The sequence below is a fragment of the Delphinus delphis genome, chromosome 16 (assembly GCF_949987515.2).
Source record: "Delphinus delphis chromosome 16, mDelDel1.2, whole genome shotgun sequence".
Lineage (NCBI taxonomy): Eukaryota > Metazoa > Chordata > Mammalia > Artiodactyla > Delphinidae > Delphinus > Delphinus delphis.
In genome coordinates, this window is record NC_082698.1 from 62,800,490 (window position 1) to 62,944,668 (window position 144,179).

Genomic DNA, 144,179 nt, shown 5'->3' on the forward strand with positions numbered 1-144,179 from the left:
ATTAAAAATAGAAATACCACATGATCCAGCAATTCCACTCCTGGGTAGTTATCTGAAGGATAACTGCCATTTCACTATCTTGAAAAGATAATCTGCACTTTCATGTTCATTGCAGCATTATTTACACAGTCAAGACACAGAAACTATCTAAGTACCCATCAGTGCATAAATGGATAAAGAAAATGTGGTATCCATGTGTAATGAAATATTATTCAGCTATAAAAAGAAGGAAACCCTGCCATTTGTGACAACATGGATGGACCTTGAGGGCACTATGCTAAGCTAAATAAATCAGACAAAGACAAATACCATATGATCTCAATTATGTGTAGAATCTTAAAAATTCATAGATACAGAGAAAAGATTGGTGGTTACCAAAGGCGGGGCATAAAGGGATGGGTAAAATGGGTGAAGGTGGTCAAAAGGTACAAACTTCCAGTTATAAGATAAATAACTCCTGGGGATGTAATGTACACCATGACAACTATAGTTGACAATACCATATTGTATATTTGAAAGTTACTAAGAGTAAATTTTTAAAGTTCTCATCACAAGAAAAAAATTGTTAACTAAACTTATTGTGGTAATCATTTTGCAATATATACATCTATTAAGTCATGTTGTACACCTGAAACTAATACAGTACAATACTATATGTCAATTATATCTCAATAACAATTTTTAAAATACCAATTTGTTTTATGTTGTCATACAATATAAGACATTCTCTTTTATCACTACCCAGTAAAACTGGAAATCAATATAAAAAATAGCAAAAACCATTTTCTCTTAATCTATGCTAGTGAAAATTTATTGTGCTCTCCCACTAGTCATGTCTTGTGATATGCCTTTTTCATATAGTATTTTGTGAGAGAGAAAGAGAGAGAGAGAGAGAGAGAAAGAAAGAAAGAAAGAAAGAAAGAAAGAAAGAAAGAAAGAAAGAAAGAAAGAAAGAAAGAAAGAAAGAAAGAAAGAAAGAAACGGGAGGAAAGAAAGAAAAACGAATTCATTGGGTAGGCTTAAGGCAAATTAGGTAAAACTCATAGAAGAAAACATAAGGGTAAATCTTCTTGGCCTTGAGTTAGGCAATGGTTTTCTAGATATAACACCAAAAGCACAAACAGAAGAAATAATAAATCAGACTTTGTGAAAATTATAACTTATATGCTTCAAAGGACACTATCAAGGAAATGAAAAGACAACTCACCAAAATGGGAGAAATTATTTGTAAACCATACATCTGAAAATGGTCTAGAATTCAGAATATATAAAGAACACTTAAAACTCAACAATAAAAAGAGGAATAACTAATTTTTTAAAATGTGCGAAGGATTTTAGTAGACATGTCTCCAAAGAAGATACACAAATAGCCAACAAGTACATAATAAGATGCTCAATATCATTAGTCACTAGGGAAATGAAAATCTAAACCATAGTGAGATATTACTTCATACCAACTAGGATGGCTATAATCAAAAAGACTGATACTAATAAGCGTTGGTGAGGATGTGGTGGTGTGATGCCACACCACACCACACCACACACACACACACACACACACACACACACACACACACACACACACACTGCTGTGGTGGGAAGGTAAAATGATACAGCCACTTTGGGAAACAATTTGAAAGTTCCTCAAAAATTTTAAACTTAGAATTACCTTTTGGCCTAGCAATTGCATCCCTAGATATACATCCAGGAGAATCAAAATCATATGTTCACACAAGAACTTATTAAAAAAAGTCATAGTAGCATTATTCATAATAGCCAAATGTAGAAGCAAGCATATGTCCATCGACTTATGAATGAATAAACAAAATGTTGTATACACAGACAATGGAATTATTTGGCATTTAACAGGAATGAGTTCTGATACATGCTACAACATGAATGAATACCTTGAAAACATTATGCTGAGTGAGAGAAGTCAGACACAAGAGGGCACATATTGTGTGATTCCATGACATGAAAATTTCAAAACAGGCAAATCCATAGAGTCAGAAAGTTGATTAGTTGTTGCCAGGGGCTGGGGGTTAGAAGAAACGGGAGTGACCGGCTAATGGGTATGGAGTTTTTAGCATGATGAAAATGTTCGGGGATTATATACTGGTGATGGTTGCACAACTTGTTAACGCTCTAAAAACCACTGAATTTTATACTTTAAGGTGCTGCATGTTATGTTACATGAATCATATAGAAATCTAAAAAATGTATGCAAATATATTTTAAAAAGAAGACAAAATGGATAAATTCTGGGAAAAATACAATCTACCAACTTGATTAAGAAAAAATGGAAAGCTTGCATAATCTGATTATTCAAAAAATTGAAGCAGTAATTAAAAATCTTACCCCAAGGAAAATAAAAGGCCCAAATGGTTTTATAGGTGAGTTCCACAAAACTTTCAATGAATTCTTCCAGAGAATAAAAACTCATTCTATGAGGCTAGTGTAACCCTACAAAAACAAGACAATGACAGTACAAAAAAGAAAGTTTATAAGCTCATTCCACTTATAAAGATGCAGAAGTTCTAAATAAAATATTAGCAAATCAAATCTAACAGTTATAAAAACAGTAATGAACCATGACCAAGACGGGTCTATCTCAGGGCTGCAGGGATGGTTTAATATTATTAAACTAATAGATAGTACTCATTATTGTAAGCAATTGAGAAAAAAATTAAGATGTATCAATAGACATAGTAAAATAATTTGATAAATTTCAATACCTGATCATGGGAAAAGAAAGTCTTCACAAACTATGATCGAAAGAGAACTTATTTACTCTGATAAAAGTTACTCCTAAGGAAATACACAAAAATTATGCTAAATGAGGAAATGTTTGGGTATACCCTATAAAAATCAGGCATAAGACAAAGATGCTCACCAACATCACTTCACTTCGACATTGCACTGTATGATTTAGATGGCGTAAATTAAGACAAGAAGAAAATTAAAAGTGAAAAGAGTAGAAAAGAAGAAACAAAACTGATATTATTTGTGGATTATATGATTGTCAATACATAAAATTCAAAATAATCTAAATAACTAGAAATAATAAGATATTGCTAAATTTGATAATTGCACTGTGGTTTTGTAAGAGATTGTTGTTGTTCCCAATAAATACAGGATGACTTTTTTAGGGGTAAAGGGTCATGATCTTTGCAATTTACTCTTAAAGTCAATTGCATTTCTTTGCATCAGCAACCAAACAATCAGGAACTAAAAAAATTTTTAAAGGACTTAATTTATAATCACAACAAAACTACAAACTACCTAAAAATAAACCTAAGATTAAAAAAAAGTGCAAGACCTATATAGGAAATTACAAAGCTTTTTGGAAAACATCAGGGAAGACATAATCAAAAGAGAGACATCCCATGTTAATGACTAGGAAGAATTAACAGTTTAAAGAGATCATTCTCCCCAAACTGATCTACAGATGCAATACAACATCAATACAATTACCAGAACAGCTCTTTCTTAACATCAGTCCTAAGAGACTGACAACCTACTAAGGTACTTTTAAAGAAATCAACATTCTAAGCCAGACAATGACAAATACTATATGATTTCATTTATGAGTGGAGCTTAAAGAAACAAAATGGTTCAACTACTTTGGAAAATAATTTGGCTTTTGCCTAAAAATTTAACCAAATGATCTAGCTTTTCCATTCTGAGGTATTTACCCAAGAGAAATGAAAGTATATATCCATATAAAGACTTGTATGTATACAATGTTCATAGCTGTTTTATTTTTAATAGCCAAAAACTATTGGCTATTGGAAACAACCCAAATACCCATGAAAAGGTGAATGGATAAACAAACTGTGGTATATTAACACAATGGAATACTCAGCAATAAAAGGAATGGACACTTCGTACTTGCAACAGCATGAGTGAGTATCAAAATAAGTATGCTGAGTGAAAGAAGCTAGATCAAAAAAGTGTACCAATGTATGCTTCCATTTATATAAAATTCTGAAAAGTGCAAAAGAAATTATATTAAAAACAAAGCAAATCAGTAGTTACACAAGTATGAAGGAGGAAGAGAGGGGCAGGAAGGAGGGATTACAAAGGGTCACAAGGAAACTTTTGGTGGTTAATGTTCATTATCTCGATTGTGGTAATGATGTCATCAAATTGTATCAAATTATACACTTTAAATATACGCAATTTACTATATGTCAAGGAAAAACGCTCGTTGTAGCTTGACTCTAAGAGAACAGAATAATTCCTTTTAGAGAGAAAATCCTTCTATTTCTCTCAAAGGTGTTCATCCAAACACGTCAACAGGCCTTTTTGTTTGGTAAAGGTGTGGTCCCTTGGGCTGCCCTAGGAGTGGATTGAGACCACAGGAGAATCACTTACTCTGTAAAATAAAACTATAGGAAGTTTTCATTTTATGGAGGAGTCCAGAATTCACAGAAGAGGAGAAAGAAGTCTCCAGAGAAAGTGGGAAGAATCCATAAAACATGTAGCCAGCAGAGCCTATGGAGAAAGATGGCCAGTGAGAAGTTCTCTGGGGCAGGGATGGTCATAGAACTTTGATATCTAGTATTTCATATTTAAGTTTTTTTCCTGGGAATTCCCTGGTGGTCCAGTGGATAGGACTTGGCGCTCTCACTGCCAGGGCCCGGGTTCAATGCCCGATTGGGGAACTAACATCCCCGTAAGCCGCGTGGCATGGCCAAAAAAAAATTAAAAACTAAAATAGTTTCCTATTGTGTGATGTAGTCCCCCTCCACAATCCCCAAACCTTTAGCTAAGTCTGTTCCTGCCACTGGCCTTGAGTTAACGGTGTTTTGGGGAATCAAAAAGAGACAGTTCCACACAGCCGGCAAAACAGAGAGGAAGTAGCTGCAGGAAGTGTGGGATCAATTGAGATGGGGGGAAGCAAACTGGAGACAGGAATTAGAGGAGTAAAGGGAAGATATAAGCATTCCCTCCAGGAATTGCTGAAATACTAAGGTGGGAGAGAGACCTCTCTGTAGTAAGTGGGATGGAGAAATAAGCCATCTTATTTAAGTATTAAAGGAAAGGGTGACTGACTCCAGGAACTGGTGAACTTGGGAACATCCAGTTAAACTGTGAACGTATTTTGTGAAAGGCCACTTTAGACCATGCTAGCTACCACAGAGGTAACTTGTTAGGAACTGGGCCACAAATAGACCATGATGTGAATCGTAGACGCTGGAACTGTCCTTTGTGCTTAGTCCATCCCTGTTCTTTAGGTCAATCCCTCAAGCCATGCTGATTCCAAGTTGTCAATAACCTACCTTTCTCCCTATCTCTTTTCTTCTCATTAGGAAAAACAAAAACAAAACCTGGAAGATTTTTTAGTATTTTCACTTTCTCCCCAGCTTCATTCTTTCCCTGGCTGGACCAGAAAAGAATCCAACTCTTCTACTCTAATCATCTCTCCTATTTCACCCCAGATATGAGCTACCAGATTCCCCTGTTATTACCCAACCTCTCCCAAGTCTCCTCCTTTCTCTAATAAAATATGGTTCACCAGGAATTTCAACTGTGAAATGGCAAGAGAGGGAATATCAAGATGTCAGAGGTAGAAGGAAGGGGTTGTGAGAAATGCATTTCCCCCAGTTGCCAGTCATTAGCCAGCCATATGTTCGGACAATAGGCTTGCAGGGACCTTAATGTTGATCATACCCATGATAAGACGGGCCCCCAACAACGGCTACCGACCTTAACACACCACCTCACACGTGTACAAACGGCTCATAGCTTATCCACATGTCCACAGTTTAGCTTGTATTGTTCACATAACCACGTTAGGCTGTTATAAAGTCTCCTCTTGCACATGAGGAAATTGAAGCTCAGGAAGGTTAAATAGCACACCTAGTTCTTCTGAATCCAAGCATACTGCCTCTCTGCCATCTAAGATGCTATCCCTAAATGTGCCAGTTCTATTAGAACATTTTGATCAGAGATGATTAACCTGGGCCCCATGGTGGGGGGGGGAGGGGGGACTCTCAAAGCAAGGAGTTCATAAACTTCTCTGGAAAAGAGTTTCAACTTTATTTCAATCACCTCTAATTGAAATTTAGCCTCTCCATCCATTATGAATGTGGGCAGCAAACCACAGTAGTTTTAGCAGCACCTGTAACTTTGTCTCCAGTGGGAACCATGGAAGTTTTCATATACGTGCTGTTGTTACAAATGTCTCAAAATACTGTTTACACTCATCAGGAAAATTATGATTGTTATTAGGTTCCTGCTGGAACTTGTCATAGAAGGCATTAACAAATAAGCACATCTATTACCATACTACCACTATAATATTCTAATAACTGTAATTCACTACCACTGACTTCCTTTGTAATCCTAGGTATTTAATGCATTTAAAAACATTCTGAGAAAGGATCCATAGGTTTCATAAGATTGCCAAAGGGGTTTATGGTGCACATGCACACACATGTGTGTGCACACATACATGCGCGCACACACACAAAGATTGAGAGTTCCCGATCTAAAGGATGCAGGACATGGTCACGAATTGTGTGTTCATCTTGTTCCTGGTTACCATATCGTAAAGCATATATTTATGTCTTTCCTTCCCTGTTAGCCTGCGAGTTCTCACAAAGCAGGAATGGTACCTTACATTTCATTGGGTCCTCAGTGCCTAGAACAGGGCTTAGCATTTGTTGAACTATCATTTATAGAGTGTCTACTGTGGATAAGGCTCAAGTGCCACTGGCTGAGATAGAAGAATGGAGTGATTCAAAGGAGAGCAATAATTCATTCACATGCTTGTTTTAGCATTTATTCATTCATTCATTTAGAGAATTGTCCAATGGCTACTCAATGCCAGCCACTGTGGTAGGCTCTGGGGAGAACACGAAAACTGAGACCCAAGTCCTTATTCTCATGGAGTGCCCATTCCAGCTAATGGAAGGAAGAGGAAACAAGAGGTCTGAAGACAGACAAGTGGGAATGAGGTCATTTGTTCTGGAGAGTCAGAATCGTGGGGAAAGTCTAGTTCTTAAATCTATATTCATCAGCTCTTTCCAGCCAAAAGGTTACTGGCAGAGAGTCACCACAGGGGTAGAAAATGTAGATAATCACGAAGCCCTTCCTAAGAGGATGTCCGTGGGATTTGCACGAGGACAGTTTACCTGGCTGCATGGTTGCTGGTCTTGCCTAGTAAACTTTGAGGAGAAGTTAGCCCTCCATTGCCCCGGGTGTTTCAGGGGCTGGCCTGTCCAAACACAGCAAAATGGATGTCTGCCCTCTCTGCAGTTCCGTTCTGGTTCTAGGATTCTATGATGCTATCAATTACTCACAATGCACAAGATTGCCACATACCTTGGGATAGATACCTTGGGGCTTCTCTTTCTTGTAAGAGACCAAAACTGAAAAACAAGTAGGCCAGGTGACCTTGAACCTACCAAACATGTGCTGAAAGACCAGGTTGTAGGAGAATGTGGTGGTGCAACTCCCTGAATCTCTGGGCCAGATCATCCATCCAGGTAGGATGGCAAAGGGAGAGACCCCGCAGCAGAACCAGGAGAGAGCGGGACTTGGAGCTGGGGGTGTCTTACCGAGGAAGAGGAGAACTGGGGAAAGATAACAAGGACAACAAGGTTTGGGGTTGACTAAGACAAAATCTGTTAAGGTGAAACATTTCCCCAAGGAAGCATAACCTCAAAATACAAAAACATAATTTTAACAAATCTACACAACATCTCTGCAGAGAGGTATAACTCTAAAATACAAAAAAGTTCATTTTGGTAAATCTAGAACCTGTCCACAACAGTATCTCCATACCTGTTTCATAAATGTATGAAAAAATATTTCCCAGGGAACCTCAGCCCCCTCATCTGTCCCCGGCCTCAGCTGGCCTCTCTCTTACCCTCCTCCAGCCTCCTCCATTCTGTCTGTCTGAACATCCTGCTTCAGCACATGGTGACAATTAGCACTAGGAATAAGTACATAAATCAGAGTAAATCAACCTGGATGATCTGGAATATTATTCTTTTCAGTTTGTTTCCCATGATAATGGTCTCCACTTTTTCTAAGAAACATTTCTTGGAACACTTTATTTCAATCGTGCCTCCATCCAGTAAGTATTTAATAAGAATGGCACAGCACTGAGTTCACTGGGGCAAAACAAAAACGTATCTAACAAAGATCTTACAATCTACCAGGCCAAATAAGAAATGCATACAGATAACTCTGTGACAAGGTAGAAAGTTATGGGTGGTTCAGATAAAGGGCAGAGAGGTGTGGGGTAGGTGATGAAATGAAGAGAAAGAGAGAGGGGATGTCCACTGGGAAAATGGTCAGGAACAGGCCAATTCCTCTTAGTTCTGGAGGGTAGAATGGAGACTGATGGGGCATGTGGGAGGGGCCAAGTTCCAGAGAGGCATAGGTTAGTTTGGAGGGTGAAAGGACTTCTGGTCAACTCCAGCTGTTCAAAAGCGACAGCTGGGCTTCCCTGGCGGCGCAGTGGTTGAGAGTCCACCTGCCGATGCAGGGGACATGGGTTCATGCCCTGGTCCGGGAAGATCCCACATGCCGTGGAGCGGCTGGGCCCGTGAGCCATGGCCGCTGAGCCTGCGCGTCCGGAGCCTGTGCTTCGCAGCGGGAGAGACCACAACAGTGAGAGGCCCGCGTACCGCAAAAAAAAAAAAAAAAAAAAAAAAAAAAGCAATAGCTGTAGAATCATGTGGTAAATGCCCAACCAGTATTCATTTAAATGAAATTCGGATAATCTGTCAAAGTTATTATAGAAGATATTCCATATATTTTTCCCCTGTTGGTAAGAAGTTTGAACTAGAGAGATGCTGTCAGCAACTTCTGACTCTATTCCACCAACAGAGCGTGAAGTGACCAAGCAAGCCTCCCAGATGAAATATTAAAACCTCATGCAAAGATTCTTGGGAAATCAAATATTTTTATTCATTTACTGGATTTCATATACCTAACAGTCCTTAAAACAATTATCAGCAGTGACAAAAACCACATGTAAAATGATAACAGGTGCCCCAAACAGCACCCTCCCCATCACACACGTTTACTGAGAAACAAAATCCTACAGAGTGCTGATATAACTCACTTTAAGCATGACAAGTTTCCTACAGGGCTCCCTGGCAATCAACGCTTCTTCATCCTGGGGCTGAATACTCCAAAGTTTTTGTTCTCTCTTCACGCTTGAAGTCAACATGACAAGTTAATGACAAGTTAGATTCGATCTCCAGTTGATTAAGCCCCAATCCCTCTCAAATGTGCATCCACAAGTAGATGGCTCAATCTATTACAAGCAATGGCTGAAGCATCCCAGTGGGGAATTCAGCCAGCCAGGCCACATGGGCAGATCGTGTATTTGTTTCTAAGCCCAGCAGCCACAGGACCCAAAGCCATAGAGAACTAACAGCTCAGGTCTCAACTGAAAGACTTGCTGAAAGGGGATCTCTTGGGCCCAATGCTTTGATTTTATAAGTTGGCCCATCTTTGGTCCAAACACGCCAAACAGAGATGTCATTTAATGCCCTTGAAAACCAGTAACAAAATGCTAAGAGTACCCAAGAACCTGGGGTTCTCTTTTGGCTATCCAGAAGGTGAAGTCAGCCAGAAGCTTGCCTGCTGGTCTCTGACCAACTCATCTGCCAGAGGAAAGGCTGGTCAGTATCCAAGGCACATGCGGCCCAACCCCAAGGGGTTCCTAGTTCTCCCTCCGTGCCTGCTGTAACCTCTTGGCCACAGCAGTGATCAGAGCTGCTCCCTTTCCACTCCCATCTTCTGACAACATGAATGTCACATCACATCGAGGAGCTAGTTCTTTCACAGTTTCCTGCAATATCCGAGAAAAGCTATAAGAAAGAAAAAGAGAAGCATCATCAGCACTTAGTTGTAGCGTGTATCAGTACTTCTTCCTTTTTATGAATAATATTCCATTGCATAGATGGAAAATAGATTGCTTATCCATTCATCAGTTGATGGTGAGAATGTAAATTGGTGCAGCCATTATGGAAAACAGTATGGAGGCTTCTCAAAAAATTAAAAATAGAACTACCATATGATCCACTAATTCCACTCCTGGGTATTCATCCAAAGGAAACAAAAACACTAATTAGCAAAGATATATGCATTCCTATGTTCACGGCAGCATTATTTACAATAGCCAAGATATGGAAGCAACCCAAGTGCCCATCAATACGTGAATGGATAAAGAAGATATGGTACATATATACACAACGGAATATTACTCAGCCATAAAAAGAATGAAATCTTGCCATTTGCAAAAAAGATGGATGGACCTAGAGGGTATTATGCTAAGTGAAATAAGTCAGACAGAGAAAGGCAAATACTACATGATTTCATTTATATGTGAAATCTAAAAAACAAAACAAATGAACAAACAAAACAGAAACAGTGTTACAGATACAGAGAACAAACTACTGGTGATTGTCACAAGGGAGGGGACTAGAGGGTTGGGCAAAATAGATGAAGGGTATTAAGAGGCACCAACCTCCAGTTATAAAATAAGTAAGTCGGGGGATAATATACTGCATAGAGAACATAGTCAATAATATTGCTATAACTTTATACAGTGACAGATGGTTACTAGACGTTGTGGTGATCACATAAATGTCAAATAACTATGTTGTATACCTCAAACTAATATAATATTGCATGTCAATTATACTTCAATTAGAAACAAAAGATTTGGGAAGTTGCTCTCTTTACAATCTTAAGTTTCACAATCCACTAGCATGGGATGTTTTTCCATTTATTTAGGTTTTCTTTATTTGAACAATGTTTTGTAGTTTTCAATGTACATGCCTTACACTTCTTTTATTAAATTTACTACTAAGTATTTTATTCTTTTTGATGCTATTTTCTTAATTTCATTTTCAGATTATTCATTGTTAATGCAAAGAAATGCAAATGATTTTTGTACACTGATCTTGCATCCTGAAACCTTGCTGAATTTGTTTCTCAGCTCCTTCCAATAGCTTTTTGTGGATTCCTTAGGATTTCTATATACAAAATCATGTCATCTGCAAAGACAGTTTTAGTTTTGCCTTTCCAATATAGGTGTCTTTTATTTCTTTTTCTTGCCTAACTGCCTTGTGTAGACTCACCCTTGATTTTCTGCTTGAGGTCACACATTTTTGGTCTGGTTCCTATAAGCCTCTCCCTTGAATCAAAACTTGCCTGAGAGGCAAAACCACACAACCATCTGGAGGCAGTGCTAGAAGCAGTACAATGTTGAACAGCAGTGGCAAGAGTGGACATCCTTGTCTTCATCCTAATTTTAAGGGAAAAGCATCCAGTGTCTCGCCCCTAAGTATGATGTCAGCTGTGGGTTTTTCATAGATGCTTTTATCAGATTAAAGAAGCTCCTTTATTCCTAGTTCGTTGAGTGCTCTTATCATGAAAGGTGCTAGATTTTATCAACTGCTTTGTCTGCACCTATTGAAATGGTCATGTGGTTTCTGTCTCTTGGTCAGGTCTTGGTTCAAAGGAAGAGGCTTGTAGGAACCACACCAAAAATATGACCCCCAAGGGGAAAATGAAGAAAAGATATTAGTCAGTTATTCTGGATAATTAGTCAGCATCATAGGAAGGGCTAAGAATCAAGGATTACAGTAATAATATGCTCATGTATACATTTCAGCAGGATTGGAAATTTCTATAAGCTTTTATAAGCTTCATCCCCAAAACAAAATATAAAACATTAAATAAAAATAAAAGCTTTCACTGCCATCTTTTCGATGTGCCACGTAGTCTACAGACACTATTTGACTTAATTCTCCTGACAGCCTATGGGGTAGGTATGATTTTTGTCACCATTTTAGAGATAAAGAATTAGGGTCAAAGGGGGTAAGAAACTGGCCCTGGGCCCCCCAGCTTCTAAGTGGTGAAGCCAGGATTCAAACTCACTCTTAATCCTTCTGCCTCCTGACTCTGAGCTCATACTTGTCACATGCTCTGTACTGTGCAAAATAGTCAGTTCTCATTGCTCCCTGTGAGGTCAGGTGAGACTGTGTTAATAATAATCACTTGTATTTACTGAGCACTGTGTAGAGCACTTTTCATGTAGGAACTCACTCAACCCTGATGCAGGCCTAGGAGGCAGAGATTATTACTGCCTGCCTGTTACAGATGAGGAGCCTGGGGTTCAGAGAGGGTGGTGAACACCCCACATCACAGCACTAGGAAGCAGAGCCCCCAGGGCCTGCACTTTGTCTGTCAGATTCCCCAGGGTCCACACTCAGCCTCAGCAGCCCCACCCCTGCCTCTCTGGAGCACTCACTGCGGGTGCAGCTTGTACAGGGTGCCATCCACACCCACGGTGATCTTCAGGTGCTCAAACCCCTGGTCTTCCCTCCTCTTCTCCACGACAGCGGCCAGGCCGGCACCGTAGAGCTCGGCCGCCCGCCGGGACACAGCTCCGCACACCTCCTTCACCACGATGCTGTCCTCACACGTGCTGTCCAGGCCAAGCTGCTGCAGGATCTTCCTGACCTGGAGGAGGGCCAGCCGATCGCTGCAGGCAAGCAGAGCAGGACGTCAGGACCTATTCCTGGGGTCCTAGAACCCGCTCCGTGGGGCTCACAGGCCCCCATCCCTAGATGCTCAAGCGGGAGGGAGAAGAAAATGATCCAAGCAATGGTAAGATTGGAGCAGGATGCCTTAGAAGCTGAGACTCAAGAAGGTCTGCCACCCCCAGGAAGTCCCATCATCTTTAAAGAATAAAGTGTGAGCACATCATCTTTTCAGGATCAAAAGAGGATCATTTTTTAGCCTAAGTTAACTCCTGTGTAACCATTTAGGAACCTCGGGGCCCAGACAGGCTGCTGGACCCTCAGCTGGGTGCTGTGGTCCTCATACAGCTGGAGAGAGAGAGCAACCCCAGGAGGCAACCCTATGCCCAGCCAGGCCCTTATTCTTTTTATTTTTAAATTTCAAATCTGCCGGAACCTGGTGTGACAGCGGCACATCCAACATAGGGCCTGTCACATCAAGCCAAGCAGGTGAAATTGATCACGAGTCACCTTTCAATCTGAGACAAGAACTTGGTTTCAAAGATGCCCCTGGTCCGGAGACGCTCTGAAATCCGCCCTCTGAAGAGAAGACCCTGCTTGGTCAAGTCAATCAGGATCTGCCGCACAATCTCCCCCAGGTACATCCCACTGGTCATTTTCTCGTATCTGTTTAGAGAAGAGGGATAAGGTTGGCGAGAGCAGGAAAATCAGTGCTGGTGAGTGGTGTGATCCGAAAGGATCACAAGTCAGAGTGTGGAAGGCATGCCATTGGCATCCACCAGCTGCCTGGGTTGCAGTGGGTCAGAGTGGGCAGCAGGCCCAGAGAAGTGCATGCAGGAGACAGTATGATGTGGGAAGACCAGGCTTTGGAGCCATATTGAGCAAGAACTAGGTCCCAGCTCTGCCACACATTAGTTGCATGACCTGAGCAAGCACTTTAAACCATCATCTATAAAACAGGGAGCAAAACCCTGACCCCACAAGACTGTTGGGAGGCAACCGTCTGGTGCACAGTAGACACCAAGCTAAAGTGAGTCCCTTTCCTGGCCCCAAAGCTAGTTCTCCTTGGCTTTGTATTTGAAGAAATCTGTTCCACTAGAGCTTTTGCTCCATGAGATAACACATTTAAACTGTATGCACACACCAAGGGTGGTCCAAAATGTTAGCTCCCTTCCCCCTTTCTATCAGGCTGTGAGCTCCAAGGCGGAAGGTGCAAGAGAAAAAGGAGCTTTGCAATCGACAGGCACTGATCAGGCACGCTGCCCAGGTATGTGTGACAGTATTAGTAACAATGATGCAGAGCTGGACTGCCACTGCCTGCAGGGTCACATGGAAATCTGAGTGTGCCTGAGACTTACGTGCTGGACTTGTGTTCTCTTAACTGCTCAGGACCTCATCCGTCTAAAGAACTGACACTTAGACAAATAATGGTGACAGCAGGTGAATTCAAGTATATCACTCCCTTAAACTCTCACTCCAAAACTGTGAGCTTCCAGTGGATTCAGACATAAAACTTGGATGCCCCAACTTGGGATTTAGAGGTAAGGCCCTTTGTTAAGGTCCCTTGTGTTTTGGTCCCTGGTTCAGCTGGGCTGACCACAATTCACCTGCCTCCCACCTACAAAGACTAGTGCCAAAGGAAGGTGAGGGACCACCAGGGCTGGTCTTGGTCTTGTCGAGCCTCTTCCTATTGAGTTTTCTCAGTTCAACAGTCAGTGAGGCACCTGTGGCCCAGGCATCCCATTACATTTCCTATCTGCTCAAACTTTCCACTTGGATATCATCCATCAGGATAAATGTATATTTTCATCTTATATTATATAGTAAGACACTGGGTTTAGTTGTGACAAAGACCATATGGCCTGACAGTAAAACATCTACTATCTGGTCCTTTACAGAAAAAGTTTGCCGATCCCTGTCGTAATGGATGGGCTCAGGCTAATGATCAATCCACCACACGCTAGCTCTATCCCTGTCTACCCCTTTCTCTCCTATTCAAGAAGGTATGTGAGAATGCAAGTGAACATGTACTCTGTTTTGTGTTTTTTTTAAACCATCATTATTTTCAGTATTTTTAGTATGGTTATCAATTGCAATACACCTCACAAAGTGACTGTGACCCATGCTGGGACACAACGTCATGGCTGAGAACCAGGACTCCCACCCATCACCTGCAGCCACTTCCCCACCCCCAGAATAACAGAGATCACCAACCTGGCAGCCTGCTCTTGAAAGACTAAGGATGTTGACCTCTAAACTGGACCTACTAGAAGCCCATCTTGAGAGGGCCCAGTAAGTCACCATGTCCCACCTCTGGGACACCCAGTCCACAGTGAATGGACTTTTTGACAACCTCTGCCTCACTTCCAAAGCCACCACTAGACCTTATGGTACATTGTGGTAATTAGAAAGAGGCTCACCTTCTTTCTCTTTGTTGGAAACTTGTCATAACTTTATGCTTTCGTTCAAATAAGACATTTCACTAACATCTGATGGAGAGTTGTCATAAATATACAAACTATGGTGTCTGTAACATGAAAATGGCGCCCCCTTAGATCTGCTGAAGTCGTACACTGCACAACCTGCATAAATGCACACATCTGCCCTCCTCACCTCTGTTTGCCAGGATTCAAGGACCCCTCGTCCACCTCCTTGTCGTACTGGGTCCGGATGTCATCTAGGCAGCCATTATCTCCAAATCCTCCCCACTCTGTGTTTATGCACATCTTCCCTTCATCCCCTTCCACCAGTTCAATGTTCCTCATCTCCTCCATGTAGCACATGTTGCTGCCTGTTCCTAAAAGGTCAAGATAGGACTTTAGTCTTCAAAAGACACCACTACGTCTTAAAGAGCCAGCAGGGTACAGTAGATAGGAATTTAGGTTTGGAGTCAGATACAACTGGGTGTGGACTCTAGCTTTACACTCATAGCTGGGTGACCCTAGACAAGCATCTCATCTTTCAGAGAGCCAATTACTTCATCTGTAAAAAGGAAATAATACCTGCTTTATAGATTTGTTATAAAGAAAAAAGAAATGAGACGATGTTCGTAAGTTTCCTCCACATAGAATTGGTACCTGTGATATCATTATCCTCCTCCTCCTTCTCCTCATGATTATTGATAAGCCACAGGCACACCAAGTAAGCTCCAAGCAGTCACAGAATTAGCAGTCAGAGCTGGAAGGGACCATGAGGAATACCTGGTCTTGGATAAGTAGACACCTGGCATCTGAAGGCCACCCTCTTCTCCTTTGTCCATGACCTGGTCTCAGAACTATTCTCAACACAACAGTCCAGGCAACTATTATCATCAATCAAACAAATCTTACCTCTTTGTCCTCCTAGATCTAGCCCATCCCTTCCCACAGATGAGGAAACTCAAGTCCAGACAGAATAAGCAACCTGCCCAAGGTCACAAAGTAGGTAAGTGTTGGAGTGAGATGAAACCTCTTAGTTGGCATTGAAGACATCTCAATATATCCCCATCTCCTGTTCTATGTACTACTTAAACGCAGGAAGCCCAGACAACCAGCTGGAACAACTTTCCCAGATTCTGTGATTACTTAACCCGTGCCTGTCACTGAGAATGCCCATCACCCCTGTCTCCACCTGTTCAAATACCACCTGTCCCCTCACCTGTTAGAGTATCCCCCTGGAATCGACCCTTGCACTTAAACACTGCCAGACTTTTCCAAAAGACCCTTAAAAGGCCTATATCATACCTCAGGCCACTCCCTTCTTCTCTCCTAGGTTTCTTTCCAACTCTTCTCCATCCTGTGCATCCTGACAGCCAGAAGAGGTCAGAGAACAGAGGAGGTGCACGTTGGAGCCAACATGAAAATCTAGCTCCCTCAGCCCCGTGCCAACCTGATCCAACTGGGGTCTCCTTCCTCCCAGAATAATCTGCCCCAAGGCGCTAATTTGAAAGTCCCCTCTTTCTACGTTATTCTCCTTCCTCAACAGAAAAGAAAACCTTGGCTTAGGACCCTTAGGGAAAAAGATGTTAAGTAAAGACTTGAGAATTAGGAGACCTGGAATCCCAACCTTAACTCTGTCTCTACTTTGGAGAAAGCTGGCTTCAGAACCTCTATGTAATGGAACAATGGCCCCCTGCCCTTCACTATGTTAAAAGGGAACCTCTAAAAGATCAGATGGGAGTAGGCCAATAGGACATGCCTGATCACTTACCTGCAATCAGGCCAACCTCACAATTACGATCTTCATAGCCACAGGTCATCATGGTCCCCACTGTGTCATTCACAACTGCGACTATGTCCAGGTCAAACTCCTGCAAAGGAAGCAGCTCTACTATAAGTAGGATGTGCAAGCCAAACAGGCTCAGGAGGGGCACATCAGCCTGATGTGGGCAGAGGCCAGAGTCACAGGGCTGGGTATAGGATGGCAGAGCAGAGGGGCCTCGAGGAAGGGGCAAGGTCAGGCATGAGCCTTAACACCGTAACGTACATTTCTCCTCTTGATGGCTTCCCTGAGCATGTCCACCACATCTTCCCCTTCACAGTCAGTAGCCTTGAAGCCTTTGGTCCACTCAATGAGTGTTCCCTGTAAGAAAGGAGGGCAAATTCATTTGCGCAATAGTTTGCTGGGACCACTACACAATCTCAGCATCAAATAGATGCAAGGCACTATAGCTGACGGGTAGTCAAATGCTTTTGACTGTGCTTCCATCTGTAGCCCTAACACTGGGCCCAGAGGTGCCACAGAGCGTGATGCTCAGACAAGGTCTACTGCTGAGGAATAATTGCAGCAACTCATATTTATCAAGGGTCAACGCATGTTCCCTGGCCATGACTGCACAGAACAAAGGCCAGTTCTAATTTACCCAATCAATCATTTCTTTGTGATAAAGCTGCAAAATGTTAATCAAAGCATTGTTTCACAGGAAAAACTAGAGGCATCCTGTCATTCCAACAATATGGATCTATCATCTTGTACATCAATATAGGAAATGCTCTACAACCATAAAAACATAATGCTTTAAGAGACGTTAGATGTTAGAGAAAGATGCTCACCATACACTGTTAAGTGAACTCACATTAAACAAATATAGATGGTGAATTATTCTATTATTATTTTAAAACTCACACACACTCAAATCTGGAAAAAGGCCTGGAACAATGCACACACCAGGGGGTTGACAGTGGTTCCCTCTGTGTACAAGATTACTGGTACCTTTTAGTCTCTCCTTTTTGTTTGCCTATATTTTCTAATTTTCCTAAAATTAGCCTGTATAATTTTTATAATACCGAGAAAAAGTATTTCTAATTTTTTTTTGAATTTTATTTTTTTAATACAGCAGGTTCTTATTAGTTAGCTATTTTATACATATTAGTGTATATATCAATCCCAATGTCCCAGTTCATCCCCCTCCACCACTTCCCCTCCTTGGTGTCCATACATTTGTTATCTACATCTGTGTCTCTATTTCTGCCTTGCAAACCAGTTCATTCTAGATTCCATATATATGCGTTAATGTACGATACTTGTTTTTCTCTTTCTACTTACTTCACTCTGTATGACAGTCTCCAGGTCTATCCACATCTCTGCAAATGACCCAATTTAATTCTTTTTTATGGCTGAATAATATTCCATTGTATATATGTACCACACCTAAGTCTCTCTTCTGGGAACTAGTGGTTACCAGAAGGGTGAGGAGTGAGGAGAGGGGCAAAATAGGTGAAAGGGATTAAGAGGTATAAACTACTAGGTATAAAATAAATAAGTTACAAGGATGTAATGTACAGCACAGAGAATATAGTCAATATTTTGTAATAACCTTGTATGGAGTATAAGCTATAAAAATATTAAATTACTATGTTGTATACCTGAAACTAATATAATATTGTAAATCAACTCTACTTCAATTTTTAAGTCTCTCTTTTTTCTCCCCAGCCATCAATGGCTTTGCTCCCAGCTGTCCACTGGTCTCCCCTCCTTCTTAGCTGTGTCTTCATGAACCTGTCAGAACTGCTGGGAGAGAGGCCTGAAGGCCCAGTGTCCTGAGTCAGGAGGTGCACCTGTGCCCTGGATCATTCAGGACCATGGACAGCTGCACACAGCTTCCTCCTTCCCATGTGTATTAATTTTTTTTTCAATATCTTTATTGGAGTATAATTGCTCTACAATGGTACATTAGCTTCTGCTATATAACAAAGTGAATCAGCTATATATATATACATATATCCCCATACCCCCTCTCTCTTGCATCTCCCTCCTACCCTACCTATCCCACCCCTCTAGGTGGTCACAAAGCACCAAGCTGATCTCCCTGTGCTATGCAGCTTCTCCCCACCAGCCATCCGTTCTATATCTAGTAGTATACATATGTCCATGCCACTTTCTCACCTCGTCCCAGCCCATCCCTCCCCCTCCCCGTGTCCTCAAGTCCACTCTCCACATCCACATCTTTATTACTGTCTTGCCCTTAGGTTCTTCAGAAATTTTTCTTTTTTAAGACTCCATATATATGTGTTAGCATACAGTATTTGTTTTTCTCTGTCCGACTGACTTCACTCTGTATGACAGACTCTAGGTCCATCCACCTCACTACAAATAACTCAACTTTGTTTCTTTTTATGGCTGAGTAATATTCCATTGTATATATGTGCCACATCTTCTTTATCCATTCATCTGTAGATGGACACTTAGGTTGCTTCCATGTCCTGGCTACTGTAAATAGTGCTGCAATGAACACTGTGGTACATGACTCTTTCTGAATTATAGTCTTCTCAGGGTATATGCCCAGTAGTGGGATTGCTGGGTCACATGGTAGTTCTATTTCTAGTTGTTGTTGTTTTTCTTAATTTTTATTCAGGCATAATTGCTTCACAATGGTGTGTTAGTTTCTGCTTTATAACAAAGTGAATCAGCTATATGTATATATATATCCCCATATTTCCTCCCTCTTGCGTCTCCCTCCCATCCTCCCTATCCCACCCCTCTAGGTGGTCACAAAGCACCCAGCTGATCACCCTGTGCTATGCAGCTGCTTCCCACTAGCTATCTATTTTACATTTGGTAGTGTATATATGCCCATGCCACTCTCACTTCATCCCAGCTTACCCTTCCCCCTCCCCATGTCCTCAAGTCCATACTCTACGTCTGCGTCTTTATTCCTGTCCTGCCCCTAGGTTCTTCAAAACCACTTTTTTTTTTTTTTTTTAGATTCCATATATATGAGTTAGCATACGGTGTTTGTTTTTCTCTGTCTTACTTCACTCTGTATGACTTCACTTCTTATGGCTGGGTAATATTCCATTGTATATATGTGCCACACCTTCTTTATCCATTCATCTGTCGATGGTCACGTAGGTTGCTTCCATGTCCTGGCTATTGTAAATGGTGCTGCAGTGAACATCGTGGTACATGACTCTTTCTGAATTACGGTTTTCTCAGGGTATACGCCCAGTAGTGGGATTGCTTGGTCGTATGGTAGTTCTGTTTCTACTTTTTTAAGGAACCTCCATACTGTTCTCCATAGTGGCTGTATCAATTTACATTCCCACCAACAGTGCAAGAGGGTTCCCTTTTCTCCACACCCTCTCCAGCATTTATTGTTTGTAGATGTTTTGATGATGGCCATTCTGACTGGTGTGAGGTGATACCTCATTGTAGTTTTGATTTGCATTTCTCTAATGATTAATGATGTTGAGCATCCTTTCATGTGTTTGTTGGCAATCTGTATATCTTCTTTGGAGAAATGTCTATTTAGGTCTTCTGCCCATTTTTGGGTTGGGTTGTGTTTTTAATATTGAGCTGCCTGAGCTGCTTATAAATTTGGGAGATTAATCCTTTGTCAGTTGCTTCATGGGCAAATATTTTCTCTCATTCTGAGGGTTGTCTTTTCATCTTGTTTATGGTTTCCTTTGCTGTCTAAAAGCTTTTAAGTTTCATTAGGTCCCATTTGTTTATTTTTGTTTTCATTTCCCTTTCTCTAGGAGGTGGGTCAAAAAGGATCTTGCTGTGATTTATGTCACAGAGTGTTCTGCCTATGTTTTCCTCTAAGAGTTTGACAGCATCTGGCCTTACATTTAGGTCTTTAATCCATTTTGAGTTTATTTTTGTGTATGGTGTTAGGAAGTGTTCTAATTTCATTCTTTTACATGTAGCTGCCCAGTTTTCCCAGCACCACTTATTGAAGAGGCTGTCTTTTCTCCATTGTATATTCTTGCCTCCTTTATCAAAGATAAGGTGACCATATGTGTGTGGGTTTATCTCTGGGCTTTCTATCCTATTCCATTGATCTATATTTCTGTTTTTGTGCCAGTATCATACTGTCTTGATCACTTTAGCTTTGTAGTATAGTCTGAAGTCAGGGAGCCTGATTCCTCCAGCTCCGTTTTTCTTTCTCAAGATTGCTTTGGCTATTCGGGGTCTTTTGTGTTTCCTTACAAATTGTGAACGTTTTTGTTCTAGTTCTGTGAAAAATGCCATTGGTAGTTTGATAGGGAATGCATTGAATCTGCAGATTGCTTTGGGCAGTATAGTCATTTTCACAATGTTGATTCTTCCAATCCAAGAACATGGTATATCTCTCCATCTGTTTGTATCATCTTTTTTTTTTTTTTTTTTTGCGGTACATGGGCCTCTCACTGTTGTGGCATCTCCCGCTGCAGAGCACAGGCTCCAGACGCGCGGGCTCAGCAGCCACAGCCCATGGGCCTAGCCGCTCCACAGCATGTGGGATCTTCCAGGACTGGGGCACGAACCCGTGTCCCCTGCATCGGCAGGCGGACTCCCAACCACTGCGCCACCAGGGAAGCCCCTGTTTGTATCATCTTTAATTTCTTTCATCAGTGTCTTATAGTTTTCTGCATACAGGTCTTTTGTCTCCTTAGGTAGGTTTATTCCTAGGTATTTGATTCTTTTTGTTGCAATGGTAAATGGAAGTGTTTCCTTAATTTCTCTTTCAGATTTTTCATCATTAGTGTATAGGAATGCAAGAGATTTCTGTGCATTATTTTGTATCCTGCTACTTTACCAAATTCATTGATTAGCTCTAGTAGTTTTCTGGTAGCATCTTTAGGATTCTCTATGTATAGTATCATGTCATCTGCAGACAGTGACAGCTTTACTTCTTTTCTGATTTGGATTCCTTTTATTTCTTTTTCTTCTCTGATTGCTGTGGCTAAAACTTCCAAAACTATGTTGAATAACAGAGGTGACAGTGGGCAACCTTGGCTTGTTCCTAATCTTAGTGGAAATGGTTTCAATTTTTCACCACTGAGAACAATGTTTGCTGTGGGTTTGTCATATGTGGCCTTTATTATGTTGAGGTAAGATCCCTCTATGCCTACTTTCTGGAGAGTTTTTATCATAAATGGGTGTTGAATTTTGTCAAAAGTTTTTTCTGGGCTTCCCTGGTGGCACAGTGGTTGAGAGTCCGCCTGCTGATGCAGGGGACATGGGTTCGTGCCCCGGTCCGGGAAGATCCCACATGCCGTGGAGCGGCTGGGCCCATAAGCCATGGCCACTGAGCCTGCACGTCCGGAGCCTGTGCTCCGCAACGGGAGAGGCCACAACAGTGAGAGGCCCGCGTACCGCAAAAAAAAAAAAAAAATAGTGTGTATACATGCAATAAAATATCACTCAGCTTTAAAAAGGAAGGAAATTCTACGTGGATGAGCCTTGAGAACATTATGCTAAGTGAAATAAGCCAGTCACAAAATAACAAATACTGTTATGATTCTACTTATATGAGGTACCTAGAACAGTCAAATTTATAGAGACAGAGAGTAAAATAAAGGTTACCAGGGGCTGGGAGAGAGGCAAGTGAGGAGTTATTGTTTAATGGGTATAGAGTTTCAGTTTGAGAAGATGAAAGAGTTCGAAAGATGGATAGTGGTGACAGTTTCATAACAATGTGAGTGTAGTTAACGCCACAGTACACTTGTACTTTTTAAGTGTACCAGTGTACACTTAAACACAGTCAAAGTGGTAAATGTTATATCTATTTTACCACAATAAGAAATGGTAAAATAAACAAAGCAAAACTAGTGTGTACATCATGGGGACATTGACTGGATTAGACAAAATCTTAACAAATCTTTGGTGTCATTCTTATTATTGTCATGAGCTCTCTGGCTGACTTGCTGTGCTGACCAGAGTTCTCTCTATAAATTGAGGAGTGGTGTTCTGCTTTTATGCCAGTCTTGTAAGTTTGGTTGACATAAGCCTATCAGAGAGCAAGAGAGAGTACTCTGTTCTCCATAAGCTGGTGAATGGTGCTTTTATCCAAGAATTCCAAGAAAAATCTTGTGATGTACATTTCTAAATTATTATGAGTAATGTATTAAAATCATTATCTGTGATGTTCTTCAATGTCAACTAGGTAAGTGCCTATGTGATAAACTCCTGAAATTCTAATATCAGGAAAGAAATGCATTTCTTCTGAGGCACTGGTATGCTTTTGTTCATCAGACAAGAAAAACCCTACGACCTACTGCATTTCCCTGTTTACACAGGAAGACCCAGGTAATATTGTAGACTAAGAGTTATAACTGGCCTTAACTGGTCCTTACCTCTTCTTATCTCTCGATAATATGATTTGACCTCTCTTTTAACAGTAGCCTTATCCAAGTGTCCCTTTATTGTATAGTACACTAAATTATTTTGTAAACTTCAATCAAAGAAACAATAATAATGAAAAGGGGACACAGTAAATAGAAGAAACTTAAATGGTCCAAATTCTCGATCATGTCTCCCCAGCTGCCCTGAACCTGAGACCCCGAAATAAAATGAACAGTGACTCAGAGCTGTCTCGAGATTCCCCAGGTGTAGGAGGAAATGGACCCACCAGGCTGGGCCGTCTTACCTTGTCAATGCTCGCCTGCCTGCAGGGAAATGAGAATGTGAAGCCCAAAGGCAGCTGGGCTCCCTTGAGGCCCATGTAGTCCAGGAAGTCAGCGATGCACTGCACAATGTGGTCAAACAGCTGCAGGCAGAGAGCGGGAGTCATGCCAGGCCTGCACTGTACAGGGTGGCAGGCTGGCACCTCGGAGTGCGGATCCCCCTGCCCGGCACTTACCTCTTCGCCAGTGCCCTGCATGATCTCCAGGGGGATGGTGAAGATCTTGTTGTACATTCGCACTGACCTCCGTCCGCTTCTGATCTTCACCAGGAGGACCCGGAAGTTGGTTCCCCCGAGATCCAGGGCAAGGAACTTTCCTTTCTCTGTGGTGGAGAAAGTGGGGGCTGCATTCCACCAGCACGCACCGAGCAGGGCCTTGTGTGCAGGCATTGGGAGGAAGAGGTGATGCTGAAAGTGAGCAGATCCAGAGCCTGCCTGCCTGGGGCTCATGGGCCAAAGGGGTATGGCAGTCACCAAGCACAGTGTCAGGGCACTGGGCAGGCACCCTGAGCCCATCTGAGGCCAGCCTGCTTTTCTTGCTGTCTGGTAAAGGCCACACATGATACTTATGCTCAGGGAGGCTCTGAGGGTGAATCCAGGCCAGGCTACCTGACTACAATGGACTCGGGAAGATGCTTCCATCCTGTCATATGGCCTAGAGGAGCTGTTCATCCTGAGCATGAAATGATTCTTCTGTCCTGCTCGCCCCTTCCCTGGATTCTCACAACCCCACCTGACTAATAAGAAACTGTATTGAGTCTGACGTACATCACCGTCCAGGGCCCCCCAGTGCAGTGCCTCTCGGTTCTCTGACATTGCAGAGCATGTCAGTCTGTTCTGTGTGATTCCTCACCTCTCTCCCTGCCTCATTCACTCTGTTCTAGCCACACTGGTCATTTTGCTGTTCCTTGAATTTGCCAACGACCTCACTCTCAGACAGTTCTCTTACCCCTGACGGTGGTCTATTTTTCTTCATAGCCCTGTCATTACATGGCATCACCTGGCGTTTATTTGTCTACTGTCTGCCAGCCCAACAGAACTTAGGCTCCATAAGGGTAGGGACTGTGTTTTCTTCACTGCTCTGTTACCGTGCTTACAACAGAGCCTGACAAGTAGCAGGTGCTTAATGAAACTTTGAGGAATAAAGGCAAAAGGATAAAAGCTATGAAAGAATGAATAGTTGAATAGCGTCTTTTACTGCTCTTATTGTTTTCCCCCCAAGTAGACTCAAACGATACTGGCTCTAGAAAAGATCTTTGTTGTTGAGAGATTCCAAGTACAACTGTGTGACCTTGAGTATGTCACCTAACCCCTCTGAGTCTCAGTTTTGGCATCCATAAAATGGGAATCATTCTCTTTATATAACATACAGAGTAGGTGTGAGCACAAAATGAAATTAAACGTTCAAAAGCAAATTAAAGCCATGAAGCATTTTACAAAGGTCATTATATCTGGGTGAGACTCATGAGATTCAAAGAGGTGGAGTAACCTGTCTAAAGAACTGACCTCACTGTTTTGTGGCTACCGTCAGACGAGCACAGAGGACCAGGAGAAGGATCAAGTATCGGAAAAGTCAGGGGCAGAAAGTGAAGAGAGGGGAGAGGAAGAGAGCCAAGCCCCAGGAGAGAAGAGAGCCAGAGAAGAGGGTGGAAGACAAGCCAGACACTCCAAGTGTCCAGATGGCAGCCCCTGGGAACAGCATGTGGGTCTTCACACACATGGAACCTAACTTAGGTAGTCTTCACTGCCAGTGCCGTGGATCAGCCAAAGCAAACAGATTGAGCAGAGTACTAACCTTCTACCCCAACCCTCCTCCCTCCATTACAGACATGAACCCAAGGCTCTTGAAACAAAAGACCTAACTGGATTTAAGGAGTTTTGATACGAGCTCTGGGTGGCCCATCAGAGAAGGGAGCTGTGCACGGCCCACCTGTGCCATCTGGCATCCCGCAGACGTAGGTGGGCAGCATCTTGACCGTGGCCAGCGGGTGGGTGTCCCTCTTCAGCCCGTATTCGAGCTCAACCCGCATCTTGTCCCGAATGCCCACAAGTTGCTCTCGGGTCAGCCGGAACAAAGCCAGCACCTTGTCAATCTGCTTCCGCTGGGCCTGCACGCGGGAGGCCACTGCGGTCACCATGGCGGCCCCCTTGGTGCTGCCACTCTCCGACAGGAGGAAGCGGACGTCACAGTTCGGGACCAGTTTCCTCACCACCTTGTGCAGGCGTTTTGGGTATCTGGAGGTGGGGGGGGATGGCAAAATATGTAAAAATCATCAAGGCCCGGGCCCAGCCAATAGGAACAGACACAGGTGTAGCAGAGGAACGGGCTCCCGGGGAGCCCTGCTGGGCCAAGGCTCACCCCTTCAGCTGCTGGATGGAGGGGGAAGATGGAGGTGACTAGGGGTAGGGACCAGGGCAGCTGGGACAGTGGAAGGGACACTTGGAAGGCTCAAAGAAGTGGTTATTTTATCACTAATATTGTAAGCAGTAGGGCATGTCCACACGTAATGTATTGGCTGAACATCATCTCTGCCCAAGGGGGAAGGGTTCTTTCCCTAGCTCTTCCCAGGTGTACCCACCTGACTTCCAATAACACCTCTGTTAGTCAGAGGGACTTTTGTGCTCCCTCCTTCTGGGAAATTCTCATTTCCCTGTTTGTTTACTGTCTGCCAACCCAACAGAACTTAGGCTCCATAAGGGTAGGGACTGGGTTTTCTTCACTGCTCTGTTACCGAGCTTACAACAGAGCCTGACAAGTAGCAGGTGCTTAATGAAACTTTGAGGAATAAAGGCAAAAGGATAAAAGCGATGAAAGAATGAATAGTTGAATAGTGTCTTTTACTGCTGTTATTGTTTTCCCCCCAAGTAGACTCAAACGATACTGTCTTCCTACTGGTATCTTTCATGTGGACTTGGCAACCCCTGCCATCCTGATTTTTCCCCATTTTTAACTGGGTGTATCTTACTTTCCAATCCTACCACATAGCAAGTATTTAATAATAATAATAATGGATAGATAGATGAACAGATGGATAGACAGATGGATAAATACACGGCTTTGCTAGTCGGGCAATTGATTTTAGCAGAATATTCCTTTAAGAATGATCCCCTAAAGCAACCCAGCCAGCTAGATGAATGTAATCTCTGAATTCACCCCTTCCCCTGTAATCTCAGAACCACAGAAGGCAGTTGGGTCCAGCAACCCAGAGAAGCAGCGTAGTTTAGAGACAAAACTGGACTCGGTTCCAAGCAGACAGACTGGACTCATTTGCAGGGGGTGTGGGCAGGCGGCCAGCACTCACTGGGGGTGGATCTTGTAGAGTGTGCCATCCATGCCCACCGTGGTCCGGAGCCGCACCAGCTTCTTGTTCTCCCGCAGGCGTGTTAGGATGGCTGCCAGGGCCGCTGCACAGAGATTGGCTGAGCGGAAGGAAACGATGGTGCAGACGTGCTGGACCGCGACGCAGTCGGCCTCCGAAGGCTCCAGGCCCAGATCCGTGAGGATCTCTCTTGTATTAGCCAGGCCTTCTTTATACCTAGCCAGGAGATAGGAATGAGAGGACCACACTTCTCCATCCCGTGGGAGTCCCCCTCAGAGAGCCAGCATTCCCACCTCTCAGGACTGTGAAAATAAACAGGCTGGCACATAGTCATGTGATAATAATGACGATTTCACCAGTGATCACGGCAGCCACTATTTATGGCACACTATGTGCCAGGTGCTTGTCTAAGGACTTGACATGTGTTAACTCAGCCCTCACAACAATCCTGGGGGGAGTACTGTCATTATCCTACTGCACAGAAGAGGGATCTGAGGCACAGACAGGGTAGGTAACCTGTCCACAGGCACAAAGCTGGTAAGTGCAAGGGGCAGGATTTGAACTCAGGCAGTTCGATTACAGAGCCCACCCCTTTAAGCATCCTGTGCTATACTGCCTTTGACGGAAACTCAGTCTCTGCCAAGCTCTGCATAAACACAGACTCTGGAAGTCAGATGTCACCCTGTTGAACTCAGAATCCAAGCTGATTGCAAAGCTCAGGGTAATGCCAGGGTTTCTAAGCCTGAGGAGCAGGATCCTGGGTCGACTGGGGCCAGCCACCACCACCAGTCAGCTCCCCACTGCACACCTTTGTGTGAGCCCCCTAATCACCAAAGCCAAAGCCAAAGCCAGTCCCTGACAGCACCAGGTAGAGAAGGTTATTGCTACAGCAGGAATTCTTAACTTGGATTCCATGCTTGGGTTTTAACGGGTCCAAGGATGCCCTGATATTATAAGCAAAATGGTGTGCAAATGTGCATTTTGGGGGTAAAGGGTCCAGAACTTAAATCAGATTCTCAAAGGGGTCTGTGACCCTAAAACAGTTATGTCACCGGGCTTCCCTGGTGGCGCAGTGGTTAAGAGTCCGCCTGCCGATGCAGGGGACACGGGTTTGTGCCCCAGTCCGGGAAGATCCCACATGCCGCGGAGCGGCTGGGCCTGTGAGCCGTGGCTGCTGGGCCTGCACGTCCGGAGCCTGTGCTCCGCAACGGGAGAGGCCACAACAGTGAGAGGCCAGCACACCGCCAAAAAAAAAAAAAAAAAGTTACGTCACCACTTCAGTGAGGAAAAAGGTAACAAAACATGAGGAGGGTGCAGACCTCCGACAGCAGAATCCCTGGCTGCTGAAACCAACAAGAAGCCACATGTGAGGCATGGCAGGCATTGCTAATCCACCTGAAGCTGTGTCCAGGTATGAAATCGTCCTGTGAAGAAGGAAGATCTGGTTCCTTCTGTGCACCACCACCACGAGCACACCACTCCTTGGTTGCCCACCCTAACCCTCCACAGAGTCAAGGTGGAAGGGACCCTGCCAGCAGCTTACTTCTCCATGGCAGCCACGTGCCGTGTTTCAATCTTGCCCTTAATGTGGAGAGCGGAGGATTTCTCGCCGCCAAACAGGAGGCCTGCCTTGGCCATCTTCAGCAAGATGAGCCTGACGAGTTCACCTAAGTACAGGCCGCTGATCATCTTCTCAAACCTACAATTTGGTGAACAGATCAGTGGCAGCAATGCCTTTGGTTATGCAGTATCCTTTCCCAAAGCCCATGAGCCACAGCCCATGGTTTGGAGCACAAGTAGTGGAAGGGCCTCTTTACAGGTCAGGAGGCCTCAGTCCCTGTCCCAGCTTGGGGTACCCTTGGGAGCCCACTCATCCTCTCTGAGCTACATTCTTCTCACCTGTAAAAGGCGAGGACTAAACTAGAGGAAACCGAAGATTCTTTCCTGATCACAAAGTGCTTGATTCCAAAAATCTTTATCTCAAATCACCCTTGGCCACGGGGGTGCCATTCTCATATTAGGCATAAGGAATCTCAACTTCAGAGACTTCAGGTACTTTCCCAGGATCACCAACCAGAGCATGACAAATCCAAATTTCAAATGCTTCCAACTCCTACATGTTTCTGCCCAAGACAGAAACATGCTGTGTCTGTAAGATGGGCTTGGATAGCTCCAGAGAGGTTCTACAATAATATGGATGAAATATCCCACCAGGCTACCTACACCTGGACTCTCAGTCTGCATACAACAAGCAATTACTTATTGTTTCCCAAGTAAACTATTAAATATAATTTTTATTCTGCAAACATAAGATACAAAATCAAGGGCAACCTGTTTCCTAATCAACTTTATCTATTTCATATAAAGTCTTAGAACATTGCAGAAACAAGACAATCAAAAGAAATCCAGGTTGGGTTTGGGGGAGTGGAATTTATTTTAAGTGAAGTGGATAAGATGAGGATGATAAAGTCCCCAAAAGGGCACCACTTCCTTGGGCTGTGGCTGCTCTGTGTCACCAGTGAAATGGGTGTGTGCTGGGGACCAGGTGCATCCAAAGCAGAAATTTGCTCCCCAGGTATGCACTTCTAGTGTTGAGTGGTTTCTAGGTGGTACTTAAAATATTTATTCACCAGGGCTTCTGGGGAAAATGGTTGATTTCAGGGCTGGGGCTGGGCAAGTGCATGGTGAGCCTAGAGCATCTTACTGTGCCAGAAAACAAGGAAGTACTTAAAGAGTGATGGAATCATGTCAAAAGGACACAGGGACTAGCTTGAAGGAGCTTCCACTGGCTAAATCTGAAAAGAATTTGAATGTCAAAAGAAATATAATAGGAAGGAATTATAACCCATTAAATTAAAAAAGAATCCATATTAGTATAAGTAGATAAATGGAGGAGATAGGAAAGCTCTTACTTATAGTAGAACAACAACTAATAACCTACAGGGAATGATGGATCTAGAAATTCATCAATAGATGCTAAAACTAGAGAGTGAAAGTTTAATGAGAAACAGGATATTTACATAGTCTCAAGGTATCTCTTCACCAGATACTTATTCATTATAGAGGGAATAATAATAACCTTATGGTGCAGAAACCTCTTTCATATCCCCTAAACCAAGTGATCTGAGTTAGCATCCCCAGTAACGGAACAAACAACATGTGCTTCCAGATCCGATGCCCAGGGAAGGACACACACCACTTGTGTGATAGTCCTGCCAAAAATACATCCCCTGAATCTAATCATGAGGAAACGTCAGACAAATCCAAGTTGAGGGACATTCTGTGAAATAAATGGCTTGCATGCTTGAAGATCATGAAAACCAAACAGATATTACAGAAGATTAAAGGAGGCTAAAGAGACACGGCAGCAACATGTAATGTGTGATCCTGGACCTGGACCAGGACAATTTTTTTTTTTATAAAGGACATTAGTGGGGCAGCAGGTGAGTTTTGAGTAAGATCTGTAAATGAGAGATTAGAACTGATTAAGTGTTAATTTCCTAATTTTGACAATTATACTTTAATTATATAAGAGAATGTAATTCTTTTCAGATAATACACTCTGAAGTATTTAGGGGTGAAGGGATATTATGTTTGCAATTTTAGTCTCAAATGTTCAGAAAAATAATTTTATATAGACATATGTGTATTTTATGTATTTTATGTATTTTATGTGTCTGTGTATATACATATACACAGAGAGAGAATGTTACTATTAGGGAATTTGAGTGAAGGGGAATTTTATACTATTTTCACTACTTTTTTGTAAGTCTGAAATTATTTTTTAAAATTCTAAGCGTTTTTTCATTCAACACTTTTTTTTTAACAAACACTTAATGAACTGCAATAATGTGTAAGACCCTATGTGTAGAAAGGAAAGGAAAATCACAGGTGTAGCCGCCTTCTGGGAGCTCAGCATACAGGCAGAGCTGAGGCAGACCCTGAACACTTATACCACAGGTGAGTGTGGGATGGGAGCAGAGAAAGGCTCGGCAAGACGTGAGACTGAGACGGACTCATACCAGGTGCTGCATGATTAGGCCTCGGAGAAGGAGGGGGCGGGGCGGAAGGGAAACACAGACGAGGAGTGTGTGCTTCCTCAGGCTGCACTGGTTTGTTCTGTGGCCACTCATCCAAATGCGCCAAGAAGGCAGGACACCTAGTTCACAGCCGTATCTCCCCTTCCTCTGGACTGAATTCGAATCACTCGATTTCCTTGGCTTTCACTTTCCTCATCTGTCCAGTGAAACTGAAATACAAGCCTTGATTCATAAACTCCCTGTGATGGATAACGAGTCACAGCTAAGAAGCCTCCCAGGGATACAGCATACCTGAGTAAGTGGACATTTACTGGTGCCGATGCCCAGATTACAGCGCAGGGTACTCACAGCTGCTTCCCGGGGTTCAGAGAGCCGAGGTCCAGCTCCTGGTCGAACTCGGTGCGGATGTCCTCCAGGGCCCCATCGTCCCCGAAGGCCCCCCACTCGGTGCTGATGCACATCCTCCCTTCGTCACCTTCCACCAGCTCGATGTTGCTCATGTCCTCCATGTAGCACGCGTTGGTGCCCGTGCCTGGACGAGGGATCAGGGAGAAAACAGACGTGAGGGCTCCCAGCTGGACAGAGACAGCGGGGACTCTCAACTGCCCAAGAGTCCTCTGAACGCATCACAAAGTGCTTTTGATCCACTCCGGGGGCTGGTTCTCGCTGAGGGAAGCAGCTTTTGGCCAGCTGGGGAGTTCATGAGGAATAAAGCTGACATGCCAAGCCTACACTTGTCAGGGTGTTAATGGTTTGCTGTTATCAATGGAGTCAATTGTGAAGAAGTCCCTGATGAATATGTATGAAAGCTGACAGTATATTTACTAAGAGGAGGATGAGTTAACCAAACTTCGTAAATATATTAAAAAAAAAATCACCAACCCACAGTCATATTTTTAATCCTTTCCTTATGCTACTTAGCTTCTTCTCTATTTGATACTAAAAATATTCCTTACTCATAGCCTGCCACAAATTGTTCCTAGCATAAGCTACATCCTTATCTTTGACAGTGATGAGCTATCACGTAAGAAAGCAACATGCCATTATTCAAACACAAACTCACTGCAAGGAAATACCTCAGACACTTGAGTAGTGGTGAGTGGCTGCAGGTGGGCACAATCTGCAGCCAGTAGGTCTGGGACCTATTGGGATAATGGAAATGTGCTAATTGGATTGTGGTGATGGTTACAAAACTCTATAAGTTCACTAAAAATCACTGAATTATACAACTAAATGAGAGGATTTTATGCCTCAGTAAAGCTTTTGTTTTTGTTTTTGGCCACATCGCGTGGCTTACGGGATCTTAGTTCCCCGACCAGGGATCGAACCCAGGTCCCCAGCAGTGGGCTCACGGAGTCTTAACCACTGACTGCCAGGGAATTCCCCAATAAAGCTGTCTTAAAAAAATATTTTTTTTTAAAGTATCTTCCCCTGGCTGATACTCTGGTGTCAGAATTTTAAAGCCAACATGAGAAATAAGAGATGTAGAGAATCAGAGTGTAATAGAATATTTGGAAAACGCTTTTCTCAGAAAGGCACAGACACTGTTTAGGCATGGCACCCAATTGGCAGGTTACCAGACACAGTCGCTAAGATGCACACAGTGGGCAGTAGCAGATGCCATGACAGACAAGCGCCAGGCCCACTCAGAGGTGTGGGGCTCCAGAAACAGGAAGTCAGATCAAGCCCCTCCGCTGTAGAGATCCTGCCCTTTGGGAAAGTCAGGCTGAGGAGAGTGAGTTGGAAATTAATGAAAAGCAATTCAGAAAACTTCCCCCAATAGTGGTAAAGGAAAAGGGAAGCTGCAGGGATGTTTGAGAACAGCCTATAAACCCGGTCCATTTGGCCTTACTGTCCCCTGCACAGCCTTCTCATGGACCCCTCCAGGAGAGCCCCTCCCAGCTCAGGTGTTGGGACCACCCACCAGACACCCCCGCTGCACTGCGGCCTCCCTGGTCCAGGCCCACACGCAGCAACGAAGGCCCAACGCAGCCAAAAAATAAATAAATTTATAATTAAAAAATAAATAAAAATGCACACCCCACTTATCCATCCGCCACCCAACGTCCTCCTGTGCCCTGTCTCCCCTGGGGTAAAAGCCAAAGACCTTCCAGTGACTGTGCTCCGTGTCCTAGGCCACCTGCCCAGTCCTGTCCACTCTCTCACGTGAAAGGCCTTCTACCCTCAGCCTCACTCGCTTTGATTCAGGCTTTTAGGGTTTCTCGAGCACCCCGGACTCATTCCCACCTCAGAGGCCACAGGGACTCTCTTCCTCACCAGCTCTGCTTCGCTCCGTCTTCCTCATCACTGAGGTCCCGGCTCGAATGTCACCTCTCAGCAAGGCCCGGCCTGACCACCGCACCACAGTCACTCTCAGTCACATCACCCTGCTTTATATTCCTTATCGTACTAACCACCACCTGAAATTATGTTACTTGTTTAGGCCTTTTCGGTCTCTCACCCACCTCCGCGCTGAAAGCTTCATGAGCACAGGAACCTTTGGGACTCTCACCACTGAGAATCTGATGCAGAGCACGAGGCCCGGCACACAACGGGCGCTCAGTAAACACTTGTTGAATGAATGCGTATATTAATTTTCCATCTCCCTATGTTGCTTCTTCTGAGTAGAAAGTGCCAATAACCTTCCCACAGCATTTACTCAGAGTTCCCCGAAACTAAGCCCCAAACCAACCCCTTTCACCCTCCTCCACAAAGGAAGTCAAATTGAGTTACCAATGATGACACCAACTTCACAGTAGGGATCATCATAGGCGCACGTCATCATGGTCCCCACGGTGTCATTGACCAAAGCCAGGATGTCCACATCTAAGTCCTGCTGGAACACAAGTCCCAGAGGGCATCAGTGGGTGGGAGGGAGGTGTTATCCGTTTATGTTTCCCCACAGAGGAAGCAAAAGCAGTGAAGGTGCCTGGTTGAGACAATCTCTAGATCCTGCCTTCTGGGTCTGCCTGTAAGGAATAAGGCCTTTGTCAAGGTTCGGGGGAGAGAAAGAGCAGCTGGGAGCTGAAGAGTGGAACTCATGCTCCTGCTCTGCGGGTGAAAGCCTCTGAGCAATGAAAATACGAGGGACCGATCACCAGGACTCCAGCCCATGTTTGAGGGACCCTGAGAAAAGCGTGTTTATCCTAGGAGCAATAGTGTTTCCAGGAGAAAACACCGAAGTCCTTGCCCATGGGGACATTTGAACCAGCCTCAGCCAAGTCCTCTCCGTGGGCACCACCATGGGCTTCCCGTTCTACCAAGTCACCGCGGGTTATTACACCATGGTTCCACAAGGTCTGGGGGAGCATTTTAAAGTGAAATGAAAACAATAAGAGAAAAACAAAGGGTACAAAAGAACATGAGAGCAACTTTAAAGAGAAAAAAGACTGCAAGGGTATACATCAATATATTCCTCATGCTGTCAGGGTAGCAAGTCATTTGGGTTTATTTGTGTACTTCTCAGCTCTGCAAGGAGCACGTCTTGCTTTTATATTTTTAGAGTTCTTTAAATTATCATAAAATGTATTCAACAAACAGAAATACTCAATGAGTAGAGAGTGGAAAGTGGGATCAAGAGCCAGACAGGAGAGAAAGTGACCTTTCAAGCCTCAGAGAGGAAAGGTGGCGGTTGGAACATCACACACAGCATCAGGTCTAACCAAGACCCCCGAGGGGCTGTGGCAGCTGGGGAGGCCCCAGGGAAGTGCAGGTCACCCTTCAACAGTGATCGGAACACTCTCCACATGCCAAGGCTCACAGGTGGGTTCATCCAAATCGGCAGCATCTGTGCTACAGTGAGACCTTCCCTAAGATCAAATCCGTCTCTGACTCTCCTTCGAGGGCAGGCATGTAGGAGATAACCCTCCCCCACATCCTCCCCTCACCCCCGCAAGAGAAAGGGGCTAGAACTGGGAGACCTCCCCACGCGGAGGTGGATTCCTTACCTTGTATTTTCTCATAGCATTGGTCAGAGAGCTCACTACGTCTGTGCCCTGAACTCCCCGCGCCTTAAACTTCTTTGTCCATGAAAGCAGGACACCCTGGGGGAAGATTTCAGATCCAGACAAAATAAGGAAGGCACTCAGTTCTGAAACTGCAGAAATTTCATGCTTAAAGTATATCCCCCTGTGGCCTTCTCTTCTTTAGGCTGAATCACACCAATCCTTTCAACATTTCTCCAGAGGCCTTTTCTAATAATTTTGACATGTTTATTACTCTCATCTGAGCAGTTTGAAACATAATACATAGGGGCAGAAAGAACAACGGCAGCAGAGTCAGAACACTTAGATTCATAAGACATTGTCCAAGTCATTTAACCTCTCTGAGCCTCAGTTTACTCATCTGTAAAATGGAAACATCACTTCCCTGCCTCTGTCACAGGACTGCTCTAACAGAAGTACCGGCATACGGTAGACGCATGATGTGTGCAGAATGCCTGGTTTGCCAGGTCCACAAAGCAGAACTGACGTGTTACCTTGTAAGACTCCCTCAGGGACTTCATTTCAACTTAGAAAAATAGTTCTCAATTTGCATTATCAATTTTCTGCTTACAACTGGTGTTTCTCGAGAGTTTCATGTCTAACATAGCAAATAATCACAGAATTTTTCAGACTGGAAGAGAACTTGGAGATTAAGAGACTTGCCCAAGGTCACACAGTCAAGAGGAGCTGAGCCCAAACTTACTGACTCCCTGACCATCCCCACCCCCTCAGTTTATGGATAAAGCAGCCAAGCTTTAGAGAGGAAGGAAGCTGTTCCAGGTGTCACAGCGAGTGAAGGACAGAGCCCAAGTGGAACATAGGTCTCCGACGCACCCCCCCAGTGACCAGGTTTTTCCCTGCACCACAGCGCTACCTAGTGGTAGCTCTAAATTCTGCCCTCATGGGCTATGGTAACATCCCTGCCCCACCAGAGGAGTGAGAGATTGTAGCGTGGTGTCCCCCCAAAAAGGATGCTAGGGACAATGTGGGACCTGTTGGGGGGAGTATATATGGGGGAGTGGGGAATAAATGCATGTGATATATTGTTAAGTGAAAAAAGAGCTATACATACAACTACATATTTTTAAATTACACATACAGTATAACACCAGTATTTAATATAGATATGACTGGAAGGAAAACCCAACAATTCTAGTAGGGCGTATCTCTGAAGGCTGAGATTAGAAGAGATTTCTATTTTCTTCTTTAAACTTTTCAATTCCTACCCTCTTTCCTCTCTCTTCTTTTTCCTACCTTGAAAACGTATTACCATTTTATCATCAGAAACACACACACACACACACACAAAGAAATTTCTCTTTGGCTAAGACTTTTCTGTTCCCTCACTTAAACAAACAAAACAACAGCAACAACAAACTCACATCCTGCTTTAATTCCAATGCCCTGATCTTTAATCATTTTTTAGTTTTACAAAGAATCCCCCTTAGCCATACCTCCTCATAAGAAGTCTTCCCCTTCCCACCTCCTTCTGCACTTACATGGCTGATCAGACTCCACCTTCTCCAAAGCCCTTATTTTCATGTCACAAATCTACATCTGCAGCAGAATCACGGTAACAGCTATGCCCGCTCTCGGTTATTATTACTAACGCATTTCCTTGTGGCTGAAGCTTTTCTACTTTAGACTTCACTGAAAGGCAGCTTGGGAGGAAATTTTATAAAATGCAGGTAATTCAACTAGACTTTGAAGAGAAAAAGTTTTTCCCTTCTTCGATATAATCAAGCCACCCTTGCCTCATTTAAATGTCCTCTGAAAACCCTCATTGGGATACAACACAAAATGGGTCAAAATGCTTGCACCTGCTGGCATTTTAAACAACATTCTAGACCTGTGTCTTTTTGGAAAGTCAGTGTGGTCAGGGAGTTTGTGAGCTTGGGCTGAGCCATTCTTGGCTGTGTGGCCTTGGGTAAGTCTCTTAACCTCTCTGAACTTCATTTTCTCAAATATAAAGTGGAAATAATTATATCTCCCTCATACGATTGCTTTGGGATTTAAATGAGGTTATACACATAAAGCGTTCATCAGAGTGCAGGACACAGTGTCAAAATCTGAGATACAGTCTATCATCATCACCATCATCATCATCATCATCTTCCTTCTTCCTGAGGTCTCTGTTTCTAAGCTCAAATACGAGGTGTTTAACTTTGGTGAATTGAGGCCTGATTCCTGACTCCTCCCACTTCCCCTACTGACTCGGGGGAACTCTGCTCTTCCAGTCTGCAAACACAAGCGAAGCTCCACCTGGCCTCTTCTAACATTCCCTGAAACCTTCTTCACACTATTTTTTCTAATTCTTTCTCAAGAAAATAATTAAAAAGTAAACCTCAGCCCATCTCCCATATAGACAGATGATGGCAAATTCCCATTCAATGGAATCTAATAAATGATTGGTTGCACCTTTTAATTGTCAGATAGTTATCAAATAGCTATTAAATATAAGACATTGTGCTAGAGATCCTGGCGATGGAGAGGAAGAACAATATAAAATAGTGCCTGCCCTCCAGAAACATCTGTGGAATTGGAGGACAAGGTACAAAAGAAAGAAGAGACAAGTTATATAGGGACAATTGTCAAAACCTTGCAGCTACCATTGATCCACCAGGCACAGTGCTCAGCGCATTACAGATGCTTCGTCTAAGTTTCACCTCAGCCCAGCAAGTAGATATTATCCTTGTTTTACAGATAAGAAAACAAGGGACCCAAGAAGTTAAGTAACTTGCCCAGGGGACGCAATTTGTTCTGAGCCAGGATTCAAAGCCAGGTCTGTGGAACGTGAAAACCCATTCCCTTTCCACTATCCCACTATCAATAAGCAGCTCAAGCCAACAATATCAAACACATCCCAAGTCAAGATGGTCCATGAATTGATTATGAGCTGGGTGTCACGACCAGTCTGTGCAGCAGGAGCTCACAGACCACCACCCCAGGCAGAAGTAGCCTGCGGGAGACCTGACTTGTGACAATAACCCCCTGGCCCCAGAAAGCTCATTGTCCTTTTATATGGCCCCTTGTTTATTGCCACAGATTCACATGAGATCAGCTTTGCCTTCTCCCTGTTTACAAATTGAAAATCTGAGGCACACAGAGCTGGATTACCGGAGACTCCAGCTGGCTAGTGGCACAGCTGAGACTATACATCCCAGGTGCTGGGTCTGTCCAGTAACACTGTCACTCCAGTGACCCCACCTCAGTCCTCCTCCTAAGCGCTCACTACAGAGGGAGACTCCCCAAGTCTTCCCCCTCTTATTCTAGTTAGCTGTGCCAATGCTTCTGAGAGTGGTCGCCAGACCAGCAGCATTCGTATCACCCGGTAACCTATTAGAAATACAAATCTAAGGCCCCACTGATTAAGAAACTCCTGCATGGGGCCCAGCGATCTGTGTTTAACAAACCCTCCAGGGATTCCGACGCAACCAAGGTCTGAGAACCACTGAGCTTGGTGGTGAAAACCATCTTGGTCCCTGTGCTGTGCCCCTAGGAAGTGTAAAATCAAGGCGGCCATGTTAACATATTCCCTGCCTCACAATTCCACCTCACTGTTTAAAAAAAAAGAAAAAACAAACAAGAAAACTCCTGCTGATCTCTCCTGTTCCCAGCCTGACCCCTGCACGTGCCATTCTCCAGCCCCAAACCCAAACCCTATCCAGCTCCTTCCCTCCCTTGCACCAGCCTTACCTCTTCTAATTTAGTCTGTTTGCAGGGAAAAGAAAAGGTTAGGCCAAGAGGTAATTTCTTCTGCGTCAGCTCTTTGGTTTTCATGAAATCTGCCAGACAGTCAGCTACGTATTCAAACAGCTGCAGAGAAGAGAAAGCACAGGACACGGGGCTAAGGCACGGTCACCCAGGAACTTGATGCCAAGGCCTTCCCCCCACTTCACAGAGCCCCTGCCCTGCTACCTCTGTGCCATTCCCTCGGATAATTTCGTTGGGTGTTGGGTAGAACTGACTCTCCATCTGGACATTTCGTTTCCCCTCTTCGGAGACTTGCACCTTCAAGACTCGAAACTTAGATCCTCCAAGATCCAGGGAAAGAAACTCCCCGTTTTCTATTAAAAAACAAAGCCAAAAAAGTTATCATTTATTGAGGGTCTGCTAAATAGCAAGCTCTGTGTTCGAAGCTGGAACTGTAATAAATGTCAGGAAGTCTCACAACCACCCCACGAGCCAGGTATCATTATGCCCACGCGCCAAGACTCCAGAAGTGTGGCCGCTGATTTGTGCCCTCCAAGGGGCAAAGCTGGGGTGCGACCCAAGTCTGCCTGCCTCTGCAGCCTCAGCCCTGCCCACTGGGCCATCCAGCAGGGAATAAACGTGTTCATCTGGAGAGGGCTAATGTGAACTCCCTTCACGCAGGTGGTGTTAGAAATGGGCCTTGACGGTGGAGCTTATTCTAGCCCGCCACAACCCCGGCAACAGGGAGGAGAGAGCTGATACTCCGGAAAACGGGCATACGGCAGAAAAGGCAGGGGGAGTGCAGGGAAGAGAAAGCAGCCCCAAACGAGCCTCAGTCTTATGGGCAGAGAGGAGACACTCCAGGAGGGAAAGGAGACAAGAACCAAATGCTGGTCCTTAAGGAGCAAGGCTGCTTAATATTTTGGGCCAGAGCCACTTCAAAAGGAAAAAATGTAACCTGACTGAGTCCAGTATAAGACAGATGCTATTAATAAAAAGGTGGAAATGACACATGTGTTGGGGTGAGGCAGCCCACCCTGATGACTTCAACTCAGATTCCAGCCAGAGTTCCTGCCTAGGACCCTGCCAGTATCTTCAGCATCAGCCACAGATATGGGATGGGAACTCATGTGTGCAAACCCTTGAACCAACAAGTCTTTGTATAGAATTATCTGTGCTGGAAAAGTGGCTGCATGTACCAGGCATGCTTCATGACATGTGGCCAAGGCACGTGTAAGTGAAACTCCATGACCATAAATCTGGTCACCCAAGTGGCCTTTCTTTGGTACCATGTGACCCTAAACACAGCTGCATGAATCTAAGGAACCAGCTGGCCATTCAGATTCACTCCTCGTGAAATGTGAAATAAAACATAGAGGGAAATTGCTAGTAGGTGGTAAAAACTGAAGTGGAAGCATCCCAAACATCAGAGGTAGGCTGGGTAGCCAAGGCGGCCACATGTATGTAGGCTGAAACCGTGGAGGAAAATTCCTAAGTTCCAGTTCCCTTGAAGCCTGAGTGCACCACGGTTCCTGCCCTCAGATTCCCACAAGGTCCTGTGTGTCTCCCTTTTGGGTTTATGTGTCCTTGTACTACAAGCCTCCTTTCCTGACCTGCCTTGACTGGGTTTCTCTGTTCCTAGCAATCAAGGAACTAGCGGCAAGTCCTCCCAATGGCGTGGAGCACCGCTCTTCAAACTTTAATGTGCATGTAAGTCGCCCAAGAATTTTGTTAACATGCAGACTATGATTCAGTGGAGGTGGGGCCTGAGATTTTACATTTCTGAACAAGCTGCTGCTGCAGGTCCGTGGAACAAGGTTTAGAGTCCTCATTTATAGACCCAGCCAGCTGGATATTTTGCTTTTGTGGAGATTTCTGGAAAGCAAGACTCTTTATCTCCCTAGATCAGCCCTGAAAGGAACCTGATGGAGCCATTTATTCAGGGAGGGACTCCAAGGACCTAATCCTGTGCAACTTTATTAGCACTCATCATGTACCAAGCAAGAGCTGCTTTCACAGGTGTTATCACAGGTGTTGCACAGGAAAGAGGGTCGATCACATGATCCATGTAGGTATGAACATTTACTGAGCACTGACTTTGTGACAAGTGACATGCCAGGTGCTAGGGATGCAAAGACGAAAGACTGTGGGCCCCCTGGGAAGCCCATCAGAAATACAGGCAAGTAAATAAACCACTTCCACACAGTAGGGCACGTGCTCTGATTGTGGGAAGCACAGGGAGCAGCGTCTACTAAATCAGAGCAGGAGTCACCACCCCAGAGGAAGTGATACAGAGCTGAGTGATGAAGAAAGAGAGCGAGTCAGCCAGCCAGCCAGAGGAGAGCAGGGGTCCAGGGAGAGGAGGCCAGGAGCAAAGGAATGAGATTGCCTGGGGTGGGAAAGGTCTGCGCTTCTGAGCGGGAGGGACGTGTGACAGAAATGAGACTGGCGGGCAGTCTCGGGTTAAATTAGGAAGGATTTGGAAAAGCCACCCCACCTCCAAGAAATCTGGGATTTATCCAGGTGAGGGGGAGCCACAGAAAGACTTTAAGAAAGATTTTAACCAAGACCTGGTTGAGATTTTGGGGAAACGCCTCTGACACCAACCAGGATAGATTGGAGGATTTTTTTTTAAAAAAAACCATAATTATTATTTTTTTTTGAAGATGTTGGGGGTAGGAGTTTATTAATTTATTTATTTATTTTTGCTGTGTTGGGTCTTCGTTTCTGTGCGAGGGCTTTCTCTAGTTGCGGCGAGCGGGGGCCACTCTTCATCGCGGTGCGCGGGCGCCTCACTATCGGGGCCTCTCTTGTTGCGGAGCACAGGCTCCAGACGCACAGGCTCAGTAGTTGTGGTTCACGGGCCTAGTTGCTCCGCGGCATGTGGGATCCTCCCAGACCAGAGCTCGAACCCGTGTCCCCTGCATTAGCAGGCAGATTCTCAACCACTGCACCACCAGGGAAGCCCAGATTGGAGGATTTTAATAAAAACCACATGGTGTGATCCCTTCTGTAACTCTGACACAGAGAAAGGACTCATTGGACCCCAGGGAAAGGAGGACCTGCCTAGAAGAAGAGGGCAACAGCAGCAGGGGGGCCGTCAGGATCTTTACGGTGAGTATTAAGATCATTATGACTTCTCATCATGGGGCTGTAATGCACAGCTTGGTGACCATAGTTAATAATACTGTATTGCATATTGGAAAGTTGCTAAGAGCGATCTTAAAAGTTCTCATCACAGGAAAAATAAATTTGTAACCGTGTGTGTTGATGGATGTAACTCGACTTTCTGTTGCGATCTTTTCGTAATATATACAAATACTGATCAGTATGTTGTACACCTGAAACTAATGTTATATGTCAATTATGTCGCAATTTTAAAAAATAAAAAGAACACTAATTTAAAAAAAAAGAAATGATCTTTCAAGAAGGTGAGGTTTCCTTGAGAATCCACCAGCTGTAGATGATACTCCAGTGATCTTTCAGTGGCTCCAGGCAGCCGTGGACACCAGGGGTTTCCTTCTCCTAAGCCATTGCCAGGGCTTGTGCTCCTTCCCCACTCCCTAGCGCAGCATCTCCCAAAGGCGCAGGAGGACTGAACGTGTATATTCCTGGAGATTCACCATCTCCAGGGGGAGAGGTCCAAGAAGCCATATGTTTAGGAATCGTCCCAGGTGAGTCTTATGTTCAGGCAAGTGCGGGACCCCTGTCCTAATGCAGACCCCTGGGCCCATCAGCTGACAACACTGGGGCTCCTGGGCTCAACTTGCAAGGCTCACCCTCCAGGAGGCCTAGGAGGCTGCCTGGAGACACAGGCCAAGAAGAGAGGCAGCTGGGGTGGGGCCTGAAGAACCACTGTCACCTTCAAATCACAAGATGGGCACTTCCTGTCCCCCTTCCCTTGTGACTGGTAGAAGAGAAGGCACAAACAATAACCATGCTTTTAAGGCACTCGTAAGAACAGTCAACTACTGCTCCCTGACTGACAGGCTGCGAGGTAACTAAGGCTCAACCAGGTTACCCCCTCTCAGGGAGGTTCAGATGAAAGAGGGGAAACTAGAGAGTAGGCAAACTCAAAAGGATTTCTCTGGAAATTGAATACATTTCTGAAATGGAGGCCCCAAGAGATTAGGATGTAATTATGAAATCATACCACCAGCTCCCAGGAGCTCTGTAGGACTTGGGACATTTTGAATAGTTGAGAGCATTCCTTCCACATGACCTCATCTGATCCTAACGACCCTACAAGTTGGTGGGACAAACTGGCCACGTCCCTTTTACTAATGAGGACAGGAGTACAGTGGTTCTGGGACTTAACAAGGTCGCCTGGCTCCACAGGGACTCGGGGCCCAGGGACCTCACTGCAGCAGGATCACTGGTGAGATTTATTGTGTGATGAGAGGCTCTAAGGAGACAGTGAAGAAAGGAGGTGGTGTCTCCTGGCCTGAGGAGGACGCAATTTCTAAAACTTGGTCAGTTTCACTTCCAAACCTTCCTGAAGCAGCCAGGGTCAGGAAGGCACACCTGGCCAGTAGCCTCACACCATCAAAGGCCACTTTCCCTTGCTTCTGGGGACACACCTCTACAAGAGGAACCAAATCACCAAAAGCCAGGAGGACTCTGACCTGGGGCTCCCTCCCTCACACACCTCATGATTCAGGTACTTCCTCGGAATGCCCCAGATGATCTATCAAGGACAGAGTCCCCGCAGCATTCTCAAAGAGCAGTGTCAGAACTCAGCAGAGATTTCAAAGCAGGACTGTCTCTCTCCACAGCCTGTGTTCCTCCATGGTGGTACACTGCCCACCACACAACCGCCACCAGCAAGGGAACGGGTCTTTCCCATCACAGTTCCCAGTTCTCAAACGGCAGAGCCAAGCTACTTGGGGCCAGGCATTGGCCCAGAGGGGCCCAAAGCCCGCTAATCCGATCAAAGGTCCCTGCTCCATCAAGAACCCCAAAGCCCCTGCTGGAGCTTGGTTGCAGAACTGGGGCCCTGACACTGAGGAAGCTCCATGGTCCTCACTGCGCTCATCTGACCTGAGGATAAGAGTTACACCATGGGGTTCTTACAGGGATTGTACGAGACAGTGAGACCCTAGCACTGCATGACCATAATAGGTGCCTGGTAGATACCAGTTCCTTTCCCTCCTATGGCTTTACCCAGAGGCTGAGAGTGAAGGAGTTTGATGGGGCCTCACAGATTCCCTCTAGAGGTCTCTAGGCTCTGGTAAGCAAAATAATGGCTCCCCCAAGATGTTTACATTGTAATCCCCAGATCCTATGGCTATGTTAGGTTATGTAACAAGGGGGAATTAAGGTTGCAGATAGAATCAGAATTGCTCATGAGTTGACCTTGAGGTTGGGAGATTATGCTGGATTATCTGAGTGGGCCTAATGTAATCACAGGGCTTTTAAATGTGGAAGAGGGAGGCCGAAGGGTCAGAGTCAGAGATTTGAAAATGCTATACTGGGGCTTGAAGATGGAAAGGGGCACGAGTCAAGGAACGCAGGTGGCCTCTAGAAGCTGGAAAAGGCAAGCAAACAGCTTCTTCCCCAGAGCCTCCAGAAGGAACACAGCTCTGCCAACACCTAGATTGTAGCCCAGGGAGACCCACTGCAAACTTCTGACCTCCAGAGCTGTAAGAAAATTAATTTGCGTTGTTTAAAGCTGCTAAGTTTGTGCTAACTTATTACAGCAGCAGTAGAAAGCACATTTTACAGATAGAAAAATTGAGGCTAAACATTTTGCCAAAGGTCACTGAGATATGACAGAGCTGGGCCTAGAACCTAGGTTTCTTCAATTATTATTTAATATTTTTGCCACTACGTCATACTATCTTCCACCACTTCCTCTCTATAGCCTAGAATCTAGATACCTAGGAGTGAAATGCCATTTACTATGCAATCTACAAATATTTCAGGCCTAGTATGCATCAAGCACTACGCAGCGCTCAGAGCGCTGTGGTGAAGAAGACACAGACCCTGCCCTCAGGGAGTGATGGTCCCGTGGGGAGACTCTCATACACAGCAGGCTGACAGGCGCTCTGATAAGAGCCTAATCCAGCATGGGGATGCTTCCCAGATGGAGGCAGTAACCTCTACACTGAGATGGAAAAGCCAAACTGGTGTTCGTAAGGGGAAGAGTGTTGGGATTCTCCAACAGGAGAGGGAACAGAGTGTGTAGGGCTAAGGCAGGCAGGGAAGAAACAAGGTGCATTTGAACTTTGGCTCAAAACTTTTGGTACTGAGCATGACTGAAGCATAGAGAGTCAGTGGGGTGGGGGGATGTGGAGAGAGGGCTGGAGAGGTAAGCCAGGGAACAGAAGCAAACTTCAGTTACCCATCAGCCAAGAGGGAACCAGGGGGATCAGGGTCCCTGGCAGCCCCCAGCTCCACTCACCTGAGCCATCTGGAATGGCCCTGACAAAGGTGGGCAGCATCTTCACCGACGCTGTGGGGTTGGTGTCCTTCCCCAGGCCCTTCTGCATTTCAGCCTGGAACCGAGCCATGATGTCCAAAAGGGTCTCATCGGAGAGCCGCATGTGATACAGGAACCTGTCCACCTGGAACAGAGAGCAGAGTAATCAGGGTTGGCTGCTGGGGACACCTGTCCACCATTCAAGGCTGTAAATTCCCACTCCAGGCATGAAGCTGCCTTCCTGACTCGGGACAGCTTCTCGATGTGGATTCCCAAAGGCCCCTGGCCTGACCCCTCATCAAGCTGGGGAGTTAGAACAGAATGGAATGGAAAGCCAGCGAGGTGGGGACTTATTCCTCTGAAAAACAAGCTCTGAGGAAAAAATGATTCCCCCATTTCTCTGATGGGACAATGGAGGGGCAAAAATGAAGAAGGATTCAATTTCTAATTCCCGGTTCAAGGCCCTCACCGTTGTCCTACTGCCTCTCTTCTGGAAAAGACTAGCTATAGCTTGAACCTCAAATTCCTAAACATGGAACCTTTCTTTTGTGCAATGGTAACAATATACATTCACACGTTTCCCCTTGTTTATGGGCCGCTAGGAAGAGCAGAGCTAAATTCAGTTTCCAAGTGCAACCTCTGAAGTCCAGTGCTTTAAACTTCCATTTTGTTTTTAACTGAGGTTGTTTTAACTAAGATGAAGTTTAATTTTTAAAGCCAGATCAGATTGCTATTGGAAATGAGAGCCTGTCACTCAAGTAACCAGAAAACTGGGACAAAGGACCACTACCCCCGTGGAGGGAAGATATAAAAATTACTATTGCTGTGCACAGTCCATTTGAAGGCAGTAAGTCACATCATATTACCTTCCTCCCCGTGCTAACGCCAATCACTTGGTGGTGGCAGCCTAGATTCCCAGGGCTCGCTGGGATGGAGTACCAGGAGGAGGGACAGCGGCACAGGTGCCCTGTATTGCCACCCTGCTTTATCTACTGAACAGCCTCTCTATTCATCCAGGTCACAAGGAGGCTTCATCTTGGCACATTCCTGCAGGAACTTCTCTCCCACACTTTTATCTAAGGCTAAGAACATTTGTTGCAGTATACAAAGTGCTTTCATGTATGTCACCTCATCTAACCTCCAAGACATCCATTGGAGGCAGTCAGGTAAGGCCAAATTATTGCTCCTAACTGAGAGATGGGGAGACTCCAAGGCTCAGAGCCATTAAGCAGCATTAGGAGAGCCACAGGTAAGTGGCAGCCCTGGGACTCTAATGCAGTCTCCATATTCCTCGCTCCATGGCCTGGTTTTGCTTCACAGCTTTGTGCAGGACCCACAAGCCCCACAGACAAGTTATACCGAAGTCCAGGGGTCACATGACCTTTATCATAAGACAGGTACGCAGTCATCAGCCAGCCCTAGAGGGCAGGCATCCCAGTTCAGTCCCGGACCAGTATGGAGTCCTAAGCCAGTGAAGTGGTCCATGGCTCCAGGGGCTTGGGGGCCCAGCGAGAGGCCAGAAAACCATCAGAGAGCCACTAACAAGAGGACAATTGGGCTTTCAGCATATTTGAGAAGATAGGATGGAATCAGGTCATGCTTCATTAAGGGCTTTCTGTTCACCCCGAGTCTGTTTATGACTAATTGGTTGGCACAGCAACACACAAGGAGAAAACCGACAGAAGGGACATGACCCAAGTAATTGGGGTTTGGGGAAGGGTGAGATGTACTACACGGAACCTAAACTTGCTTCTTTATCACCCCAAGGCCCTTCAGACAGTGCCCCTGAACGGACTGCTCATTTCTGCTCAGCCCCAGAGTATAAAGACCTCCTCCAGGTAACCCCATAGCATCATCCTTTGTATGTAAGTAGTGGTTTTGAGGCCCTTTGGGGTAGTTTGCCAGCTGAAGTTTAACAGTCATTCAGGACTTTGGGTTACTACTCCTGCTCTTTCAGTAAGTTAAAGTTATGACAGACAAATGTCAACTTAGCGTCAGTTTCTTGTTTATTCTTTGTATCTTCCACAGCACCTGGTACAGTAGTTAGAAGGGAAGAATGAAACACATGCTGGGACAAAAAGGCTGTATTTTAAATCCAAACAGGTGATTTGAGGCCTGTATAAGCAGGGCCACACGTTGCAGGCACCAAGGGAGGGTACTTGAGTTCAGAAAACCAAGCCCACTCTTGGAGTGACTCACAAACCATGTGACACCAGATATCTTCTAAACAAAAGAGCCAACAAGCATCACATGTAACATACGAAGAGCAAATTCAAAACTGCAGGCTCAGAGCTGCTGAATTACAGGATGTGGGAGCCCAAAGGGACTTTACAGATCACTTAGTCCAAAGATCCTGTATTATGAATCCAGAGTCATAAAATGGTTCAACTCTTGAACCCAGTGATGTCACTTCTGGGAATCTATCCTTAGGAAACAATCCCAAATATGGAGAACATTAAATACACACCAATGTTTATCATAGCAATATTTTATTTGTTAAAAAAATGTTCATGAAAGTGGCTGAATGTCCAACAAGAGGGAAAAGGTTAAATTATGGCATATCCAACTTGACTGAATTTTAGGAAGATAATTATGGAGAAATGTACTTGAGTGGCTACGTTTTAACAGTAAGTGAACTATACAGATCCACAGTGGTAAACACAATATAACTATAAAAACATCCACTGTGAAAAAAGACAACAAGGGCTTCCACGTGGCAAACGTGACAGTGTCTGTGAGAAGGGTGGGATTAAAGGTAACATTTCCACTTTTCGTAATGTTGACTTACTAAACTGTAAAAAGTACACAGGGAAAAACCTAACCAGTTCTTCTCTTATGAATGAACAATCTGCAGGTCAGTGACCAGACCCAGTCCAATGTTATCAATAGGTCAAATAATGTCACTACATCGAATTGGAAAAGATCTCCTCTCCTCTCCCCTCCCCCCTTTCCTTCCCCTCTCCCCTTCCTTTCTTTTTCTTTCTCTCTCTTCCTTCTTTCCTTCTTTTCTCTTTCTCTTCCTTCTTTCCTTCCTTCCTTCTTTCTTCCCCTTCCTTCCTGTTTTGTTTTGGTTTAGTTTTAATGTTGGTATAAGGAAATTTTTAAAAATCGTTCCAGGGTCTGAATAGTAACCCTCGGAGGCAAGTAGCACCAAGCATCTTGACAACTCTAGAAGCAGGAAGCACAGAAACTATGGAGGGGACTGGCTACCTGACCGGGACAGAGAAAGAGCCCGTGCCTTTTGACCAGGTGTGTTGTCACCACGAGGAGAAGCGAATGAGTTGGTGTTCTCAGAACCTATGACTCAATGCAGCAACTCATAAACTGGCCACCCTTGCTACCCCAGACACCTGCTGGCTCACTCATCAAGGTGGCTGGAAAGTGCTCCTGACTATCCCTGCTCAGCTCACGCTTAGCTATCTTGCCTTCCCCTGGGAGAGAGAAAGGGGTCAACCCCAGGCCTTGACAAACGCTGACCCTCCTCCCAGAAGGACCTGGAACAGATCAGTGGAGGCTGCAATCCCACCTCCTGGGCCTGCACCTGGGCTGGTGGACAAACATGTCTAGCCTGATTCTTGGGTGTAACTAAAGGTTAACCACCACAAAGGGGCCCAAGGAAACGAAACTAATTTGTTAGAACTAGAGGTATAAAGGTCCAAAGACTCCCCTTCAGGGCTGGAGAGACACCATGCAGGTTACATCTTTACTAAGAGGTTGTAACAGAAAATGAATTCTTAAGCAGTACTGTAGGACTTTTCCACCTCCTTAAGAAGCTAGTAGAGAGCTCTCTGAATCTAATCAATAAATGAAAATTAAGATAACTGATTGATTTACAATATTTTAAGATTTGCTATAACCTGCAACCCAACTCCCTAATGAACAGAATGTAGTGGGAGGTTATCCCACCCAGCACAGGAGGGCTGTCAGGTGCCATGCTTTCTTTCTTTCAGTTTGAAAAGCCAGGAGGCATCATGACACAATGGAAAGAATGCTGAAGGAGGATTCAGAGGTTTGGGTTTAATCCTCACTCCACTTTAAATACCTGGGTAATCTTGGCTAAATCCACCTGCTGGGAGGACTTCTGTTATCTATAAATTGAGAGATGTTCGTGCCCAGAGCCCTGCCACTGGCAGCTGGTGTGGGTAGAGGGGCAGGCTGGGCTCATTCTAGGCTGCCAGGAGAGAATGCTGGTGGCTGGCCCCCATTTGAGCCTTGGCAACTTTTAACCAGCCGACCTTGGAATCAATTTTGTAGACAGGTTTCTTGTGCAAAGTGGCAAAATAATGCACATCATTAAGAGCACACCACTGGCCAACAGCACGTGCCAACAATATATATTTTGAATATTGTACGTAAAAACTCACACCCCTCTTGGTATCCGTATTTATATCCTTCCAAGCATGTGAAGAATCATGTGAATTACTTTAATGAGTTCTCAAATTTTCTTTAAAAATGATTCTTCTTTGTAGCCTTTCCCCCAAACATTCCTCACATCAAACACAATTGTCTTCAAGCTTTCTAAAGACTTTCTCCTCATCCGCTTCCCGTCCGGTATCTGAAGTCCGAGTGAAATTGAAGGCTCAGGACAGTATGCAATGTGCAGCCCATGGGAGATTTACTTCCTCTTCCCCTTCTGTGAGTTTTTACTGCCTCTCTGCACCCTGTACCTTTTCTAATAAGCTCTCTTAAATCTCTTCACATGTAGGCACGGGATCAATTAACTCTGTCAGGGAAGACTGGACCAGATATCTCTCAGCTCTGTGAGTCCTTACCTTCTTGATCTGGTCCTCCTTCAGCTTGGTGAAGTAAAATGCCATCAAGTGTACCGCAAACATTCTCCCCAAGTTTGGTTTCTCCTGAGGTGAGCAGGTATTTCCGTGCAGCGTTCACTCCCTCGTCTCTGGAGCGCTGCCCACTTCCAGTCCAGGCTGGATCCCTCGGGGGAACTAGGTGCTACAGATTAAATACTTCCAGGCTGCTTAGTTCAACGATTAAACTTTGCCCCCTGTCTCTGGTCCCTCCCTCCAGCACACACTTGATTGTCTAATAGGAGGCTCAGGATGGTAGCTGAGGGTTGGTGGAGGGTAGGCAGGGGACAGGCTGCTTGACTCTTTGAGAATTGGGTCCCACAAAATCTCGTTGCTAAGCAACACTCTCAAGCTAATGTCCCACCAAGCCCACTCAGCCGAGGAAAATCTTCTGAGAAGTTGGGCGTTAAACAAAGCCAACTCTCAACCAGCTGAGCTGCTCTGCAAACGTCTAGTCTCAGGCTTTTCTCTTTAGTCCTTTTCTTCTCAGCACAGGAATATAACTCCTAACTCTCTGCTCCTCAAGGGCACTATCTTAATTAAGACTAAGTATTGCCCTGGTCAGAGAGGTTTCAAGAATGTTGGGGCAGGGCTTCCCTGGTGGCACAGTGGTTGAGAGTCCGCCTGCCGATGCAGGGGAGACGGGTTCGTGCCCCGGTCCGGGAAGATCCCACGTGCCGCAGAGCGGCTGGGCCCGTGAGCCATGGCCACTGAGCCTGTGCGTCCAGAGCCTGTGCTCCGCAACGGGAGAGGCCACAACAGTGAGAGGCCCGCATACCCCCCCCCAAAAAAAGAATGTTGGGGCAAATTCCTTAATTTGTGACCAATCAAATCTCTTAGCTTACAGCCATTGGTAATGGAAAAAAATCAATAAAGGTTTATCTATTCACAGTGGTAAGCCAGAAAACCTTGATATCCCAGCTAATGAACCAGAAAAAAATTATCCATGAGAAAGAATGAATTCACCCGTACTCACTGGGAAGCTGCTGCTGGAGAGAAAAACTGAAGTCACAGACGGGAAATGTCTCAGACCACCAGGATATTTGGTTCACTCACTTATCTCCCTCCATCATACTTGATGTGAGAAGGACCCAGAAAGGGGTCAATGTATGGGTACAACAGACTTTGCACTCTTCCTGCACTCACTGGTCAGCTGATGAAATCAACAACAACGATGCTGTTAACAACAGCTGCTAACGTGGATGGAGCACTTACTATTTCCATTTTATAAATGAGAAAATTGAGGCCCAGAAAGGTTAATTTGCTCAAAATCACAAAGCCTGTAAATAGTACAGTGAGGAATGAAACCCAGGAGTTTCATTTCAGTGCCCAGCTCTTAAACAATACATAGTATTGCCTTTCTTCCTTTTCCATGCAATAGATACTCAGTTAATAGTTACTACTAGCAGCAGCACTCTGTGGGGTTATTGTCAAGAATTCCAACCACAGTTAACCCTTGCACGACACAGGTTTGAACTGCATGGGTCCACTTACATAAGGATTCTTTTCAATAGTAAATAATACAGTACTACATGATCCGGGGTTGGTTGAATCTGCCTGTAGATGTGGGATCACAGATACGGGGGAACCACTTGTACAGAGGGCCGGCTATTAATTATAAGTAAATTTTTGACTGTGTGGAAGGTCCAGCGTCCCTAACCTCTGAGTTGTTCAAGGGTCAATAGTACTTGGAAAACTAAACACAGAGATATCACTTCAATAGGATCTTCCCAGTGGGGGAAAATGAAGAAATTCCTGACCGTAACATCCCAAATACTAATCAAATGCTTACTAAAATTAGCAACTGATCTGATGTTAATGAAGGTCAGCTGGGCACCCCAGTGTTTCTCTGCTCCTATAGGCACCTGCGCTACAATACAAATGGAAAAAAAAAATGACTTTTCCTGGTCAACTTAGTGGCCTCGGCTTTGTTTGCTGTGCAACTGCATAATCTCATTTATCAAGACAATTGCCAGACAATTGCCTGGCGAGAACCTTCAACCGCAGCCTCTTCAGGAGCCACTGGTTCTCCAATCAGTGCTCTTTATCCATCCATCATGTGGATGAGCCACTGGAAGTCTAGCCTAAGCCCAGGGTGTTTGATTAAAACTACTCAGATGCTTTTCTCAGACTGATATAAAACCGTCTCCCAGAATGAGAAACACTATCCTTTTCAGTGTGTTTACCCCTCAGACTATGAACTCTTCTAGCTCCTTTACTTTGTCGTTTCTACAAACAAGCAAAGGCTAATCTTTAGTTGTTGACACTATTCAATTCCCCATGTGGAACTGGTATTCTGAAACAGACGTGCCGTCCCTGAGTCTGCACTGGATAACATCCTGGGCAGGTCACCCGCCTACAGGTGATAACAATATTGTCTTAATTCCTTCATTTAAAAAGTAACCTCAGGTGCAGTACGGCACCAAGGTCATTGACTTATTCAACATAGGGATAAGGGGTTACAATGGCTCATGGACAAAAGGACACAAAGTTATAACCAAAGATCTCTGCAATCTAGTGGTTGCTTTTATGTGCCAGATAGGCAGCTTTGGGGATTTTAATTAGGCAAATGACACCAGAGGATTTTCAGCTATTACATCATTCCATTTTTTAATCTAAGCACATTAGCATCTACATTCCAGGTCTGAGCTAGCTGACTAAACCAAGAAGCTTAATGATTATAAAAATCACATGTATTTGAAGTCATCTAGCTCAGCCCCCTCACTTTAGAAAGACAAAATAATTAGATTATTTCACCATTCCTCATCTGATTATTTCAGTTCAACCACTGGAATTTTTCACCCTTATTAAAGCTCTACGTAGCTATTCAATGATATACAAGTCTTATAAGCACTTAGATTTTGCTTAAGAACATCATTTGAGGGTTAGCGCTGCTAAGTGACATTTTAGTTAAAACGTATTACCTGTCTGGCCCAAACCGTCCATGTAAGAAGGAACTCTCTCACATCTATACACATTTCTGTTTCCACAGAGCTGGCCCTTATGGGAAGACCTAAAGACAATATCTGCTTTCCTTTTGGTATTGAGCACAGTAGGAGGACAAGAAGTGCAACACAATTTACCTATTATTTAGTAAACACTTGTATTGATATAATGTTTACTAGGTGTTTTACAATATTAATTCCCACCACAACTATCATTCTCTCCATTTTACAGATAGAGAAACTGAGGCAAAGATCCCAAGTGGTACATGGTAGAATAGATATTTGAATGCAGGCAGTGTGGCTTCAGAGTCCACGCTTACCCACTGTGCTACACTGGCTCTCATTAACCTGGAAGCAAAGCTCAGGGGAAATACAGGACCTAAGCTAGGGAAACCTAAGCTAGAGAAATACAGGACCTAAGCCCAGTGGAAAGTGCACAGGCCCTGACTTCCCACTTTGGCTCTGCCCTGACTGAACACAAAGGCTCCAAGTTCGTATCTGTAAAGGGTTCATAGCTCCATTGTGGTCATTTGCAGAATAAAAGTAAATGAGATCACATAAGAGAAGCCATGCATCCCATAGTGGGCACACTAAAAGCATCTCTTTAATCTAAGCCTTCACCTAGTTCAGTACCCCTTCTTAAAATTGCTATTTTATCTCATCTCATTTAATCCCTTAGGATAAAAAAAATGCATGCAGCCCTTTCAGTACATTCAGTAAAACATAAAATATATATTACTTATATATGGAATCTGAAAAATAAATTAGTGAATATAACAAAAAAGAAACAGACTCTCAGATATAGAGAATAAACTAGTGGTTACCAGTGGGGAGAGGGAAGGGAGGAGGGGCAAGAGAGGGGTGGGGGAGTAAAAGGTACAGACTACTATGTATGAAATAAATGAGCTACAAGGATATACTGTACAACACAGGGAATGTAGCCAATATTTTATAAAAACTACAAGTGGAATATAACCTTTAAAAATTGTGAATCACTAGGTTGTACACCTGAAATTTATATAATATTGTGCATCAACTATACCTCAATAATAAGCAAATAAATAAACTTGAATAAACTTTTAAAAAAACCATAACTGTAAACCATTAGAAGGTACCAGTTCCATTTATTGGAATTATAGAAACAATTAGGAATTTTATAAATATTTTATTCCTGTTACTAAAGAAAACAGACCTTGAATTCTGTCCCCTATTTTTTTAATGATATGTCCAAAGTTAGTTGTCCATAATATAAAACAGTCTGCCCTGCTGGTATTCCACATGCTGCAAAAGAATAAGAAAGAGTGTGTGTGAAAGAGCAAACTGCCATAAAAGAAAGTCAAAGTAGAAACTTTCAAATCCTGCCAGCAGTTACAGTTACTATGGTGTTGCCATGGGAGCAACCACAAATGAAGCAGAAATGTTAACTTCAGCAAGTTTCAAAAGAATACTACTGATAGTTTTTTATAGGTTTATTCCTGACCCAAGAGCAGTCAGGGAATGCTCATGAAGAAATGAGCATGTATGTTAACTACAGTTCAATAAAAATCAATTAATTAATTAATCTTTAATAATTTAAAAAATGGGTGCATATTATTCTGTATGTAAATAATACCTAAATAAATTTGATTTTTTAAAAAGGGGGGAAAAAGAAAGACATCAACTGCACACAATTATTTTTTATCACAACTGTACATTAAGAGCTGTATTTGCAAAATACATAAGTGTGGCATAAACCCACAAGGACAAGAGAGCTTAACATAATTTTGGAAGACAGAAAGCTGACAGAGAAGTAACAGCTTAGCAGAGGAAACACTGACACCTCAGTGCCTGCAGAGAGTGACTGCACCAAGAAACGAGCAATGACATCTATAACTCTAGAAATGCTCAGGAATTGAAGGCCTTGATACTTCAGAAAAGCAAGAGGCTGAAAAAAAAAAAGATTGGCTAAAAGTGTATATGAAAAGCTTTCAGCTTTCAAGTCTGCAGATACAGAGGGCCGAATGTATACTGGAATTAGACAATCAAGTAAATGAAGAGTGGATGGCAGGAGGTTGTTTTCTCTCTGCGAGAGTGGGAGGCCACAGACAAGCGAGTAGAGAAGGCTAGAATGATCCAGGTTCTGGATTAGAGTTGAGGCGATTAGTATAAACTCACGATTAGCTTAATATAAATACAGATGGTTAGATATATTGTATATACACACACACAATATATATATATACATAAATACTTGTAGATATGTATATGTACATAAGTTGGTATACTCATATATATTTCCTTGCTCTGCAAGCTGAGAGACCCTGGAAGCAATGATACCCAGCAGCAACAAGAATACCTAGCACTCAGATCTTGGTTTCTGGTATCATTCTCCACACCCCCACAGCAAAAAAAAAAAAGAACCAGGGCTCCTTGGAGAAATGTCTGATTCTAGAACTAGGCAGAGTATATACAAGATGAGTCTTGAGCATCTTGTAGTGCCAAAAAAAATAAGAATGCTAAAAAAACGAAACACAGTAACAAAAACAAATGATGAGGATATATCAGGGACACAAGACCAACTGAAAGAGTTTGCAGTAACCAAAGCTAGAACAATTTGAGCAACAAGATGAAGTATTACTTTATTATAACCCAAAGTATAAAATAAATACCCAATAAATAAATAAATACCCATCAAGCCATACTAATATAAATAAATTGAATGAATAAATAAATATGGGAGAAAAGACAAATTTCCCATGCAGAATAACTCCAAATAATTTATGTAGATACCCCCCCACCTCCAAGGAGGTGGAGCATACACCCCTCACTCCTGAAGTGTGGGCTGTGCATAGTGACTGCTTTCCAAAGCATACGACATGGAAAGGCGGTGGGGAGGGGTCGGGGAGAGTACTTTACAGTGGAGAAACCTGATAAACACTAGTCAGCCAGATGATCAAGGTTAACATCAACAGGGAGGTCATGTTGATAGTATGTACCTTTGACATGGTGTGATAAGAACAGCACTTTACCTCTGTGGTCTTCCTCTCAAAACCCGTAACTCCAGTCTAATCCTAAGAAAAACATCAGACAAATCCCAACTGAGGGACATTCTGTAGAATACGTGACTAGTCCTCCTCAAAGTTGTCAAAGCCATCAAAAGCAAGGAAAGCGGGGCTTCCCTGGTGGCGCAGTGGTTGAGAGTCCGCCTGCTGATGCAGGGGACACAGGTTCATGCACCGGTCTGGGAAGATCCCACATGCTGCGGAGCAACTAAGCCCGTGCGCCACAACTACTGAGCCTGTGCTCTACAGACCTCAAGCCACAACTACTGAGCCTGCGTGCTAGAGCCCGTGCTCCGCGACAAGAGAAGCCACCGCAACGAGAAGTCCGCGCACCTCGAGGAAAAGTAGCCCCCACTCACCACAACTAGAGAAAGCCCACGCACAGCAACAAAGACCCGTTGCAGCCAAAAATAAATAAATAAAATAAATTTATTTTAAAAAAACAACAGTATGGTACTGGCATATATATAGTACCATATATATAGTCAGCTAATTTTTGACAAGGGTGCCAAGAATACACAATAGGGAAAGGACAGTTTCTTCAATAAATGGTGCTAGGAAAACTAGATATCCACATGCAAAAGAATGAAACTTACCCTACAGCATTCACAAAAATTAACTCAAAATCAATCAAAGATTCAAATGTAAGACCTGAAGCCATAAAACTCCCAGAAGAAAACACAGGGGAAAAGATCTTTGACATTGGTCCAGGCAGTGATTTCCTAGATAAGTCACCAAAACACAGGAAACAAAAACTAAAATAAATAAGTGGGAGTACATTAAACTAAAGAGCTTCTGCATAGCAAAGGAAACCATCAATAAATTGAATAGACAATCTACAGAATGGGAGAATTCGTAAACCATATATCTGATAAAGGTCTAATATCCAAAATATATACTCATACAACTCAACAGCAAAAAAAAGAAAATAATCCAATTAAAAATGGGCAAAGGACCTGAATAGATATTTTTCCAAAGAAGACATACAAATGGCCAAAAAATATATGAAAAGATGGTCAACATCACTAATCATCAGGGATATGCAAATCAAAACCACAGTGAGATTTCACTTCACACCTGTTAGGATGGCTTTTATCAAGAAGACAAGAGATAACAACATTGGTGAGGATATGGAGAAAAGGAGACCCTTGTGCACAGTTGGTGGGATTGTAAATTGAGTTGACCTTTACGGAAAACAGTATGGCAGTTCCTCAAAAAATTAAAAATTGAAGTACCATATGATCCAACAATCCCACTCCTGGGTATACATCCAAAGGAACTGAAATCAGTATCTCAAAGCAGTATCTGCATACCCATGTTCATTGCATCTTTATTCACAATAGTCGAGATATGGAAACAACCTAAGTGTCTGTCAACAGCTGAATGGATAAAGAAGATGTGCTGTATATATATATACAACGGAATATTATTTAGCCATGAGAAAGAAGGAAATCCTGCCATTTGGAACAACATAGATGGACTTTAAAGGCATTATGCTAAGTGAGGTAAATCAGAGAAGGACAAATACTGTATGATCTCACTTATATGTGGAATCTAAGAAAACTGAACTTGTAAAAACAGAGAGTGGAACACGGTTACCAAGGGCTGGGGATGGGGGAATTGGGGCGATACTAAAGGTACAAACTTGTAACTAGTAAATAAATAAGTTCTGGAGAGCTAAGGTACAATATAGTGATTATAGTCAATAATACTGTATTATAAACTTTAAAGTTACTAAGAGACTAAATCTTACCTACTGTTAACATAAAAAGAAATGATAAATATGTGACATGATAAAGGTATTAGCTAATGCTCCTGAAGTAATCATATTACAATATATAAACACACTGCATACCTTAAAATTACAGTGTTAATGTCAATTATTTCTCAATTAAAAAAAAAGCCAGCTTACGATCCAATCAACCTACATCAAAACCCAAAAGCCTTACCCTTGTAAACAGAGCTTCCTATTAGCTTAATTCCTCCCTTTTTTTTTTTTTTTGACCACACTGCAAGGCATGTGGGATCTTAGTTCCCCAACCAGGGATTGAACCTGTGCCCCCTGCAGTGGAAGCATGGAGTCTTAACCACTGGACCACCAGGGAAGTCCCATAATTCCTCACTTTTAAATATGAACATAGCCAAAGATTACTAGACACTAAAGAAAAGTTTCCAATGGTAAAAGCAAAAACCAAGCAAGAAAAAAAAAAAGTAGGAAACAGAAAAGAACTTAAAACAAAAACTATAATATCTTTAGGGAAATAAGATATTGATTGTATCCATGAAACAAGAACAAGAGGATAACTACAAACAAGGGTGGGAGCAGGGGGGAGGGAGAGGAACTATATGACACTTAAAAAAAAAATTCAGTACTTTTTTCCTAGCAAGAGTTTTAAGCTCAAAAAGAGAAATTTAACTTTGAGCCATAACTGATAAAAAAAACTTATATGAATCTATAGGGAACGTCCTAATAAAACTTCTGGGAATAATTTAAAGGTGTATTCTCTAAGGCATTTTCCAATATTTTTTGATTGTATTAAACATTCATATTCTCTGGTTACATTTTACAGCACTCTTAATTAGCTTTGAGTGGTTTAAATTCCACTAATAAGATAATGGCCTCTGAGAAATACATACAGTTGTACTAGGATTGTCTGTAAATGAATAAGGATAATACACACATGCATACATTGCAAACTTTGCTGTAACAATACAATATGATGTATTAAGTTGGTAAGGGAAGAAGAGCATTAGCTGAGGAAAATAAGAGAAGCTAAAAAGTTTTAAGATCAAGGCAAGATTTATAGTTAAAAGAATATGTGAAAATATATGAGTTCTAATATTACTAAAAATTAAGTAACAGGAGTCAGAATTGATAATTCAGCTGGAAATCATTTATGTGAATTTGCACATATAATTGAGCAAAAAGTCACAGTATATGGACCAGATGGTGATGAAATTAAATCACTGTGCAGAACTTAGGAGACTAAATCATGGGCGGTTTTTCTTCTATCATCTCAAGATAGACTCTTCTAGTGGCTGAAAGCCCCCAAGAAAAGGCCAGAGCTGAAAGCATCTAGTTTCTTAGAACTCAGGACTGCCAGCTGTTAGAATGTCAATATTCTCAAAGGAACCCTCCTACACTGTTGGTAGGAATGTAAATTGGTACAGCCACTATGGAGAACAGTATGGAGGTTCCTTAAAAAACTATAAACAGAATTACCATATGATCCAGGGATCCCACTCCGGGGCATATATCTGGAGAAAACTATAATTTGAAAAGATACATGCACCCCAATGTTCATTGCAGCACTGTTTACAATAGTCAAGACATGGAAGCAACCTAAGTGTCCACTGACAGATGAATGGATGAAGAAGATATGGTAAATACATACAATGGAATATTACTCAGCCATAAAAAAGAATGAATGCCATTTGCAGCAACATGGATGGACCTAGAGATTATCATACTAAGTGAAGTAAGCCAGAGAAAGACAAATCATATGATATCGCTTATACGTAGAATCTAAAAAAAAAAATGTTACAAATGCACTTAAGTACGAAACAGAAATAGACCCAGACATAGAAAACAAACTTATGGTTACCAAAAGGGAAAGGAGCGGGGGAGGGATAAATTAGGAGTTTGGGATTAACATATACACACTACTATATACAAAACAGATAACCAACAAGGACCTACTGTATAGCATAAGGAACTATATATACTCGATATTTTATAATAACCTATAAGGGAAATGAATCTGAAAAAGAATATACACAGGCACACACGCATATATATACATAACTGAATCACTCTGCTGTACACCTGAAACTAACAAAACATTGTAAATCAACTATACTTCAATTAAAAAAAAATGAGAGAATGCCAACATTCTCATAATAAGCAACAAAAGTCTTACCTTCTTTCTCGCATATTGCCATACTCCCCTTTATTCTTCTGAATTCTCTAACTCTCTTTCTTTTCAAATGTGTATCTGAATCTCTTCTCAGATGTAGACATTACACTGTTTATTGTTACTCCTCTTATTTTCAAAATGAAAAAAGGAACTATCAAATAATGAGCTCTAAGAAATGAAAACTAACATAGAGAAAATTAAATTTTCAATAGGTTAGAAGATAAAGTTGGAGAAATTGCCTAGAAAGTAGCAGAAAAGTCATGAGTATAATTTTAAAATACTGATTTAACAACCACAAAAAGGAATAATAGCTATATCAAAAGAGAAATGGAGAAAAGGAATGATTTCAGGAGTGATTTAAGAAAGCTAAATCCTCACCTACTATAACAGGAAATCAGCAGCTAATGCTTTAAAATGATGACTCAAGAGACAGTAGGAGACGTATATTATGCAGAGTCAATGAGGTAAATATTAGAAGAAATAGATAATAGAGTTGAAAATGCTTGTTTCTGGTTTTTAAAGCTATGTATATATTCCTTTGACAAAAATTAATTTTTAAAACACGGCTTAAGCTTACTTGGCTTATGTATATAGAGTTAGAGGTAAGTTAATGTGCTTAGGGGAAAGTTCTTATTTCCAAGTGAGCTTTGTTTTGAATTTATATTATATACTACTTTTAATTACATGTGATCAACATCTATTTATCAGTTTTTAAAGAATAACAATGAGTGATAAACATGCTAAGAAAATGAAAATGCAGCTGTTAAGAGGAAAGAATAAGTCAATTTGTGAACATTACAAATTACTTAAGGAACTTTTAAAAATATATATGATCTTGACCTAATTACAAGCACTTGAAAAAAAACGATCTCCCAGCAGGGAATTATCAATTTCACTGCACTTTACAGGTGTCTCAAATAGCAGTTCAAAGTAGTCACTGAGGCGAATAGAGACACAGACCTACCAGAGAAGGGACTTGACACGGGGAGGGGGAAGGGTAAGCTGGGACGAAGTGAGAGAGTGGCATGTACATATACACATATATACACTACCAAATGTAAAATAGCTAGCTAAAGGGAAGCAGCCACATAGCATAGCACAGGGAGATCAGCTCGGTGCTTTGTGACCACCTAGAGGGGTGGGATAGGGAGGGTGGGTGGGAGGGAGGAAGACGCAAGAGGGAAGAGATATGGGGATATATGTATAACTGATTCACTTTGTTATAAAGCAGAAACACACCATTGTAAAGCAATTATACGCCAATAAAGATGTTAAAACAACAACAAAGTAGTCACTGAGGTTACAAGCCTTTCCCAAGCCTCTATAAGCACCAAGGGCTTTTCAAAGGCCGGGACTCGTTAAGGAGCACATGATATTGAATCTCTGGGCAGATTCTAAGAGCGTAGCTTTAAAGGACTTCAAAACGCCTCCTCAACCCAAATTTGCCAAAAGTACCTTCTTAAATTCAGTCTTCAAGACCCGATCCTACTTCAAAAGCTTTTTTCCCCTTCTCCGGCATCTTTCTGCCCATTAAGACAACTACTGTTTATCGTCTCTGTTGGAATTGTCCTACTATGTTGAGTGACAGACTTTTAGATAATAGTGCTCCGAAGCATGTTTAAAAACATTGTTATCTCTGTTCAAGTTTATGTATTTTACAACCTTTGAAAATAGAGTAGGGTAACAGCCTAATTCATTTATCCATTTGCTTCTCTTATCAAACCACAACTTTTCATTATATCCTCAGAGCTTTGTTTTCAATTGGACACACAAAGAATGACTGCATTATAATTACAGACTCCCAGGTCTGAGGTGTAAGAATTTTTGGTGATTTGTGATGACAGTTTTGTTTGTGATTCACAATAAGTCATTTTTCAAAAGACCCAATTCCATTTTGTATACTCACACTCGTCCATAAACAATGTACAAAGCATTACAAGTCATTGGTTATTATTGTTAACCACTTACGTACTAACCACATTTTACTAAATTACCCAGATCTGTACTGATGGAACTGAGGTCGGCATCTAAGCCTCAGTCCATACCCAATGCTGATGTTCGGCTGAATCCACAATAGTCCAAGGAGGGTTTTCAGGCAAGTATTTCAAAACCTGCTAGAAAACTGCAAGAAAAAAAAGAAGTTTTGGAAATATTGAAAACATGACCTTAGTGAAATGTATGCCTTGAACTTAGCTTGCCCCATAAGCCCACAAAGGAAGATAAGTGACATGTCAAACTTGTAGCAGAGAAGGAAGACCTGATTTCACAGTGACAATTTTAAACACACTACAGAGTTATTCAGGGCCATTCCAATTATATTTTTCCTGTTTTGTTTCACCTGATTTCATCTTTCTTTTAATCTCTTCTTCTGCCTAACCACAGAGCTGTCCCTCCCCCACAAACACGGGAGAGGTGAAAAGTAAACTATCACTAGTATTTATAAACACTCTGTAGCTCAATGTTCAAGCAGCCCTTCTCTGACAGCACCCCACCTCCACTCCTCTTATCTGAGGCTTCACTAACATTTAACTTGCAAGTGTCTTGCCTAAGTGTCCTCTCTGACTTACCAATTCTAGCTTCTAAACTGGAGAAAGTGAGAGAATTAATAACCCTCCAAGGGCTTCCCCTGGTGGCACAGTGGTTAAGAATCCGCCTGCCAATGCAGGGGACATGGGTTCGAGCCCTGGTCTGGGAAGGTCCCACATGCCGTGGAGCAACTAAGCCCGTGCGCCACAACTACTGAAGCCCGCGCTCCTAGAGCCCGTGCTCTGCAACAAGAGAAGCCACTGCAGTGAGAAGCCCGCGCACTGCAATGAAGAGTAGCCCCCGCTCGCCGCCAACTAGAGAAAGCCTGCGAGCAGCAATGAAGACCCGATGCAGCCAAAAATAAAATAAATTTATGAAAAAAAAATAACCCTCTTAATTGACGTATCTCATCACGTAAATACGAGACCAAACCCATTATCCAGTTCAGTTCATGGGTATTTCTTGAGACCATCTGGGCAAGAATAGACTATGTCTGCCATGACGTTAATTCACAGTGGAAAGCAAGTCCTAGAAGTTAAAGTTGCTCAAACGCAAAATATCAAAAGAAATATGCCGTTCCAGGCATTTCACTATTGATTATCCACAAGTAAGGGAGATATACAGTCAGTGCTGCCTGTTCAGCCTTTATCTTTATGAAGGTAAAGGTTAGAAGAATAAAGACTGCTATCAATTAAATATCATCTGAACTCTGAACTACTGAAGAAAAAGTCAGAGAGATGACTAACTGTAAACTTGGCTACTCCTTGACCCAACTACAACCAAATCAGTTTAATCCCTAGTCTGAAGTCAGCCTCGATTTAGCAGTTGCTCAAGAAATTAGTTTAGTTCTTCGAATGACCTAAGAGCTCAATTCACAGCCCAGAATGAACCCAAACCTTCAGGTTCATTTATAAAACACTTCCTGTATACCAAGTCCTGTGCTATATGGCATCTCATCACATTTAACCTCCCAAATAACGCTAAGTAGGTGTTATTGTCCATCTTTTTCAGATGTGGAGACCAAGCCATAGAGTGATGGCTCATAGTGATGAGAGAAGCTAAACCAAGATCTATCCAACTCCAAAGACTATGTCCTTAAGCTCCTTTTAGCTATATCTCTAACCAAGGCTTAAAATCTTTATTGGACAAGTAAAGGCCACTATGCATCAGACTGGCCTTTGGACATGGGAAGACCACTCACTCTATGTAAAATAGCCCACCAACCACTACCACTCTCTTCCCTTATTCTAGTTCTTTCTAGCATTTATCTCTGAAATCACATCTATTAATTTCACATTCATTTGCGCTTCTACTATATTCCAGGCACCATAGATATGGCAGTGAATTACACAAACAATATTTGCCCTCACAGAGCTGACATTATTTATTTAACTTATTCCTGTCAGTCACCATACCAAAATATAATCTCCACAAGGGCAGGAACATTATCTGTCTCACTTACTGCGTATTTCCAGCACCTAGAACAGCCTCTGGTACATGGGTACAACAGACAGCAACCTCTGTCAAAGAATTCTACCTGTGACATCCTCAGCAAAGGTATAGGAAACTGGTCAAAACAATTCACCAAACTGATTTTATTCCCACGCAGAGTTCCTTATAGTACATTGTCTTAGTGCTATACTACAAATGGCCATTAAATAAATCTTTAAATAAATCCTCTAAGACACAAAACAAACAGCAGTTTAGTTATCCTTAACAGTTAATTTTTCTTAGCAAAAAAAAAAGACCAGTAAAAGATAGCCACAGTACCACAGCAGGCAGTAAATGCATATGAGGAAAAAAGGATTTTAAAATAGATTTTTATTTGCAAAAATAAAAATAAAACTAATCTGAATCGGGTTCCTTCTTCTTTCTTCTTGTCCCTTTTAAGGAAGTCCCAGATTCTGTTCTTCCTTTGCCATGCTCAGTTTGTTGTGTCATCCACTCTCTTTCTAGTTGTTTCAGCATGTCTGCAGTGAGGAGTCCTTGCTGCACCAATCTGGAAGCAAGGGATTTCTCTCCTGCACCAGAGCCAAGTGGTTCAGCAGCTTTACTCCCTAAAGCTTTGGTGCCATGATTCCTTCTAGTTCGGCTCTTTACTATTCCTGACAAACGGGACTGGCTTTCTGCTGATGAGTTCTGCAAATTCAGCAGTTTATGTGCCTCTGAAATTTTAATCAGTTTGGTGATGTTATGTACACCATCTTGGATAATGCCATCTAATTGTTTCTGGAGATCTCGAACAAGGCTGGCATCTGGAAACATATCTATAAACCGGTAGCTGGAAAAAAAGACATATTACATTATAGGAACAGCTCTTACCGCAGTCACTGGATTAATCTCAATGAAGTAACTACGTCTTAACACTGATTCATTCCAAATATTCTGCTTTTGCAAAACTGTGTCCAGTGCCTTTGCTCAACCTTTATTTCGGCCAACACACCTGAGGAAGATGTTGTTATGAGAGTCGGTCCTTGCTCATATCTTAAATGATTCCAATATGCTCCCCTAGTGGGACATGCCCCCACCTTTGATAATCACTGATCTACAGCAGTACCTCTCAAATCACAATGTATACATGAGTCACCTCAGGATCCTGTTACAATGCAGAATTTGATTAAGCCTTGGGTGGGTCTGATATTCTCTATTTTTAACAAGCTCCCAGTTGATAACAATGCTTTTGGTCCAGGGATCACCATTTGCGTCACAAGGATCTAGGGGACTTTCTCACCTACCTATCTTAACTAGAATCGTAAGAACTCCTTAAGTCATTTTTGGAATAGGTATAAACCAGGCTCAACTGCCTTAATGGACAATAAACATAAAATAGAGCACCCTGCAAATATGTCCCTAATTTGAAAGTGCAAAAGACCATCATAAAACCTTTGATTCACCCTATTACTTAAAAAATGAGAGTGCATACAGGAAAACATGGGTACCTTAGCCACAGGTAAAGATCCAAGACATCATGGACAGCTTCAAGATCCATGAGGTCTTTAATATTCTTAGGTGGAAGTAACGGCCATTTAATGTATCGTCGTAACCATGAGAAGGTCAGGGGCTCATTCCTGCTATACTGCCTGGCAAACTGAGAGAAACAGAAGAAACGAATTTGGTAAAACAATCAGAATTCACTTCAGTCTGTGACCAGAAAAAAAAAAAAAAACAGCACAACAAAATGTTAACTGTGGCTATATCTCAATAGGCAGGCTGGTTTCTCTCCTTCTTTATACTTTTCTGTATTTTAGAGAACATTTAATATCTTATAAAGGTACTTTTTAAAAAAAAAGACATGATTTCCTTCTTTTTTCCAAAACCAGGGCAACAATATATACATGAACTAGCTTTCCAGGGACTGTCTATTAACTTTTAAGAACAATTAATGTTCTAAGTTCTAGGCAGACAGTACCCAAAGACTCTCATTCCTTCATGCAACAGTCCTATAGCTTCAAATGTGAGCTTGTATTTTTTAATATCCTCACTTATTATAAAGAAACTCTTTGAGGTGGCTTCGTGCAAGGTTGGTCATGAGTCAGTCAAACTAGTAAAGAGACTACCTCTTTACTAGTTATATAGTTTTGGCCAAGTCACCACTGTGCTTCAGCTTCCTCATTACCATAAGACCATTATACCTCCTTCTTGAACCACACGACACTCTTGGAGAATATGCCGCCTCCCAGACAATGCTAGGCATTATTATGCATCACAATATACTACAGGAGACAGAAATAAAACCATGCAAGAACTATCAAGCAGAAGTTTAAAATCTTTAGCTTCAAGGATAAGGTGATTTCAAATGGTTCATTTCCTAATTAGGGAAAATTATCTCTAAATACTTAACCTAAGCAAGGTCAGTACTTTAGAGAGGCAGGGCAGTTTTCAAATAATTGTGGTTAAATAATGTCACAATTTTATTAATTTCAGTCTGGTGCATTCTTCTAGGTTTAATAAATGCCAAGTAGGACAGCCATGAAGAATGTAAATGTGACCACGCTAACTTACTAATAAGCAGGACATGCCAAAAAGTTCTCTTATAAAGGCAGTGGCTTTAATATTTTTGGCCACAAACAACTAATGGAAGCCCATATGTAAAACAGCTAAGCATGGAGCTGCTCAGAGACGGGGAGGGAGAGAGGCCCATGCAGGAGCCATGGAACACAGTTTCAAAACAACTTCCTAAGGGGCATCAGAGACCATCAGTGGGATTGAGCTCCTTTCTACTTCAGTAATAATGGAGATCAAGAAAAAAGAAATATCTCTAGATTTCACATTTTAATCTGTAAACACAACACATAACAACTATTGACCTGTACTGCTCCAGACTCCTTACTCCTTAGTAATATGCTTCCGCTTTATTAGGGTAGCTGCTTGAAGGATGGTGTAAATGGGGTCAGGGCCATGGGCTCCAGCTCCATCCAGGCCAGTTTCTTAAGTTTAAGACTTTGTTCCATAAACTTCAACCTTATGCTAGTTAGCTCTCTCACAAACACCAGCTCTAAGAAACAGAGCGCTGGTAATAGCTGGACACAGTAAATAGCTGGACACGGAACACCTCTGAGACACATTAAGGAAAAAAGAAAAAGGCAAGCTACAGACTAATTCATTGTAACATTTATGGGAAAGCACACCCACCCAACAAAAACTAGAATTTCTACTCATACAGGTATGTAGGCAAATGTAACGGAAAAGGTCTGCAAGGATACACAATGCTGATAATAGCAGTTATGCCAGAGGACTGAGACTGAAGGTGGTAGCCCAATTTAACCTTCTCTAATGTTTTAATTTTGCTCACACAAAAAAAGTACTTATGTATTATTTGTGTAATTTTAAAGTAATTTAAAACATAAGCTTATAACTAGATTTGGTAAAAACAGAGCTAGTATGCAGAAAGCTAACATCTATTAAGAAGATGGCAGTGAAACTACAACAATGAATCAGGAAAAGATGCAAAGAGGAGACCTTTGGATTTAGCGGGGTGGGCGCTCCAAGCAGAAGCAAGAGGGACAGCAAGGGCCCAGAGATGTGAGAAGACACGGCAGGAGACTGGAAGTTCAGCTTCTACTGCCTTTGCCTAGTCCCCCTGTTTGGGTGAATCTTGTGCTCAGAAGTTAGAGATCTGTATCCCTACCCAAATGAGTTAAAAGAAAAGAGGCTGGAACCTTGGCACCAAATTCACACAAGACAGCCATCCCCGGCCCAATGCCTGATAGTTAAGAAAACTGAATACTATGGCCACTACTGACCCCAAAGCCACCTCCCTTCCAAAACATATTACCCAACACCAATAAGGAAAAAGTATATCATCAGGCAAAGACCCCTTTCCTCGAAAAAACTGTTTAATTATTTTTGTTTTAGCTTCTTCAAAAAGGCTACCATATAAGCCCAAATACAAAGCAAGACCTCCTTCCCCCAAAAAATTATCTGTAAGAAAAAAGAGCCATTTTTATTTAAGTTCGTACACAGTACCTCATATTAAAGGGTACTCTCTTATTTCTTTATTTTGAATAACAAACTGTTGTTTGGGGAAAATGCATCAACCTGAAACAACTCAAAATATCACAAAGATAAAGGCTTACCTGTAACAATGAAGAACAGACAAAAGGCTGCTTCTTGTTGATAGGGGCTGTGCAGAAAACATACCTCACTCGTAGACTTAATGGAATATGCTGGATCAACTCTGCAGAAAATTTAAAATCATCCATATTGCAGACAAAATACTGCCCATCAACTTGTGAAAAGTCTACAAAAATATCCTGGGGGGAAAAAATATATTAAATTACTGGACTACCTAGCTGGGCATGAATAAAGTACTCAAGTCTATAAATGACAATCACTTTAATCCATTAACAGACTTCCAGAAAGGCCTGCTTAATTCACTGCCTCCTCAAGCTAACAGACTTCCCCCATAGCCTTCCCGACCTAAAATACTCAGAAAATTCCTCAGGACAAAAGTCCCAAAAGATTTTGAGAGAAAGTTTCCGCTTTCAAGATAAACTTCATAAACAGCAACTTCACAAAAACAGACTATCCATTCATGTCCACAAGGTTAACCAGTAATTGTCTGACATACTGACCTTTTTAGAAAAGCGATGTAAGAGTTTCTACTTACAATGAGATTAGAAAGCGTTGTGTCAGGGAGATGGTAGGCAAACATTTCAATCTGTTCAGCAGTTGGATGAAGACCAGCTGCCTTTAGTAAAGAAAAAACGACCATAAGTTTATTTTTTTTTTTAAGGATAAGTTTTCTTAAGTTATTTCAAGATAAGTCCTATATTCAGGTTAAGCTATTGCCAAACGAGTTAAGGGACAAGAATTTAAGTAAAACAGAGAAAAGCATCATACTTTGCCATTTATTACCAACTGGGAAAGCTGACGAGATGATTTAGTAAAACTAATCAAGTATACCCATTGAGTAATTAATCTTTTGCTTATATTTTAGTTATATTTCTAAAATCTATGATGATCTGATAGAGTACCACAAATAGTTTCCGGGGTCCCAATTCTCTCCACTGAACAAAAACGAAAAAGGAAAACCCAATCACTTTATCCAGGGCAATAAAACTGACATATATACATAAAGAGAAAATGTCTAAATTGAAGGTCAGCTATCTCTTTACCTGTATATTTACACAATGTTAAGAATTGCCCACAATAAGTATAAGCAAGAAAATAAGAGAGAAAAGGAATGGGACAAAGAAAGAGGAAAGGAGGAGAGAGAGATGAGTCATGGGAGGGAGGCAGACGATGAAGACAAGAAAGGAGCTACAAAAAAAAAAAAAAAAAAAAAAAGAAAGGAGCTACACAGGAGGGAGGTGGGGGAGATCCATTATCAGCTGCACTCTTAACAAAAGCTACAGAAATGATTTCAACCACAGCTTTCCTCCAGGAACTTTTCCTTGCATTCTCTCATTTATATACCCTTTTACCTGGGTTCACTAAAATCAGATGAGCCTTAATTAGTGAATTTTCCAGGCAAACTTTAATTTGTAAGTTTGTTTAAAACATGTACACTTCTGCCTCATTAACTACACTAACCAAAATTTAACCCTGTCCTTACTGGTTCGAACTTGTATAGCTTAATGCTATTTTTGCCCCCCACACAAAGGTTTCTTCTACTTCCGAGCTTCTCACAATTTTCAGTCTGCTGATATAGTGTGTGCCCACCTGAAGCAACTGTGCCCCTATCCCCACCCACTGCTAGATTATGGGAAGAACTAAAGGAAAATCAGATTTACTAAACTTGTTATATTATGGCTACATTTGTAAAATCTGAATCTTTCACTTGCATACCATTCTCTAACAAAGGGGTCTCTATTAGGCCTCTCAAAAGCAATAAAGCAGGGTTTTCTCTTCTTTATTTTTTTATTTATTTACTTAATTTATTTTTGGCGGCGTTGGTTCTTTGTTGCTGTGTACGAGCTTTCTCTAGTTGCAGTGAGCGGGGGCTGCTCTTTGCTGTGGTGCACGGGCTTCTCATTGTGGTGGCTTCTCTTGCTGCGGAGCACGGGCTCTAGGCACGTAGGCTTCGGTAGTTGCGGCACGCAGGCTCAGTAGTTGTGGCTCACGGGCTCTAGAGCGCAGGCTCAGTAGTTGTGGTGCACGGGCTTAGTTGCTCCGCGGTATGTGGGATCTTCCCGGACCAGGGCTCGAGCTCGTGTTCCCTGCATTGGCAGGTGGATTCTTAACCTCTGCACCGCCAGGGAAGTCCAAAGCAGGGTTTTCTTGACATGATTTTCATGGCACAAAATTTTCTTTTGCTTATTTGTTTCCAGGTGTCTAAGGCAAAAGTCTGGAAAGTAAGTGAAGGAAGGAATGACTGTCCTCCATAGAGAAGTAGCAATTACTATGTTACACCTTACCTTTATAGGATCCACAGGCCTATTCAAAATTTCCTTTAATAAACTGAGGTCTTCTCGATTCATTGTTGTAACCTCTCCTTCCTTAAATTTTGAACTGAATCTACCAGCTCTGCCAGCAATCTGCAAGGCTTGAGAGGTGGTGATTGGTTCTATTTCTTTTTCTCCCTTTTCATTGATACTGGGCTTCATAAGGGAGTAAAAAATAATTCTTCTTATGCTCCTGAAACAGAAATACAACTGATGTCACGGACTGCTGTCTGAAAAACTGTCCATCATTTGATTCATTACAGAAATGCTCACTCTAATTCTAGTTTAGGCCTACTTGGAATATTGCCCACTATTTACAAAGTAAGGTAAAAGGGTTTGTTGGTAATTCTTTTTCTTCCCTTTAAATAGCATTTTTTAACAACTGTGTACATTTACTAAAAATCATCATCAAATTATACATTTAAAATGCGTGAACCGTATAATATGTAAATTATACCTCAGTAAGGCTCTAGAAAATAACTTTTTTACAAATAAACCACATAAAGCCTTCTTAAGCTACTTTTAAACACTGACTGCTGTTAATGGCTTTGAATAGTTCTTTCATGCATAAAGGTACAGTTGCATTCATTCCCCAGAGCGGAATATTCAGGCTTAATATTGTTAACCCCTAAACACAGTGGCTGGCCCCACACGCCCAACAGGCACACACCCTTGTTGACTGAGACAGTGAAAATCAAGTGAGGTAATGTAATAGGTTAGCAGTGGTAGGAAGCAGCACTCAAAAGTCCAAATGTTATGTGATATTTTCATTTTATTCCCTCAACAGGTGTGAGCAAGATAAATCTCAGACCTATACTATAATATCCATTCTCCTAAATCAAAGTGTTTGGTCATTCTAATGCCAATTATAAGTTTTTTTAATTTCCATCTAACCCACTGAATATCCATGATTATTAAAAACAGATTACTTACAAATTAAGTCCCATGCCAACTGCATCTGTAGCAACCAGGATTTTGCATGGATCACCAGGATCATTAAACTTTCTTGCTTGAGCAAGTTTGGTCCCTAAAACAGCAACAGTTTATGTTAAATCAGTATTCTCAACCTTTTACTACATCACACTAAATATACCTTGGGGGCTTCCCTGGAGGCGCAGGTGGTTGAGAGTCTGCCTGCCGATGCAGGGGACGGGGGTTCGTGCCCCGGTCCAGGAAGATCCCACATGCCACAGGGCGGCTGGGCCCGTGAGCCGTGGGCGCTCAGCCTGCGCGTCCGGAGCCTGTGCTCCGCAACGGGAGAGGCCGCAGTAGTGAGAGGCCCGCGTACCGCTAACTAACTAACTAAGTAACTAAGTAACTAAGTAACTAACTAAATCTTGGAAACCCTTACCTCCTACTCTCCATTTTTATGGATAAAACTCTTATTGTTTCAAATTTATTTCTTTACATTCTCAAGGAGCCAGTTATCCTTTATTTCCATTCCTTTAAGTATCCCCACAAAGAGCAACACAATCCTCTTATCATTTCTGAGGACACTCATCAATAGACTTCTGGTAATATTTTAAGAATATTACCAAGTTCATATTTTAATGACATTTCTGTAAGAAAATCATCAGCTCAACATTTAAAAATACAGTCTAATAATAGCAAGTAACAAGAGCTATAAATAATTAAAATACTTCTATCACCACAAAGATGACTAGAGAAATATTTATTTTATATAACCTATAATAAATTACACACCAAGCAACTTAATTCATATCTTTTACTGTGTTTTCTAGACATATCTCAACATAAATGGCAAAAACAAGAGATTTCATATCTTGTCATGATGAAAGCCAATACTTACCAGGTGGGAGACTGCCATATATAACAGCTGATTCCAATCCCCGAATTTCAATCTGTCGACTCACAGAATAAATATCATTCTTGCTAAAACAGACAATGCAGTCCCCAGGCCGAAGGTTGTCTAAAGATTCTAATGCGTGATCCAGCACAAAAATGGGGGTAAGCCTCTTATAGGTTCGAACCTACAATAAACGATATGATATTGTAAAATAACATACCTAACTCAGCTTCTTCTAATATTGTGAAAAACTCACAATCAAGAGTAGCTAGAAACTGATAAGTTCCAACTTTTTCAAGAGAAAATACAGAAAAACATTTATTTTGATATTACAAATATTACCATCCATTCTCACCGGTATTTCTAAATTAACAAAATGTTACAGAGGATTTCATAAATTTTCAAAGCACTTTCACATATATTTGATTTTTATGGCAACGTGGTAATTTCAGAAAGGTTAATATTATTTCCCTTTTATGAAAGAATAAAATAGAGTCTAATAAAAGATCAGGTCTGATGAGGATTTTTCCAGTTCTAGCCTTCTGTGATTTGCTTAAAAACACAAAGTGAATAACAGCAAAGCCAAGACTGGAACCCAGAATTTCTTCCACTACATTCCACTATCTCTCCCTGAAAGCTGAGCACAAAACTAAAGTAATGGACCAATTTAAAAATATTTCTTCATTTTATTACAGAAGTCTGGTAAAGAAAACAAAAAGTAGGATTAAATGGAAAGGAGTGGCTTCCTACTCTAGGAATTTGAAAAAGGGTACAAACTGTCTCTACCAATCAGATATATATCAAAGTCCCCAATATCTGACACCTGAGACTTTGAAAATCACAAACTTTTGCTGGAGCCTCCAACTTCCAACATTGCTGATTTATTTAATTCTAAAGAGTTCTGTTTAAACTCCAAAAGGTTTTGTCAAGAAAAGATAAGGAATCTCCTTATACTTTTGGAGACTTAGGGTGTGACAGCCACGCAGTCAGAACTTTAGTTCATGAGGGTCAACCAACTATGTATGATCTAGTCAACTACGAGGAAATGCTAATCTTTCAAGTTCAGATTTTGCCACCATCTGGGGCCTATGAAGCCACTGCCTGGGTACTCTGGGCTATTTGCTATGCCACCTTGAGAACAAAGTGTATAATCTAGGGGCTTCCCTGGTGGCGCAGTGGTTGGGGGTCCGCCTGTCAATGCAGGGGACGTGGGTTTGTGACTCGGTCCGGGAGGATCCCATATGCCGCGGAGCGGCTGGGCCCGTGAGCCGTGGCCGCTGGGCCTACGTGTCCGGAGCCTGTGCTCCGCGGCGGGAGAGGCCACAGCAGTGAGAGGCCCGTGTACAGCCAAAAAAAAAAAAAAAAAAAGTGTATAATCTAGTACCTCCACATCTTCCCCAGTTGTGTACATAAGCTCGGTAACCAGGTCAATAGCAGCAGATTCTCCACACAAATGGATTTCTTCAGCACAGAGTCCTGTTAAATGCAAAATTGGCGTTTCTTAAAATTTTAAAGATATAAAATTAAATATGCAGTACTCTACATACCAAAAATACCTTAAGTTTGCTTACCTATTGCTTTACAACTTCACTAAGTGTTTTCATATTATCTCTATGATTCTAACCTCAAAACAAAACCTTCTACTAGGCGAAAATTATCACCACTTTTATAAATCTTGGGGTTTTTAAATTGCTTTGGCCAAGGTTTTGAGTCTACTAGAGGATGAAGCCAGCCTGTACTAGAACCTGCATTTTGATGGTTAATACTGAACATTAGTCCTATACTTTTTTTTTCAAATTAGGCTCCATGGAATCACTGAGGTGCCTCAGAGGCTGGGGGCTGCTAGGTAGAAGAAACTCCAAGCTCCTTACCCCTGAGCGTATCCACTTTCATCTATTTTATATTACAGGCTTTAGTGTATACTCTTTGTTTACAGAAAGTTTACCTATGTTTTTAAATTTGAAAACACTTGCCCTACAACATGCTGATCAAAAATTCACTCCAATATCAAGCAGGAGAAACGTTCATTCATGTCTATGGACCTCGCTTCCAGGAGCCTATCCTAAAGAAGTAATAAAATGAATAAAAAGTTAACGCCTACAAAGATTTTTACTGCATCATTAATAATAGAGAAAAATGTTCAACTCTTTGGGACAAATTACAACTGGTCTCCCACATCCACAGGTTTCACATCTGCAGATTCAACCAACCGCGGATTGAGCATATTCAATCCGTGGTTGGTTGAATTCATGGCTGCAGAAGCCATCCAACTGTAAAGGATTTGAGCATCTGCAGATTTTGGTATCTGTGCGGGTACAGGAACCAACATCCCACAAATACCAAAAGGACGACTGTGTAGTACAGTTCTTCAATGGAGAACATGCAACATTAATATGTGGTATGAAAAAAAAGTCTATGAAACAACAGAACTGAAAAAAAAAGCAAGATAAAAATTATATATTCACAAAACACCATATACATGAGAAAAAAGACTGCCATGAAACACCAAAATGTTAATAGTGGTTGTGTAAATATGGCAAGATTTGAACACTTTAATTAAGTGATTATGCTAATTTTATGACAGAAGAAATGGACTTCCCATTATTAGAACAATACTTAGAAAATTAAAGCTCACACTTAGCTGACTTTTTTGATGGATTTGTGTCAAGAGAGAATCTAGCTGGCTCTATTTGGCAATGTCAAGCAGATAAATGCAGATAAATCCCAGTGCAGATGTCACAAAGCACAGGTTTTATAGCAATAAGACCACCAACCTAGTAGTGCTCTGGTCCAGGCCCATCCTCTGGCTGGATCTTTAATCATTTGAATTTCATCAATCACGGCCACTTCATCTTAAAATAAAAAGTTATCATGAGCAAGACAATCTACTTCAATAGTATTATAAACAAACCACAATACCAAAATGCAAGCTTTCAATACCACCATAATCATCATCATTACTTATTAGGTGCTTCGTTTCTAGCAGGCTTGTTCTAAGTGCTTTACAACTCATTTAATCCTCACAACAAACCCATTAGGTAAGTATCATTATTACTTACATTTCCTTTTTTTTAATCTCATCTTTTTTTTTTAAATTAAAAATAATTGTCTTTGGCCACACTGTGAAGCTTGCAGGATCTTAGTTCCCCAATCAGGGACTGAACCCATGCCTTCCGTAGTGAAAGTGAGGACTCCTAACCACTGGACCACCAGGGAATTCCCCTACATTTACATTTTACAGAAGAATAAACTGAGACCCAGAGAAGTTAAGTCACTGGCCCTAGTGTAAGATTTAAAACCGTGAAATTCAAACCCAGACCGTCTCTACTGCACTGTCTCCCAAACTGAACAGGTTCAGTTGTCCTATTTTCTGCAATCTCAGAGGCAGCCTGGAGAATCTGCCTAATAAGAACACATCCACACAGCAACTGAAGTAGCTCCTGGGACCAAGGAGTAGATAACCCTGCAGTAAAACGAAGCACCTCAGGAATCCAGACGGGTGTCAGGAGGAGAACCAGAGAAGAACGTGTAATTCCCTGAGCTCCAGCTCTGCTTATTCTTAGGGGTTTTAAAGCTTATTATGGTAAAAAAAAAATAGTGGCTCATTTTATTTTCTAATGCCAAAATGCTTCCAACCATATTATTTTATTCTTTTTAAGTCATATAAATTATATTTTAGTTTGCTTCCCAAAATACCAAGGAGTTGCAAGGAGCATATTTTAAAAAAAGGAAAAATTTAATGTGCCCACAACGACATTTAGCAAACAAAAGAAAGCTAATTTTATACTGAAAAACTATCAGATTAAAAATTACTAGCATATCTGAGCGTATACAAGCAAGATTAGAAAAGAGGGCACAGAAGAAGGAATTTTCATTTATATGTGCTATTTTAATTTTTACAATGTATTACTTTTAGAATAAATGGATTTTTTGGAAAACTATCCATTTACTCAGAAAGTTAAGATTATTAAAATGAAAAAAGCAAGCTACCAAATAGTACATAATATATAATCCCTATTTTATTTAATATACACACTCACGATGCACACATAAGTATAATGCATACACAATACAAACACAGTCTAGAAAATATACACCACAGGGTTAATACTTGTTGATTCTGGATGGGTGGAATTGGGAGATTTTTTTTTTTCCTTCTCTTTGCATTTATTTTTATGTTTTCTATAATGAAGAAATGATTGCCTATATAATAAGGAAAAAGGTAATTTTCATTTAAAATACTTTCAAAACTACAGTAATTAAATAGAAGTTTTCTGTGGTACTATGTGTAATAGTGAAAAACGTTAAACAACCTAAATATTCTTTAATAGAGGAATGAATAATTTTAGTCATAATATGGAATACTACATAACAATTTAAATGAATAAATGTGATATATATTCATGATACATGTATATGTATACAAGACTAGATCTAAAAAATGTGTAAAATATAAAGCAAATTGTGGAATAATAATGCAATATGATAATCATGTAAATGTTTTAAAACACACAATCCACAGTATTGATAGGGAATACATAACAGTGATACCAAAAAAAAAAAAAAGGAAAGGTATATACCAAATATTTGATAGCAACTGGATCAAAAGAGGAGAGAGGAATTGAACTGGGGAGCGACACAAAGGAAAATTCATACTTAGTGACATTTCAGTTCTTTTATGAGAAAAAGGGAAAGAAATTCAAAAGCAAACATAAGAGAAAGTTTGGCATTTTTAAGTAGTGGTAAGTCCTGGGTATTTGCTGTACTATTCTTTTCTTTGTCTCAATTTAAAATTTGTTTCACAATAAAAAACACATTCCATATGTTCATCTGAATTTTAAAATAAAAAAATACTAAACCATACAGTTTTTAAAATGGTGTATACATACAAGGAGTTGTAACACTGCACATCTCAACAGTACAAGCAACATGGGCAGCCTGTTTCCCATCTGGCTCTACTGTCACACGTTCTTCACCTGTTACCAAGTCACATGGCACACCCTAAGATGACAAAAAGAAAACTGGAATTATTTCCACCTTGAAAACAATAGCAAAAAGAAGTTTTGGATGTTTAATAGAGTATTCTCTCCATTACATCAAATTTATTTGTCTAATAGTTGAAACAAAATATCCCCAATCCTTTAAAAAAAATTTTAATAAGAAAGCAAAAGCCACTCTCTTATATAACCTATGTAAACTTGGAAACATCTCAAATCAGCTAAATTCTCAGATAACAAAAGCATGAGAAATTGCAGCAGTTTCACTTTTTACCTCTGTACTATTTCAATAGTTTCTGTACCATTTTAGTTTATTAAAATGAAATTGTTTCTATGTTCAAGAAAAATATCATAAATAAAATTTAAGAATATAAAGACCTCCTAATATATTTCTTTGAGAAGGACCAACATCAATGCTATGGTGTATTTGAGTTACCAACCACCCCCGTCCACTAAGGACTGAGGGGTTCCCCAGGATGAAGAACATTTGGTGCTAAATCAGGGAAAGTCCAGGCAAACTGGAACAGCTGGTCTCCACAGTGGCCTGAAACTAATGAGGAAACATCAGACTTTGCATACATATCCAACTGTCATCCAGTTGTATCCAAACTGAGTGACAACTTACAACACAACTGACCTGTAGTCTTTCAAAATGTAAAGGTTTGGCATGGACATATATACACTACCAAACGTAAAAGAGATAGCTAGTGGGAAGCAGCCGCATAGCACAGGGAGAGCAGCTCGGTGCTTTGTGACCACCTAGAGGGGTGGGATAGGGAGGGTGGGAGGGAGACGCAAGAGGGAGGAGATATGGGGATATATGTATATGTATAGCTGACTCACTTTGTTATACAGCAGAAACGAACACACCATTGTAAAGCAATTATACTCCAATAAAGATGTAAAAAAAAAAATGTAAAGGTTATGAAAGACAGAAAGACTGAGGAATTGTACTAGAAACATGACAATAAAACACAGCGGGAGACCCTGAACAGAATGCTGGGGTGGGGGGGGATGGGGAAATGGAGTGGTGGCAGTGTTTATAGGACAACTGGCAAAATTTGAATATGGACTGTGGATTAAATAATGGAATTCTATCGATATTAAATGTCCTACTTTAGATGAATACCCTGAGGTTATGTAAAAGAAAGTCTTTGTTCTGTGGAAATACTTTAAGTATTTACGAATAAGGAGGCATTATGTATGCAAATTACACAAATTATTCAGAACATAATAAAAGAGAATGCAAATCGCCTACCAAAACGGGTTAATCTTTCATTATAAAATCATAATAAAACAATGAACTAAAATATGGCCCCTTTACTGAAATGATGCCTCAGACCACAGGGCATTCAGTCCTTTTCTCAGTCTTTATCGTTAGTTCTGGTTGACAGCATCAAAGGTCTAATCTTAAAAAAAGGTAAATTGAATACAACAGAGTAGGTGGGTAACTCTGAGGAGACAAAGAAGGGGTTCAGAGGGCGTTTCATCTATATCAATATTTTCTTTTTCTTTTTTTTGGCTGTGCCACGTGGCTTACAGGATCTTAGTTCCCCCACCAGGGATTGAACCCGGGCCCTCCGCAGTGAAAGCACCAAGTCCTAACCACTGGACCGCCAGGGAATTCCCCAATAATATTTTATTTCTTGAATCTGATGGGAGTTGGGTAGTGGACTCAGGTTATCTGAATGTTATTCCCTGCATTCCTCTGTATATGTGAAATATTCTGTAATATTGTATTTCACTCATTCTGATACACACGTTTTTTCACATTTTAGTATCTCTGAAACCAGGATACCTCTTAACAATGGATGGCATGTCAGAATTCAGTCGGCAGCATCATCTTCCTTCTCAGTTTTACATAAAATAACAGTACATCTTACACTTGATGGCTTGTTAGATGCAATGCAAGATGGCACTTTTTGTTAACAGTAAATTACTACATACGCCCTCCCCCTCTACCCCCTTCACTCTACTCTCCCCCAAATTAACAAGAAAAAGAGAGAATATTTGGTAATATACTAACAGCAGCATTACTCTTTTCGAAGATCTCATGTGCCAGTAATTTTAAAGGGCCACAATATACTCCAGATTTTGCTGACAAGTATTTCTGGATTGCATGATAAGTCTTTCCACTGTTCGTGGGACCTGAATGGAATATTATCTTCCGCTGTAAGACTCTGGCTTCTGGGTACCTAGAACATGAGTAGGTAAACAGCTTAATTCCATTAACCTCAAAATCCTGGCAAAGGTATTAAATGAAAAAAATTCCAAGGAAACATCCTCTTAACATTCATAAGATAGCATCTTTGAAAAATTAAATGATGAGCTTCATATCCACACTAAAATGACTGCTTTCCGAGAATAGCATTTACTAACTAGAGGACAGAAAAATCCAAATGCAAATTAATTTATTGGATATTCTTGCCACTGTATAAATCCCCTTCCCCAAGAGTTACCTAAAATAAGTTTAAACTGCTAACAGCTCCAGAGATTTGTCCACATTATTTCCACAGCTCTACATATGCCCTATAAATAAATATTCCTAGGCTTCTGAATTTCAGCATATACAATAAAATGACTGAGTCTTCTGCTTCTGGCCATGAGCACTTGCCCTCTCACCATAAACAAGTACAAAACTGGACAAAATATATACAGCAGCTGCCTGGGGACATGGACAGGAGGCAGTGCAGGACTACAAGCCCCAAAAGAAAGGAACACCTGAGATGAGCCCTGCTGTACCCCAGTAGGGCATAGGGAGGTGGAACCCAAGCAAGGTAAAAGTCCCACTGAGCTGAGCAGTAGAGATCAAGTTCAAAGCTGCTGAAGCAGCTGGAATTTGAAAGCCAGAGTGTGAAAGAGAAAAAAGGGTGCAATAGAGGGGGAGCCTTGAAGTCTGTGTGGGAGTTCCTTGGGTCCTTGGCCAAGGGCTGGGCTGAGCATGTCCTCCTAACAGAGGACAGCTTGCTAAGAGTTTGAGTGGAAAGTCTCAAAGAGGTGGCAAAGTGCTAGGAGATGCTGGAGTTCCAGCCACAGTGGTGGAGGGGAGAGCTCATTAATAGCGTATTCAGCTGAGACACCAGGAAGGCCACACCTGAATTGTAAGGATGACACCCTAAAGGGCTACTCTAGATCCGCCCTAATAAAACCTTAAACCAAACTTGATTAGGATTCAAGGGGAGACACCAGTTAACTGCCTGCCAAAACTGCCCACTCTTCTAGAGAAAACAAAACAATCTAGATGACTTATGATTTATCATCCAGCATACAATAAAAGTACATAATGATCACTAATTTTCCAAGATTAGAAACTGAAAATTGCAAATCTACAAATAAAGAAACTAACCAGTTAGGTGGTATTCTTAGGTCACTGATTTTACGTAGATCATCCTTACATTCCAACACAGGAAATATCTGTTTTGCATGTCTCAAGAAAAATGGAAATAAATCATCCACGTGAGCTGGAAAATAAAACACTGCATTAATATGTGCAATCTAAATGCTATCCATAACTGCACTGAATGAGAACTTTACTCTTAGTGAGCTAAATTAAGGGGGCATTGCCAGAATAAAAAGAAAAACCCTAAAACAAGGAACTCTATCCCTTCCTGAGGTCCTGCTTTGTCTTACATTTTCCTCCTCATTTCACTTATATTTTCCAGGAAAACAGAAAATTGGCTTTCAACAACCACGTTCCACTTCTTCTATGCAAACAGGTAAAGATCAGCATTGATGAAAGTTAAGTTAAAAACAAAGAACCTGGGGGAATTCCCTGGCAGTCCAGTGGTTAGGACTCGGCACCTCATCGCAAGGGGGCCCCGGGTTCGATCCCTGGTTGGGGAACTAGGATCCGCAAGTGGCATGGTACGGTCAAAACAAAACAAACAAACAACAACAAAAAACAAAGGACCTGGGAATATACATTAGAGAGAAGGCCTGTGGTTACTGAAGAGAAATACAGGTGCCAAGTATTTTTTAAACTACAGAGACCACTAAGAGACAAAACATGAAAGTGAATTGACGCCTCAGCAAGAAGTCTCCACACCTTAGTGGCTCTGATGAGGGTGGGGTTGTGTCCAATTCTGCTTTGTGTCCAGGTTCTACCTCAGTGCCTGGCCCAGGGCAAAAGTCTAATAGTCAAATACTTAAAAATATAACCAAAGCCAAACTGCCCATGGGAACAAAATAACGATGTTCCTACATTTTTTTCTTTTTTTTGCGGTACGCGGGCCTCTCACTGTTGTGGCCTCTCCCGTTGCGGAGCACAGGCTCCGGACGCGCAGGCTCAGTGGCCATGGCTTACGGGCCCAGCCGCTCCGCGGCATGTGGGATCTTCCCGGACCGGGGCACGAATCCATGTCCCCTGCATCGGTAGGCGGACTCTCAGCCACTGCGCCACCAGGGAAGCCCAATGTTCCTACATTTTTATCTTTTATAGCAAGAGCTTTGTCCTAATATGAGGGAGAAACAAGCCAGTGGCAGAAACAGATGGAATCTGTTATGTATTAATTCTGTCTTGTGTGAGAGTTTATTTCACTGTAGCCTATATATTACTACATAGTGAAGAGCAGATAATGACAGATGAAGACCCCAGTCTTCCTCCAGCATAAGACATACGGGTGATTTAATAACCAGTTCAGGGACCCACTATAAAAGCAAAAGGACCTAGAAGGCCTCCTACGAAAGCACTGAATTATTTACAGAGGATATTAACAGGGTTTATTCTAAAGCAAATACGCCCTAACTAGAGAAATAAACATAGGAAGAAATAAAAAGTATGCTCAACAGGATTTTAAAAAGTCTCTAAACACTTGCCTGCACTGAAGCAAATATCATTCAAAATAATGTGAATGTCCACATCCAGGGAATGAGACTGCATGATATAATTTCGAAAGCTTATGAAAGCCTGGTGGAAGAGACGAGCTGTGGGAAACACAAAATCAAAACAGGTAGGACTTAGTTTTCATTTAATTTCTCATTTTAAAAAATACATATACACGTCACACCTAACTCATCAAAGTGTCTTTTTCTTTTCTTGTAGTACAGCTGGTTTGTTATGATCCGGGCTAAAACTGATATTCTAGTAGCGCATGAAGGAAAGCTGAACACACAGCTCCCTTGCCGTGTGTCTGGCTCCCCAGGTGCCTCCTGCCGATCTCCTGCCTACAGAGAAGCAAAAGTCAGGGACATTCTCTAGATTACAACTATGTATTAATACGTATGTCCAGGCCACACTAGGTCCCACACAACAATGACAAAGCTGTAATCTAAGCAGTAATAAGATGTCTCTAATGGAAATCTTATTAGCCTTACCATCGAGTCCATAATCAGCACTCAGTTTCTGAATTTCTTTTCTCTTGTAAAACTTATCTAAGATCTTCTTTACTTCATCTGGAAGAAAGATATAAAAATTTAACATATGTTTAACATTTGTTTTCCAGATAGAGAAATGCCCAAAGAGCAAAAGAAACCTGAAGTCATAACACTCAAGGCAGCAGTCTACTGAGTGTTGCGAGAACTTGAAGGTTTTAGTTGATCACAAACTCTTTATAGTTTAATAGTGTCTAGAAAAAGTATAAAGTCAAACAATGCAATATTCCTGTAATACTGCAGAAGACTAAGCAAGGTGCTACAGGATTAGCATCACCCCTAGCCTCCATCAGACCACTTTTAGATAACCATGTTCTGTTTTGTTTACTTACAACCATTCTGAACATCAAATAGTGAGCAGCTAAAGGTATCTAGAAAGATAACCAATACTGTGAGGGCCAGATCATTATGCTTTCGTGTGAATGACTAAAGGAGCCAGGGATGATCTTTAGCTTGGAGATGATTTTAGGGAGAACAGATTATACATATTTTGTTCTAGATGGCATAACTAAAGTCAGTGGGAAGTGAAGGAAACAGATTTCAGTGTAATTTATACAAGAATTTCCTAATAATGAGAACAGGGAAAAGGGGTTGTCTCACAAAAGTGCCAGCTCGTTGTCACTGAAAAGTACTCAAGCAAGGCTTAGATGACTGTATTTCAAGGGTGACAGCAGAGAAATTACTGTGCTATAGTGGAGGCTGGATTAGATACCTGCTGAAATAACATGCCACTAAGAGTCCCTAATTTTACAGGTGAAAATACTTTTTTTTTTTTAATTTTTTTTTGCGGTACGTGGGAAAATAATCAAGCTGAGATTGTATTAACATTGCACATGTTAAAACACTACTGCATTATTCTGTAGAGATAAACATTTTACTAATCCAGCCACACCCTCTACATTTCTGGGAAGGCAGGCCAAAACTGATACAGTCTTTGCTCATGAAACACAGAAAGGCCAGGTGGCCTGTATTTTTGCCTCCCACCAGAGTACCAACTGCACTTGCATCCAACCACAACACACACACAACACTCACTGAAGAAATTAAGCCTGAATAAAGCATCTCACTATCAAAACTTTGTTTTGCAGAATGAGAGAATTTCAAAGTCGCTGGTTTAGCCATTAGGTTTGCCCACAACTAAATGTAAGATGCATACAAACATATCTACTATCACAGGCAGCCATCCTGATATTTCTGGGTTTCTGTTACTTTGTACCCAGTGGGTCCAACAGTTTCTTTACAATAGTGGAAAAATCAGTGACAAAAAAGGCACATGCAATTGCTTGGGGAAATTCTGCTGACCTATAAACTCAATACAAACTGAAGACATCACATTTATTAGAATTAATCCATTTTCTGTAACTAACACTCCAGTGTTATGCAAGAATTATGATACTTCACTCAATTTAAAATGCTTCAGAAATATGAGGTTTCTCATGCTAAGTGAAAGAAACTAGTCAGGAAGGCCCACGTATTGTATACTATTTATATGAAAGGTCCAAACAGAAAGGGAATGTGGATTAGTGGTTGCCACGGGCTGGGCAGAGGGGAGTGGGGGCTAGGGGAATGGGGAGTCACTGTTTCTGGGTATGGGATTTCTTTTGGGGTCATGAAAATGTTCTAAAATTAGATTATGGTGATAGTTTCACAACCCTGCAAATACACCATTTAATTACACACTTTAAATGGATAAACTTTATGATATGTAAATCATACTGTACAGCTGTTTTAAAAAATGAATACTACCCACATACTAAAAGTGAAGCTTCTCTGTATCAATACTTTCTTTTATCTAAAATTTAAAAGATAACTGCAAAAACATTAACACAATGGAAATAGCATGGAAAAAAATTTAATCTACTACAGAAGTATATGGAAAACATAGTTTTGTTTTTCATAAAAATTAAGCTTTAACTGTCTCATTGTTCTTTTTAAAAATCATTCATTCATTCATTCATTCATTCACTTATGGCTGCGTTGGGTCTTCAGTGTTGTGTGCGGGCTTTCTCTAGTTGTGGCGAGCGAGGGCTACTCTTTGTTGCGGTGTGTGGGCTTCTCATTGTGGTGGCTTCTCTTGTTGCAGAGCATGGGCTCTAGGTGCACAAGCTTCAGTAGTTGTGGCACACGGGGTCAGCAGTTGTAGCTCGCGGGCTCTAGAGCACAGGCTCGGTAGTCGTGGCACACAGGCTTAGCTGCTCCATGGCATGTGGGATCTTTCCGGACCAGGGCTTGAATCCATGTCCCCTGCACTGGCAGGCAGGTTCTTAACAACTGCGCCACCAGGGAAGTCCCTGTCTCATTGTTCTTAACAGAATGACCTGATTTGGGGATCACAGTTACTTCTCATTTAAATTAACGGTGATTAAAGGAGACTCTCTAGATTTCAGCCACAGTAGAAATGACTCAGTACTACAACTTTTAACCAATTAATAGCTTTCTTCCAGCTTCCTACAATGGGAGTTTGGGATTTAATAACAGGTTCTCTTCTAAAATGTAAATGTACCTCACATGAGTCTTTACACAAAAATGATCCACTTTACTCACTCCACGTACATCTCGATGAAGAACGAAGTAGCTACTACTAATAGTTGGGACTGCTTAAACCTTATGATTTACCCATTTTGTTAAAATGCTTTAATTTGCTTGTTCCACTGTACTTATCAGTAATTAACTAGAAGCCCATTACTTAATACATCAAAGCTCTATGATCACTTGAGGGTTGGAGAAGCAGGTGGAAAGGTACAAAACTCAACCTCTTCAAAACAGAATTGGAAATGCCAAAGTTACAGTGGAAACACAGGTGGGGAGAAGTGATCAGAATAGATCAGAACATCTCTAGGATCCAAAAAGGAAAGGGAGAATCAATCCTGAAGAGACTGTACCAAAGACCACCTAGGAGTGGCATTTAGTTTCCACCCCTTTAATATTACAACTAGTATTACCACTCTTGTTGAATATGAAGAAGTACTGAAATATTGTTCTAGTAGTGGTTGAACTCATGATGAACCTTTTGTATCATCACAAAGGGAATTATAAAAAATAGTACTAGATTTACTGAAACTGTCCCTATTGCAGCAGACAGTTGCATTAGGCCAAATGCCTCCGACCCTTCTGCATCTCTCTCAGGTGATGGGTGTGAGAGATGACTATTCCCTACACCCTCAAATGTATCTATCCCTGATACACCTACATCAAATTACAATGACTTCGTTAGGCTTCTGTTCTTTCTTAAGGTTCCCCTTGTAACCAACAGCATGATTCTCATCCAGGAAGCTAGCTGTGCTCTGGGCAGAAAAGTGTTGCCTAATACCCTATGCAGAAACTGTCTCCATAATCTTGATCCCCTTAGCATTACACCGTAATTCTGTACTTCGTGAGTGATTCGCCAGAACATACCAATCCAGGTGTTTTGACAAGCAAGCTTCCCCAAAAACTCTGACTCCAGTTCACTTTACTAATACGGAGCTGAGTGGCTTCAACCCTACGAATCCAAGTTCCAATCTGCATCTACCCATCTAGAACTACTAGCATCTATGAGGAAACTACCACAACCTGTCTCAATTAATCTGATACCTTCCCTAGGAGTCACAACTGCTAATAAAATTCACCATGAATATTATTTGTTGTTGTCACGTCCTGTAAACATACCAGTTATCAATCAAAAATCAGAAAGAGATCATGTGTGGTACATCAATCACCCATGGTCAGCCAGGGCTCACCTAGCTTACCTCAGTGCCTGGGTGCTACCTTCCTCCTTCACTGCTCCACTTGAGACCACCCAAAACTTCCAGCTTAGTCAGCTGTCCAAGAAAGGGCAGGGCCACTCTGCCATCAAAGGTAGCTGCACTTCATTGTTAGAACTTCCAAACACTTAAAAATTCATAACAGTGCCCAAAAGATTTCAAAACACTAATCTGGTGAGACCAGCTGATCATGAGTAAAAATACATCCAAGGAATTTTACACCAGTTATTAACAGCCTAAAGAAAGAGAGGCTTAGAACCTTTATTTATATGATACCCCAAAAAAGTATTTTGTTAAATCCTCACATCAACCTATGCTATATAGTTGGGATGGATTATTTGGGCTCCTCGGGTGATAGTTTTCCCAGTTTCCACACATCACAGATTCTACTGCAGGGTAATTCCATTTTTCAAATAGCAAATGTTTAGTACAAGTGATACTAGTTTACATTTGTTCACCCCTTTACACTTTTCAAAGTGCTTTGCCCAACTCTTTATCATGACTTTCACAATCCAGAGATGTAAGCAAAGAAAATATTACTCTCATTTTACCATTTGGGAAATGGAGAAAAGGTAAGTAAACTGTAAATCGGGCCAGTCACTTAAGTGCTGTAATGACTATCACAAATATGCACCATCTTTCTACTTGTAGTCAATCATGTTCACAGGGCTAAATGTGTTACAATCAACCAGAAAAAATACACATACACATATAATTTATATACATATATGTATGTGTTACAATCAACCAGAAAAAAATATATATAATATATATGTTTACATAATACATAAGTATATGTATGTGCTACTGCATGACTAGATAAGTGTCAGGGGTAAAGACTGTCTACTTCATAAGAGTTACAGTAAAGATTAAACGGGTCACATGCTTAAAACAGTACCTATCTCTAGCAAACACTGAGTATTAGCCATTGTTATTTTTAGAAAAAGAAGAAGAAGATGGAATTACAGATGTATTCTAGGCAGAGGGAGTAGCATGTGTAAAAGCCCTGGGGCACAAGTGCACATTTCATCAGTTTGACTGAAACAAGGAGAGTGGCTGGCAACAACGCTTCTCCAACAGGTACCCACGCCAGATCAGGCAGGGATTGAGGACCCTTTTAAACTGGGAACAATGGAAAAACATTAAACAATGTTTTGCAAGGGAGCAATAGGATTAGATCTTGCCACTTACTGATGCTAAGCGATTCCTTTCCCTCTGGAGCCCCGGATGACCAGGGAACCTACCACTTTCGGTGAGCACACCCTTACGTTCTACCTTGTACTACAGCTGGCCATTCATATGTCCTTCCTCCCCACGAGACTGTAAGTTTCTGGAGCGGAAGAGATCTGGATGTGAGTCTGGTTCCTCTTGGCAACCACCATACAGCCTAACACAGTGTCTGGTTTGCCTAGGTACCCAGTCAATGACAAAAACTCCTGAAAGAAATCTTCCTCTGGCTTTTCAATGCCCCACTCCCTTGTCCCTTCTCGGAGCAATAGTTCTGGGTAGCGGGGGAGAAGAAAGAGTACACTAGAAATCAGTCGTCCACCTAACGACTCGAAAAAGGTGAATCGTCCCATCACAAGAGGGCTTAAACCATTCACAGGACAACAGTGAAAGGGAGAAGGCCACTTCTGGAGCAGCACATCAAAGGATCAATAAGACACAGTCCCAAGCCTTGAAGGGCTCACACGCCAGTAAGGGAGGCAGACAGTGACAGGCACGATGACAACGCTCGAGGGGACCTCGGGTCTCCAGGGGAAGGGCGGGGGGGGGGGCGGGGGTAAGCTTCTTCGCGGGCCCTGCAACACCACCCGCGCCGCCCTCGCCAGCTCCTGCACTCACTCTTGTCCAGAGGGCGGGTTAGCTCGGCCCCGACATCGCCGTCAGCGCTGCGGCCCTGCGGTTTCACAGTCAGCGGCACGAACAAGGACGTGTTCGGAGATTTGGAGCCTCCTGAGGCAGAGGAAGAGGCGCAGGCAACGGCAGGAACGCGCCCCAGAGTCCCAGGAAAGGGCCCAGTGTGGGCGCGAAGGGCAGAGCAGATGGCTGCCCGGGGGCCAGGCTGGCGCCCCGGGGGAAGCCGAGCCCACAACAGGGCACACCGGGGGAAGGACATTGAGACCGCAGACTCGAGAGGAGGCGGACTGCAGCAGCCTGCGGACACGGCGGCGGGCAGTGACGCACAGCGCCAGTGCCTATAGCCCGCAAAGACCCAGAACAGCGGAGCTGCCCAGGAAGACGCCCGATCAATAACGAAAAAGTAGTGCCGGAAGATTGCTCGTAAAGGGGAGGAAAAGCTTAGAAGCGAAAATCACAGAAGATAAGTGCTTGCAAGTCCTTGTTCTCTCTCTCTCTTTTTTATTGGAGATTGGAGCCAGCTTTCTTTAAAAAAATAATCTGGCACCTTTGGGGATGTCACAGATGAGAGGCGGGACCTGCGAGGTGTGTCGCATGACGCAAGCTGGCCCTGCGGGTAAGTGTTCGGAAGCACGTGGGCAGTACGGTCAAGAGCCTTGTGGGTGCGACTGATGAGAGACGCAACTCTCTAGGTTGTGGCGCCACCGTGGCTTGCGGACTCGAAGCTTTGAAGAGCATTTCCCAAAAGTTCCTTAGATTATTAACTTTCGTTTCCTGATGGAAGGCGTTAGAGAACATAACTTGATCTGCCCTTCAGGACCGTTGTTAAGGAATTTTGTTCCACAAATTCTTAGGTAAACCCCTTGTATGACGTGTGTAGGTACTTATACTTTAATATGAGCAGTTTGTATACATCATCCTAGCAGCTGGTATGTCACAGCCGCGTAGCAAAATTATGTACCCTGTACTCGGGGCAAAGGTTAATTTCTTTTGCATTAGTTGGGTACTGTTTCATTTGAGGTTGCAACATCTTAAATTCAAGATATGCCGTTGGATTTTCCATATCTCTTACTATACTTAAAACATCAAGGTCTTGCAACTTGAAGGAGCACGGCATATGATTTGTAATATTGCATGTCAAATAAGATTTCGGTAACAATTTGCTATTGTGCCTTTGATTCACCGAATACTTTTTTTTTTTTTTTTTTTTTCTGTACGCGGGCTTCTCACTGTTGCGGCCCCGCCCGCTGCGGAGCACAGGCTCCGGACGCGCAGGCTCAGCGGCCATGGTTCATGGGCCCAGCCGCTCCGCTGCATCCCGGACCGGGGCACGAACCCCTGTCCCCTGCATCGGCAGGCGGACTCTCTACCACCGCGCCACCAGGAAAGCCCGTCACCAAATACTTTTTAAACATCAGGGATTCAAGTAGACGGCCCTTTGCCCTCAAAGAGTTTTTGATCTGGTTTTGGTCATACTAACGGTTAACGTTAAGTAATGAAAATGTTTATTATTCTTAGGCTAATGAGAGTTCAAAGAACTATTCATGCCAGAACTACAGGCCAGTTGTTATGTCATCGTTTCTCACCTACATACCTCTGAACACATTGGGTGCCTAGTACAACTGCTATCAAACCACTAAAACTGTATCATAATTGTGTTTATAGAGTAGTAGTACTCAAACTTCAGGGTGCATCAGAAACATCTGGCAAGTTTGTTAAAATTGTTGGGGCCCTAATCCTGGAGTTTCTGATTCATAGGGTCTGGGGTGGGGCCCAAGAGTACGAATTTATAACATGTTTCCAGGTGATGTTGACCCTGCTGGTCTGCGGAACCACACTCTGAGAACCACTGCTCTGGGTTATAGTTCCTTCAGGGTAGGGCAATAAAATAGCACTAAGGAAATACTCAGGAAAATGCTGAATGAATGCATAAATAGAGAAATAAATGGGGGACAGGGAAAGGAAGTGGGAGAAGTAAAGATATCCTTGGTCGTGGGGAATAAACTAAGTTCTCTCTTCTTTGCCTTTGCTATTAACAAAACCTGGTTTATAAGTTTTCTCAAAAGCACATTCTAGTAGATTTCTCCCCCTCACATCTTGCCTACAGATTCTGTAATTTGACATTTCTAGAGTATTTTTCTAATGTAAGGTTATCATGATCTGGATAACAAATTGTTTATCCCTTAGAATCATGGAGTAATAGAGCAGGAAAGGGGTCTTAGAGATTATCTGGTCCAGTTTCCCCAGACCTAGGGAGGGAGCAACTATCAAATGCATTTGTGGCACTTGTAGATAGTGTCCACATGGTCCTGCTCTGCTGTCTTGCTTTCTCTCCCCAGCCTGATAAGACTCCTAGAGAGCCTAGTCTATTTCCTTTATTCCAATACTAAGTTGCATAACAGTTCTTATCTGTAATTTTATTACATTTAGACACATTTTTTTCTAAAGGACACCTTTAATTTTATAAGCACTAGGAAAATAAGCTTCATCCATTTATTCAGATATTGAATGTATTATGTGATAAGCACAAAGTATACCAAAACAAAACAGGCTGAGCCCTCAAGAGGCTTATTAAGTCCATACAATTAAAAAGTCTTCTAGAAGTGTGGTAAACAGTCCTGGAGGTGTGCACAGCATGACTTGGAAGCACAACAAAGGGACATGTCTTTGATTTAGAGGTGGAGATGGTGTCAGACAAGGCCCGGAGAGTCTTACAAGAATTTAAGTGAAGTGCCAGCACAAGGGCACGCCTTCTCCAAGGAGTCTGGCATAGCTGGAGCTTAAGGTGTTTTGTAATAGGGAATTTAAGCTTTTCCTGGAATCGAGTCACTGAAAGATTTTAAATAGGGGAGTGACATAAGAATTATGCTCATAGAAGATCCCAAGCCTAAAAAGGGATCTGTCATATTTGAGAGTGCATATTTTCCTCACTGTATCTTTGATTTGAAACTGTAAAATGTGTTACATTTCAATCCAGGCTAGTATAAACCCCCTGGAGAGTGCCTGTGTATGTGTTCAACAGATCCAGCTGAATATAAAAGGAACAATTTAAGAATTTACTGACTCACATGGTAATTAGAATTGAGTATTCCAACTACTTGATCCACATTGAAGGGGTCCAGAATATGCCACTGGGGCATAAAATTTTTAGTAGAAGGCATTGGAGTTCCTGAAATCCTGTCTGCCTAATAGCAGAGCCTCCCCAAAGAACTCCATTGCCATAAATCCCCTCACAGGGAGCAACCAGGGAAGATTAACTCATCACCAGAGACGGCGAGATATCGACACCTAAACAGACTTTCGTTACAGAACTACCATATCTACCATCTATTTTCCTAAGGATCGTTTTATCTTTCCTAAAAATCATTGGCTTTCCCATTAGTGCTTTCTCCCCACAACTTCCTCTAAGTCATTTATAAGCGCACTTCACCCTTTCCCCTAGCAAGATGATATATAAGCCCCAAATTCTAACCACCCCTTTAAGTCACACTTTTGTGAACTTCCTCTAACTCGACTACAACTGTCTTTTCTTTCGCTAATCTGTCAGTTTAATTAGTAGGCTCTCAAACACAAAAGTGGGTAGTTTTTCCTCCCCAACAATTCAAAACAATGAAATTAGCTATTTCTCTCTTCACCAGCGAGAGAAATAACTAATTAAATGGTTTGAACGGTGGTTCTCAATCCTGGGTAGTTTTTATTTTTTAAATAAATTTATTTATTTTTGGCTGCTTTGGATCTTTGTTGCTGTGCACAGGCCTTCTCTAGTTGCAGCGAGCAGGGGCCACTCCTTGTTGCGGTGCGGGGCTTCTCATTTCAGTGGCTTCTCTTGTGGCGGAGGACAGGCTCTAGGCACTCTATCTTCAGTAGTTGTGGCACGTGGGCTCAGTAGTTGTGGCACGTGGGCTTAGTTGCTCTGCAGCACGTGGGATCTTCCCAGACCAGGGCTTGAACCTGTGTCCCCTGCATTGGCAGGCAGATTCTTAACTATTGCGCCACCAGGGAAGCCCCAATCTGGGGTAGTTTTTTTTTTTCTTTTTCTTTTTTTTTTCAGTACGCAGGCCTCTCACTGTTGTGGCTTCTCCCGTTGCGGAACACAGGCTCCGGACGCGCAGGGCCAGCGGCCATGGCTCACGGGCCCAGCCGCTCCGCGGCACGTGGGATCCCCCCAGACCGGGGCACGAACCCGCGTCCCCCGCATCGGCAGGCGGACTCTCAACCACTGCGCCACCAGGGAGGCCCTGGGGTAGTTTTTAAATGCTGCTGTCCGGGCCCCTGAAATTCTGATTTTATTGGCCTGGATAGGGCCTGGCATGATTATTTTTAAAAACTCCTAAAGTGATTTGAATGTGCAGCCAGGGTTGAGAACCACTGGATTAGATACTGTACTCTTTATTAAAGACACAAATTTCTTTTTCAGTTCATTTCTAATTAACTGGCCAACTTTTTACAGTTCACCAAATACTGAGTTCAAATTTTTATTTTTTAAATCGGTTATGCAACAAAGTTCCAAGTGAATAAGCGTCCTATTTATGACAGTGTTTTAAGCCACCTAATTAAAAGCATTATATATTTAAAATTGAAATTGAATATTTTTAAAACCTTCTAATCATCACAATTATAGCTTCCTAAACTACTGAGCAATCCTGCCCCCAAAGATAAATATGACAATGAGAAGAGATTTGAGAATATAAATATTTTAATCATTCACATAGCAAGCTCAGTATGTTTCAAATTCTTTATTATACATCATGGTTGCACAATTTGAGGCTGGTTAAATACAATTGTTTTTCAATTTTTCTTTGAATATTTTCCAGATTACTACATGCAAGTGACCATGAAAATATTTGGCATTTTAAAATTTTGAAACTCTGAACAGGCACTTACATGAAGGAAAACATTACCATTCACAGATATCCACATTTAAAATAGATGCTCCAGCACATGGTACCTGGAACCTTTTGCCAGTTAAGAAGTTGGTTACTGACCATTTTTCAAAGTGCCATAGTAGTAAAACAGGCTTAAAGAAATGTAATTTGGGTTACTTAGCTTACCCATAAAGTAAGGTTAACTGACAAGACTTGCACTGAAGTGTATAAAAAAATATTGGTACAAAAACCAATGAACCGTAAGTGAAAGTAGTTTCACACAACAGGCTTCATTTTAGTTCCTACACCCCACATTTAGTGTATTTGCGATCAGACCCCATGCATAGCATAAAAACAGATGACTACAACCTTCTTTTTCAGAGGCTTTGAACAATACTTGAATTTAATATTAAAAAAATTTAAACAGAGTGGATGAACTGGTTTAAATTTGAGTTTGAACTAGTCAACTTTCCAATTTAACAAACATGAAATTGTCGAGATTTGGGTAACTACATACTTCACCAGTTCTCCTGAGTCCCCCATCCTCAAATTTTCCCCTGAAAAGGGAAGAGAATATTTGCAAGAAAATTATATTTGCATATATGTGCTAAAAAGATTCCTTAAATCAAAAAATTTTTTTCAAAGTATTTATGGAAAAATTATATAGTTTTAACAAACTAAAATGCCAACACAGAGTCAACTCCACATTGCAGAAAACATACCGTGGTACCTATCTGATAGTAGTAGCAAAATGGTTACTTAATATGGTACCTCCCCAAAAAAAAGCTGCAATGACATGCCACATAATCTCTTATGGAAAAAAATTTAATATTCACATCACAAAAGACTTCGAAGAGAACAAAATTCAGGAAGCCATGAAATGGTAGACTCAGAGGCACCTACAACGAAACACTCATATGCATTTCTCAAACACGTATGGAAAAACAAAAATGTAGTTTTCAAAAATATTGAGATGCCATGTTTTAAATCTTTGCAGGATTAAGGGCCACTCAGGTTTTTCTAATTTTATTTGAACACAAAATGTTTAATTTTTTGCGTGTAGAGAATAAGAGGTAATCATTAGCATGAAAAAGGAGAATAAAAGAATTTGTAATCAACATTATGCAGAAAGAAAGCAAAATTACAAATATCAACCTACTCACATGAAAATCTTTAATGTTTATGCTGATGTACAGCTGAGTGCTTATCATTAAATGAAAGTGTGTGGTTAAAAAAACAACACGGCAGTTTAAGAAAGTTCCAGTGTTTCAAAGAAAGCACTTTTTAAATGTATATACATGAATAACATTTAGTTATGTCATAAAATAAACTCAGCACTGTAAGATAAAGGAAGACTATCATAAATGGGGTTTTGGCCTTTTCCCCGCCCTACACACTGCGACCATCTTTAACCTGCCGAACTTCAATCTCAACAGATATAGGAGTTTTTTTCTTTTTTTTCTCCTATTCAGTTCACATTTCAGGCTGCTCAGCAGATGCCTGCGATTCTGGCGATTCAAATCGCTGGTGAAAGTTTGTTCTCTGTTTCCTCAGTTTTTCAGGAGCTTTTCTCCACAAAATTATCTCCTAGAAGACAAATGCAAGACAACAAATTAATGTCCTCATATTATTCCTTATATTTTCACCATAGAAATAATGCCACTTCAATTTTAACCATAACAAAACTAACTTCTTCCCTACAAAAGCCCTCCTCTTTCCTTATTGACTCACCTTCTTCCAATTCTAATCTTGGGCCTCCCCTTCCGGCAACTCTGCTCCCACCAGCACCCATGCATGCCACCACCATGAATCCAATCTGGCACAAAGTCCTAGCTATTACTGCTTTAAAGAATTCCTAAAATCTACCTTTTGTTTGTTGTTCCACTGCCCTTATCCAAATTCAAGCCCTTGTCACTTCAACCTTAGATACTAAAATAGCTTCCTGGTAGATGGCTCTCCCTCCCTTGCCTGATACCCCTTTCTAAGCTATCCTTCCTATCACTTCCAGATTAGTCTAAAACATTGCTTGGATGACTCTTCCAATAGTTCTCAGTGCCTCCAGGATAAATCTCCAACCCGGCATTCAAGCCCTCCATAACCTTTATCCAATTTATCAACATCACTCTCTTCCCTACCTAGACCCCAGTACCCCACCAGCCAAACTGGGTTACTCTCTGCATCTAACGCACTTCAAATTAAACTTTCCCTCCATCTTCCCCTTGATATTCTTCAAATCCCTCTTCCTCTGCCTATCTAAGTCTCACCCTAACCAATACATCCTGAGATCTCTTCTCTTCTAAATTCTTAAAATTACTTGCTTCATAAAGTCATGGCAGGCTGTTTGTTTTTTAACCAACATAGCAGAATTTAAACATCCAAATGAATGCCCGTGGGAAGCATATACTACTCAATAGGGCCACAATATGTAATTGATTTGGAAATTGTAAATTTCATATAATCTAATTTGAAATTATAAATCACCTATGTTTAATTATACAGCATTATGGCAGCATTAGCAGAGTAACTTTTCTCTCTTCCCAATTACTGTCAAACTATTACTTAAGTTTTCTGTTAATTATACACACTCTCTCTTTCCACATATCGGCAATGGGAGGGCCTTGAGGACAAACCATGTTTAAAAAGGTAGCTTTTGTATTCATCACAGTACTCAACACAGAATAATTTCTTTTTTTTTCCAGAATAATTTCTTATTTAGTTTTGAACACTCAACTGACATTCAAATATTTATTAATCTGATTCCGAATACAGAAGACCATTCTAATCACTATTTTTTATTCAAAATTCACCAAAGGCTTTTAATTGATTTTCAAATGAGAACAAGTTTTATGATAAACATCTTATATTAAAAAAGTATTAGGGGTGGGTTTCCCTGGTGGCGCAGTGGTTGAGAGTCCGCCTGCCGATGCAGGGGACGCGGGTTCGTGCCCTGGTCTGGGAAGATCCCACATGCCGCGGAGCGGCTGGGCCCGTGAGCCATGGCCGCTAAGCCTGTGCATCCGGAGCCTGTGCTCCACAACGGGAGAGGCCACACAGTGAGAGACCCGCGTACAGTGCAAAAAAAAAAAAAAAGTATTAGGGGGCTTCCCTGGTGGCGCAGTGGTTGAGAGTCCGCCTGCCGATGCAGGAGACGCGGGTTCGTGCCCCGGTCCGGGAAGATCCCACATGCCACAGAGCAGCTGGGCCCGTGAGCCATGGCCGCTGAGCCTGCGCGTCCGGAGCCTGTGCTCCGCAACGGGAGAGGCCCACATACCGCAAAAAAAAAAAAAAGAAAGAAAGTATTAGGGACTTCCCTGGTGGCACAGTGGTTAAGAATACACCTGCCAATGCAGGGGACATGGGTTCAATCCTTGGTCCGGGAAGATACCACATGCCGTGGAGCAACTAAAGCCCGTGAACCACAACTACTGAGCCTGTGCTCTAGAGCCCACGAGCCGCAACACGCCTGGAGCCCACATGCCTAGAGCCTGTGCTCCGCAAGAAGAGAAGCCACTGCAATGAGAAGCCCGCGCACCACAACGAAGAGTAGCCCCCGCTTGCCACAACTAGAGAAAGTCCGCACACAGCAACAAAGACCCAACGCAGCCATAGATTTAAAAAAAAAGTATTAGATTTGGGTCATCTCAAAAACATTTATAAGAAGATTGTTTAATTATGGAAAAATGGAAACCCCCAAATCCATCAAGTTGATGCAGTCATTAAAAGTGATAAAGGAAATCTTTGTTGATAAAGGAAAGCTATTCAAGATACTATTGACTGAAAAAACAAATTAAAGATCAATATGCATAATAATGATCTAAAAGCACATATACAAATTTGTCTAGAAAACTAATCACAATGGTGGTGGAATTTTTGTTGACCTTTTACTTCATTGTTTTTTATTGCCTGATTTTTTTTTTAAAACAAATAGCAGGTATTGTTTTTATAAAAAAACAAAGGTTTCAAGAGAAAAATAAAAGCCTTGCCAGGGACCTCCCTGGTGGTCCAGTGGTTAAGACTCGTCACTTCCACTGCAGGGGCCGCGGGTTCGATCCTTGGCAGGGGAACTAAGATGCCGCATGCCACAAAATTAAATTTAAAAAAAACAAAACAAAACAAAAAAAAAAGCCCTGCCAAATTATAGCCCATTCTGGAGTCCTGCAGAATGACCGGGAAGAGATGGATTACAACATAGTTCCATTCATGCTTACTTCTATAACATACTGTCAGTGTTTTCACTTACTTAGAAACCCCCACTTGCTCAGTACAATAAAGCTTAGAAAAATGGCTGCTTTCCAGGTGTTTTTGGAATTGCCACAGAACAAAATAACATCTGGGTGGCACCATACCTGCTGCTTGAAGTACCTCCTGTCTTCCTCATCAACAAGGACTAGATTCAAAAAGTACCTTACTGAAAATTTTTTGTTCACATCTCTCATTGTTGGAGTTGGGTCATAGCCTGCTAAAAACAGTCTTATTGGAATTGATTCACCTGAAAGAAAAGCAATTTCCATTTAATTCTAAAGGATGATTAAATATATCAATAGTTACATAACACCTAAAACTAAGCATCATAGAGAAGACATTAATGCTTCAGTTCCTCACAAGACAGCAGCATAACAAAAGCTTTAGACGGGTTTCTCAGCCTTGACACTATTGACATTTTAGGCCCGATAATTCTTTGTGATGGATAAGGTCCTATGCACTGTATGAAGTTCAGCAGCATTCCTGGCCTCTACCCACAAGATGCCAGTAGCAGTCCCCAAATATGATAACCAAAAATGTCTCCAGGCATTGCCAAATGTCCCCTGGGGAGGGGGGACCAAAATTGCCCCTAGATGAGAACCACTGCTCTAGAGCCAAAATGCCTGGATTTGAATCCCAACTCCAGCCAAGTCACTTAACCATCTGTTTCATCTGTACCATAATTTCTAATCATGTGTATAAATTCTTGAATACTTATTACTAATTCACCCAAAGCAACAAACATGTTTAGAATGATGACATTCCTTCATTAGCAATGAAGCAATAGCAAAAAGATTGCTATTCAGATTCTCATGGCTTCTCTTTTTCTAAGAATAATTATTTGCATATTCTGCTTTGAATCCTTTTTATGTAATAGTTTTCTTATGTATATCTATTTCCTTAAAGATGTACAACCCATCACTTTACATAAAAATTTGTGGCTGCTGGAATTTTACAAAGTTATGTTGCATAACACAAGAGTACACACACAAGAGTCCTGGAGTCAGAAACCCCTGGACTCAAACTCCAACTGTGCAATGACTAGATATTGAAGGAAACCAGAATATGTCACCGAAAAATATTCCTCTTTGACATACAGATTATTTTGAGCTGAAGGCAATTAAGCAGCAGTAAAATCAGAAAAGAATCCCCTGTTCTGCCTAAAGGCAGGATATAAATTCTCCTTTTACTGAAGACAGCCTTTTTTCAGGCCAGGGATGGCACCAGAGGAACCTGCAAACAAGCCTACTCCATTGGTTTTCTCCCACATATTTACCTGCCCGTAGTTTGCCGCCCTGGGAAGCCTAAACTGCTTTCCTTTGCCCAGTCATTTCTCTCCAAATTTATTGTTCTTTTGAAGATGCTATATAGGCTGAAATTCTAAGTCACAGCTTTGAGTTACTTTTTTGTTGAGGTTTCTCCTGGGTGATGTGTACTGCATGCATTAATCAACTGTTTTTCTCTTATTGATCTTTTTGTTAAAGAATTCCAGCTGAAAATCTAAGACGGGTAGAGGGAAAGTTCTGCCTCCCCTACAGTATATCACCTTTAACAAGTTTTTTACCTCTACATCTCAGTTTCATGTATAAAATAAGGGTTACCACTACCTAACTCAAAGTGTGGTAGGGAACTTGACAGCGCCTGAGAATACAATGCCTCATCTATAGTTGGTACTCAGTAAATGGTAACTACTCTTTGAAGTAATTACTAACAGAGTAAGAAAAACCCAAAGACATAAATTTAAAATGATAAATACTGGCTTCATTGTCTTAGACACTGAAAATTATCTACTAAGGGAACTGCTTATTTTCTTGAGGGCTATATAAGAACTCCAAAATCCCACAATGAATACTTAATTATACTGCACCTTATGTTCAGCATGAGTAAAAAAGATTTACAGAGAGAAACTACTGTAACAAAAGGTAATTAAAATATTATAAATTCAGAACTAGGGAAGAGATATCCATAAATGTCTCTTCTAAATTCTAAATTTAAACTGAGTAAAAAATTAAACCTTATTTCAAACTAGAAAGTACTACTATAGTCTTCTCAGCATTTATACAAAGATAATCTTAAAAATCATTGTAAGAATCGTTTTAAGAATTCACAGATATATTCACACTGAATAAATACTTTCAAACTAATCTGCCATGAACAGTGCTATCTGCACTACCTGTAACTTAAAAGTAAATGAAAAGTGTATTACCTTTTACTGGTGCACCATCCATTATTTCATATTTAGCGATTGTTTCTGTTTCTGTTGTGGTACTGGGTCCTAGTGCAATAATGTAAATGATATTAATTTAAATACTGCTAGAATATGATCTCCAGACTTATACCTTCTTCCTATTTTCTGACTACATTATTTTAGTACTAATTTACTTTCCCCTTTTGTGAAAATGTTGATCATTCTTTTCTATTTCTTGATCTACACTTACTTACCACCCAACTGAAGATCGCACTCCCTTCCTCCCAAAGTAATTCAATAGACTCTTGAAAAACTGCAGGGGCTGGGGCGCTTGACCGTACACACAGGAAAACGTGTGTATAATTTATAGTCCGTTCTCTGTATCCTCCACTCCTCCCTATCCACGGTTCCTCCCTATCTGTGGATTCAACCAACTGCAGATCATGTAGTAGTGTAATATTTACTACTGAAAAAAATCTGCTATAAGTAGACCCATGCAGTTCAAACCTCATGTTATTCAAGGGTCAACTGTATACAGTTCAGAAATAATCTTCACAGACTTCCTTCTATCATTTCTAATATCTGCTAAAATAGAAACTATCAATGCATAGCAGTGCACTGACATGCTAGTTTTCTCTGCAACACCCAAAATGTTTTCTCTTGTTAACTTTAACATAGACAAAACATCAAAGTGAATACCTGACATACATACAGTTCTTTTAAAAAGTCAATGAGATAAGTTTAAAAGGTACACTAAAACACAGTAATGATCCCAATGTTGTGAAATATACAATATGCAAAGGCTAAGGTCTGTTCTGGATTATGAGTACAAATTATTTTTATTTAAAATTTTCCAGAACTGAATATAATTTTTATAACTAGAAAAAAATGTTTAAATAAACAATTTCTTTTTAAACAACAAATGGGAACCTGAAGTTTGGTTTTAATATCTTTAAATCACTTTAACTTTTTTTTTAATATTTTTTTCCCAGTCTGTGGCTTGTCTTTTTATTCTCTAAACCATAGACAGTTTTTCTTTTTTTTAAATTAATTAATTAATTTTATTTTTGGCTGCCTTGGGTCTTCGTTGCTGTGCACGGGCCTTCTCTAATTGCGGCGAGTGGGGGCTACTCTTCATTGAGGTGCGCAAGCTTCTCATTGCTGTGGCTTCTCTTGTTGGGGAGTGCGGGCTTTAGGCGCGCAGGCTTCAGTAGTTGTGGCATGCAGGCTCAGTAGTCGTCGCGCACGGGCTTAGTTGCTCTGAGGCATGTGGAATCTTCCAGGACCAGGGCTCTAACTCACATCTGAGCTTTGGCAGGAGGATTCTTAACCACTGTGCCACCAGGGAAGTCCCTAATCACTTTAAATTTTATTAGCAGGTGAAAAATGGAGATTAAGAAATTACAGATATTTAAAATCATGACTACCAATTATAAATTCTTAAAAAGTGTTGTCTAAAATTCTTTTTAGCAGAAAACCAGCAAAGTTAAAGGGAACAAACTAAATCTAAATATTAATTAAAATCAGGGAATTCCCTGATGGTCCAGTGCTTAGGACTTTGCACTTCCGCTGCAGGGGGCACAGGTTTGATCCCTGATCAGAGAACTAAGATCCCACAAGCCACATGGCGTGGCCAAAAAACTAATAATAATTAAAATTAAAAAGCAGTTATGGGGCTTCCCTGGTGGTGCAGTGGTTGAGAGTCCGCCTGCCGATGCAGGGGACACGGGTTCGTGACCCAGTCCGGGAAGATCCCACATGCCGCGGAGCAGCTGGGCCCGTGAGCCATGGCCGCTGAGCCTGCGCTCCGCAACGGGAGAGGCCACAACAGTGAGAGGCCCGTGTACCGCAAAAAAAAAAAAAAAAAAAAAGCAGTTATGAACCAATAGAAGATTTGGGGGCAACTGGTCAGCTATCTGGAGAAAAGTAAAGTTGGATCCATAGCTGATCTCTTACATCAGGACAAATTCCAAATGAATTAAAAGTTTAATTAATTAATTTAATTTTAATTCATTAAAATTCCTAAACTATAGTGTATTACTTTAGTAGAATCAAGCACAGAAAATTTTTAGAACCTCAGTGTAAAAAAGGCCTTTCTAACTGTGGTATAAAACCCAGAATCCATAAGAGTAAAAACTGATAAATCTGACTTACATAAACATCAAGAACTTCTAGATGGCAAAAACCACCATAAGCAAGACAAACTGGGGAAATTTTGCTGCTCTTAATACAGAAAGAGGGGGACTTCCCTGGTGGTGCAGTGGTTGAGAATCCGCCTGTCAATGCAGAGGACATGGGTTCGATCCCTGGTCCAGGAAGATCCCACATGCCATGGAGCAACTAACCCCGTGCACCACAACTACTGAGCCTGCGCCCTAGAGCCCGTGAGCCACAACTACTGAGCCCACATGCTGCAACTACTGAAGCCCATGTGCCTAGAGCCCATGCTCCGCAACAAGAGAAGCCACCATAATGAAAAGCCTGTGCACCACAATGAAGAGTATCCCCCGCTCGCGGCAACTAGAGAAAGCCTGCACGCAGCAGCGAAGACCCAATGCAGCCAAAAAAGAAAAAAAAAACAGAAGAAAAAGGGATTGATTTTCCTAATATATGAAGAGTTTCTACACATCAAAAGGAAAAGACTAATAATCCAATAGAGATGGGGCAAAGGATATGGATAGGTGGTTTACAGAAAAGAAATACAAATGGCTTTTATACACATGAAAAGATGCTCACCCTCACTCAGATGAGAAAAATGAATTAAACTTTTCCCCCACCCATGAGATCAGCTAAAAGTTTTGTAACATCATGCTTATGAGAATACAGGGAGAAAGAGGCACCCCCCTACATTCATTGCTGGTAGTAATGCAAACTGGTACAGTCCATAAAGAGGAGAAACTGATATGAATTGAAATTACAAATGAATATACCCTTGGAAACAGCAATTCCACTTCTAAGATTTTATCTTGCACACAAACCAACACATATGTGAAATAATATTATTAACTAAAGCATTGTTTATAATAGCAAAAGACTAGAAACAACCTGTTATGTCCACCAATAGCTAGTACACCCATTGAATGGAATACTGTAAGAAAGATGAGGAAGTGTTCCACACATTGATATGTAAAGAACTCTAAAGTATGTATTGTATATAACCACTTAACTAAAAAAAGGGGGAGGGTGTAATGTAGAGGCACTTGCAGGTATATGGATAAATACTTAAAGGATTTTAAAACTTACAAACATATCACCTATGAGTAGCTGGAGTACATAAACAGGACACTTTTTACTGTATAATCGTTCACACTTTATTTTTGAACGATGTGAATTTATTATGTATTCAAAAATTAATTTTTTTAAAAACATAAATGAATAACTCACTGCCAGCAATATTAAGTATCAAAGTTAGTCTCCAAGGTGGATATTTATTTTAAGTTTAAACAATATTTTAAGATTTCAAAATTTCAACTAAAATGAATTTCAGTTCAAATACTCCTCAACTTACCAATTCCCGTGATCTCTTTTTTGATCAGTTGTAACTCCATATGTTGGATTTTTATTCTTACTAATAAGAAGTAAATTTTTCCAACAATCACATCCTTTAAATGATACCTTTGGGGAAAGAGTATTTGTCACTTACTAAATATCAGTTTACAAAACAAACAAAAGGAGTGAAATATGTCCTGAAAGGATTTATTAGGTATCTGTAGGATAATTACTATTTAAGAATACCATTCTGACCATTCATGTGTTTAATGTTCTTTTTTGAAAAAAGTACTCATCGTTTTACTATAAAAATAAGGAAGCAAAGTTTACTTGACCATCGATACACCTCAGAGGGAAGAATTAGCCTGATTAATTGTTGGTCCCTACGTAGAGGTTAACTTAGTTTCCAAAGAGCTTAAGCATGGAAAATTAAGATTTTTATGCCTGAAAATTTTTATTTGGTGTATGAAGATGTTTTGAACATTAAAAACTCTACACATGGGTTTAGTGTCAGTATTACTCCAAGTGCTAGAATAGTGCAGCTAACAAATCACCTGGCCACAAAGAGAGACTCCATAAATTGAGTTTGTTGCTGTAATACCTACTAATCAAAGACTTTTCCAGGGACCTTGAAATAACATGGTAGCAAACCTAGGAATTCCTGTAATTCCCAGAGGTTTTTTTTTTTTTAAACTTCTCCCAGGTTTGATCTCAAAATAATATCCCAAGAGTTGATTAATGCAATTATGTTAGTCTGAAAGGAGGCTTCCAGTGACAAGTTTTAGGTCCTAAACTATCTAATAATTTTATCAACAATATAATTTAAGACCCTGAACACGTGTGTATCACAATTTCAGTGATATAAACTGAGACATGACAAGTAATAAAAATGATGTAACAGAAGAGTGCACAGGAAGGGGACAAAAGAATGAACATCTATTTCTTCAACAATAAACTTTAGTGAAAAATAAATAAATAAAAGAGAAAACCTATAAATTAAAAGAGATTTAAGAATAAAAAAACAAATGTAGTGTGTTTGGATCCACTGGATTTGAGCAAGTCTTCTTTGGATACTGATTTGAACAAACCATATGGCGACAAAACATTTATGAGTAAATTAGGGAAAAGTGAACACTGACTAAATATGTGACGAGGTTAAGAAATTATTAATATTGTTAGATATATACTTTGGTATATGTTTGAAATTTTCCATAATAAAGCTTTAAAAGGCATTAATAAATAAAATAAGAGCCCATTTCTGAAAATGCACAACATATATAAACATATATACCCCCTCCCATGAAAAGATATACATGAGGATTTAATAGTGGTTAAGTAGTAATGGTGAAAATATGTGGTATTTTTACTTCCTTTGACTTTTCTACATTGTCAATTTTTTTAATAATAAAAATGTATTGCTCATGTAGTCAGAAAAAGAGCATTTTTGCTTATTTTTAAAGAGATGACCAGCTAAAATGATCTCAAGACAAGAAGATAAATTTTTTGAGACATAGGATTAGATGCCTTCTGAGATGGTGAGATCCTCTATAAAAAATGGTCAATTACCAGGAATAGAATAATAAAGACGTCTGCGCTGAGTCAGAAACAAAACTAAATTCCTAAAGTTTCTTTCAGCTCAGAGATTCTGTTGGTCTGTTAACATCAGATTAATGTTGATTCTATCCTTACCTTGACCAATTTACAAAGACATAAAAGGTTTATTTCTTAATTTTCCCTGAACATTTATGTTATCTGTTTGTGAAAGGTACTTACTTTGATTTATTATATTCAAATTCTATGTGTAGACAATCTTCAATGCCCACTTCCATCTTAATAGAATTGTTGACATCAGGATAGGTAGCAAGCTGGTGAACAATAAGATCATATTCTTTTACCAAGTCTGTCAGTCTTCTTACTATCGTCACTTTAAGGAAATACCTACAAAATTAATGGAGAGGACAAGTTAAATCTCCTGTGATATATCTCAGTGTTTTAAATAAGCAAACATTAACTGCAACTCTGCTTTCTCTGCTGGAACTCCTTAGGGATCAATTTACTCCATTTACTTCATGAAGAAGTTTTAATTTTTAAATAAATGCCCCCACCATAGAAAAAATACAAAGTTCAATTTTAAGAATAGTGTACATACTTTTTAGATCAATTTGAAGCACCATCAAGCCTACTTGAGGACATCTCTCTAGATCACTGCTTTTTGTTTGTTTTTTCTTTTTTTCTAGATCACTTCTTAACCATACACTAAATGAGATTCATTGGGAAACTAATGGATTTAGAGAGTAATTCCATTTACAGGACAAATGAAGTACCTAAGAACGATTCATACAGGGAAGTGTATGACTAAAACTTCTCATAATAGGATTCTCTAAAACTACAGAAGGCTCTTACTACATCAGATGAGCATTACCCAGAAAAAAAAAAAAAATTTTGACAGAATTTAAAAAATCTTAAGCCTTCCAGTCCAAAATTATAATTAGACGTTCTAATAAGACATTCAATAGTAGTCATTACTTTCTGGTTTTGATTCTGTCTACAGTTTCTGATACACGTTCATACCTTAAACGGACATTGGCACCGATGTAAGATTCATATGGCTTTTCAACTTGCATAAATTCAAAATCATAACTTCTGCTCTGAGTCAGTTCTCCAGGTAAGGCTAGTTCTTTCACTAGGTTTACAAATTCGTGAGTATTACTCTTGTCATTGAAAAGTTCTAAGAAATTTTAAAAAGCAAAAAGACCAATTATATTTAATACCCATCTCATTAAAACTCAAACTTCTACTTCCAAAGCAAATAATTTTTACAAAAAGAATTAGTTGGATTTGTCTCCACTTTAAATACTAGAGCTATGATCTAAATTCCATTATCTTTCTCACTATTATGCTCCACTTAGGCATAAAAAAATTCAAGCAGCATAGCAAAATGAAAATTTCTATTATAAAAAAATGAATTCATTCCTTTAATGCATTTAGGGTTTGCCCAGTATGAAGCTGTTTTAACAGACATATTTCCAGCAATTATTTGAACTTCCTCCCTTCTAGGCAAAAAATGTATTGTCTTGTTTTGCTTTAGTTAGGCAAATATATTACCTTGATAAAACTATAATACGCAAAAGACTAAAATCAACTATCAGTTAATTACTATAATTTGCCCCTTAAATATAATCTCATCCAAAATAGACATGTAAATAAATATCCACCCATTCCAATTTTGATACTTTAAAAATGTACAATAAAACTTAGAAAGCTAGGACCTATTTTCTTTTCTCTTTTCCGAATCTGCAGTACCAAAAGATTTATACAGTTTAACTCCTACTAAATCAAGAATGTCTCTGAAATACACATATGGAAACATACACAAGTTGATCTAAGTCAAAAAGAAATTACACTTTTCCTTTTCACATGGAATTTTCTATTGACAAGTGAGTCTGGCTACAGGTACACACTAAGTTAGGAAGACAAATGGCATGGGTAATTAGAAAGTGAAGGATGAAGGTGACACTGCTAATTGTGAATAAACCTGGTGAAAAATGTAGGCAGATGGAAATTTCAGTGAGTAAACTAATTTACTTGAATTATTTTTCAAGGCTGGTAGCTTACATAACTCCTTTCACTTTTAGTAATTAAGTTTAATCACAAATAAAGGCAGGATTAGTCAAATATCATTTAATACAATTAAAAGAAACATGATTTAATATTTATAAAATAAATCCTCTTTTATTACGCAAAATCAATTCCTTCTTTCCATAAAGCTAAGTGCCAAATTAAACTCTCTTCAAACTCAGTTATCAAAGAAAAAAAAAGTAATACTATTTTAAAACTCACCAATTTGACCTACAAATTCAATTCTAATTCCTTGGTGCTCTAGCCTCTTTCCAGATTGCTTAAAGGCTATGTTTACCTGCCAAAACATGAAATTGTAAGAGATGTTAACAATCCTTTTCGGGCCTACTAGCAGATTGCTTCCAGATGAATACAATGTATAAATATTTCAGGTATTCATTTCTGAAGTCTGAGACACCACCACATACCTAGATCCTACCTAGACCTTATAGCGCCAGAGAAGGTAAAACCTACTCATATACAATCAGTAATGAACCTCTTACTTATACGTACACTTAAAGCATCTTCTTTGTTAGTAAGGAATCCTTCTTTACAGCTGGAGAACTATAAAGACTCAATAAAAGGGAAAACTTTCAACTATTCAAATATGTTTTCAGGTCAAATAGTTAAATTCTACAACAGCATTTTAATGTAAGGTTATTACTAATTCTAAGAACTGATCTTAAAGATCACTTTCAGCCTTTTATAACCAACAATATATTGTTATAATTCCTGATCTTAAAAGCAATGCTTATTGCCCTGAGTCTGCTACTCATCCTAAAAACAGAATGTCTAAAGATTTAAATTTTGAGTATGATTATCTTACGTACTTTTCAAATTAAATATATAATCTAAAATCCCTAAATTCATATGTGCCAAATGGAAACCTTAATTTTAAACATTTTAATTTGACAAAATATCTATAAAGTACATACATATTAAAAACAAAACTCGAAACATTTAAGGATTAGCTAACATACCAAAAAGCATACTTCCGGGTTTATTCTTTACTATAAAAAATATGGGTAGCATGACTCTTAAAAGCTTTTCTTACAAATAGTGTTTTCAAAAGACAACAGAAATTAAGGACCAATAAAAACCGAAGTTCAGTTACTTCTGTCTGTAAACTACATAATTAAAATATTCATGCTTCTATATCTTCCATATATCTGTGACCAGGATGAGTTAGTTACCTGCCTTCCAAATTAATATCTCAGAAAAACAAGTAAATAATTAAACAAATTGTAGTACATCATATGATGGAGTATAATTAAAGTATAAAAATAATAAGGTCAAAGAATATTTAATGATGTGGGAAGATGTGCATGGTATGTCACATGAAGGAAGCATGGTCAAACTGTATACAAGTATAATGCCAATTATATTTTTTAAACTACAGAAAAAACTCTTAACAGGAGTTACTTCTGGAATGTATGCTTATGGGTAATTTTGTTTCCTTCTCTGTAGCTTTTTTTGACAGACGGCAATTAAATTTAACTTTAAAAAGTATATGCTTCAGGAGTCCCAAGACAATTCAATGGGGAAAGAATATTCTTTTCAACAAATAATGCTGGAACAACTCAATCTCAACATACAAAAAAATGAAATTGGATCCCTACCTTGCACCATATACAAATATTAACTCAAAATGGATAAAAGACCTAAATGTAAGAGCTACAGTTACAAAACTCTTAGAAGAAAACATAGGTGTAAATCTTCATTATCTTGGATAGGCAACTGTTTCTCAGATGACACCAAAAGCATGAGAAATGAAATTTTAAAAAAGATAAACTGGACATCATCAAATAGAAAATTTTAGTACTTCAAGACACCACCAAGAAAGTGAAAAGACAACTCACAGAAATACAGAAAATATTTGCAAAACATAACTGACAAAAGACTTGTATCTAGAGTATATAAAGAACTCTTACAACTCAACAATCAAAAGACAAATAACCCAATTAAAAATGGTCAAAGGATATATACAGACTTTTCTCCAAAAGAGTTATACAAACAGCAATAAGCACATGAAAAGATGCTCAATATTATTCATCATTAGGGGAAATGCAAATCAAAACCATTATGACCACTTCTCACCCACTAAGATGGCAATAAAAAATACAGACAATAATAAGTATTGCCAAGAATGTGAAGAAACTGGAACCCTCATACATTGCTGAAGAGAATATAAAATGGTGCAGCTGCATTGGAAAAGCCTGGCAGTTCCCTTAAAAGTTAAACATAGAGTTAACGTATGACCCAGCAATTCCATTCCTAAGTATACACACCAGAGAAATGAAAACACACAGTCACACAAAAACTTAACACACAAATGTACAGCAATATTCATAACAGTCAACAAATAGAAACCCAAATATCCTCAACTGAAATGTCCTCAACTGATGAATGGATGAAGTGTGGTACATCCATATACTACACAGATATATACTGAAATATTATTCCGCCATAGAAAAGAATGGTGTTTTGATACATGCTGCAACATGAATGAACCTTGAAAACATTATGCTACATGAAATGAGGCAGACACAAAAAGACAAATCTTATATGACCACTTATATGAAATAGAACAGGCTCAGAACAAGCAAATTTATACGAAAAAAAGTAGACTAGAGGGACTTACTTCCCTGGTGGAGCAGTGGTTAAGAATCCGCCTGCCAATGCAGGAGACACCAGTTTGAGCCCTGGTCCAGGAAGATCCCACATGCACGCAGCAACCCCATGTGCCACAACTACTGAGCCTGCACTCTAGAGCCCGTGAGCCACAACTACTGAGCCTGCATGCCACAACTACTGAAGTCCATGCACCTAGAGCCCGTGCACCACAAGAGAAGGGACCACAAAAAAAAAAAAAAAAAGAAGCCACCACAATGAGAAGCCCACGCACCGCAACAGAGAGTAGCCCCCCCTCGCCGCAACTACAGAAAGCCTGTGAGCAGCAACGAAGACCCAACGCAGACAAAAATAAATAAATAAATAAACTTATTTTTTAAAAAAAGTAGGCTAGAGGTATCCATGGACTGGGAGAAAAGGGAAAAGAGTAGTTATTGCTTGATGGGTACAAAGTTTCTGTTTGGGGTGATGAACAAATTTTTAAAATAGTGGTGACGGGGGCTTCCCTGGTGGCACAGTGGTTGAGAATCCACCTGCCAATGCAGGGGACACAGGTATGAGCCCTGGTCCAGGAAGATCCCACGTGCCGCGGAGCAACTAAGCCCATGTGCCACAACTACTGAGCCTGCGCTCTAGAGTCCGGGAGCCACAACTACTGAGCCCACGTGCTACAACTACTGAAGTGCTACAACTACTGAAGCCCGTGCGCCCTAGAGCCCTTGCTCTGCCACAAGAGAAGCCGCTGCAATGAGAAGGCCATGCACTGCATCGAAAAGGAGGCCCTGCTCCACAACTAGAGAGAGCCCGAGCACAGCAATGAAGACCCAATACAGCCAAAAATAAATAAATAAAATAAATTTATAAAAAAAAAAAAGGTGATGATTACACAACACTGTGAATGTGATTAATGCCACTGAATTAGACACATAAAAATGGTTAATATGGTAAATTTTACTATATATATTTTTTACCAAAATTTTTTTAAGAAGGAATAAACCTTGAAGACATCATGCTGAGTAGAAGAAGCCAAACACAAAAGGCCACATATTTTATGATTCCATTTATATGAAATGTCCAGAATAGGCAAATCCACAGAGAAAGAAAGCACATTTATAGATTAGTGGATGCTAGGTGTCTTAGTCCATTCGGGCTGCTATGACAAAATACCATAGACTAGGTGGCTTAAAAACAACATAAATTTATTGCTTACACTTCTGGAGGCTGTGAAGTTCAAGATCAAAGCGCCAGGAGATTTGGTGTCCGGGGAGAGCTTGCTTTCTGGTTCACAGACGGCTGTCTTTTCACTATGTCCTCACATGTCAGAAGGTGCACATGGGATTTCTCTGAGGACACTAATCCCATTCATGAGGGCTCTGCCCTCATGACCTAATCATCTCCCAACCCCCCCCAGCCCCACCCCCCCAATATATCACACTGGGGATTAGGTTTCAACACATGAATCTTATAAGGACACAAACATTCAGTTTATGGCACCAAGGGAGTTACTGCTAATGGTATGGTGTTTCTTCTGGAGTGATGAAAACCTTATGGAATTAGATAGTGGTGACAGTTGCACAACTCTGCAAATATAGTAAAAACCTCTGAACTGTACACTTTAGTAGGGTGAATTTTATGGTATGTGAATTACAACTCAATAAAGCTATCTTTAAAAAAAAATGAAAAAAATAAAAAATGAAAGTATATGTCACAAATAAACCAATGGAACAGAACAGAGATGTTGAAACAGACTCATACAACCTCTGGCTGATGACAAAGGTGATGCTGCAGTGTAGTGGGGGAAAGGATGGCTTTTTCAATAAATGTCCTGGGTTAATAAGATATCCATGTGGGGAAAAAACAAACAAACAAACAAGTAGCCTTGACTCCTATATCACAAAGACAAAATCAATTCCAAAAAACTGAAGATCTAAATGTGAAATGTAAAATTGTTTTAAATTATAGGAAAAACAGGAGAACATCTTCATGCCCATACGGTAGGCAAAGATATCTTAAACAGGTTACAAAAAGCACTAACATTTGTAGAGTATTAAAATTAAGAACTCCTGTTCATCCAACGATACCATTAAGATAGTGAAAAATCCAGCCAGAAAGATATTTATAATACATATGCAAAGGACTCTATATTGAGAAGCACGTATCAAGAACATACCAAAAAAAAAAAAAATCCTACACATCAATAAGAAAAAAAGTCAACTGAGTGTAAAAATGAGCCCAAAAAACTCCCCACCAAAACCCAAAGCCTTGAATAGGCATTTCACAAAGGACATCAAATAGCCAATAAATATATGAACAGTCACTCAACCTCATTAGATGTCAGGGAAATGGAAATTTACACATGTAGCGAGAAAATGAGAAGGTAAGATGACAAGCCATAAACTGGGAGAAAATATTTGCAGAAGCCACATCTGAGAAAAGGCTGTTTTCCAAAAAGGGCTGTTTCCGACTCTTAAAACTCAATAAGAAGAAAACAAACAACCCGAATGAAAATTAGGCAAAAGATTTGAACAAGCACTTCACCAAAAAAAGATATATATTTGAAGATAAACATATGAAAAGATGTTCAACATCATATTATTAGGGAACTGCAAATTAAAACAATGAGATACCACTACAAAACTATTAGAATGGGCAAAATCTAGAACACTGACATCATCAAATGCTAGCTAGAATGTGGTACAACAGGAACTCTCATTCATTGCTGAAAATGGTAGTGCTACTTTGGAAAATAGTTTGGCAGTTTCTTACAGAACCAACACTATTTCCTTTACTCGTTTGACATGTTCCATCCTTTTAATGATTTTGTCTGCTCTCTTCCAGGCCTCTTCTCTTTCTCCCCATCATTTTAAAGGGAGAGTAAAGTAGAAAAGCAAAAAATTTATTTCAAATATAACACTAAGACATCAGTAAGTAAACTGGCAAAGGACCAGAATAGACGATGCAGTAAAATAGCTAATAAACCTAAGTTCAACCTATCTAGTAACCAAAGAAATGCTATCAAAGAATAATATCATTTTTGCCTATAGAAATAGCAAAGATTAAAAAGTGACCATATTCAGTACTACCCTGAGTGAAACAAGGCATTAAGTGAACATGTGATTTGATGCAAATTCTCCAGGTTAATATGTATTGATACCCTTCAAATATTCATGTCTTTTGGTCCAGCAACTCACTTCCAGGAATTCATTCTAAGGAAGTAATCTTATCCTACAGAAATTTGGAGAAAAACTTATGTACTAAAGTTTTATAACTAAAAACATGCCTGTATTACTAAAGATACAGTGATATACTACAAGCAGTCTGAAAAATACAGTAGAAACTATTTAAATATCCAATAATAGGGAAAAGTTATGCTTAATATATTATACATACATTAACTAATGCAGAGAGACGAGGAGGAAACACATTCAAATTTTAACAGTGAATTATTTCCATATGATGGGAATATAGATAATTATTTTATTTCCCAAACTATCTACCATGTGTATGTATCACCTTAACAAGCAGGGGAGAGAAACTCTTAATATTTCAAAAATACTGAAAATAATTGAAAAATTATTTCAAATGTTTTATGACTTGATTTTATCTAGGATATTACCATTCTTCAGTATCACAAACTAATGAGTACTAATCATGTTTCATAAGGTATAAGAATAATCTTATACATCACTTGGTAAGGAAAAGGAGGAAAAAGTTAAACCACAGAAGGTATCATAAATGTATCTGACCATGCATGGACACGTTCCAAATGTACTTAAGTCCTCTACAGAGTATCAAGAAATGAGATCAACAGACACAATGACAGTAGTACAGACAGATAAGCTATAAAGAATGAGAAAGAAACTTTTAGAAAGGTATACTAGAGAATTATCCCCAATCTCCACAACTCAACTTTATGTTAAAGGAGAAACAAACTTTAAGTGGATCACAGCCCCACTGTAGAAAGTGTCTGAAGTTAAACAGATGCACATAGTCACAAACACACAAAATTTTCCACACAGTTTAATTTAGACTCTGCCCCTGTAACCCTTCCAGTTTAAGAATCTTTCCTGTAAATGTTCTATTGAATCAAGGATTTAACTGACCTTCTGAAAAAAATTTTCCATCTCTAATAAAATCATTCAAATTTAGATACAGCACAAGCCATTCTCATGACTAATTCTAATACGCTACAACTAGGTAATTCTCCAAACAAAATATTTACCTTCCCTGAAACGGATTCTCCATCATAGAAAAGATAGTGTTTTTCTACTTTGCCATCCTCAGTTTTCATTTCTGCCATTTTCCTGGTTTCCCCATCATTAAGGACAACATCGATCTCACAAATGGGACCAAAAAATCCTCCAAGAAAACTCTGAAATAAAAGGAAAATGTTCATAATTATGTTTTGTCAGTCACTACATTTCTAAATTCAAATTTAATTACCTATAACCTACAGTTAATCTATGAATTCACAAGGAAATAATAACTTATATCAAATACTACATCAAAACTAAAATTTCATACAATATGCATACAGTTAATGCTGTACTGTATGCTTAAAATTTTGCTGAGGATATATTTGTTATATGTTTTCTACCACAATAAAATTAAAAGACAAAAAAGAAAACAAATTTAAACACGCTATAATTTCAATCATTTCCATAGGTAACCACTATAAATAATCAAATAGTAACATATACCAAAGATCTAAAAGGACTACCCCAGTGGTCCAGTGGTTAAGACTCCCCGCTTCCACTACAGGGGATACAGGTTCAATCCCTGGTTGGGGAAGTTCTGCATGCATGCCGCGGGGCTAAAAAATTAATCCTAACAACTGGATTTGAAAGGTTACCTTTAGTAATACATCTATGAGGTTCTTTCATTATACTGCTATAATGAAACTCATACAATTCCAATTACTCATGAGTTATTACAATGTACTAGTTATGGTAAAATCTACTGCTATATAAGTCTGAACAGCATGTGTTACACTGTGTAAGTAAGCCCTTGGAATAAAACTGGCTCTAATGGAGGAGACTAATTAAATTTCTGTAAATTTTGTGAATACCCAAAAGAAGTGAGCTAAAACTAGGCATGTTTGGTAAGACCAGCCCTCCCGCAGGAAGTTAGTATTGGTGCAGTAGCAAAATCTAGAGCAAGGAACTTGCGTTAAGGCTCAGTTCTGTCCTCAGGAGGACAGCAAACAAGCTAATGATCCTGCTAAGGCTATGTGGGTCATAGGATGATACTATGATCAAAGGAGATAGTGTTTTCCTAAATTCTGAGCTTGCTTCTTTGTTTTTTGGCAGTGCCACGCAGCTTGTGGGATCTTAGTTATAGAACTCGGGCCCTCAGCAGTGAAAGCTCAGAGTCCTAACCACTGGACGGCCTGGGAATTCCCACTTCTTTATTTTTATTAATCCTTTATTAACAAAAGGATTATAATTTCATGAAATCAACTCAAAGAATTGCCAGATTAGTACTTATGACATACTCCAAAGACATAACCAGCAAATTTTCCTTTTGGCAAGATGTTTTAACCTTTCCTGGCAATATTATAAATGACAAACAATTTTAATTAGAAAACTATTCTGAACTTAGAATGAAAAACATCAATGATAGGGCATGTGCACTGTCCCTTCCTAGTTAGCTTTCATACCCCAAGTTTTAAATTCAAAACTTGCTCAAAATGGTATACATTCTCGTAAGAGTTACAAATATGAGAATGTATAGCAGCTGAAAATCAGTTACTATTTATCAAGTATGTGCAAAGCACTGAGCCAGCAAAGCTGGGGGGGGGGGCCTGCTGTGGGAGGAGCAATTATGAAAGGGTAGAACATGACAGTCCAAAATTCGGGTTATAAAATAGAAGCAGGAAAATAAAATTTAATTTTCTCATTCCCCCTTAATATTCTTAGAGCTGGTTGCAGGAAAATGAGATTTGAAAACTATAAAAATTGTTTTACAAATGAAAGGAAATATTATGGTAACTTTTCCCACATACATATACTTAACACATACAGCTGAACTGGGATTTGAAAGTTGATATTAAAAGATCAAATAATCAAAAATAAAATAAAATCAAAATTGCCACTAATTAAAATGGTATAAAAGACTTAAAAGTCACATAAAACTTCACAATTAACAACAATTAGTAATTGTAAACAATAAGTTTTATTTTGACACTATATGTAAAAATGTAGGTCTTAGGCATTAAAAATATGTAAAAATTATGTGTTATCCTCTATTATTTTCTGTATGCATGAAGTATTTCATAACTAAAAATTAAAAATGGACTTACTTTTCAACACAATCAAAACACTAAGATTGGGAGAGATCAGAAGGAATAAAAAAAGCCTAGTGTAGCATATGCAGAAAAACAAAAGGTTGATGATAAACTACAGCACTTTAACACGGTTAAGTTAATGAGGCCATGAGAATTTAGCATTGGGTTAACATCCAGTTTTTTACACCAGGACACATCAAAAATGAACTAGTCTTGGTAAAAGCCTCCAGAAAATTGTGCATGTAGATAACAGAGAGAAAAATATCTGAGAAAAAAGTTTGTCTTGTTTTCCTTCTAGAAGGAGTTGAAAGAAAGATTCTCTACCCAAAGTCTTCTAGAGTTTTTATTTCTAAAAAAAAAAACAGAAGGGATTTCCCTGGCGGTCCAGTGGTTAGGGCTCTGCGCTGTCACTGCTGAGGGCGTGGGTTCAATCTCTGGTCTAAGATTCCACAAGCCGCATGGTGTGGCCAAATAAATAAATGAAGTTTTTATTTCAAGATGTGCATCTTCTGTATTTCAAACAAAAAGTCACAAAATTAAAATCTTCTTAAAATTATTCACAATCAAATTATAATACTTCCGATATATAAAGAGGAAAAAAATGGTCAGAATGGCGAAGACCAGAAGAAGGAAAAGGAATAAAAGCTGTAAAGAGAGTTAGGATATATTAACATATACTTCTGCTGAAATTACAGAAGGCAGTTTTGAAATCATTTACGAGAAAGACTACCAAGTTCTTTTAGAAAAGATATCTTCAACTGAGCATTCAAAATAGGGGATTTTCAGCAGCAATACTAGACAATATACAGGTTCAAACTCTTAGGTGGCCTTTAAATAACTAGAGGGCAATATATATGACTACTTAAATATTAGAGCAATTGTTCTCACAGTTTTCCAATCGTAGCGTAAACTACATATCACTGAATTTAGCTTAATTTAAGATTTTTCACATAATTTGTAAACCTAACACTGAGCATTACCATCTAGCAAAATTACACGTGTATATGTTAAAATACAAACTTTTTAGCCCTCACTGAAGAAATTTCACTACATCCAGTGGCTGTAAAGAAATGCAACTCAAGGTGAGGCAGAAGAGAGGCTCTCAAAATTTATTCACTTAGGGCATACACGAACAATGAAACAGCAAATTTTCATACATATATTATTACACTTGTGCCCATTTCAGTGTTATAAAGCTTTACAATTGTGTTTGTTTCAAGAGTAACTTGAAAATAAAAATTGCTCTTGAACATAATTCAAAAGCTCATTAAAAGTAATAATTTTAAATGTAAGCAAAAGATAGGAGGGCCTTTTAAGTTTTCTTTGCAAATTATATTCAACTAAAGAAGGCTTCTTTAACTCCCTGACAAGGCAAGGTCCCCCAATACTTCCTTCTTATCACAACTGTAATTATTTGTTTCCACGTTAAACAAATAATTACACAAATAAATGTTTATCTCCCTCTGGATTGCAAGCTACAAGAGAGCAAGGGCTGTTTCAGTCTTGCTCAGGGCCCCTGGGAGCACCTAAGTATTGTAATTATTTGTTTAAAAAAAAGAGGAAAAGGTTCCAAGTTTAAGAATGAACATGTCTGTCCTCTCTTTATAAATTAAAACAACTCGATTTCTGACTTTAAATGTATTTATTCAAAGTAACTTTTTTTTTTTTTTTTAATAAACCTAGCTTGGTCTATAAGCCAAAAGTCTCAAGCAGTTTACGGAACCGGGTGAGCTTTGGGAAAGCAGGTACTATTAAGGAGAGCACACAGTAGGCGCTCAACATAAGATTGCTAAGTGAACCGAGTAAATGAATACTACCATAAAATGAGCCAAGTGAGATCAAATCTAGAGAAGATCGCCAACACACACAAAGCTAAACGCCATCGCGCCCACGCTGGTGCTTCCCACTAACTGTGGTGAGAGTACTCAGATTTCCCTCCCTCCTCTGCTCCCTAGGCCATTTCAACATCCCAAAGCGGTAAGTTTCCAGAATGGCTTGGTGAGGGAAACGAGACCTAACGCTTAAAACAGCGCGCAAGAAACTACTGCCTTTTGCATTAAAAACGTCCTCCCCTCCAACGTCCTTCTCTTTTTCTCTCCCATTCTATAACTGTCAACATCAAGGCTGAACTAGGGTCAGGAAATCGCAGAATATCACCGTATTCAGGCTAAAAAAATCACGGACTTTATCAAGCTCCCGATCAACACTGGAAGAGAGTGACCAAGTCCCCCCGAGTCCGGAACTGGGGTATTCTTGAGTCACCCCACCTGAAAGGAAGCGAGGCTGCCCGGGAGGAGCAGAGGGGCTGGCTACCTTGGAAGGGGAGGGGGTGGCGGGCCCCCGCAGAGGCGGGGTCCGAGTACCCAGCCAGGGCCCCCACAGCCGGTCGAAGAACTCGGGCAGAGGCTCCGACATGGCCAGGAGAACGCGCCGCCACCCGCAGGTGCTCGGGCATCGCCGAGACCGGGAAAGGGCGGCGCAGCCCAATAGTCTCCGACCCCGCGGCGGCCAAACAGGCCTAACCCGGCCCCCCCGCCCTGCCCGCCTGCCCCCTCCAGCCGCTCCCCGCAGCCCCTCCCGCGACATCTGGCCCGCCGTTGGCCGTGCCACCGCGCGCTCCGGGGCGAGGGCTGCAAGCGAGCGCGCTGGCCGCCGCGCACTCACCATTGTCATCGCCGCCGCCGCGTGCCCCACACTTCACTCCTCTTCCCTCAGGAGAACTCCCAGCCCCGGCTCCCTCCGCCCAGCGTCTTCGTCACGTGACTTCGGGCAGCTCGCCGCACTTGACCCCTCCCTTCCCTTCCTCCCCTTCGCCCAGCACTGGCCCCCTCCGGGCCTCTCGCCCCGCCCCACTGGTCAGCCTGGCGCTCCGAGGAGAGGCCGTTTGGAGGCGGGGCCTCGTGCTCCACCCCACGGCGGAGGGGTGGGGTCACTGAGTGGCGTCAAGTGGGTGGGGCCAGGGCGGACGTAGGTTCCCCAGGTCCTCCGCGCCCTCTTGTCTGTCACGTGAGGGGCGGTTCGCTGACCGGCGGTTCGCTGACGGGCTTTTTGCCACACCCAGTTCCACTTCTAGTGGAAGTTTGAGCAGCTGGGAAAGAAGAAAGGAGGAAAGAAAAGGTTCGTGCGGGAGGCCATCTCTGCGGGTGGGTTACTAGGCCGAGGAGTTGAAGGGCCGCTGTTACCCGAGGCCCTGATTCGTTAGGCCTCGCAAGAGACGTGCTCTCTCAATTCGGGGATGAGGCATTCTGCCACCATTCTCGAACTCTACCCAACTTCCTTTCTTTCCCTCAGCTTCTGAGATTTGAGAACTCAGAAGCTTTGTCACCTATGAGGAGACCAAAAAAAAAAAAAGGGTACTGTATCCGTTGCCTCGTAAAGTACACAGATAGTTCCTGAACTATCCACCCCTTAGCTGTGGAGGACTGAGAAATCACTTGTACCGCCCTGCCATTCCGTGAGGGGTGGAAGGCGTTCCTGAAAAGCGCAATGATGCTGCTCAGAAATATTCTGTCTTGGGCTTCCCTGGTGGCGTAGTGGTTGAGAGTCCGCCTGCCGATGCAGGGGACACGGTTCGTGCCTCGGTCCGGGAAGATCCCACATGCCACAGAGCGGCTGGGCCCGTGAGCCATGGCCGCTGAGCCTGCGCGTGCGGAGCCTGTGCTCCGCGACGGGAGAGGCCACAGCGGTGAGAGGCCCGCGTACCGCAAAAAAAAAAAAAGTACTCTGTCTTTAACCGCAGCCTAATCACTGTGGTGTAAGCCTAGAGGACGGGCCCCTGAATGGAATACTGTTTTTTTTTTCTTTTTTTTTAACACCTTTATTGGAGTATAATTGCTTTACAGTGGTGTGTTAGGAATACTGTTTTAAGATCTCAAAACTTAGCGTGGAGCCACCGCAGTAGACTATACATAACCAAAGCAGAAAAAAATGAGTCTGAACCTACCGGTTTTCCCATCATAACAAAACAGCATCAAGTTTGTGAGGCAAGGTCTTAAAGCGAGTCTCAAATTTAAAAGGCTTGAAATTAGAGTTTGGTCTCTAACCACATTAGAATTGAACTAGAAATAACAAAAAGCCAGAAAATCCACAAATGTTTGGAAGGTGAGCAACATAATTCTAAACCTCTATGTCAAAGAATATTTCAGTGGGAATTTTTATATAGTTTGAACTAAAGGATAATGAAAATACAACATAGTAGAATTAATGGGATGCAGTGAGCAGTGTTTAGAGGGAGATGTGTAGCATTAAATGCATGTATTTGAAAAGAAGAAAGGTTTAAAATCTGCAATCTGTGTTCGCCTCGGGAAGTTAAAAGCATATTTAGCATGTGGAGGGGAGCAGAGGATACATGGGAATTCTGTACTTGCTATGAACCTAAAACTGCTCTGAAAAATAAAGTCTATTTAAAAAATAAAAAGCGCTCACATACATGGTCAAATGATCTTTGGCAAAGGTGCAATGATGACTCAATGGGGAAAGGACAGCCTCTTCAACAAATGGTTTTGGGAAAACTGGGTATCTATGTGCAAAAGAATGAATTTGGACCATTATCTTATACCATATACAAAAATTAACTCAAAATGGATTAAAGACTTAAACATCAGACCTAAAACTATAAAACTCCTAGAAGAAAACATAGGGGAAAATCTTCAGGTCATTGCTCTTGGTAATGATTTCTTGTTTATGACACCAAAAGCACAGGCAACAAAAGCAAAGATAGACAAATGGGGCTACATCAAACTTAAAAACTTCCATTGCAGGGGGCACAGGGAACTAAGAGTCCCACATGCCCCACTGTGCGGCCAAAAATAAAAAATAAAAAAAACTTTTGTGCATCAAAGGACACAGCAGAGTGAAAAGGCAGCCTATGGAATGGAGAAAATATTTGCAAATCATATATGTGATAAGATACCCAGAATATCTAAAGAACTCTTACAACTCAGTAACAAAAAAATCAAACTGATTAAACAGTCCAACAAGCATATGGAAAGATACTCAGCATCACTAATCATCAGAGAACTGCACGTCAAAACCACAAGATGTCGACTCACACTCATTAGGATGGTTAATATTTGGAAAAAAGAAAATAACAAGTGTAGGTGAAGATGTGGAGAAATCAGAACCCTTATGCACCGTTGGTGAGATTGCAAAATGGTACAGCCCCTGTGGAAAGCAGTATGGAGGTTCTTCAAAAAAGTGAGAATGGGACTACCACATGATATGGCAATCCCAGTTCTGGGTGAATATCCAAAAGAATTGAGAGTAGGGTCTCAAAGAGGTATTTGCATACTCACGTTCACAGCACATATGAACGTTCCTGTTCATTCATAATAGTCAAGAGATAGAAGCAACACAAATGTTCATGGACAGATGAATTTTAATCTTTGAAAGGAGGAAAATCCTGTCATATGCTACAACATAGATGAAACTTGAGGACATTATGCTAAGTGAAATAAACCAGTCACAGGACTTCCTTGGTGGCCCAGAGGTTAGGACTCCACACTTCCACTGCAGGGGACACGAGTTTGATACCTGGTCAGGGAAAAAAGATCCTGCATGCCTCATGGTGGAGCCGAAAAAAGAGAAATAAACCAGTCACAAAAAGACAAATACTGTATGATTCTACTTATATGAGTTACCTAAAGTAGTCAAATTCATAAAACAGAAAATAGGATGCCGGTTACTAGAGATTTGAGGGGAGGAGAAAGGGGAGTTGCTGAAACAGAGTTTCAGATTGCAAGATGAAAACGTTCTGGAGGTCTGTTTTACAGCACTGTGAAAATAGTTAACACTGCTGAGCTGTATACTTAAAAATTGTTAAAATGGTATATTTTATGTGTTTTGTTACCCCACACACACAAAGCAAATTAAACTCTAAGAAAGTAGAAGGAAGGAAAACAAAAAAATCCTAAAGTTTATAAAGCAGAAATTGCTGTGAAAACAGTGATCTGTGGATTAGCCCTACACTATGGTTAAATGTGCTTTTTTGTGTACGTGGGACAACATCTTTATACATGTTTTAAAGTTTATCTCTATTATTGCTGATGCTCAGGTCAGCATTATAATGTATAGATAAAATATATAAAAATAAGAAATCACTATGTTCTTTACGTGAAACTAATACTGTAAGTCAATTGTACTTCAACAAACAGGAAAAAGTGGAAATACTTTTCCATTTTTCATTAGGATGTTTGTCTTATTATTGAGTTTATTAATATTTTGGATACAAGTCCTGTATCATATATTAATTGCAAATATTTTTCCCAGTGTGTAGCTTCACTATTTATTCTCTTAATAATGTTTTTGGATGACCTGAGAATTTTGGCTTTTACATTTAGGCATGTGATTCATCTTGATTTAAATTTTGCAAATAATGTGAGGTGAGATTTGAGGGCTTATTTTTGTCCACATGGTTCCAGCACCATTTGTTGAAAATAATTTCCTTTCCCCATTAAATTGCTTTGGAGCCTTTGTCAAAAATCTATTGACTATATAATTATGGATTTATTTCTGGACTTTTAATTCTGTCTCATTGATCTGTTTGTCTATCTTTATACAAACCACATTGTCATGATTACTATAGATTTATAGTAAGCCTTGAAAGTAAGGAAGTGTAGTTACTCCAAATTAGTTCTTTTTCAAGAATGTTTTGGTTCTAAGATTTTTGTGTTTCCATATAAATTTTTGAATTGTTAATCCACTTTTTTTTAAGCTGCTGTGATCTTTATTGGAATTGATTGAGCTCTATTTGAGGAAAATTGACATCTTAACAATACTGAGCTTTGCAATCCATGAACATGGTATATTTCTCTATTTATTAAGGTCTTTTTAAATTTCTGTCAGCAATGCTTTGTAATTTTCAGTGTAGAAAGCTTACACATCTTTTGTTAAATTTATTCCTAAGCATTTATATTTTTAATAATATTGTAAATGGAATTTTAAAATTTCATTTTCCAGTTGTTCAATGCTTGAGTGTGTGTGTGTGTGTGTGTGTGTGAGAGAGAGAGAGAGAGAGAGAGAGAGAGAGAGAGAGATTGCCTTTCTATGTTGACTTTATAACTTACAACCTTGTTAAATTTCTTTGATAATGTCCTCCCTTCTCTTTTCTCTCCTCTTTTCCTGAGTCTTCTATTAGTCATATTGGGGCTTCCTGATTGATTTTGTCATTTTCTTACTTTTTCTTTCCTATTTTCCATGTACTTGTGTTTTGGTTCTCCTTTCTAGGTGATTTTCCCTGATTTTATGTTACAGCTCTTAGAACTTTTTTTATTACTGTGTTATGGTAAACAGCTTCTAAGATGCTCTCCAACGATCCATATCTCTGTGTACTCCCTTCTCAAATTCTATCAAGGTTGGTCTGTATGACCAACAGAGTAAGGTGGAAGTGATGATGTATGACTTATAAGCTTGCTTCTGACTTGCTCTTTTCTGGATCAATTACTCTGAGAGAAGTCAGCAGCCATGTCATGTAATCCAATGGAGAGGCCCACATAATGAGCTGAGGCCTCCTGTAAACAGCCAACACTAACTTGCCAGCCAGGTGTTTGAGCCATCTTAGAAAGGTGACCCTCCCACCCCAGTCAAGTCTTCAGATGACTGCAGCCCCAGCTAACATTCTAACTGCAATCTTATGAGGGACCCCCCCACAACCACCTAGGTAATCCACTTCCAAATTTCTGATCCATAGAAACTATGAAATAATACATGTTATTTTTTAAAATTTATTTTATTGCAGTATAGGTAATTTACAAGTTGTGTTCATTTCTGCTGTACAGCAAAGTGATTTAGTTATACATATATGTATATTCTTTTCATATTTTTTCCCATTATGGTTTATTACAGGATATTAAATATAGTTTCCTGTGCTATACAGTAGGACCTTGTTGTTTATCCATTCTATACATAATAATTTGCATCTGCTAATCCCAAACTCCCAGTCCATCCCTCCCCTACCCCCTACTTTGACAACCACAAGTCTGTTCTCTATATCTGTGAGTCTCTTTCTGTTTCATAGATAAGTTCATTTGTGTCATATTTTAAATTTGATATATAAGTGATATCATATGATATTTCTTTCTCTGTCTGACTTACTTAGTATGATAATCTCTAGGTCCATCCATGTTGCTGCAAATGGCATTATTTCATTCTTTTTTTAATGGCTGAGTAATATTCCATTTATATATGTACCACATCTTTTTTATCCATTCCTCTGTCGATGGACATTTAGGTTATTTCCATGTCTTGGCTATTGTGAATAGTGCGGCTATGAACATAGGGGTGCATGTATCTTTTGGAATTATAGTTTTTTTCTGGATATAAGCCCAGGAATGGGATTGCTGGATCATATGGCAACTCTATTTGAAATAATACATGTTTATTCTTGTTTTAAGCCACTAAGTTTTGAGGTAATTTATCACACAGCAATAGATAACCATTAGATGCTATTATATTTTTGATTTCCAAGAGCTCTTTCTTATTCTCTGACAGTCCCATTTTAATATCATGTTGTCCTTGTGAAGATAAAGAAACAAAAGATCCAGTAATCAACATATAAACATCTAAAAATGTAGATTTGTGCATAAATCACTGACGTAATTTCCTTTATATCAAATCACATATTAAGTGGCTGAATGATCATGATAGTAAAGTCTCTAGTTCCTATGTACCAATGATAAATGATAAATAATTACTATTCCATTATAAGGTGAGAACATAACTAATAAGACTGTAGTCCACAAATAATCATTGATTTAGTGCAGTGGTTCTCAGAGGGGCAATGGACATTTGGCAACGTCTGGAGACACTTTTGATTGTCAAGTCTGGGTGAGTGCTACTAAGATCAGAAATGCTGCTAAGCATCCTACAATGCACAGGACAGCCCCTTACAACAAAGAAATATCCTGTCCAAAATGTCAATAATGACAAGGCTGAGAAACCCTGGTTTAGTATAAACCTAAGAAGACAAACAGAATTCTGAAAGATCAATCGTTTTAATATTTTAAGCAGTGATTTGAGTGGTAAAACAGACTACGTGCTGAGGGAATGGAGACAAAAAGCTTCTGCAAAATCAATCATCCCTTTCTCTTTGCTGCCTTAGCATTTTGTTTATAACTATTGTAAATTGGAAAAAAAATCTATAATGTAATGTATTACAGTTATTTATTTGTTTCCCCCCCCCACATCGTGAGTAGTCTTAACTGTTTATTCCTGGTGTCTTGGTCCTTAGTAGGTTTTTGTTGATTGTATAATATAAGAAAAAGTGACTGTGAGTTAGAGAGGTACAAAAAGTACAAATTGAAAGAAGCCCAACCCCTTCCCTTCCCTCAAACTCTATAATTATGGCAAATGATTGATAAATAGAACCCAAAAGGTAAAAGAGTAAGAGTGAGAAAGAACATGGGTTATATACTATTTCCCCTATGTGCCTAAGAATATTTACTTCTATCTATCTACCTTCCTTTGTGCCAGGCAAGACTAACATATTACATTCACTCTCACTTGATCCCTGTTAAGGCTCTAAGCTCAAGCACAAAGGCTGTCTGGTATGTCTTTGTTCCCATTTGTATCTTCAATGCCTAGCACAGTACCTGGCCATGCCAGGAATCTTTAAAACAATCTTATGAAGTAGCTATAACACATGTTCACGATTACAATTGTTTAGGAGCTTTGAGCTAATCGTATCACATGTATTGCCTCATTTAATCTTTACCACAACACTATGGGCAAATATTGTTAACCTATAGTACAGATAACAATAACAGCTTGTAAGTTTATTCATCACTCAATGACATTGTTCTAAGCACTTTACATACATTAATTTATTTAATCTCAACAAACTTATAAGGTAGTCACTATCATCATCTTCATTTTAAAGAGGAGGAAACTGAGGTACAGAGAGGTTAAATGAGTTAACTCATCTGATGTTACCTAGTTAGTAAGTGACAGCTTTGAACCCAGGTGATCTTGCTTCAGAGACCACACAATTAACCCCTTCACAACATTGCCCTCCATAGACAATGTTAGCAAAATTAAGTAACTTGCCTTAAGTTACAAAGCTAATAAAGAGTGAAATTGGTATTTAAGCCAGGACTTTGAAATTCTAAACCTCGTACTTTTTTAAATTAGTCTAATTACCTCTCTAAAAATAGAAATATTCTACATTTTCTTTGTGGCAAGTTTAAGATCTTTCTTAGTAAAAAAAAGTGTCATTTTTTGATAAAAATTAGCCTAGACTATCTACCCCTTCTTCAAATGTGTAAAACTTATCACTTAACTAGAAAATGCAAAATAGTATGTATATTTTTCTAAACCATGCCTTATTTTTTCTGCTATGTATTTTTGGGTACCCAAAAGATAGGTCTCATGACAGTAATGTCCTACTGGGCATAAAAACTCACAAAGTTCCTGTTAAATAATCACAGATAGATTTATTAATGGAAAGATTAGGGTATAACTTAACAACTATCACCAGAAGTAAAATGCTATAAAGATAATTCCTATGAGTTGTGTCCTATGAGACGCAAACCCATAGAGGAAATTTATCAGGGAGTGTCCTTCGGATTAATGCCTGTGGAGGATTGGAAGGAAGCAGGATTAGACAGGAATAAACCGAGCTGCAATGGAATCACAATATGGTGTCTTCGTGTGACACCATAGAGAGTTCTGAAGCAGTTGTCCCTTCAGAGTTGTCCCAAGTGGAGCATGAGGTCTGAACCTTTATACCCCCACATACATGAGTCTTTGGCTGTGAGCTGTCCTGGGAAAGGAGCATGACCTTAGATGATGTGGCTTCTTCATCTAAGTTGTAGCTATCAGCCAACCTTCCCAGTAGCTGGAGGAATAAGTCCTCCAGTTCTAAAGGGGGAATCTGGGCAACACAGTACAGCACAGCATCCATAACAGTCCACCTTTGTGCCTCTTAGATCCATTTGCTTCATATACATTATGGAAGCAGCTTTTTCAGGACACTGGAGGGTTCTTAGGGAAAACTTATGAGGGGAGGGTCAGTGGAATGAACTGCAGCTGCTTCTGCTGCAACTGGTAGCAAGATATAATCAAAACTCATCAAATTCCTCCTTTGTTATCAATGTAGTTTTCTCTCATCCGTAGCTAACACCACTACTGGTCTAGATGGCTTAGTTGGAGGATTGACCCAGATCTTCAACCATGAGGATCTGAGCCCCCGGTTACCATGCACTTCTCGGGCCTAACTGCTAACTTTATCCATTTACCATCAAAACTGGATAAGGAAGTACTAAGAGAAGCCTCAGTAGGTTTCAAAGATAGTCCTCCCTGTCCCCATTGTGTAGCAACAGCCCTCTCTCCTCCTGATGATCAGGTCCATTTCCCCCACCTAGATGATTACTTCTTATTGACTGTTCATCCCTTGGCACAAAGGGCTTAAAGTGCCTGAATGATGAGAACCATAGCTTAAAGTTCAATAGGATTCTTACTGTGTCCCCTGGTGGAAACATTTCCCCAAGGGTACCATAACATCTAAATCTGCAAAACACAATTGTAGGGATAGGAAGCACAAATTCCCCAAGTAGGCTTGATGTTAAGTGTGTCCTAGCCTACTTCCACTCATTGGTTCCTGGACCCATATATTCTCCACGTATTAAGGGCACAGTACAATATAGAAGTTACTGATTTAGCATGTATACTGCATCCTGGCAGTTGGTGTGCCAACCTCGATATATCATATCCAAGCTTGTACCTCAGCTGTGCCTTCGATAGACCCTTCTATCATTCTATCATGTTGGTGGCATCTAGGGTCAACAGTGGATCCCATCGTCACGTGCCACTGCTGAATCTCCTTGCTATAAAGTGGGTCCTTTGGTCTGATGCAATGTTATATACGAAGTTATGTTGGTGGATCAAATATTCTGTAAGCCCTTAGATATTGATGTTGCTGGAGGCCCCGTGGGTAGGAAAGACAAATACATACCTAGAATACATGTCTATTCCTGTTAGAACAAATCTCTGGCCCATCCAGAATGGAAGGGGCCTAATATAGTCAACCTGCCACCAAAGTCTCCTTGAAGAATGGTGCCATATCAGTGGCACAGCAGTGAGCTCTGTTGCTAGCATATGGGACATTTGGCAACATCAGTAGCTAAAGTAGTCTTGGCCAGTGGGAACCCATGCATAGTCTCCCTCTCTGCCATTATAGCTACTCCTCCATTAGTTCATTGTGCTCTCATTAGGGTAGCCCGTGACAGAGGCTGACTAATACCTGCCGGTCATTTAATCTACCTGGTTGTTAGTGCCTCTTCTGTACTGGATGCTTTCTGATTGGCCTTGGCGTTTGACCCAAAGATTTTCACACTTTGCATCTTCTCTCATTGGTCCATTCATGTGCCTTTACCCCAGACTTCTTACTCCCCAATCTTGCGATATTTTCTATTTTAGGCCCCTTATCAACTTACCAAAACATTTACCACTACCCATGGAACTGTGTATATCCTAACCTTGGGCTCCTTCTCTTTCTACACAGGGTAAATGACCAGGTTCGCCACCTGAAGCTCTGCTCATTGGATTTCCTCTCACAGCTATTTTCAAGGCTACCCCTAATTGGCACTTCAGTGCACCTGCCATCCATTTTTGACTTGAACCTATATAAGAGGCCAATTCACCTATGAACCCAGCTTGATCTTATTCCTGCTTTGTCAGTCATAAAGAACACTCTCTACTCCCACCATATGGCCATAGTTTTGAGCTGAGGGAGAGATGTCAGTTCATCAGTGGCACATGACATGGGGGTCTGGATGCAGGCTCATGATCCATCGATACAGTGGACCACTGTGATATTCTGTGAGATGTCCAGTTAGTCCAAGTGTCTTCAGATTATATTATGGCAGAGGGCAGAAGATTTAACATAGCCCTGAGAATAGACTAAATATATACTGTTATCCGTTCCAAGAGAACATAACCTGTTTCTGATTCTCCTTTTTTTTTTTTTTTAATTTTTATTTTTTTCTCTCCTTTTTGATAGGGATGGAAATGAAAGCATTTTCCAGCTTAATGCCTGCCTACCACATACCTGAAGCTGTGTAACTCTGCTCCAGCAAAAGTACTATATCTGGCATAGCTGCTGCAAGTACAACTACTACTTCGTTGAATTTGTGATACTCTACTGTCACCCCCCAGAATCCATCTGGTTTTTGCAAGATCCAGACTGGTCAATTAAATGGAGATACACTGGGGACTAGTATCCCTGCATTCTTCAGGTTTTTAAAGGTACTACTAATCTCTGACATTCCCCCCAGGATGAAATGTTTTTGATTTGTTGACAGATGGGGGTGGGTAGCTTTAGAAGTCTCCACCTGGTCTTCCCCATTGCAATAGCTCCTATCACACAGGTCAAGAAATCAATGTGGTGTTGTGCTACCAATTATGTCCATTCTAATTACACATTTAGGGACTGGAAAAATGACCACTGTGAGCTGGGTCAAGATTCCACTTAATACCTGATCACCTAATGCCCCACTAACAGGGAGGCCATGATGATGCTTTGGATCTCCATGTATCAAAGTTAATTAGACCCTGTAACTGATTGTCTTTGAGATGTCTGAATACTCTCCTTTCCCCAGGTTATAGTACCTGAGTTAATGGCCATCAGTCCCTTTGGGTAAACATTAGAGGAATCAGTGCTGTATATACTTGCCATGGTGTCACAGGGTCTTATTCCAGAGCACCTAACCTCTCTTTTAGTCAGTGGGTTCCAGGTCTGAAAACTGGCTCAGGTAAGGATACTGGAGCCAACTGTTTGATTAAAGGGTTGCAACTTTCAGTCCCACCCCTGACCTCCAGGCAAGGGAGATGGGAGAGGGGCTAGAGATTAAGTTCAATTACCAGTGGCCAATGATTTAATCAATCATACCTATGTAATGAAGACTTCAAAAAACCCACAAAGGACAGGGTTCAGAGAGCTTCTAGGTTGGGGAACCAGAAGCTTCCATGTGCCACCGTGCCAGGCCCCAAACTCCAAGAGGACAGAGACTCCTTTGTTCAGGACCTCACCTTGTGTATCGCTTCATCTAGCTGGATTTACACCCTTTTATAATAAATTGGTGATCAGGTAAGTGAAATGTTTCTCTGAGTTCTGAGAATTGCTCTAGCAAATTAACTGAACCTGAAGAGGTGGTCATTGGAAGCTCCAGTGTACAGCCAGTCGATCAGAAGCACCGGTAACAACCTAGGTTTGCGATTGGCATCTGAAGTGGAGGGAAGCCTTGTGGCACTGAGCCTTTAACCTGTAGAATCTGATGCTAGCTCCAGGTAGATAGTGTCAGAATTGAATTGAATTGTAGGACACCCAGCTGATGTCAGAAACTTTCTGGTTGGTGTGGGGAAATTCCTCACCCCTACCCTGCCAACCCCACCCCTCCAACACACAATGGAATTGGGTGCAGAACTGTTACCAACTATCTTACCTCTGAAGATGCCACTCTATAACTTTGCCCTGCATTCCACTCTGACCTTCCTCATTATGATAATTGTACCACCTGGCGTCTGATGGCTGAACACCTCCACCTGTCCTCTATTATTTTGGGATTTCCCCCACCCCATCATTCCCATTGCTATTTGTGAACCCAATTCTGTAACAACATTCTACCATCACCTCTGCCCTTTAGAGGAGAGCTACCACTGATAGCTCAGAGATGCTGCCCCTCTTACCAGCATATTCTTCATTGCTTTGGCCTTCCTTCGGAACAAAGTCATTTGGTAGGTTTTTAGGGCTTACACAAACTGTCCATTCTAGCATGCTAACTTCCTTAAACTTTTTGACCCCTTTTCCACTGCCTGCCATGGTAGTTCTAGCATTTCTACTTAAGAGGAGCTGTCACTTTTTCCAAGCTTCTAAGAGCCATTCTAGAAGCATGTCAACACCTTCTCCCGGAGTTCTTGCCAGGGTGATAAAACCTTTATCCCAGAAGAGTACTTCTGTTGCAGGAATGGGAACCCCTTCCAGGGCCCGAGAGTGGGCTCTTGTCTAACACTCAGAAGTGAATTGTCTGAGGAGATACACGTGCTGACAAAGCAAGAGACTTTATTGGGAAGGGGCACCCAGGCAGAGAGCAGCTGGGTAAGGGAACCCAGGAGAACTGCTCTGCCACGCAGCCCATAGTCTCAGGGGTAATGGGGTTAGTTTCCAGGTTGTCTCTGGCCAATCATTCTGACTCAGGGTCCTTCATGGTGGTGCGCACATTGCTCAGCCAAGATGGGTTCCAGCAAGAAGGATACTGGGACATATGGACTGGCGTCACCTCTCTCCTTTGGCCTTTCCCGAATTCTTCCAGTCAGTGGTAGCTTGTCAGTGGTAAGGTCCTTCCTTAACAGGACCTCCTGTTGTAAGATAACTCATGCAAGTGGTTACTCTCATGCCTGGCCAGGGCAGGTTGTTTTGGTCAGTGGTTCCCCTAACACTTCCATATTGATAAACACTTCCTTATCCAACTTTGTTTTTCCTCCATCCCTTGATCTAGCACTCTTAGAGTTAAGGCACATAGACACTTTCTAGGCTTCTGAGGTGCATGTCAGCTAAGCTCTGCAGAAACCTTCACCTTTCCTCCTTAGCAGCCCCAACACTTTCCTGTTGGTTTATATTGTAACTTTAGTTATGGATCTGGTGGCTAGGTGGGGTGGCAAGGCAGACCTAGAGGGAGTGTGCATGTGGTCTTAAAGGTCAGAGGCTTCTTAATCATCTTCAAGCCAGAGGAAAGCATTAATTCTTAAGGAGTGGGCCTCTTCTATAGATTCAGAGGGTTTGAGGAAGTCTGGGGATTTGAATTCTGAATCTATCAACCCAGATACGTTTCTACTCAGAGGTCTTCATTTCTGAGGGTCCAGTATTTTCCCAGTCAGGGCCCTGATGTTGTATAACAGACTTGGCTAACTTGGCAACTTAACATTCTTGAACTCCGCTATTCTTCTGATTATATCCTGGGCCTGAGCCTCAGCTTTTCCTGCCCTTCCACTGCAGAAGAGAGTTTCTTAATATGCTGCTGAGGAGGTCCATTAGTTTTCACATTTAGTCTTTAATTAATCATCCTTGGTGTTTCATTAATTGCCTCCAGAAAGAGCCATCCAGTGTCATTGTCTCTATAATTACTACTTCCCCATATTTCTCAGATGCCTCATATACCGCACCCTGGTGCACTTCCTTCCACTGGTACACCATCCCAGTTCATCATCAGTGAAAGTTTGAACGATTGCAGTGCTCTCTTGTGGTTGTTCTGCATCTACAGCCAGTGACGGGGTCCTCATTGCCAACCAGACAGTAGGTGATCCAGCTCCAAAATCCCATTTTAGCATCTGCTTTCTACCCATCCTGGCACCAACTTTCACAGGTTGGATTCCCCATAGAGCAAACTCTGAGATGAAAACTAGTGTGCAGAAAGTTCTTAAGGGAGCTCTCTCAGGGGGGAATGGAAGGAAGCAAGACTAAGTAAAGGAAGAAACTGAGCTGCAAAACAGTCCCAACAAAGCCTCAGATGACTCCTCAGGGAGCTCTGAATCTGTGATTGCCCTGCTGAATTGTTCCAAGTTCAGGGGAGGGGTCTGGCACTCATATGCTCACATCAACCAGGCATTGGGTGCAGGCTGCCATGGGAAGAGGTGTGCCCTTGAACAAGGTGTCTCTCTTCCACAGAGGTTAATTTGAATAAGTCCTCAGTTCTGAAGAGGGGATCTACATGGTACAGAACAGGATCCATGACAATGATGCTGACAGGCTTTTCAGAATTAAGGGGAACAGAGATGAGTATAGTATAGCCCTAAAGAAGAGGAATTGTTTGGACAAGAGTAACCCTCTCTGTAGCATGATTGTTTTCTTCATCTGCTAGTTAACAGGATTTGATTCCAGTTACAAAATTTGGTCTCACTGTAAAATAACTTTACAGATATTTTGTTGATGAGAATCTAGAAACATTTGAACAAATAATTACTTCATGAACAAGAGAGCCCAGACAGCTTGACCCTTTGATTATACTTCTGCTTTAATAGAGTAATGTTTGAAAATACATAGATATCCAGGAAAAAAAGTAAAGCAGTATGAGGTATTGAGAGCACAATTGTGCTTTAATCTGGGTGTTAAGTTTCTAATTGTGACAGCAATCACACTTCTAAGCAAACGCTGTCCACTAGCTCTGCAAACACCTCCAGTGGTACTATTAAAGCAGTTAACTTCACACTGTAAAACATGTCAAACCCAAACATGTCAAATACCCAATTCACTGTATGTTTCATCTGTGTTTTTTCACAAAAAAAGAGGCATATCTAGATTTCATAATCAGAGTCAGCTTCCTGAAGATTTAGATATGAAATAATGCCTGTCAATTTGTTTCTCAAACTAAATGTTTTAAGAACAGTATAATTTATTCTTTAAAGCAATTTTATACATATGTGGAGTCTAGTTAACTTCATAGTGATGTTGTTGAATACAATACAAAACAAATGCAGGTATTTTCCAGGACATTAGGATAGAAAAAGGAGGCTTTAAGAATTCATGAGAAAAAAAAGATAATAAAACTTAAACTTCCTTTTCAGATGTTTTAAATTTTCTATAAAGCTTTTTGTCCTCAAATTAATCATTTAACCATGGTACACAAATACATTGCCTGGTGTCAAGCTGGGAAACCCTCTCTTTTATATAGTAAAATCCTCTTCTGGTCCATTCTGACCCAAGTCCTGGTTGTCTGAGGGCAAATTTCTCTCCAGAGACCTAAAGTTGTAATAAAAAGCATCGTTTTCTTCTAGTGGTTGGTATTCCTGTTCGATTTCACGTAGGAAGCCACTTCCAGAGCCACTTCCAGAGCCTGATCCTGAAAAGTCCTCAGAAAGAGGGAAGACATCATTCAAGTTCCTGGATTTCATCATTCTGAAGCATGACAGAAAAGTGGAAAAGAAACATTAAAGTTTGAGACATGAAAAGATAATCATAATAAATTTTTTAAGATATGAAAGTAAATGTAGCCACTCCGTTGCTCAAATTTTAAGTTAAAAGTTTCCCAGTTATTTAATGTTTTAAAACAAAAAATAAGTCAGACCTTTCCACATATTTACAATACTTACTGTATCTAACTCGTTGCCTTTATCAGCTTCACATCTACTCATTGCAGATGCATATAAAAATGCTAATTTTCTTATCACTAACATAGCAATCCTATATTTAGAATATACTTAACGGGTCATTTATTTTTTACAGAAAAGATCCCATTTTTACACTTTCTCCCACTGAAGAAAGGACACACAAGTAAATTAGACTAGATATATATTTTTCCTATTTTAAAAATTCTGCAAAATCTCTAATAACTTCACAGGGCTTCAACAAAGCTCACGCTTAAGAAATTCTTTGCAATAAGTCAAGCATTATATTTGCCAGCATGTTAACATTCAATCTCCTCCCCGCAAATAAGTGCATTCATTCAACTGGGTTCAGTGGGGTAGTTTGAAATCCACTCAGCACCAAAGGACCAGAGCAATGATGCCACCCATCAGTGGCAGAATAAGGCAACAAAGCATCAGAGACAAAAGTTGAGTTTCACAGCCTATGGGTCATTTTCTACACGAAAATAATAAACCACAGGCCATACAACAGATTAGAGTTTCCTTCATGCCTACATTCGATAAATACTGAATATCTGATCCCTGTTCTGAGGGCCTGGGATAGAATGGGGACTGACAGATGAGGTCCCTGCTCAGAGGTTTATAACTTTGGCGGGGAGACAGACAATAAAAAGTGAATAAGCAAATCAGGAAAATATTAGGTGGGGCTAAATGTTATGCAGAGAAACAAAGTGGAATAATGTAATAGAGGGTGACCTGCTGGATAGTTGGTCAGCTGGTTAGGAAAAGGAATCAGAGCTGGAAACAGATTTGGTAGTTTCTCCCCCTCCCTCTCCCTCTCCCTCTCCCTCTCCCTCTCCCTTTCTCTCTCTCTCTCTTTCTCTCTCTCTCTCTCTCTCTCTCACACACACACACACACACACACACACACACACACATAGTATTTAAAGCCATGGAACAGGATGAAGTCACCCAAAAAAGGCATGCAGATACAAAAGCAGCCCACGACAGAGCTAGGGCCACCCCAACATATTAAATATTAATCAAAGGAGAAAGAACAGCCAGGGAAGTAGAAGGAAACCCAAGACAAGGTGGGGCCATGGAAGCCCAGAGAAAAAAGTATTTCAGAGGAAGGGTGGTCAACTGTTTTTGAAAACAACTGACAAGTCAAGTGGGAATTCCCTGGCGGTTCAGTGGTTAGGACTCTGCACTTCAGTGCCAAGGGCGCAGGCTCAATCCTTAGCCCGGAACTAAGATCCCACAAGGCATGTGGCGCAGGAAAAAAAAAAGAGAGAGAGAGAAGTCAAGTTAGCTAAACATAGAGAAGTAACCAGCAGATGTGTCAACAGGAAGTAATTGTGACCTATTTGGTTGCTGTTTTTATTCTTTTGGATCACCATTCTCCCTATCCCTTTTTTTTTTTGCGGTACGCGGGCCTCTCTCTGTTGTGGCCTCTCGCGTTGCAGAACACAGGCTCTGGACGCGCAGGTTCAGCGGCCGTGGCTCACGGGCCCAGCCGCTCCGCGGCATGTGGGATCTTCCCGGACCAGGGCACGAACCCATGTCCCCTGCATCGGCAGACGGACTCTCAACCACTGCGCCACTAGGGAAGACCTCCCTATCCCTTCTTGCCTCCCTCCCTCCTAAACATGTACAATAACTATGACTGCTACAAACCTGTATATAGTTTTTGGATCAAATAACATGAGGAGATGGGGAACCATTAAAAATTGGGACTCCTGCTCTCCTTTGCTTTGTAAATTCAGAAGTCGGGAGTGGGAAAGAGGAATAGTTAAAATGTTTAAAAAACTTTAAGCTCCCTTGGAACTTTTACCAGTGTGGAGGAAAATAAAAAAGAACTTAAATTGGGAATTCCCTGGCAGTCCAGTGGTTAGGACTCCACGCTTTCACTGCCGAGGGCCCAGGTTCAATTAAAAAAAAAAAGAACTTAAATTAAAAAAAAAAAAAAAGTAGGCTTCCCTGGTGGCGCAGTGGTTGAGAGTCCGCCTGCCGATGCAGGGGACACGGTTTCGTGCCCCGGTCCGGGAGGATCCCACATGCCGCGGAGCGGCTGGGCCCGTGAGCCATGGCCTCTGAGCCTGCGCGTCCGGAACCTGTGCTCCGCAACGGGAGAGGCCACAGCAGTGAGAGGCCCGCGTACCGCAAAAAAAAAGTAAGTGCTTCTACCAAGCTCTCTGGGTGAAGGTAGAACCAGAAGGGGTTGAGGAGATAGTAAGCATCAGCAACCCTATCAGGAAGTGTTACTATGAAGAGGAGCAGAGAATGGGGCAACAGCTGGAAAGGATGCAGAGTCAAAGAGGGGATTTTACCTAAATGTAGGAGATACTAGAGAATGTCTGCATACTGATGAGAAGAAGATGCTGGGTTCAGAGGGTTAACTGCAGAATTAAAGTCCTGGAGAAGGTGCATGGGGATAGGATGCCCAGCACAAGGAGGGGTGGCCTTAGAAGCTGCCACAGTCATAGTACAGTCAAGAAACTTACCTAAATATTTAAGACAGGGAATTGCTAACACATGAGATGGAAGAGAAGCAAAGCCAAATAGGGAATAATAAGGAAACCCAGAGATGAGGAACAGCAAGAAAATATTTCCCTCCCTGGGCTAGAGGGACAGTGGAGGAGGTGGTACTACCTGAGCCCAGGGACCAAGAGCATCTGGTGGAAGCTGAAGCCATGGATGAGACACAGCCCTGCCAGAGGTGCCACCCAAGGCAGGAATGAGAAGAAACATCCTTGTCTCTTCTTGCCGCCCACGCTGACCAGTCTCCCTTTCAGGCATCCCACTGGCCAAACTCAGCCACAGATCTGGGAGCCTGAGAAATGCAGACCATAGGGATCAGCCCTCACCACCCTCACCCAACGGAGAGCAGGGAGATGGAAGGAGAAGAAATGGATCTGAGAGCAAGAGTGTCCAAGACCGTCACAGAAGCAGGGGCTGTGCATCCATATTAACAGGAGTGTCAGAGCAAGAAGGAAAGTTGCTGGCTGAGGAAAGGGAAGATCCTAGAGATTTTTTTTTATTTATTATTTTTAGTTGAGGTAGAGTTGATTTACAATATTATATACATTTCAGGTGTACAACAGTGATTCACAATTTTAAAGGTTATATTCCATTTATAGTTATTATAAAATATTGGCTATATTCCCTGTGTTGTACAATACATCCATGTAGATTATTTATTTATTTTTATTTATTTATTTTTGGCTGCGATGGGTCTTCCTTGCTGTGCGCGGACTTTCTGTAGTTGGCGCAAGCCGCGGCTACTGTTCGTTGCGGTGCGCGGGCTTCTCATTGCGGTGGCTTCTCTTGTTGCAGAGCACGGGCTCTAGGTGCACAGGCTCAGTAGTTGTGGCACACGGGCTTAGTTGCTCTGCAGCATGTGGGATCTTCCCGGACCAGGGCTTGAACCCGCGTCCCCTGCATTGGCAGGCGGATTCTGAACCACTGAGCCACCAGGAAAGCCCGATTATTTATTTTATTCACAGTAGTTTGTACCTCTTAATCCCCTGCCCCTAGCTTGCCCCTCCCCCTTCCTTCTCCCCACTGGTAACCACTGGTTTGTTCTCTATATCTGTGTGTCTGTTTCTTTTTTGTTATATTCACAAGTTTGTTCTATTTTTTAGATTCCACGTATAAGTGATATCATACAGTATTTGTCTTCTCTGTCTGACTTATTTCACTAAGCATAATACCCTCCAAGTCCATCCGTGTTGCTGCAAATGGCAAAATTTCGTTCTTTTTTATGGCTGAGTAGTATTCCAGTGTGTGTGTGTGTGTATCACATCTTCTTTATCCATTCATCTACTGATGGACACTTAGATTGCTTCCATATCTTGGCTATTATAAATAATGCTGCTATGAACATTGGGGTACATATATCTTTTCAAATTAGTGTTTTCATTTTCTTTGGATATATACCCAGGAGTACAGTTGCAGGATCATATGGTAACTCTATTTTTAGTTTTCTGAGGAAACTCCACACTGTTTTGTACAGTGGTTGCACCAATATACATTCCCATTAACAAGGTACAAGAGTCCCCTTTTCTCTACATCCTCGCCAGCAATTTATTATTTGTGATCTTTTTGATGACAGCCATTCTGACAGGTGGGAGGTGATATTCATTGTGGTTTTAATTTGCATTTCTCTGGTGATTAGCGATGTTGAGCATCTTTTCATGTGCCTGTTGTCTAACTGGATGTGTTCTTTGGAAAAATGTCTATTCAGATCTTCTGCCCAGTTTTTAATCGGGATGTTTGTTTTTTTGATGTTGAGTTGTATGAGCTGTTTATATACTTTAGATATTAACCCCTTATTAGTCATATCACTTGCAAATATTTTCTCCCATTCAGTAGGTTGTCCTTTTGTTTGTCGATGGTTTCCCTTGCTGTGCAAAAGCTTTTAAGTTTAATTAGGTCCCATTTGTTTATTTTTGCTTTTGTTTCCTTTGCCTTAGGACACGGATCCAAAAAATTATTGCTACAATTTATGTCAAAGAGTGTGGAAGATCATACAGATTTGAGGAGGGAAGAAATAGTGTAAATATTTGTTTTGGAGGACTTGCGTTGTTCCTCTAATATCTTAGATTTAAATGAATCACTGTTGAAATCCGTTTCTTAAAATAATGGAGGATGCTGTAATATCACGTTCAAGCTTTATGCCGTGGACCTAAAAGCGAAGGGTTGCAGAGTTGCATTTTGAGGATGGTGGTGATATAATTTCAGTGATGAAGGGGGTTACCAGGATCCCCAAAGTGATGATAGACTTACGTGGTTTGGACATGATGATTTACGTGGCTTTCAGGGGAGTGATTTTCTATTTAAGCCTGAAGATTAAAACTTTTATGATAATTCTTTTCATAATGTATCTTTGCTACATATAATTTTGATATTCATTGAAATAATGGGTTTTAATACAATTCAATTTTTGTTACTTATGAATTCCTATTGGATCTTTTTTGCAAGTATAAGGCAGGTTTTATTTGATCAAGAAGAGTTTTGGATGTATGGACACCAAGGGAGGAAGTGGGGTGGGGGATGAATTGGGAGATTGCGGTTGACATTTATACACTAATATGTATAAAATAGATAATAAGAACCTGCTGTATAAAACGTAAATTAATTTAATTTAATTTAAAAAAAAGAAGAGTTTTGACTTTCTTTTTTATGAGTCGTGGTCACTTATTCCTCCTTTCCCTAATTTCTTCTTTTTTTTTTTTATCACTACCATCTAAACGGAACATTTTTGTCACCCCTCAAAAATCTTGCACCTAATAGCAGTCACTCTTTATTCCTCCCTCCCTCACAGCCCCTGGCAACCACTACTCTATTTCTGTCTCTATGGATTTGCCTATTCTGGACATTTCACATAAATGGAATCATACAATATGTGGCTTTTTGTGTCTGGTTTCCTTCACTTTGCATAATGTTTTCAGGATTCATCCATGTTGTAGCATTTATCAATAACTCCTTCTTTCTTATGGCCAAATAATATTCTACTTAAGGGATGTACCACATTTTGTTTATCCATTCAGGTGATAGACTCCTATTGGATTTTAATATAAATATACAATGTGCTCTATTTACATTAATAAAATAATGTTCAATCATTTTCAATACCTATTGGTGAAAAGTATTCAATTTTTGTTTCTGCCACAAGAAAAAGACCTTGCAAAAGTGTAGGTGAATAGGGACCTCCCTGGTGGCGCAGTGGTTAAGAATCTGCCTGCCAGTGCAGGAGACACAGGTTCTATCTCTGGTCTGGAAAGATCCCACATGCCGCAGAGCAGCTAAGCCCGCACTCCGCAACTACTCAGCCCGCATGCCTAGAGCCCATGCTCCGCAACAAAAGAAACCACCACAATGAGAAGCCCGTGCACCGCAACGAAGAGTAGCCCCTGCTCTCAGCAACTAGAGAAAGCCCGCGCGCAGCAACAAAGACCCAACTCAGCCAAAAATAAATAAATTTTAAAAAATAAATAAAATTCTTAAAAAGGTAGGTGAATCATGTATTCTTGTGCATCTCATATACCAGTAAAGACAGTACAGTTTTACCCTGTACTGTGCAGTGAAAACCTAACCATGGAACCTAACCATGGAAGCAAGAGCCTGAAGAAAAACACTCTTGGCAACCCTCCCACCTCCATGCCAGGATCTCAGCAGCGGATGGTGAAAGTAAAATCAAGAAAGTCCACTTACGAAAAAGGGTCAGTCCTTGGAGGTAGGATTCTGTTGTATTCACCTGGAAGTAGATCGAACTCTGGTCCCTTTTCATCAATGCAGTTTGCAGAATTGCTGTCAGGATTGCAGCGTACCCACTGGTATCTGGCTTTCCGCACAGGAGAACCTGCCCAAACATGGAACCCACGTGGTCAATAAATGTCTCTTACACAGCTTCTAATCACTCTGTCCCTAAGAAATTTTTAATTAAATAGATTCTAAATTTGGTAGGTAAGGTGTGGACAGGTTTTATGATCATTAATATCACAGGAGCACCGACTATTTGCTAGCCCTTTATGCACACCATTTGTCCTTCTCACAACACCCCTCTAAAGTAGCCTAGAGTTTAAGGTTAGAACAGGCTTTGGCAATTAGCTGCCTGGAGTGAAGTCTCAGCTCTGCTACTGGTGAGCTGTGAAACCTTAACTTCCCCAAGCCCCCACCAGAAAACTGAGGTACTAAGAGTGTCTCTCTTTCATAAGCTGGTCACAAAAATTAAATGAGAAAATGCATGTAAAGATCTTAACATAGTGCCAGGTACACAGTAAACACTTGAAAATATTAGCTATCATTATCTTTGTACTATTATTTCCATTTTATACAAAGGAAAACTGAGGCTGCACAGGTACTAAGTAAAGGACCCAGGATTCAAACCTGTATCTGACCCTGAATCCTGCCTGTTCTGGTAGAGATGAGTCGAATCATGCTCAGAAATGTTAAGGCATGTACCAATTGGTACCCGAGATACTACAGAGCCCTAGTTCTTTAGGGCCATTCTTGGGTATTGAAAAGAAATTCTTGGGTATTCTTGGGAATGAAAAGTAGGTTAAAAACTTGGCCTCTTTCTTTGCCCTCACATCTAGTCAGAGATTTCAAAAATCCCTCAGCAGTGAAAGCCTGGAGTCCTAACTACTGGACCGCCAGGGAATTCCCTCCAAGGTATATTATTAAGTTAAAAAAAGTAAAGAACACTATGAATTGTTTGTTACCATTTGTGTGTGTTTGTGTTTTTTCACACTATATTTACATATATGCTTATATGCACAGAACATCTCTGAAAAGATACACAGCAAACTGATCATCTTTGTGGAGGGAATTGGTGGCTGGAAGACAGTGGAAGGAAGAGCATTGACTTTTCACTGCATATCCTTTTGAATCATTAGATTTTTGAGCCATACGTATGTATTATCTATTCAAAATTATTTTTATTTTTTGACAGCTTTCTTAAGGTGGACTTGACATTCAATAAGCTGTGCATATTTAAAGTGCACAATTTGTTTCGACAAATGGATACACAATGGAACCATCACCACAATCAAGGGTATGAACATATTCAACATCCCCCAGAGTTTCCTTGTGCCCCTTTGTGATCCTGCTCTTCTCCCTCCCTCCTCCTGACTCCCCCCAGCCCCCCTCAACCATCAATCTACTTACTGTCATTATAAATTAGTTTGCATTTTCTAGAATTTTATGTAAATGGATACATACAGCAACTTGTCAATGGTTTCCTGACTTTAAATCAGGTTCTAGAGGGCTCTCTACCTTTTATAGTACTCTCTCCTAGAAATGGAGAGTTTATTTAGATATTCCTTACATCTAGACTGCTTTTGTTGCAATTTTTAATAAAATTTATCTTAGAAAAGGAATGTATGTTCATTATAGAAAATTTTGAAAAATGTAGCAAACCAACATACAAAAAAATTTACTCCTAATCTCATTACCCAGCCCTCCCAAAGACCATAAGTCCTGGAGTTTTGCTTTTTTTCCCTCTGGGTATCTGTATTTCTAGGAGAGTATGCACAAGTTGTGTCCTATTCTCAACTATCAGAGGTTGAAAAGTGAAGCCTCTACTGAGGTCAAATTCACTTTACATCTTAATGGGATGGCCAAGGACTTTGTTCTTAAAAGATTGCAGAACCACAGAACTTTTGCAAAATGTCCTCTTTCCTCATGAAACTCTATTATGTCTGTTTACACTCAACTTTGTCCTAGCTAATATTTCTGATTAATTTTATAAATACAGCATTGCTAAGTTATTAATAACATCATTAAGATATACATTATATACATATATATGGAGAGAAAGAGAGAGAAAATATATAAAGAATTCATGATGCTGTTCACCTTAGTATTATTTAAAATAGGGAAACAGGAAATAACTAAATAATCAAAACAAGAGAAAATACTCAGATTAATTATGAGGCATTCATATGAGAGACTATTAAACAAATGGGAAAAAAGCAGTAGTTATGGAAAAGACTATATAGCATCATAGGAAAATCTATGTTCAAAAATTAGTTTAAAAAAAGCAGAGGGGACTTCCCTCATGGTCCAGAGGGGACTTCCCTCGTGGTCCAGGGGACTTCCAATGCAGAGGACTCAAGTTCTATCCCTGGTCAGGGAACTAAGATCCCATGAGCTGCAGGGCAACTAAGCCCGTGTGCCGCAACTATGAGCCCACAAGCCATAACTAGAGAGCCCTTGCGCCACAACTACTGAGCCTGCATGTGCTGGAGCCTTTGCGCCACCACTAGAGAGGAGTCCGTGTGCCACACGAAAGATCCTGTGTGCTGCAACTAAAACCTGATACAGCCAAAAATAAATAAATAAATATTTTTTAAAAAGCAGAATACCACTCTATGCATAACAGTTGTTAATGCAACTACATAAATAGATATCGGGGGGCGTGAGGAATGGGAGGAAATACACAGAAATAACTATAGTGGTAGACTCTAGTGATTTTTTTCTCACTTTGTTTTCTAAATTGCTGTAATAAACAATATTCTTTTAAAAATATAAACAAAACAAAGACTCTAATGTAGAAAGTAAATGTTCTCCCATTGTTTTCCTTCTTTCTTTCTGTCTGTCTTACTTTCATTCATCCTTTCTTTTAGAACTACTATTCTATCACAATCTTCCCCATAGTTCCTGAATATAGCTTACAGTTTCTGGTCTGGGACGCTACTCATCCAGAATGGGTTAGCTTTGTCACTGCTTGGAGGCTGGAGGTAAGGCTTGACATCAACTTGTGATGTCAAGTTGACATCACAATGTCTCCCCCTTACTAGCTGTGTAACCTTAACCTCCCTGTACCTCAATTTCTTCATCCATAAAATGGGGACAGTAGTAGCTCTAATAATGAGATATAAATATTAGGCTTGTAGAATAGTACCTAGCACCATGGTCAGAGCTCTTTTTTTTTTTTTTTTTTCGCGGTACGTGGGCCTCTCACTGTTGTGGCCTCTCCCATTGCGGAGCACAGGCTCCGGACGCACAGGCTCACAGGCCCAGCTGCCATGGCTCACAGGCCCAGCGGCCATGGCTCACAGGCCCAGCTGCTCTGGGGCATGTGGGATCTTCCCGGACCGGGGCACGAACCCGCGTCCCCTGCATCGGCAGGCGGACTCTCAACCACTGCGCCACCAGGGAAGCCCAGAGCTCTTTATTTATTTAAATTAATCTCTCCCTTTTCTTTTCTTTTCTTTTTTAATATTTATTTGTTTATTTATTTTGGCTGCACTGGGTCTTGGTTGCAGCACGCAGGATCTTCATTGTGCCATGAGGGATCTTTGTTGCAGCATGCGGACTTCTTAGTTGCGGCATGTGAACTCTTAGTTGACACAGGCATAGGAGATCTAGTTCCCCAACCAGGGATCGATCCCGGGCCCCCTGCATTGGGAGCACGGAGTCTTAACCGGTGGACCACCAGGAAAGTCCCGTCAGAGTTCTTTAAATGCTAGTTTCTCTGCTGAGGAGGAGAATGAGAATGACCTATTGACCTATCTCTGATAGTGAACAGCTTGTAGAGAGACCAAATTTAAACTTCTGTTCCACCACAGTATCCTATAATAGAATCCCAAAGAGTTCCTGTTTAAACAAGATAAAAGTATCTGAAACATCTAGCACAAGGCTTTGCACATGGTAGGTATTTAATACATTCTAGCTCCTTCTCCTCTGATTCTTTCCTGAAGAAGCTTAAGCTTGGCATCTACTGAATTGTTACTTAGAAGCGTCATCATTGTGAGTCAGGTAAAAATTCAACATCTGCTCCAGCAGAGGGCAATGTCTTCACACTCCATGCCGTCTAGACCAGCGCGGTCCAATAGAAACAAGAGAAACCATCCGTACACGTATGGATGTTACAACAGCCATATTTTAAAAAGTAAAAAAGAGGTGACATTAATTTGAAAATATTTTACTTAAATATATTCAAATATTGTCACAACATAATCAATATAAGTTATTAATGGATATTTTACACTTTTTTTCATCCTAAGATTTCAAATCTGGTGTGTATTTTGCACTTACACAATACCTCATTTTGGACTCGCCACATTTCACACATTTCAAGTGCTTAGTAGCCACAAGAAGCCCGTGGCTACCATTTCAGACAGAGCAGGTCTAGACATTCTTCTCTACTGTCGTGGATGGCTGAATATCAAACAAAGTAAGTGCTTGCATAGATAGGAAGTTAAACAGAAAAGTAAAACTAATAGTTTAATGAGGAAGCATCTCAGTGAAAGATCTCATCTTTTCACTGGTGTAAGAAACACAACTCTGGTAAATTAGAAAACTTCTAAAATACAAATTCCCTCTAGAGTTTAGAATCTCAGCTTTTAAAATTTATAAAGAGGGGTTTCTTTTTTTGGGTGATGAAAATGTTCTAAAATAGACTATGGTGATGGTTGCACGTATCTGTGAATATACTAAAAAACCATCGATGTACACTTTAAATGGGTGAATTGTATGGTATATGAAATCTATCTCAGTAAAGCTATTCCAAAATTGATAAAGAAATCAAAGATAGAA

The 144,179-nt window shown here is 40.9% G+C and overlaps 4 protein-coding genes across 8 annotated transcripts in view; all 4 read right to left on the reverse strand.

The window, feature by feature from the left end:
• Positions 1-8,717: 8,717 nt before the first annotated feature.
• On the reverse strand, positions 8,718-60,071 carry HKDC1 (hexokinase domain containing 1). Of its 3 annotated transcripts, XM_060034883.1 has the most exons (21): positions 59,560-60,071; positions 53,791-53,879; positions 50,630-50,806; positions 49,618-49,791; positions 44,828-44,990; positions 38,650-38,798; positions 38,428-38,547; positions 34,696-34,791; positions 33,482-33,581; positions 31,097-31,280; positions 28,252-28,407; positions 26,691-26,924; positions 25,319-25,623; positions 23,566-23,711; positions 23,353-23,472; positions 16,986-17,081; positions 16,710-16,809; positions 15,135-15,318; positions 13,032-13,187; positions 12,290-12,523; positions 8,718-9,839 (listed from the first exon to the last, which is right to left on the reverse strand). In XM_060034883.1, the coding sequence occupies exons 4-21, from the start codon at positions 49,678-49,680 to the stop codon at positions 9,692-9,694; spliced, it is 2,754 nt and encodes a 917-aa protein (XP_059890866.1). In that variant the 5' UTR covers positions 49,681-49,791; positions 50,630-50,806; positions 53,791-53,879; positions 59,560-60,071; the 3' UTR covers positions 8,718-9,691. The 3 variants fall into 3 exon arrangements, with proteins under 3 accessions (XP_059890866.1, XP_059890865.1, XP_059890863.1); XM_060034882.1 differs by lacking the exon at positions 59,560-60,071 and having other exon boundaries at positions 49,618-49,781; positions 53,791-54,009; XM_060034880.1 differs by lacking the exon at positions 59,560-60,071 and having other exon boundaries at positions 53,791-54,009.
• Positions 60,072-62,283: 2,212 nt separating this feature from the next.
• On the reverse strand, positions 62,284-88,045 carry SUPV3L1 (Suv3 like RNA helicase). 2 transcript variants are annotated; one of them, XM_060034884.1, is made up of 15 exons: positions 87,731-88,045; positions 82,086-82,163; positions 81,588-81,695; positions 80,119-80,233; positions 78,799-78,967; positions 76,665-76,776; positions 74,550-74,627; positions 73,160-73,251; positions 71,779-71,959; positions 70,902-70,995; positions 69,942-70,161; positions 68,192-68,272; positions 67,659-67,835; positions 65,022-65,170; positions 62,284-64,363 (listed from the first exon to the last, which is right to left on the reverse strand). In XM_060034884.1, exons 1-15 carry the CDS (start codon positions 88,002-88,004, stop codon positions 63,928-63,930), a joined length of 2,364 nt encoding a protein of 787 aa, XP_059890867.1. In that variant the 5' UTR covers positions 88,005-88,045; the 3' UTR covers positions 62,284-63,927. The 2 variants fall into 2 exon arrangements, with proteins under 2 accessions (XP_059890867.1, XP_059890868.1); XM_060034885.1 differs by lacking the exons at positions 80,119-80,233; positions 81,588-81,695; positions 82,086-82,163; positions 87,731-88,045 and having other exon boundaries at positions 62,285-64,363; positions 78,810-78,953.
• Positions 88,046-92,408: 4,363 nt separating this feature from the next.
• VPS26A (VPS26 retromer complex component A) lies at positions 92,409-117,871 on the reverse strand. 2 transcript variants are annotated; one of them, XM_060034887.1, is made up of 10 exons: positions 117,729-117,861; positions 115,080-115,573; positions 113,001-113,150; positions 106,370-106,445; positions 105,101-105,257; positions 104,303-104,467; positions 102,549-102,655; positions 99,059-99,127; positions 96,957-97,099; positions 92,411-94,197 (listed from the first exon to the last, which is right to left on the reverse strand). In XM_060034887.1, the coding sequence occupies exons 3-10, from the start codon at positions 113,076-113,078 to the stop codon at positions 94,084-94,086; spliced, it is 909 nt and encodes a 302-aa protein (XP_059890870.1). In that variant the 5' UTR covers positions 113,079-113,150; positions 115,080-115,573; positions 117,729-117,861; the 3' UTR covers positions 92,411-94,083. The 2 variants fall into 2 exon arrangements, with proteins under 2 accessions (XP_059890869.1, XP_059890870.1); XM_060034886.1 differs by lacking the exon at positions 115,080-115,573 and having other exon boundaries at positions 92,409-94,197; positions 117,729-117,871.
• Positions 117,872-132,418: 14,547 nt separating this feature from the next.
• SRGN (serglycin) overlaps positions 132,419-144,179 on the reverse strand; it is a 16,119-nt gene continuing 4,358 nt past the window's right edge. The window contains exons 2-3 of the mRNA XM_060034888.1: positions 139,350-139,497; positions 132,419-132,945 (exon numbers count right to left, since the gene is read on the reverse strand). Coding sequence (XP_059890871.1) covers positions 132,714-132,945; positions 139,350-139,497 — 380 coding nt within the window. The 3' untranslated portion in view covers positions 132,419-132,713. The remainder of the gene's footprint in view (positions 132,946-139,349; positions 139,498-144,179) is intronic.

Coding starts and splice junctions, on each gene's coding strand:
- SUPV3L1 (XM_060034884.1), bottom strand. CDS start 88,004: ATGTCCTTCCCCCGGTGTGCCCTGTTGTGGGCTCGGCTTCCCCCGGGG. Junction 80,234..81,587: donor TGATATTTGCTTCAGTGCAG/GCAAGTGTTTAG, acceptor TTTATTTTCCAG/CTCACGTGGATGATTTATTT. Junction 68,273..69,941: donor GGCCTGTGGATCCTATAAAG/GTAAGGTGTAAC, acceptor TCTTTACTAAAG/GCAGCTGGTCTTCATCCAAC.
- VPS26A (XM_060034886.1), bottom strand. Junction 104,468..105,100: donor GGTGCCAATGTCCGTTTAAG/GTATGAACGTGT, acceptor TTAATTTTGTAG/GTATTTCCTTAAAGTGACGA. Junction 99,128..102,548: donor AAAAGAGATCACGGGAATTG/GTAAGTTGAGGA, acceptor TTATTGCACTAG/GACCCAGTACCACAACAGAA.
- HKDC1 (XM_060034883.1), bottom strand. CDS start 49,680: ATGTTTGCGGTACACTTGATGGCATTTTACTTCACCAAGCTGAAGGAG. Junction 25,624..26,690: donor CTCTACAAGATCCACCCCCA/GTGAGTGCTGGC, acceptor CCCCACCTCCAG/ATACCCAAAACGCCTGCACA. Junction 16,810..16,985: donor AAGCCATCAAGAGGAGAAAT/GTACGTTACGGT, acceptor CTTCCTTTGCAG/GAGTTTGACCTGGACATAGT.